Below are 144,179 nucleotides of genomic sequence, written 5' to 3'. Positions count from 1 at the left end.
ACAAGATTAGTGCCTGACTTATGTTAACACATTATACAATGGTGAACATTTCTCATCAAAATATGCAAAATAGGTGAAGATGATTTATAGTTATTAGCGTTAAAGTTGAGTGTCACATGATCACATAAAAATGTAATACAGTTAGTACTACCCTCCACCCACCCACACACAGAAAATGTCATACATGTAATACCAACCCACCCGCTATCCCACCCTACCCCAGCTCTCCTGTAACACGAACCAGCGCCTACACACAAAACAAAACATCTTGGATCTTATTCCAGTATTCACTCAAACTTCCAGACAATAGTATGTACATTTATGAAGTTCACTATTATTATCTCATGTCCAGCATGATCATCAAATCTGGATCTTATTGAACACAACAAACAAAAAGTCCAGTATATTTTTTTTGTGTCAAATACATACTGTCTCGTACACCACGTTGCTCGACAAATGCACCAATTATTTAAAATACAAACACACACACACAAAAATATATCCATAGCACTTGCATACAATACAAGAAAAAGCACCAAATTATAATCACAATCTTTTAGTTAGTGGGGGAAAATGTACTGTTACTTCCCAAATTAAGGAACCTATGTACAGATTTAACCAAATTAACAATGTATTGGGGCCCATATTTTTTAAACTATCGTAGAGCTACGAAATCGTAAAACCATCGTAGGCTGTTAAGTCACTATGGTGTATGCTGTAGTGACGTCATAGCCTACGATGGTTTTACGATTTTGTAGCACATTCTAGCTTCGAAAATCCTCAGCCAGGGCTTAATAACACAATGAGCCAATTTGTTTTATTTTGTTTGAAAGTTATTTATCCCTTCCCTAAACAGCCATAATATTATGTATCTAATAATTTACAATAAATGCAGGTTTTTAGTGAACTACACAAAAAAAGAAAGTTTGTTTTGTTTAACAACACCATTAGAGCACGTTGATTGATTAATCATCAGCTATTGGACGTCAAACATTTGGTAATTTTGAGTCTTAGAGGAAACCCACTACAGATCTTTTTTCCGTCCCACAGATAGGATAGCACATACCACAGCCTTTGATATACCAGTCGTGGTGCACTGGCTGAAACGAATTACCTACACAACAGCCTTCATTCGTTTGTTGTATACCGGTACGTTATATTTTGTAAATGTTAAATGCATCTATTTTACAAAACTCCTGAAGAAAAAAATTACTTGACATGTCAAATGATCCTTTACTCGATACAGTTTTGTCTGACTGACTCGGCTTAGAAGAATAAATTAGTTTGTTTTGTTTAACGACACCACTAGAGCGCTTCGTTTAGTTAACCATCTGCTACTGGATGTCGTCCATTTGGTAATTCTGACACAAGTCTTGAGAGTAAACTCGCTACATTTTTCCATTAGCAGCAAGGGATCTTTTATATGCACTTTCCCATAGACAGGACAGCACATACCACAGCCTTTGATATACCAGTTGTGGGACATTGGTTGGGATGGAGAAAAAACCATTGGACCCACTGAGGTTTGATCGTACGACCCAATTACACTAGGCGAGTGCTCTACCAACTGAGCTAAATCCCACCCAAACTCAATTTGGAAAGAAAGAAATGTTTTATTTAACGACGCACTCAACACATTTTATTTACGGTTATATGGCGTCAGACATATGGTTAAGGACCACACAGAGTTTGAGAGGAAACCCGCTGTCGCCACTACGTGGGCTACTCTTTCCGATTAGCAGCAAGGGATCTTTTATTTGTGCTTCCCACAGGCAGGATAGCACAAACCATGGCCGTTGTTGAACCAGTTATGGATCATTGGTCGGTGCAAGTGGTTTACACCTACCCATTGAGCCTTGCGGAGCACTCACTCAGGGTTTGGAGTCGGTATCTGGATTAAAAATCCCATGCCTCGACTGGGATCCGAACCCAGTACCTACCAGCCTGTAGGCCGATGGCCTAACCACGACGCCACCGAGGCCGGTGACTCAATTTGGCTACACACTTATAAACACAATTCGCCAAATTACTGACAATTTGTTTTTCTTTACCCCATACAATTAAAGGGACAGACCCCAGTGTTTAAACACCAAGGCATATTTTTCACTACTAGAACCGTTTGTGATCACTGAAATCAAACATTACTTATACTTTATTGTTTAGATTATTCATTTCCGTAGAACTTTATCCAGATGTGTTACAGGTGATTTGATGAACTAAACTTAGTGTCCACGTTCACGAGTTGAAACTAGGGTATGCGTCTTTAAACTTATTTTAATACAAGTCAGTTTGGACTGTATTAAATGATTTTGGAGAATAGTCATTGTCCATCAATATCTATTTCACCAAGGAGTTAAATGATGAAAGGAACACACAGTTTTTTTAAATGGACGGACAGATATACAGACATGTTAAATAAGTACAACACTTCAAATGCAGATGTTACAGTAGACGATATACAGAATATGATGTTACCTCATTGAAAAACAATTTTCTTGATCGTATACAAGAAATTAAATTCACACAAAAAGTCTGTCATGTGAATACATATTCAACTGTTATCATGACTGTACTGTTAACATTTTTCACAACAATCGATTATGTCTTTCATAAACGATCCTCAAATCACTACAACCCAACTAGGATCAGTTTTCAATTATGTTGATCCAGGCATCGAAATTAGCAATGTCTGGTAACCAGTGCACAGATTACCGCAAAATAAACACCTGGTAACCTAAAGGAGCATTGGTTGGATGGGGAGGTGGGGAGGGGGAATCGGATTCCCTAGAGGGCGATTGATCCTGCAACCCACTGAATCTCAGATGAGTTCTCTACCACCGAGATATATCTAATCCTGGCATCACTAGAAAGGCCAGTTACAAAGAAAGGCAACATCCACGTACATGTATATCCCATCATGGAAACCAGTCTCACTCATATCTCTTTCAACTACAGGTAGAACTGTGTCATGGTGAGGTATGTCTAATCCTGACATCACTAGAAAGGCCAGTTACAAAGAATGGCAACATGCATGTGCATGTATATCCCATCGTGCAACCAGTCTCACTCATATCTCTTTCAACTATAGGTCAAACTGTGTCATGGTGAGGTATGTCTAATCCTGACATCACTAGAAAGGCCAGCTATAAAGAAAGGCAACATGCACGTACATGTATATCCCATCATGAAACCAGTCTCACTCATAACTCTTTCAACTACAGGTAGAACTGTGTCATGGTGAGGTATGTCTAATCCTGACATCACTAGAAAGGCCAGCTATAAAGAAAGACAACATGCACGTACGTGTATTTATCATCCGTTAAAGGCTTTTGTAGGAGATGTCACTGGCACTATAATTTGCGATGTCTCCTGCAATATTCTCCTAGGAGATATCGCTTCTTTTGTTACGTCACTGTGTTATGTTTCAGTGCTAAACCTATCATCAGTGACGTCACGCCACTGTCGTTCTGCTAGTTAACGAGTCTACTGCTGCCAAATATAGTGACATTCAACCCATATTACTGACATTGTTTACAATTGCTGCAAATGAAAAGAATGATAATGGATGATAAAAAGAATACCCCCTTGTGTTTTGTGATATCATGATTTATCAGCACTTGTTGATAAAAGTATAAAAATTCTTAGCAAGCCAGGGATTTCATACCTTTACCAACTCGTGCTGATAAATTATGATATCACAAGACACTCAGGGAGTATCCTCTATGTATCATCCATTAAAGGCGTTTGTAGGAGATATCGCTGGCACTATAATTTGCTATATCTCCTGCGATATTCTCCGCTTCTTATAATCTTGACTGGTCAAATTTTAATCACAAGACAATCTTTTGTTACGTCACTGTGTTTCAGCGCTAAACCTACCATTAGTGACGTCACGCCACTGCCGTTCTGCTAGTTAACGAGTCTACCGCTGACATTCAAGCCACATTACTGACATTGTTTACAACTGTCGCAAATGAAAAGAATGATAATGGATGATAACAAGAATACCTCCCTCGTGTCTTGTGATATCATAATTTATCAGCACTCATTAATAAAAGTATAAAAATCCTTGGCAAGCCAGGGATTTCATACTTTTATCAACTCGTGCTGAAAATTATGATATCACAAGACACTCCGGGAGTATCCTCTACATCCCATCGTGCAACCAATCTCATTCATATCTCCTTCAATTACAGGTACAACAGAGTCATGGCTAACTCGGCCACTCGCCTAATTTGCCAATCACCAATTTTAAAGGGACAGACCCTAGTTTTTAAACACTAAGGCATATTTTTCACTATTAGAGCCGCATTTGATCACTGAAATCAAACATTACTTATATTTTATTGTTTAGATTATCCATTTCCATACAGCCGAAGTGTTTCTGGTCATCCTGGTGTTTCTAATACAACAAAATGCATTTTCCATATTTTTAAAAACGCACATGTGTCTGAGAAGTCACGGTTATTGAGTCGCGTTTTAGTCTATTTTTAATTGTATTTCAACATCACAGACTCTTGTTTCTTTCTGTTGTATCCAAATTTGTTACAGGTTTATGCATTAACCAAACTTTTTTACGGGATGAAACTAGGGTCTAGGTAAAAAATATGCCTTAATGTTTAAAAACTAGGGTCTGTCCCTTTGAGAACAACTGGCAAATTGTTTTTTAATTTGGCAAAGAAAATTAGTTTAATAATTGATATTTTGATGGAAAATAACTGGGTTTTTGCTTCTTTTTTATTTTATTTTTTAGATAATATGGCGAAATTTTCTGATTCCTCATACCTACATGTAGTCCTGACGAGTGTTTCAGGTTGGCCATCCAAGGCTTTCACCAAATTTGCTAATTGTGAATTTTGAAAAACCTTGCAAATTTTTCATTTGACAAAATAATTTCACGTAATGCTTTGTAGAAAAATACTTGGGGTTCTGTAAATGTTGAAGTTTAATACAATCATGTCAATAATTTTGTGAAATTTTGTTTACCCAGAGCTTCCCCTTGAAACATTTCTACATCTTTTTTCTAATTGCAAAAATGTGATCCCGATTCAAAGCAGAAATATTTCTAAGTCTCAAATCTAAACCACTCTTACACAGGAATCATTTTCAGTATCGCGATGTGTATAGCCACACGATTCAAAAATGTTAACGGGACATACCCTAGTTTTTAAACACTAACGCATATTTTTTACTATTAGAGCCATTTTTGATAACTGAAATCATACTTTACTTAGATTTTATGGTTTAGATTATCCATTTCCGTACATTCAAAGTGTTTTGGGTCATCCTGGTGTTTTTAATATCACAAAATGCATTTCTCATATTTTAAAAAATGCACATGCGTCTGAGAAGCAACAGTTATGGAGTCGAGTTTTTAGTCTATTTTTAGAGGGTGTTTCACCATTTCAAAGTCACAGATTCATGTTTCACTCAATTGTAACTTTATCCAAATACATTACAGGTTTGTAGATTAACTAAACTTAGTGTTAATTTTCACCGGTTGAAACTGAGTTATTTCCCTTTAAATTTACTTTGAACTGATTAGCAAGTGTCATTCATTAAGATTTTTAAAACCAAATTTTCAGTAACATAAAGGTAATTTTTTAGCATTTAAAGTTAAATCAAAGTTAAAGTTTGGTTTGTTTGACAACACCACTAGAGCACATTGATTTATTAATCATCGGCTATTGGGTGTCAAACATTTGGTAATTTTAACATATTGTCTTAGAGAGGAACCTACTTGGCGGCATTTCAATAATTACATAATGCTTTAGATGGGGAGGCGATATCATTGGATGTATTATTAAATATTATGGCAGAGACAGAGGGGAGTGTTTGTCAAGAGTTACAAAATATTTTAAAAACAAGATCTAGTTTCAAATATTCTGTCAGTCATTGCTATTTTGTTCTTATTTTTAACCAATTTTTCTTTTTTTGTTATACGGTATTTATTACCCAACCAAACCAAACAAAAATACAAATTAATATTAATCCAATAATATTGATCAAAGTGACAGGGAAAATGGAGGGGGAGACCATGTTGATAAGCATTACATAATTTTAGACAGGAGCGTAGGCACTGTGTTACTTTTGTAACATTGTAGACTTCAATTGTAGTTCTGACATATCCTGGCAATCACGAACTACAATTGCAGTTCCAACATAACACAACAATCAGAGACTACAACTGAAGTTCTGACATAACCTGACAATTCTCCTCATGTAAGACATTGATCGTACATTACGAGAGCTCTGACATAACATGACAGTTGTACATTACAATATAAGTTCTGATATAACATGACAGCTGTAGATTGTAACTGAAGTTCTGACATAACATGACATTTCATCACAATGATTGTAGATTATGATAGTTCAAACATAACATGACAGTTGTAGGTTACAATTGAAGTTCTGACATATTACAACAATCTTAATCTACAAATGAAGTTGTGACAAGACATGACGATCGTAGTCCACAATCATAGCATAACAATCATCAACTACAATAAATTACTGTAGTTTTGACTTAATGTGACAGTCAAAGACTGCAGCTGCAGTTCTCTTGATGTGATGTGACGATCCTAGACTACGACAGTTACTGTAGTTGTGATGCAGCATAACAATCATTCACTACAATAACTGCAGTCCAGTCATGTTGACCATGTATTTCTGATGTAAAAGAACGATCAATCATAACTACACATGTACCATGTTTACCATGTATTTCTGACGTAACATAATGATCGATCATAAACTATCGTGTTTACCATGTATTTCTGACTAAACAGAAGGATCGATCATAAACTACCATTTTACCATGTATTTCTAACGTAACAGAATGATCGATCATAGACTACCAAGTTTACCATGTATTTCTGACGTAACAGAATGACAGATCATAAACTACAATGTTTACCGTGTATTTCTGACTTAAAACACAACGATCGTTAACTGTGAATGAAACAGTAGTTCTTCCTACTTCATACGATGATAAAGTTCACATGGCAATCACAAACTACAACAGTTACTGTAGTTCTCTGACGTAACATGGCGATCATGGACTAACTCTTGTTATTCTGACGTAACACGATGATCATAAACACAACTGTAGTTCTTGTGATGTAACACAACAATCATAGTACACAACTGTAGTTCTTCTGACATGCTATCGCACGCAGACTACAACTGTTAATCTCTCAACACGACACAACAACCGTCAATCTCGCAATAAGACACAACAACCGTCAACTACAACTGTACTCACTCTGACATCACGTGACACTGACAGATTACAACTGTCAATCTCGCAATAAGACACGACAACCGTTAACTGTACTCACTCTGACATCAAGTGACGATCGTAGACTAAAACTGATGAAAGATCTGTGGCTTAGTCTTTTAGCGACCACGTTCGTTTGGTCTGGTTTGACAGCTCGTATAACATGTTAATTTACACAGTGTTTAGAGTGGCCATCATCAGGAGAGGATGGCCTTACTGCCCCGGTTTGACCGGTTTATTCTGTCCAGACTAGAGCTACGTTGTATGCCTTTCTTCTGCCAGGCACGCATTTTGTCCTCGCACACACTGCACATAGCCTGGAGAAGAAAAAAAAACACAGAAAAAAAACAGTATTAAGCAGAGCCACAGAAAAGACGTCCGGACATGATAGCGAAAAGAAAAAGGAAGTTACAGTCAGATGACCGGAACTAGAGGGAGTATGCAGTAGAAGAATTTAGACCATCCCATTGGCTGTTGGGATGTTTGGACCAGACTACTCAGACTACTAGCCATAGTGTGTGTGTGTGTGTGTGGGGGGGGGGGGTGCACTTGTTTTGAGGACAGGTAATGTGAAAAGAAAAAGTACTGTAGATCCTGAAATTAACGTGACCCTACATTAATGTGATGGTGGACAGACATTAAATGCGCCATGACTTTTAATGCAAGTGGCCTCCCTTTGAAATATTACTTTCCTAACATACATCCGTGTCCTTTTCGGTTAAATACGAGTTACAGGCGTCTTCGATGAGATCAACTCACTAACATGTCTGTCTACACATCCATTAACCTGTCGACTCATAGCTTGCTGGACCATTTGACAATTAGTATGTCTTTGTTATGTTTTGTTTTAATAACGTGAGACACATAGACAAAATATAGAAGTAAATGTGTCATGTTATTAACAAACTCGCATTTTTCACATTAATATTATGATCGCATTAATTTCTGGATCTACAGTATTCTGAGAATACTACCAAAGCAATAAATGTTCGCTACCGGGGTCGATTTAAAAAAAAAAAATTCCTAAATTCAAGGGCCATATTTGAACAAAATGAGTAAATCGCCATGAAAGTCAAACTAGATCTGTAACAGTACATGATTAAGCTATACACAATATTGAGGCACTGTGGAAAAAGGTCCACAAAACACGTTTTTTAAATTTCCTAAGATCAAAGGTCATAACTCTGTGATTAGTGGGTAAATCACCATGAAAGTTAAACTTGATGTGTAACAGTACATTGATAATACCATTTTTTTTTTAACTCAATATCTTGAGGCATTATAAAAAAGATTGGAAAACAAATGTTTGTATCTTCCAAGTTCAAGGGTCATAACTGTAAAAAAAAAACCAGAAGGTGTAAATAGCCATGCAAATCAAACGATCTGTAACAGTACACAATAAAAATAAAGCTATACAATAAATTTCAGTTAAACATCTTGAGGCATCGTGAAAAACCCCGTTTGGAAAACTATATGTGGGACAGACAGACAGAAGGATGGAGATGAAACACACATTCTAATTCAACATATTTGTAAGAACCAATCTGATTGGGATCTCTAATAAAATTACAACCACCGATATACCAGTCGCAAATGTCCAGGTGTTACCTACATCACATATATTCATACACGCAGACGCCACTGTCTTAGGGCCACAACTATAACCCGTTTGGCAGATGCTGGGGTAGAAACTCGGAAAATTATGAACATTCCGGTGGCAGTGAAGCGATTGTTAGGAGTTACAATGCAGACTCCTCAGAAAGCCCCCCAAAAAGAAAATATATCTCAATTATTCACGGCATTAATGTTGACGAAACGTTAGCACCAATTCCCCCAAACCCCCCGTGAAAACAAACTCATAACATGCACATTTTGCCTCGGGGGGGGGGGGGGGGGGGAGAGAGGAAGGAATGAAAATGTTTTTGTTTTTTTTAATGATTCAGATGTACAAAAAATGAGTCATTTACCAAAAACAATTTGAAATCGACAATTAAACAATCCACATGTACAATTATGGCACAAATTTCCAACAACAGTAAATCTTAACATACTCACCGTAGTTTAAAAACCACTGCTTTGTTAATATCAAGGTCGTTTATTATTTACAATTGCTCTATTTTACTGTTGTTATTTTTTTATCAGTTAATAGTTACTCGAGAATACAATTTACTGTACACCACATTGAGAAGAAATTTGAAATAAATTATTACAAAACGGCGTACTTATTTGTTGAGCGTAAGAATCATTTGTTGGTATGTAAATTGGTCTACATTCCTGAGTGACGTCACTGTAATGACACTATATCTTAGGGAAGTCTCTTATAGTTTATTTCAGAAAAAGTAATAAAATTTTATTAATAAAATAAAACTAAATATGCGACAGTAAAACCACCGATATACGTCCGCAAATAGGAAAACACAGTAGGGTTATCCCCCAAGTCCCCACACAGGTTGCACCGGTAGGAGACTAACTAGAGCTGGGCGGTACTGAGTTTTCAGGTTCGGTATTGGTGTCAATATTTTTGGAGTGATTTACCTCAGTATTGGTACGGTATTCAGTATTGACACATTACCAATACATATATAGAGCAAAAAACTTTAAAAAAAAGAAAGAAAGAAATGTTTTATTTAACGACGCACCACTCAACACATTTTATTTACGGTTATATGGCATCTGACATATGGTTAAGGACCACACAGATTTTGAGAGGAAAAACGCTGTCGCCACTACATGGGCTACTCCTTCCGATTAGCAGCAAGGGATCTTTTATTTGCGCTTCCCACAGGCAGGATAGCACAAACCATGGCCTTTGTTGAACCAGTTATGGATCACTGGTCGGTGCAAGTGGTTTACACCTACCCATTGAGCCTTGCGGAGTACTCACTGAGGGTCTGGGAGTCGGTATCTGGATTAAAAATCACATGCCTCGACTGGGATCCGAACCCAGTACCTACCAGCCTGTAGACCGATGGACCAACCACGACGCCGGTACTCAGCTTTAAATGCATGACCGAGTTACGGCTCACCCCCTAATTTCATACTTTCTGTTGTCACAAAGTACATACACCTGGTTTTCTGTCGATTCGGAGGAAGAACGATGTCCATCCGCTCTTCTTTCCAGCCATTTTGTGTTTTGTCAGATTCATTGTTAGTGATTTACTAAATGGCAGGAAACACTTTTCAATACCAAAATTTTGGTATTTTGAGATTTGCTCGGTACGAGGGGCAGGACATAGCCCAGTGGTACAGCGCTCGCTCGATGCGCGGTCAGCCTGGGATCGATCCCAGTCGGTGGACCCATTGGGCTGTTTCTTGTTCTAGCCAGTGCACCACGACTGGTATATCAAAGGCTGTGGTATGTACTACTCTGTCTGTGGGATGGTGCATATAAAAGATCCCTTGCTGCTAATCAAAAAGAGTAGCCCATGAAGTGGCGACAGCAGGTTTCCTCTCTCAATATCTGTGTGGTCCTTAACCATATGTCTGACACCATATGACTGTAAATAAAAATGTGTTGAGTGTGTCCTTAAATAGCAAATTAAATTTCAACCGTAGCGACATACCAAAAAATTTCTTTCTGGCAGAAACACTGATGGATTATCTGCCTGATTATCATAATATTAAGAATATTAATATTTAATTTTTGATAGTAATATCAGGTGTTGAAATTTAATTTGTTTCAATAAACACTATTCCCTCTTAAAATGTACTATTCCTTCAATTATTAATGTACCACTAGTTTTCCTGACTCTGCTACGTCGCCCTGTACAACATTGTGTAACGAACAATTGTTTATATACCAGTCTATGCATTACTGCGTTCTAGCTGGAATTACAAACAAACTCACTTCAAACATTAGTCTCGATCAAAAAGACATTTATTTTGTACTGGTAAGTGCATGAGAAAGGTCTTAGTAGCGCGAGGATTTGTTCTGCGGAATAGTCACAGACGATTTTTTCGGTATTCCGTGCTTTATTTTCACTTTCATGACAGAATATTGGAAGAATTGTTTTACTATTCCGTTTCGAAATTTACTATTTGCGGAATAGCGTAAAATTCGACCCCTGAATATAAAAAAAAAGTAAAAAAGGGACAGGTAGTTTACATGACCCAGTAATGATGTAGGGTTTTTTTCTTTTCTAAACTGACTAATAACAATTTCAAGTAACCTGAAATTACTAAAAACAGTATTTCTATAACATTAAATATTACACCTGAATTATGAGATTTCATTGAAACTACAGGTACATATAAATTTCAGGAAAAGGGGGGGAAAAATTTATATTGAAAAGAGGATTTGCCTTTGACCGAATGGTAGTTTGCATACATCTCTAGTATTCTTTGTTTTGTTTTAGTCAGGTGTTTCTATATTATATGAAAATATAATTAAATGTTCTTTCCATCTGTGCACTTTACTTTACGACTGGTATATCAAAGGCTGTGGTATGTACTACCCTGTCTGTGGGATGGTGCATATAAAAGATCCCTTGCTACTAATCGAAAAGAATAGCCCATGAAGTGGCAACAGCGGGTTTCCTCTCTCAATATCTGTGTGGTCCTTAACCATATGTCTGACGTCATATAACCGTAAATAAAATGTGTTGAGTGTGTTGTTAAATAAAACATTTCTTTTGCTCGGTACGGTAAATTGGCATTGACATGATACTGATACCGAACTGTATATACGGTATACCAGCCAGCTCTAGGACTAACAAAAAGGGACAGGATCTATATTAGTGGTCACGTCTGAAAGAAAAGTTAAAGTTTGTTTTGTTTAACGACACCACTAGAGCACATTGATTAATTAATCATCGGCCATTGGATGTCAAACATTTGGTAATTCTGACACATAGACATCAGAAGAAACCCGCTACATTTTTCCTAATGCAGCAAGGGATCTTTTATATGCACTTTCCCACAGACAGGAAAGCACATACCACAGCATTTCACCAGTTGTGGTGCACTGATTGTAATGAGAAAAAAAAACAATCAGTTGAATGGATCAAGGTGGTTCGATCCTGTGACGCAAGCACTTCAGACGAGCACTCATGTCTGAAAAATGTCTAAAATAACTGTAAAGTATTTTACACTCACTTCAAGCTTGAGAGCACGTTCTTTGCTCAACGGCTCCATGGGGAACACGAGATCATGTGCATCGGCTAGCGACCTCAGGTCAAAGTAATACTTGGCATAGACACTGGATGGGACGTTGATGTTGAACTGTAACAACTCAAGAAATATCCGTTCCAGCTCATTCCTGCAATAAAGACAAATATCTATTGAAAATACATATCAAAATTATATGAGGTTCTCTCCATAGTTATTTATTAACATTTTAAACATAAAAACAAATATTTGTTGAAAATCAGTATCAAAATTATAAGAGATTCTCCATAGTTATTTAATAACATTTTAAAAATAAACACAAATATTTGTTGAAAATCAGTATCAAAATTATAAGAGATTCTCCATAGTTATTTAATAACATTTTAAAAATAAACACAAATATTTGTTGAAAATCAGTATCAAAATTATAAGAGATTCTCCATAGTTATTTAATAACATTTTAAAAAGAAACACAAATATTTGTTGAAAATCAGTATCAAAATTATAAGAAATTCTCCATAGTTATTTACATTTGTATTAACATTTTAAAAATAAACACAAATATTTGTTGAAAATCATTATCAAAATTATAAGAGATTCTCCATAGTTATTTATTAACATTTTAAAAAGAAACACAAATATTTGTTGAAAATCAGTATCAAAATTATAAGGCGTTCTCCATAGTTATTTATTAACATAAACACAAATAATTGTTGAAAATCAGTATCCAAACTGGGCCCACCGACGGGGATGGATTCTAGAGTGACCGCACATCAGGGCGATTGCCTTATCACCTGTGAGTCTAAAACTGAAACATCTTATGTCGTCTGTAAACTTAGGATAATTCCTTTAAAGGGATGCTTTCTCAAGGCTTTTGGACTGGTATGCATATTCAACGATATATAATACACATGATTGCTTAATATCAACACGTATAATCGTATATATAGATTGCTTAATTAATTAAATAAAGGAGGGGTTAAATGTGATGGCTATTATTAATTAATTAAATGGTTAAATGTGATGGCTATTATATATAACAGGTGCAGCCATTTTGTACCATCCCAGTGAATACGCCCTCTGGCGAGCCAGTGGTTACATCATACTTAACGTGTCACGTCAGGAATTAGTCTTAGTTCTGAAGAAACAAAACGTACCCGATTTTTGCAGATGCATCACAATGTTCTGTTATAATATCCATCCCAGTAAGCCAGCAATAAGTATATATTATTTTTCAATACAAAATAAACCACCATTGTCAAAGTGTCGAAATAATAGTATTATGTTTTGTCCATAAATTAACCCACGTACTGAAATAAAAATCGGAGAGTTTTCTTAGTTAATTGGTGTTTTCTTTTTGTGGCCTGTACCTGTTGTTCCTGATTGGCAGGTGTATATTTAGATGGTCCCTAGTCAATGTGTCTAGACACACTAAAAGACGTGCCTCTTTTATTAAGATCACAGGGTATTGTGTGATAACCGCGCGGACACCCCTAAAATCGTAATGGACATTATCAGCCGTCCTGCTTTATTACTGTAAATAATTCTGTAAAACCCTTGATTAAGTAGACTTTCCCATCTAAAATCACAAAACTGACCAATTACATAATCCCAAAGAAAAGAAAAGTATCACTTGGGTATCGCAAGTGGTAGTTTTTGCTCCAACGTACCCTACCAATAGGCCTAATAATATGCATTTTTTCTTTGGATTTTTTATGAGAGAAAAACACTAAAACTAAAATTTCAATCTATTGATGCAAACTGAAATTTATGTTGTTTAACAAGTCAGGTTGATGAAAGCGAAGTGTCTTATCGTAAATTAGAGCGTTTGTTTACACTGTGTATGTAGGAGTTAGTTGGAGTTGATGTCACTTAACCCCAAGCTATAGCACCGGACGCAACAAAAACAAAACAAAATGGCTGCCCCCAGTTAGCAGGAATAATCATGTTTTTTTTATTAACTCTAAAATTACTTGTCTTTCATTTGTTAAAGTGTCAGTAAGTGTTGGTGGTCTGGGTGTGCATCTTTCCAACACATAAGGCTCTTGTTTGAATTGACCCTCCCTTTAAGTGAAAGTTGTGAAGACATTACACAGTTTGAATTGACTGTCCCTATAAGATATTTACATGTCCTCCACGGCCACGTCTTTGAGAATCTGACAGAAGTCGACGTTCCACACAGCCTGGTCGTCCCAGACCTTGGAGGCTAGTAGTATAGCACCAAGCACGATTCGTTTCCAGTTCGCTGGGCACAGGTCGATCTCAACGTATGTTAATAACCGTTCAAGATACACCTGGAAAGAAAGGAAAGACACATTGGCACATTTTAAACAAAGACAAATATTTGAATTTTGATGTCTAACATAATTATTACTAGGAGTGGGATGTAGCCCAGTGGTAAAGTGCACAGTCTGTCTGGGATCGATCCCCGTCGGTGGGACCATTGAGCTATTTCTAACGCTAACCAGTGCACCACAATTGGTATAACAAAGACAGAAAGAAATGTTTTATTTAACGACGTGCTCAACACATTTTATTTACGGTTATATGGCATCAGACATATCGTTAAGGACCACACAGATTTTGTGAGGAAACCCGCTGTCGCCACTACATGGGCTACTCTTTCCAATTAGCAGCAAGGGATCTTTTATTTGTGCTTCCCACAGGCAGGATAGCACAAACCATGGCCTTTGTTGAACCAGTTATGGATTACTGTTTGGTGCAAGTGGTTTACACCTACCCATTGAGCCTTGCGGAGCATTCACTCAGGGTTTGGAGTTGGTATATGGATTAAAAATCCCATGCCTCGACTGGGATCCGAACCCAGTACCTACCAGCCTGTAGACCGATGGTCTAACCACTATGCCACCGAGGCCGGTTGGTATATCAAAGGTCGTGGTATGTACTATTATGTCTGTGGGATGGTTGATACAAAAGATCCCTTACTACTAATAGAAAAATGTAGTGAGTTTGCTCTCTAAGACTATACGTCAAAATTACCATATGTTTGACATCCAACAGCTGATGATTAATAAATTCATGTGCTCTAGTGGTGTCGTTAACCGAACCTGATGCTTTTATTCAGACTACTCCTATTGATAAAGCTGAATGGGAACTTTATATGCATTTATATGCATTTATATGCATTTATCCACAGACAGGAAAATACAGTGCTCGAAATAGCGGCCTTCGTAAAGTAGATTATTTTTAAATCTAGTAGGTGAAAAAAAATTCACCTCAGCTAAAAGTATCAACAAATCACAGATCATTTTCCAAGAGACAGATTGTATGTATGACTATCTCATCTGCTATTTAGCTGGTGATTCTGTTATGTTTTTAATTTCATGATACTCAAAGGCCCTAATTAATCATACTATCCAAACATTCCCCTCTCCTAAGTTCAAGGGCCATAACTCAGTGTAAAATGGGTAAGTAAATCGTCATGAAAGTCAAACATGGTCTTTAAAGGTACATGGTAAAGCTACACATAAAATTTCAACTCATATCTTGAGGCATTATGAAAAAAAAGTCTGAAAAACTAATTTCCATATCTCTTACGTTTAAGAACCTTAAAACTGCCAAAAATTGGTAAATCGCCATGAAAGTCAAACTTGATCTGTAACGGTACATGATAAATCTATATTCAATATTTCGGGAAAATCTGGAAATCTATATTGAGACAGACGGAGATGAAATCTATAGGTTGGTCTGGTAGGGGACTAATAAATATTGTGCCACAATTCACTATTTAAGTTTCTGAACAATTCTAAAATGTTAAATAGTAGTTAATAAGCTTCAAATTGACTAAAAACTGTCTGTAATAAAAAGGTATATTAATTTTTTTTACAAGTGCCATGTCTACAATTGGTGACATAATTATGTTAAAAAAAAAAAAAAGAGTTAAAGTTTGTTTTGTTTAACAACACCACTGAAGCACATTGATTTTAATTACGTAAGAAGAAACCTTGTTGTCATAAAGTGTTGTACATGTATGATCCAGCCAGTAAGTGTAATTTGATTTGCACTGGTGCCAGTGTGCCAGGTACACAATCATGGTGTTGATTACACCTGACAGGTGTGATCACAACTGCCAAGTGTGATCAATATCATGATTGTTAACAATGTTGTTGTCACTTTCAGACTGTTTCAGATTGCCTATACATGTATTATGTTTGGATATAACTGATTTTATCATATACCTTACATTTTCAGTGCAATCAAAGTATGTGATATTTTTCAGATCACATACTTTAAGAATTTGATAACTCTGCAAATTAGATGTAAATTAATTGAGGTCACGGCACTACATTTATTGACATTTAAGCACACTTACTATGGTGATACTCCATAACTGATGTATGCACTGAGTCATCACACAAAAATATTTTAATAGCAACTTTACACTGCAAGCTGTACAGCGTTCAGAAAATTTAAAAAATGTTAAGCAATAGTTTATTATTATGTAAGGATATCCAAAATGACATCCAGAAGCTTGCATAATACAATTTTTATCATTTAGTAATCACTTTTAAATCACTTTTAGTGTCTATTTTTCACGGGTTGAAACTACTTTCTGTCATTTTAAGAACTGTAAGTGACTGTGGTCTTACCAGTGTAACGATTGCACATTCCGCCGTCAACTGAGCTGCATTGAAGAGGTTCCTGACAAACCGATAGATATGTTTGTGTTCCGGATCACGATTGCTGTAGTCATCGGGAAGTGATTCTTTCTGAAACGATTCAAAAACGTTATTAAAGTTTGTTTTGTTTAACAACACCACTAGAGCAATTAATTAATCATTGGCTGTTGGATGTCAAACATTTGGTAACTTTTACATATACCGGTAGTCCTTGAGAGGAAACCCATCACACTTTACTATTAGTAGCAAGGGCTCTTTTATATGCACAATCCCAGGATAGTACACACCACAGCCTTTATTTAATACACTGGTTGTGGAGCAATGACGGGAATAAGAAATTTCTTAAATTAAAGGGACATTCCTGAGTTTGCTGCAATTTTTAAGATGTTATCGACTAACAGAGACTTTTTGACGATTGTAATTACATATTAAAGATATTTTTCTGCATAAAATATTAATGGCTGTATATTAAACGTGTTTTTGATTGTTCTAATATTTGTACTTGGTTAAATTTCATTTTATTTCCTAAAAAAGATTTTTTCGTATGTATGCAATTATTTGAAGACAAAATCCAGTTTGGGCTTCTTACAAATATTAAGACAATCAGAAACACATTGAATATACAGACACTGGTATTCTAAACAAGAAAATATATTTAATGGGCAATTCCACAATAACTGACGCAACATTCAGACATTTTTTAACGTCTTGATTATTATTTTTTTTTTAAAGTATTCAATAAAATTCTTAAGAGTGTTTTCGATTGAAATAAATATGTTGTGACAAAGTCATGTCAAAAGAAAATTTCATTGCGTACAATCTCAGCGCAACTACAATCACAAATGAAGAGTGGGTAACTGACGTAACAAAAAAAGTAACTTGTATTTGACATGTCTTTGAACTTGCCAAAATTCTCTGAATCTGAAGTATCAAGTTTTCAGGTAGATATAGAAATGTGTAGTGCACAGGTAATCTATGATCACTAGAACAAGAGAACTAAGTTTTCTACAAGGAATTTTTTATTAACTTTTTTATTAATGGGTAACTGACGTAACATTAAAAGTAACTGACACAACATTTGCGAATCATAAAGACTAATAAGAACATATTTTAAAACTAAAACATTTGTCTTTGGCAACTGGTTCATCTAAATTATAAGAAATACATAAATCTTAAAGGGAATAAAAAAAATAACAATAGGGGCATGTTCAGGGTGGTGGGTTGGGGGTCAACCCCCCATTTCCCAACCCTATCCCTGCTCAAAGCAAATTATTATTATTATTTTAATATGCATATACATTTTACTTGTAGAATGCAAGAAATTGCATTTTAGGACATCAGGTTCTCACAATTTTTCTATCATCTACATACATGTATCTATTTAAAAACAGTGTTAACTGAGTCATGATTATTTTACTTTTAGTGAAATAGACATCTTTAGATTAACTTCTAAGGAGTGACAGTATTTGCAGTTCTTGAAAACTTCTTCTTTTTTTTATATAGTTTTACACAGATGTGATAATAAAGAAATTATAAAATTTACAAGTGCAAAGGTCAAGAAAATTCTGAAACTTACTGCTAAATTTTTTATAGCACTCACTCTAGTTTGGGAATTAACACATTTCACAATCTTACATTATGCCTCCAAGAAAAATAACAATTGAAAATAGTGTATGTGTTAATCTGTTGTGTCAGTTACTGACTGAGGAGTTACATCAGTTACCAATAAATTTTAATTCTTGTTGTGCCCACTTAGATTATTATGTTGCCATGTTGTGTAACCATGGCACAACTAAGAGAATATAAAAAACATAATATATGGTAGCACTGTAGGAGGTCAGTATTATAATTAAGCTTCAAAAGGTAACTGACGCAACGAGGTTATGCTATAAGTTCAAGTTTTTATTCATAAAAATCTTTTCCAAATTTATTAATTTGTGTTGTTTGGGAATTACCATTAAGATCTTAGAAACAAAATGCAATACTTAACTTTATTATATTCATCCAATTTTAATGACATTTAAAAAAAAAAGATTTCATTGCAATTGGGTTCTATTCTTAGGAGGAAATAGCACAAATTAAAGATGGCTGCCAGGTCACATGACACAGTATTTTATGGTTTATTGATTATTAACAAATAATTCTGTGAAAAATAAAGGCATAACAGTGAGAAAAAAAATTCACTTCAGAGGTATAATTTTTCGTGAAAAATATGTAAGTTTAATCGTAAAAATATTTTATTAGTCGGAAACATCTTACAATGCAGCAAACTCAGGAATGTCCTTTTAAAGAATACCCTAGTGCTTTAGACACACAGTACATCAACAAGCTCAAACAAATATTTTACAGTGCCCTTTATTGCTACATGCATAAAGTTAAAAATAAATCATATCTACATGACACATGTATACTGAAAGGCATAAATAACGCAATGGGTATTTCGCTGATATTTGCTAATAGAAATATTATGTCATCAATATTAGGCATGCAGACAAATGACATACTGGTAACAAATGTAACTGAAAGAAGATATTTTTCAAATCGGGATTTTAAAAAAATAAAATGTGGTTTTAAACAAAAAACACAACTGGGTTTTTTTTGCAATAAAACAGCAACTATTTAACATTACTTACCAGCATATTAAAAAAAAAGAGACAAAAAATGGTTGATTTTATATGGAGACGAGAGCAGGCAGTGCACATGCAAAAAGATTTTCATATGCAATGTTGTATTGTAATAAACACACCAGTTATGCTTTTTGCTGAAAACGCATTTTATTCAAAAAAAAATCTGATTTGAACAAAATCCTCTTTCACTTACAATTATTACCAATGTGTTATTTGTCCACATACTTAATATATGTCATTTGATATTCTATAAGAGATTATTCAGTGAAATATCCATTGCGTTATTTATGCCTCTCAGTATATTATTCTGGCAGAATCCTAAAAACTCCCCAAATTCAAAGACTGGTAATGTTGTCACAGAAATGTGTATGTCTCTCCAAACATTTTTCTTTCACACAAATCTTACCGTTAACGGATGAAGCTTCTCATCAAATATGTCTTGTATGTGTGACTCTGAGCCTGGTCTGTGGACCTTGTCGCGGTTACGTATGTGGAAGTATATTGCCAGGGCAACGGCCTTGATTGTGTTCTTCAGGTTAGGCTGTGACACTGTCGAATCGTCAATGTAAATCGTTGAACATGAGCTGAACTTTTTGAGCTGTCCGTACTCATCAACCTGAAACCAGATATCAAATACTGACGGTTAACTTTGTAATAAAATTGTTAAAGGGACATTCCTGAGTTTGCTGCATTGTTAGATGTTTCTGACTAACAAAATATTTCTACGATTAAACTTATAAATTAAATATATTTTCTTGTTTAGAATATCTGTGTCTGTATATTCAATGTGTTTCTGGTCATCTTAATATCTGTAAGAAGCCCAAACTGGATTTTGTCTTCAAATAATTTCGTATGTACGAAAAAATTATATTTTAGAAATTAAATGAAATGTAACCTATTACAAATAGTAAAACAATCAGAAACACATTTAATATACAGCCACTAATATTTTATGCAGAAAAATATATTTGATATGTAACAGTGTTCGAGATTAACGGTATCCCGGGGATACCAGAATTTAATTTTGGATACCAGACTTCAAGAACCCACTATCCCACTGAATACCGTATAATGTTTTTTGTTTTTTTTATTCCCTACGTTTTTATTTTTCGCTAAACAATGAAAGCCGTCATTTACTGGTGAAGTTAAGTAACAGTATTTTCGAGCTCGTACCCAGTCTAATGCTATACCATAACAATATCTCCCCCAACTCATACCCAGTCTAATGCTACAATGGACTGTTCGATGTTTCCTCCCTTTAAATTTTATTTGAGATATTGATTCCACATCTGCAGAAAATTGATACAGGTAGGTTTATCATTAATAATGTCAGAATCACTTATAAATTACTGCTAAATATTAATTCATATTAGTGTGATTGCAAATTTCACGAATTCCACGATTGCGAATGCGGCGTTGCAATAGACTGGGAATGAGGACAGTGTCGTCCAAGTTTGTGACGATGTTATTTATGAATTTCATTGAAGTGGAATACTAAATTCTCAGGTGGGATACCAGATTTTGAAATGTTAGTATCTAACTGGGATACTGCCCCAAATTTTTAATCTCGAACACTGTGTAATTACAATCGTTAAAAAGTCTCTGTTAGTCGACAACATCTTAAAAATTGCAGCCAAACTCAGGAATGTTCCTTTAACAGCTAGCTCTGGGTGATCAGGAAATTTCGCCAAATAATCTAAAAATTGCGAAACATAGCTATTTTCCAAGAAAATATAAATTATTACACAATTTGTTTTTGTCAAATTAAAATAAAATTTGCCAATTGTTCTCAAAATTTGCAGTTGGCGAGTGGCAGAGCTAGCCCTGTTATATAGTTTAAATCTCTATTTTAATATTTTTATTTATTTTTTTATTTCTTTATTATAATTTTTTTATTGTCCCCAGAAACATAAGCAAGGTCAAGGTTGGGGCCATGAATCATTGCTGTACATGGTATTATTGTATATACATAAACGATACATAATTAAAGCTATACACTCGCATATAAAGCACTTATTAAACAATATGTGTATACATATGTGTGTGTGTGTGAGTGAGAGATGATGAACATTAATAATATTAAATATGTATAATACATAAAGAGTATTGTGAGAGTAAATATGTTCAATTGATTTTACATTTTTGCGCAGAAAGAGGGAGAGAAAGAAGAGAGAGAGAGAGAGAGAGAGAGAGAGAGAGAGAGAGAGAGAGAGAGAGAGAGAGAGAGAGAGAGAGAGAGAGAGAGAGAGAGAGAGAGAGAGAAAGAGAGAGAGGGAGAGAGAGAGAGAGGGAGGGAGAGAGAGAGAGAGAGAGAGGGGTGGGGGTAGACAGACAGACACGGACGTGTTACCCATTTAATCTTACTATATAGTAATAAAGTCAATTCTGACCGTGCAATAAAAAAAATATTGTATGGAATATGTATGTGTGACACAAAATCCTACGCGTTCACCCGAATGACATCATGTCCCTAGTCAGGAATGACGTCATCATCCTTGCCAGGATGCTCAGCGTTCCGTCAATTCTATAAAATTCAACTAACTTTCCAGACAAAGTAAGTTGTGTTACTTAATAAAACTTTTGTCAATAATAATATAGAAAGCTGGTATAAAATAAATACAGAACCACACACCAGTTGTTTTGCCATGTTATTTATTGCACTTGTTTATAGTGCTCATGACTGGTACCACTCGACCAATATGCAAAACGGAAATGTATTTTTTTATTAGGTCGACGTACTGTACACGAAAAAGCGTTGATTTAATATGCACTGTTAAAACCACACTAACTTCAATGAAAAACAGAAACAGGACTGGTCAAGTTAACTACTGGACAACAAGAGTCGGTGGTGAAGTATAAATCTAGCTCAGTGGTAAACATAAACTCACATGGTGTGTCTGTCCCTCTGAGGTCATCACCAGTTGACTTCTACGTCTCAGTTTGTTATCTGAAATTAAACAATATAGGCACAAGTGAATAAATAACAAGAGTACCGGTGAGGTACATGATACGCTCATCAGGAGTTTGATAGAAAACCATATGATGTTCAGAATATAGACAAATTATTCTATTTATTTGTATCACAGAGACCTAGTAATTCTATGTGACACATCACCATCCCAAGTCGTTCCTACATGCGAGGTTTGATGGTCCTGTATGCAAGATATGGTCTGGACAAGGATTTACTGTTATGAGCAGTAGACCGTTAAAAGTAGGTCACAGTAACCTAGTAACAATACGCGACACACCACCATCCCAAGTTGTTCCTACATGTGAGGTTTGATAGTCCTGTGTGCATCTGTGTCTAAGATATGGTCCGGACAAGGATTTACTGTTATGTGCAATAGACCATGAAAAGTAGGTCACAGTGACCTAGTATTAGTATGCGACACACCGCCATCCAAAGTTGTTCCTACATGTGAGGTTTGATGGTCCTGTATGCATTTGAATGAAAGATATGGTCCGAACAAGAGAAAATTAACAGACAAACGGACAACGCCATACCATAATACAACCCATCATCTTAATTCCAGCGTTTAACATGGATGACAAATCATGTTCATCGTATTGCATTCCACACATTCGACTTTTGTGTTACCTCCATGTCTCATAGCTCTATAATGTAACCGGCGGCAAGCATATGGCAAAATGACTTTAAAAAATATAATTAAATGAGAGTGCTCTTCCTTGCATGGGTACTCGAGTTCTGTGAACAGACTCAAGTCTTGCTGGACGGAGTCCGTACCAGAGTACTCGTGGAGAACCAATTGTGATGGAGGTGGGGTGGGGGTCGGGTGGGGAGGGTTCAATTTTATCAGCATATACTAAAAAATAAGTAAAGTGCACAGATGGAAAGAACATTTAATTATATTTTCATATAATATAGAAACACCTGACAAAAACAAAACAAAGAATACTAGAGATGTATGCAAACTACCATTCGGTCAAAGGCAAATCCTCTTTTCAATATAAATTCCCCCCCCCCCCCCCCCTTTTCCTGAAATTTATATGTACCTGTAGTTTCAATGAAATCTCATAATTCAGGTGTAATATTTAATGTTATAGAAATACTGTTTTTAGTAATTTCAGGTTACTTGAAATTGTTATTAGTCAGTTTAGAAAAGAAAAAAACCCTACATCATTACTGGGTCATGTAAACTACCTGTCCCTTTTTTACTTTTTTTTTTATATTCAGGGGTCGAATTTTACGCTATTCCACAAATAGTAAATTTCGAAACGGAATAGTAAAACAATTCTTCCAATATTCTGTCATGAAAGTGAAAATAAAGCACGGAATACCGAAAAAATCGTCTGTGACTATTCCGCAGAACAAATCCTCGCGCTACTAAGACCTTTCTCATGCACTTACCAGTACAAAATAAATGTCTTTTTGATCGAGACTAATGTTTGAAGTGAGTTTGTTTGTAATTCCAGCTAGAACGCAGTAATGCATAGACTGGTATATAAACAACTGTTCGTTACACAATGTTGTACAGGGCGACGTAGCAGAGTCAGGAAAACTAGTGGTACATTAATAATTGAAGGGATAGTACATTTTAAGAGGGAATAGTGTTTATTGAAACAAATTAAATTTCAACACCTGATATTACTATCAAAAATTAAATATTAATATTCTTAATATTATGATAATCAGGCAGATAATCCATCAGTGTTTCTGCCAGAAAGAAATGTTTTGGTATGTCGCTACGGTTGAAATTTAATTTGCTATTTAAGGACACATTCAACACATTTTTATTTACAGTCATATGGTGTCAGACATATGGTTAAGGACCACACAGATATTGAGAGAGGAAACCTGCTGTCGCCACTTCATGGGCTACTCTTTTTGATTAGCAGCAAGGGATCTTTTATATGCACCATCCCACAGACAGAGTAGTACATACCACAGCCTTTCATATACCAGTCATGGTGCACTGGCTGGAACGAGAAATAGCCCAATCGGGCCACCGAGGAGGATCGATCTCACACCGGCCGTGCATCGAGCGAGCGCTGTACCACTGGGCTACGTCCCGCCCCCACATGGAATTAGACCAACGATATATTTTCAAACTGCCACACATGAACCACTTACTCTTTTGAATTTCACTTTCCGACCGTGCAGAAAACAGAGGCTTCGCAAGCGGGTTGTTGGAAGGATCACTGTCAGCATCTACAACAAAATACATTAAAAAATTATAACAATGATTTTGTATTAGAGCATGCCTCTGAAAATTGCCAGAGGTGTATGCAAAATAGTTAAATACCATCAAAGGCAAATCCTCTTCTCAGTATAATTTTCTTTTGTTCTGAAATTTATCTGTACCTGTAGTTTCAATAAAATCTCATATTATTTAATGAAAACTGATTTCATATCAAAGCAGGCTTTTGAAACGTTTGCGCGTCGTTCACACAAATCTAATTTAGCATAACCTATTTGCTGTTTGCGCATTATGACTAAATTAAGCACATTATTTACATGGCCATAACGGGTTATGCAAAAAGAAAATGGGTTATCTGAATTTGTTTCTGCGTCACCCACAAATGGTTTTACGCAAATATTTAATTATCAGAGTCCCGTTAAAGTGACAAGACTCCGGTTTTTAAACACTACGTATGGCATATTGTACACTGTTAGTTATTTTTAATAATTAAAATCAGACATTAATGTTCAGATTATCCATTTTCATATATCCGAAATGTTATAGTTCATTCTGGTGTTACCATTACTACTATTACCGCAAAAAGCATTTGTAATATTTTTTAAAACACAAGTATCTTTGACTCCGAGAAGTAACAATTACGGAGACGAGCTCTAGTCTGTTTTTAGAGAGTATTTCCCAGTTTCAACATCACTCTCTGGTTTCGCACTAAACTAACTTTTCTCTTGTATAAATGAGTTACAGGTTTATAGATTAGCTTAACTGACTGTCAATTTTTACGTGTTGAAACTAGCAGTGTTTCTGCCAGAGGGTAAAACAGGTATGGTGCCAAACCCAAAACCTTTTGCAGATTTGTTTTGTTTAAGTTAACCTTTTTACTAAATTAATTACTCTTATCATTACTGTATGATTTTCTTAACCCTGGCCATAAAATTAACCCATTTTCTTTCTTGGGAACCCTCCACCCCCCCCCCCCCCCACCCCACCTCCTGTTGACTGTGGTTGTATTCAACTCCATAGCACTATACCCAAACATTTATTTCTGGTAGAAACACTGACTAGGGTCTGCTACTTAAAGAAAAATGTTTGCTTAATGTACATGTGTAAAAGATTTTGAAAAACTGAGCGAAAACTTTCAGTAATTGTCTTCATCCTTTTTTTTTCTTCTTTTTTTTTTTTTTTTAGATATTTAACCTTTGAAATGCGATTGTAATTCTTGTTTTTTAAAACTTTGATGTATAACAGGACTTCTAGATTGTTTGTTAAGAATTATGTATTCTTTTAAAAACAATATCTTGTAATATTACTCGTTCGATCTCCTACTTGTCCGCCAATATTTCCACTTGTCCATCTATGTAGGGCAGGAAGTTAATGCAGAAGAAAAAGTTAAAGCCCTTGGCTTTTTATTTTTAAACCAATTCGCTTATTACTCTTCACTTAAGATTGCATGTAATTTCGTGACATAGGTGACTACAACAAATTGTAGAATTTTTTACAGTCGAGATAGTTTTAGTGTGAAACAAAAAGTCCTAAAAAATTTAGTGTTTTTGTTTAGGATTCAATGAAAGCCAGTTAAATTGTTCTCGAGAACTATTCCCTTCAGAACACGTCACTGGTTTTCAACTTTCACTTCCAGCTGAAAGCTTGGGAATAATTGTTTGGCAGTGCTTGTCGAAATCACCTGTCATAAATGAAAATATGCCTGTCACCAAATGTTAAAATAATGTTACTGTTGTCCTTTATTAACCATGTACCGTTACATATACTAGTATGTACAAGTTTACATGATGCAGTGAATCTCCTCTAAACAGTAGCCTGTCACCAAATGTTAAAATAATGTTACTGTTGTCCTTTATTAATCATGTACTGTTTCATATACTAGTACATACAAGTTTACATGATGCAGTGGATCTCCTCTGAACAGTAGCCTAAACCCATGGGCCAAATTGGGCCCAAGTAAGTTTAAAGGGTATCCAGGTTACAGGGGTTTGAATCGAGGTAAAAGTCTTTGTTGTATTCTGTTCACTATTAAATATGAAAAAAGTAATAAACTGTCAAATAACATTTACAATAAAATGTGGATAAAATGATGCAAGTTATAAACACTTGGCGTGGGAGGTCTGGGTGCTTTTTATCATCAAACAAGTTGACGTTTTGTTGGACTGTTGACATGTTGCAATTTCATTTGAAATACAGTCAACATTTTCCCACGAATCCAAGTCGAAGAATTTACTTTGTTAAATACACGTTAAAAACCTAACAACTAAAAAATCAAATTCATGATTGTCCAGTCACTGCGAGATGTAAACAAATTCCAATCACGTTCCCAACTCAAATAACTTATAATAACAAAGCTGCTTCAAAAAACAAAGTTCCCATTTAACTTTGGTTGCTTAATAGACATTTGTCAAAAATGCAGCACAAGCTGAAGTGAAAGTACCATAGTGATAACTAACCTGGAGCCTTGTCCAAGGTAATATTCTGCCATAAATGATGACTGTTACTTGCGGGACCGTGTGCTTTCAGAGGTACAATTTACATTAAATAAACACTAAGCATTCATGTTAAAGGACTAAGCATTCGCAACGCATAGGGTTTCCTCAGGTCTATCAATAAGCACTTTTTCCCTAGAAAACGCGAAGGCGTTCTAGTAACAGTTCAAGTATAAGCATGCGCATGATATGGTAAAAACAATTAAAAAACACTTTACATATGCATTTTAAAACGTACTACATTGCACTGCTTGAACACAGAAATATTTGCTCTTAATATTAATTAAGTTTGTGATTACCAAAGCGTGGCAAATGATACATTAAACAATTTTTGTACTGGGCTGTCCATGATGCTTATTTAGGCCTGAAGGAATGATATCAGGAGTGGGGGATGGAAACCTCTATGGTGCGAAGACCAGCCATATTTTTATTTTTATTTTTCATTGAACTGAGGCCTGTTATTTTCAGACTTGTTCTGAAAACAAATCAACAAGAAACCATGTGATCGGGCTTATCCCACCTTTTCACGGGTTTGTTGATCGATTGTAAATTTTGTTTTGTCATACAAAATTATTTTTAAGTAACTTATGTCATAAAATGCACTGCAAAGATATATGTAAATATATTTTACACCTAAATAATAAAATAATAAATGTTAACTAAAATGTTTTATCTTAGATTAACCTGTCTTTTCGTTTTCTCACATTACCGATGACGTAATCAGTAATTCACAAAAATCAAAGGAAAACTGACTTTAACATCTGTGGTAAACAGGCAACTATTTTGTTTTAAACTTAACCAACAAAACAATAAAAAAAAAAAAATCTTCTTTTTAAAAAAAAACCCGAATGGTATTGAATACAATTTGTCAATCAAATAAATTATTCATGTCAGTCGAGACGTTCTAAGTGGGAAATTCAGAACTCTATCGCAACTCCAAGGTATTCCGAATATTCATGAGCTAAGACCATTATATAAAAAATATTATCAAACCATGTTTATTTAGCTCTCAAACCACAATATTGGTATAACAATTTGCGATGAGACACTGCTGATTTAGGGGATTTGGTTTTTTTTTTAAAAGTACAATTGTTAAAAATTCTGATACTGCTTTGTAAATAAACATTTTACTTGTCCACCGGATAATCACTATGGCAAATTATGTTTATCCAAGTAAATTTTAACTTGTCGGGACAAACAGACAAGTGCTTATTTTGAACACTGATATGGCATCGGACATATGGTTAAGGACCACACTGATACTGAGGGAAGAAACCCGCTGTCGCCACTTCATGAACTACTCTTTTATATGCACCATCCCACAGACAGGATAGCACATACCACAGCCTTCCCTGTAATGATATGAACAGCTCGTAAAGAGAACATTCTAACTAATAAGAAATCTAATTACAGCTTAACATTTTAGTGGTTTTGAAAAAAAAAGCATGTTGTTTTGTTTGACAACACCACTAGAGCACATTGATTTATTAATCATCAGCTATTGAATGTCAAACATTTGGTAATTTCGACAGTTGGTCTTAGAGAGGAAATCTGCTATATTTTTCCATTAGTAGCAAAGGATCTTTTATATGCACCATTCCACAGACAGGATAGCGCATACCATGGCCTTTGATATACCAGTTGTGGTGCACTGGATGGAGCAAGGAATATAGTGGTTTTGAAGTCCGATTGTTTATATACTTAATTTGGGCTAGTTTAATTGCCTCGCCGGGGTGCAGAAATTAAAAATATTTCACTAGCCGCTGGACCAGTAACAATTAAAATCTACTAGACCACCAGTTTCTACTAGTCCACCAGCCTGAAGGACACTATAATAATTTTTAATAATACAATATACACTTCACTTTCTATGTACACTTCACTTTCTATGTACACTTCACTTTCTATGTACACTTCACTTCAAAAGTCAAAACATTTTGACATTAATTTATATTATACCTTTAATACTGATAACAGAGCACAAACTTATAAATAAAAAGAACCAAACTTAAAGTAAAGCTAGTTCACCAGTGTCTTGATTATTGAAACTATATTGACCCGTAACAATACGGTTCATTATGTATATATTATTTTGACTCCACATTTCATAAACTGATGAAGACAATTTGAAACTGGCATAGCTGATGCTGAGTTTCGGATTTGCCATAAAATAACTATTTTACTTACGTAGTCAGTCAAAAAACGCAAAAACAAAAAAACAGGTCGCCTGTTGGATCGGCAGATACATTTTTTAACTGTCCGTCAGAATTTTCACTCGCATTTGGCGAGTGGGTGAGTACTTTCTGCACCTCTGCCTCGACTTTGGTGAAACCTAACATGCTGACGTGAGTAATACGGGTGGTGTGTACAAGTACATACCTTCAGGTTCACGTTCACTGATGTGTGGCACAGCCTGCAGTGAGGCCGTGCTTGACTGCTGATGAAGCATGACCCCCTCTTCGCTGTTCCGTGGCGGCTGATAGATATCCTCTTTACTGCGGTGTCCATTCTTTGGACTGTTGTAAATACAACACGACTGTTTGTTTCCCATCCTACAGGTCTACTAAAATCACTGACTGTGAAAAACTGGTTTTGTACAGTCCATTAAGAAATCTCATTCAAAACACAGCTAACTTCTTCACAAATCTCCATTGCAGAAAGAATGGGGTTTTTTTATTATTTCGACTTATGTGCAGACATCTGTATCGGATACTTTTTCTTCTTTGCTGAAATAATAATGAAAGAAAAATTTAGTTTTCATTATCTTTCAAAATCAGAACAGACTGTTTGAGAAACGTCATACGGTTGCTAATCAATTCGTACCTTGGTCATTTCAAACCATAGTCAGTTTGTACCTAATTTGGTTGTTTCGTACCATTGCAAAAAGTCATTTTGTACCATAGTCATTTCATACCTTGGTCATTCCTTATAACTGAAAGTCATTTCGTACCATAACAAAAATTTGTAATGTCAGACGTAATATCACCCTGGCAATGTCTTTTACAAAATAACATTACATTACAAATCTCTATAAGATGCAAACACCACCTGCACAAAAATAAAAATAATAATAAAGATGAAAATAAATAATATCCAGCTATTTTGTACCATAGTCAACTGGTAGCTGGAAAAATGGTTCACATTAATTTATTATTATCATAATTATTAAAAGATAAATAAATAAAAAGCACCCTTTGGTCAACTGGATTAATGATGACTTGTTAAAGTAAATAAACTGTTTCAGTTAGTAGAAATATTTTCCTATACAGGTATATATGCAAGCAATCTATTCACTTGCTATATACTGGTATGAAATGACTAGGATATGAAACTGACTTTTCACAATGGTACGAAATGACTAGGGTACAGTGTTTGAGATTAACGGTATCCCGATATCCTGGGGATACCAGAATTTAATTTTGGATACCAGACTTTCATGAACACAGTATCCCACCAGGATACCATATAATGTTGGTGTTTTTTTTTCAATCCTGCATTTTTATTTTTTGCTGAACCAATGAAAGTCGTCATTTACTGGTGAAGTAAGTAACAGTATTTTTTCGAGCTCGTACCCAGTCTAATGCTATGTCGTAACAACATGTCCCCCCAACTCGTACCCAGTCTAATGCTACACTGGAGCAATAGCTGCGTAGCAATAGACTGAGAACTGCTAAGTCGCTATTGTTTTTGTTGGATGTTTCCTCCCTTCAAATTTTATTTGGGATATTGATTTCACATGTGCAGAAAATTGATACAGGCAGGTTTATCATTTGTAATGTCAGAAACACTTATAGATTACTGCTAAATATTAATTTACATCATTATTACGCAAAAATAAATGCAGCAAATCTTTTTGCCAATTCAATTTGATTGCGAATTTCACGAATTCCTCAATTTCAATTTTGCTAAAGGCTGGGAACGAGAACAGTGTCATCCAAGTTTGTTACGATGTTATTTATGAATTTCATTTAAGTGGGATACTAAATTCTCAGGTGGGATACCAGATTTTGAAATGTTAGTATCCAAATGGGATACTGCTCAAATTGTTTAATCTCAAACACTGCGGGTAGAAAATGATCAGGCAGTATAGTACGAAATGACTATTAACAATGATTTGTTTATATGTCACTATGTTGATGGATAATCTACTGAATGTGGTCAAAAGTAGGTGGTAATGATTAGAGCTAGTACTGAAATTTAAGAATCGGTATCGGTATCATGATTTTGGGGCAATTTACCTCGGTATCAGTATGGTATTTGGTATAAGTACAATACCAATACCGAGCGGTATTTTCGGTAGACTCAGCTTTAAATGCATGCCCGCTAATTTTATTTAAATACAATTAAATTCCACACACACACAAGGCCCTCGTCTCTCTCTTCTTTTCAGATGTTTTGCATGCGTCAGATATATTGTCAGTAATTTACTAAATGGCGGATACCATTTTTCAAAACCGAAATTTCAATATTTTGAAATTAGCTCGGTATGGTAAATCAATACTGACATGATACCGATACCTAACAGTATATATGGTATACTGCTCAGATCTAGTATTAGTAGGGTACGAAATGACTATGAATCAGTAGTAATGATGGCAGTTACTGCTGCCAAAAATCCAAGGCTTCAAATTCATTTTGTGCAGTGAAAAGCAATCTTTCCAAATTTTACACTGGACAGTGTTCTCGCTGGGTGAAAATTGAAGAAGGGCGGCCGCGCGGCACCACCCCCTTCACAAAAAACCACAAAACCCCCCACAAAAAAAGAAAAGCTTGGTTACGATATTGTTATGTGTTGGTAGACTGTGGAAAGACATACTCCTTACTTTGCCTACAAAAGAGTAAAAAAAAAAAAAAAAAAAAAAAAAAAAAAAAAAAAAAAAAAAACAAAAAGTAAAAAAAAACGTTTCTACGAAATACGAGCAGTCTCGTATTTTAACTGAACCGAAGATGTTATGGGTCTGACATTCACGGGCAGTTCCGGTTTTGCTGAATCAATCAAAGTTTTAATATTATTATTTTAATATTATTATTTTAATATTATTATTTTAATAAAGATTTCAAGATATACGAAAAACAATAAAGATGTTTGTAAAGTGATCCCCTAATGTCGGATACATTTTTTGTTATTTCCATCTTCATCGAATGAATCAATTGCTGTGATAAAATATCGTCAGTTGATAAGTAGTTTCATTTTTGTAAAGGCGGTGTATATATTATTTGGCACCCAAGATAAATGATTTTAATGATAAACACTACCACTTCTGTTGTTTTTATAAGCTGTGATATCCCCCCAAAATGAATTGTTTACAATATTTTATAAAGAATTGCTGAATAAACAGAATGACAGAAAGTACAAATCATCCGTTACAACCAATTATATCTGCAATTGTGGACAAAATATCAGACGATTGTTAGTGGAAAAAACAGAAAGACAGAATGACCGTTCTGATCACGTGACAAATTTGGCGCCAAATAAGTGGGGTTTTTCTAATCGGAGATTGCCGAATCCGTAATTTTTTTAAAATGTTTTCATTGCTCAAATAAAATATAACTTTTATTTTATGTATTAAACATACAAATGGATACAGGTATGGGACAAAATAGAGGCTGTTAAAAATACTGTTAAATTACGTTATGGTAACTGTCGTAAATGTTTTGTCAATTGTTTTTGCATACACAACACAGCTTGTTTCCTTTGATGTCCAGTGTGCAGACTGATTGTTGTGGGGGTTTTTTATGTGTGGAAAATGTGTGCATTTGTAAATAGCGGATATAGGTGCTGTAAAATATAGTAGGGTGCTGTAAAATAAAGAGGGGCGCAGAAAAATAAAGGAGGGCGGAAAACATGAAAGGAAGGTGGAAAAATGCAATAGCAGGGCGGGCTGCCCTGCTTAAATGGAGCAGCGAGAACACTGCTGGAAGCAAATGCATCTTTAAAACATTTGCCTCGAAGTTAGAGGAAAGACTCCCGAACGTTCCAGCATGCATGTTAATACTATCACTAACCTTAACCCTAAACCCAGGCTGCTAAACCTAAAGTCCAAACCAAAATGTTAACAACTACGAAAAATTGCTCTCCTACCTTTATTTTTTGTTAGATTTTACCCACATTTTGTCCAGACAGAAATCTTGAAAAAAACATTACAATGACACAAATTCCACATACTAGATGATAACCATGTCACCTATATCGACTTCCGCTGAGATCGCATAGGGCCAAAAGCATATAAGTTTGTGTCTGCTGCCATTTTGACTTTTTATGGAATATTCTCCAAGAGGGGTGAAAGGATATAACTTAATCTAACAATGTCATAACATGTTATATAAAAGCAAACATGATGATGTCATATTAATTGTATTACTGTTATTTTTATTTTTATTTAATGATACAACTAGAGATCATCGATTTTATACTAATTATGTCACATACTTTGGAGGCTTTCACCCCTCTTGAAGAGTATTCCATAAAATAAAAAAAAATGGCAGACAGCAGAAAACTGCATGTATTTTGCCCTATGCTATCTCAGCGAAGTCGATACTGACGACATCGTTAGTCTCATATGTGGGAGTCCGGCGATTTCGCCACCGGTTGATCTCGCCCAGGTGATCTCGCCACGGGCGAGATAGCCGTAAATTCCATATACTGCTGGGTGAAATCGCCGTACTCTATATACATATAAGCAGACGGGAATGTCACTGCGATTTCGCCCAGCTTCGATCGGCAGAATACAAACACTAGCTAACACTTTAACAGGCAAAGACAGAAAAAAAAGGACACATCACATTTGATTTGAACATTGTTCGTATCATTTCATGCAGTAAATGATAAGATTTAAATGCAAACGATGGAACACGGAAGGAAAACGTGTCGGCAATCTCGACCAACAATGGCGGAGTAAACAGAAGAAAAAAAAATATATATATATATATATATAAACATCCACACAATGAGTTTATAAGGTAATTAATGTTAGTAATATAAACATTTTAAATAATAAAATTTCTCTTTAGTTAGATATATATAGTACGGCAATTTCGCCCAGCAGTATATGGAATTTACGGTGAGATCGCCCTACTTCCATATGTGGAATCTGTGTCACTGTAATGGGTTTTTTCACAACTTGTGTCTGGACAAAATTTGGGGGAAATGTAACGGTAATTAAAGGTAGGAGAGTAATTTATTGTAGTTGTTAACAATTTGGTTCAGACTGTTTTTTTCAAGATTTTTGTCTGGACAAACTTTGGAGGAAATCAAACGGCAATTAAAGGTAGGAGAGTAATTTTTCGTAGGCTACTTGTTAACAATTTGGTTCGGACAATAGCCTGGATGAACTGAATGCTGGAATGTTCGGAAGTCTTGCCAAAATGGAAATTTACAAAAATTAAAGCAAATATATGGAGACAGTGACTCACTGCCAGTCAACCTCTGCCAGGCTCTGGAAAATAACCCGGCCACACCACACAAACTGTGATCTTGCAGCCTGGAAAGCTAAATGGCAGATCCTATATAATTGCCAAGCAATACACATTGTAAATACTACTTGTGATCATTGTGACCTTGCAACCTCAGAATATAAGTTATTACCTGTGTATAGATAAGCTTTGTTCGTTGTTGTAGATTATTTTTCACCGGGCCAAAAAAATAAAAACAAACCGGAAGTACGCTCTTGTCACTTTTCCGAACCCCAAAATGGTTTGTGAGCACATTTCTCATTGGCTGAAACTTATTCCTGTAAAGAACAACACAAACGATCGGATCAGGATTTTTCGACCAAGTTCAACTGTTAAACGATTGTTTATTGGTGAACACAATTCAATAATGGTATATGGAAAAGAACTAGTTATAAATATACAACCGGCCTCCGTGGTGTAGTGGTAGAAAATGTCCTTTTATAAAACATAAATTAAATATAGTCTTGATTGATATTAAATAATTGTAACCTAAGGAGACATTTAACTAAACTTAGAATATGTGCACACCGCCTCGAAATCGAAAGAGGCAGGTATCGCAATATTCTCAGAAAAGACCGACTTTGCAAGCTTTGTAAAGAGGCAGTGGAAGACGAGACACATTTTCTCGTGGACTGCAAACAGCTAGAAACGAACAGAAGAAAATATTTTATTACACTCGTACAAGAATTCCCAATATTCCAAACACTAAATAAATACGGAAAATGTTATATCATCAACTGCCCTAAAACACAACTCATTACAGCTCTACATATAATTACTACATGAGTGCTCCTTTGCTTTTGAATAGTAGCCCTATATAATCCTATGTGTAACCAATTTCGATGTCTTACATTGTCATATTATTTACTTTGTTTATGTATTAATAGACCACAATACATGGCATAACTAAATACTGTTCACGTATTTATGAATAAACTGATTTGATTTGATGCGTTGGCGGGTCTAGGATCGATCCCTATCCCTACCTAGTCGAGTGATACGTATTAAAGGCCGTGGTATTTGCTATCATGTCTGTGGAACCCCTTGCTTAATGGAACAAATGTAGCGGGTTTCCTCTCTATGACATGCAAAATTACCAAATGGTTGACATCCATTAGTTGATGATTAATAAATCAATGTGCTCTGTTGGTGTTGTTAAATAAAACTAACTAGGGCCTATAACTTTTACGGCTGGCAAATACAGGGTTCGCATTTCGATCCACAGACAGAACCCGGTGTAAAAGGAACGCAGGTCCGTAGGAACCGAGGTCCGTAGGACTTCGGTTCCTAGGAATAGTAGTCCTATTGGACCTCCATAGCTTAGGAACCATAGTCCTACCCGGACTTTCATACCTGGTTTATTTTTAAGTTGTTTTTATCCTAGGACTTGCATTCCTACCAGACTTAAATTCCTTCTACAGTGACAGAAATACTAGTCCGGCAAATTAGATGTCCATTTATTATACTAGACCTGCATTTCTAGGAGACTAAGTTCGGGCAGAAAACTGTACCTACGGACTTGCATTCCGTTTACGCCAAGATAGATATGTTTAAAGTTACATTATCTGGTTACCATATTATAACATCATATAAAATATACTAAAGTAGACAAAGAACGTTTTCACTTCTTAATTTTACGTGTTAAAATCGACAAATTCAAATAAATATTATTTCGTTTGAAATAAAATTGGGGGGGGGGGGTTGTTTAACGACATCAAAGATAAAGCATATTGATTTAATAATCATCCGACCCTATACAACCGTAAATAAAATGTGTTGAGTGCGTCGTTAAATAAAACATATCCTATCCTTCCTTCCATCTGCTGTTGGATGTCTAACATTTGGTAATTTTTACATATAATCTTAGAAAGGAATCGTGTGCATGTGCAGGGGGAGGGTATTGGAGGTCGAAACCCTTACTTGCCCAAGCTTAAACAAAATTGAAATGTATTTTCTGGGGGAGCATGGTCCCATATAAACTTCGCTCAACACAGTCTATAACCCCAACCCCGCTGAAATCCCTGCACACGCGCCTTGGAAACCCGCTACATTTTTTTTTAGCAAGGATATCACAGACAGGATATCACATACCATGGGGTTTTTTTGTATACCCGCCGATGGAGATCGATCCTAGACTGACCGCGCATTTCCAAAAAACACTTTTTTTTTAGGTCTAAGTAATAAATAGAAATAACATATAGTCTTGAAAAATGTTACGTAAATCGAACACAGTACCCTCTTCCCCTACCCCTACCCCTAGTGCGTTATGTAATTAGTAACACCCTCTTACATGTAACGCGTATGCCAACAGCTGGCCACTGTCAAAATTTCAAGGCAAATCCCCCACTCACCGACCCCTGGAAAGGCGTTGTACCATACCTCTATGGATATAAATATGTTTTGGAGATATGAGACGAATCCTCAATCAAGACAGTTAAATTTGTTTAAAAATTGCGAAATCTCACATGATCTCTTGTTGGGGAATTCTATACTTGTGATAAGCCAATGAAAACCGAGATCAGTACGAGCCCGTCAAAAGTGTCCCACTTTTAAAATACTGGCTTTGTTTTTGACCTGGATAAGCCAGCGTAGTGAAACCAATGCGGAGTGCGGCGTCATATATGCACCAAACGTAATTGGATTTTCTGTTCTATATGCTTATGTAGTTTTAAACCTTAGTGGTATAAGGGCATGTTAAAATAGTTCATAGTCATAGTCCCACTCAGGGCAAGTTTAACGACTACAACGGTTCTATTAACCCACTTTCCTGGACAGACAGCCCATGACATCGTGCTTGAACCTTAATTGGATATAAGTTTAACAAATCGATTTATACAGACGCGATTACAAATAGAGAATGATAAAATAATTTGTATAAAATTTTGAAAAAATGCTAAAGAATTAATGTAATAAATGAAATAGTACAATATACATTGGCGTAGCCAGTATTTTAATACTGGGGAAAACCCACGTTGGTGGGAGCACCATTTCATTTCATTTCAAATTAATTTCGTGCTTATATCCAATTACGGTTCAAGCACGCTGTTCTGGGCACACACCTCAGCTATCGGGGCTGTCTATCCAGGACAGTGGGTTAGTTGTTAGTGGTTAGCGAGAGGGAAAAGGTTGTAGTTGTCTTACACCTACCCATTAAGTCGTTAAAACTCGCTCTGGGTGGGAGCCGGTACCGGGCTGTGAACCCTGTACCTACCAGCCTTATCCACGACACCACCGAGACCGGTGTATAAATTGGCGACCAGTATTTTAGTATTTTATACTGGTGGATAGGGCTTCTACGAGTCCAAAATATTGGACTCGAGTACTCGAGAGTCAAACTCGACCCGAACCCGAGTACCCGACACTTCCACTAGATGATAATGAGACTAAGGAATAAAGTGAAATAGCATTATGCATCTTAATTCCAGGGCTGATCATGGATACCAAATCATGTCATTGTAATGCACATTTGACTTTTGTTTTCCCTCCATGTCACATAGTCCTATAATGTTACTGGCGACAAGCATATATATGGCAAAATGACGTAAGAAAAAATATATATGTATAATTAAATGAGAGTGCTCTTCCTTGCACGGGTGCTCGAGTCCTGTGAACGGACTCGAGTCTTGTTAAGAGTCGACCCGTGCCCGAGTAGGCCTACTCGAGTACTCATGGAAACCCTACTGGAGGCACCAACATTGTCCCCTCTCTCTCTCTCTGGCAGTCGAAATACTGCTGGGTGTGTGTGTGTGGGTATTGACTCGAGGGTTGTTTTTTGGTCAACATCACCATTGACCAGTAGACCTTTTTACCTGCCGTCCCGTCGGACCGGTAGTTGTTTATTTATACGTTATGACCATATATGTGTTCCGGCTGGTTTTGATTCTGTCCGGCGGAATATAGTAACTTACTGGATCGAATGTCCGGCAGAATTTTCAGCTAATTTCGACCCCTGCATAATATATAGACCTATATGAATGAATGAATGAGGGAGAGAGAGAAAGAGAGAAAGAGAGAGAGAGAGAGAGAGAGAGAGTGGGGGAGGGAGGGAGGGAGAGAGAGAGAGTGGGGGAGGGAGGGAGGGAGAGAGAGAGAGTGGGGGAGGGAGGGAGGGAGAGAGAGAGTGGGGGAGGGAGGGAGGGAGAGAGAGAGAGTGGGGGAGGGAGGGAGGGAGAGAGAGAGTAAGGTAGAGGGGGGGGGGAGAGGGCAGATGGATGGATGGGCGGACAGAGAGTGTGTATTTAAAATGAGCTCCCTTGCCAGTGCAGGTGGTCCCCCCTCCAACCCAACCCACCCCTTTTCTGTCCTGAACGGAGGAGCCGGCCGAGGCCGGCACTTGTGCCCAGGGGCCCTATTTTCGAAGTCATCTTAGCGCTACGAAATAGTAAAAGCGTCGTAGGTTGTGACGTCACTACAGCGAACGTCATAGTGACGTCATAGCTTACGATAATTTCACGATTTCGTAGGCTAAGATAGCTTCGAAAATATGGGCCCAGGACAGGCGTGCGCTACAACAACTTACTCTGAATGTGCACGTTAAACACTCTGACATGACCTGACCTGACCTGTGGGCGTTGCGTCTCACAAAGAGATAAAAGAGAATTGTGCATCACGTCGAAACCTGTGCTTGACAAATGACGATTAATTGAAATCTTATGGTGTGTGCGTGCGCGCGCGCGCGCGCGCGTGTGTGTGTGTGTGTGAATGTTGCACGGACGTTACATGAAACATCACGTGATAAAAAACCTATAGGCCCTATTTTTGGCTATTGACTAATAACAAGCTTTGTAAGTAAGTTACAGTAAGGAAATGTGTTATTTAACGACGCACTCAAAACAGTTTATTTACGGTTATATGGCGTCAGACATATGGTTAAGGACCACATTGCCACTGCATGGGCTATTCTTTTCGAGTAGCAGCAAGGGATCTTTTTATGCACCATCCCATGCACTTACTGTGTATATATTTTAACAGTTGACTAACGGCAGTCAACCTCTTATACTTACTGTTGCGTGAAGGATATAGTTTGGAACCAGACGTCGAACTCGATTATTTATAAATAATTATTAAATGAAAAAAAATATAATAAATAATAAAACATTTAAGAGGATGAAAATAAAATGTAAGCACTTTCCAGGCTTTTCCAGGATGCATGCGAACCCTGGCTAGGAAACCAGCTGTCGCCACTCCATGGACTACGCTTTTCAATTAGCAGCAAGGGATCTTTTATATGCACCATCCCACAGACAGGATAGTACATACCACGGCCTTTGTTACACCAGTTGTGGAGCACTGGCTGAAACGAGAAATAGCCCAATTGGCCCACCGACGGGGAACGATCCCAAACTGATCGCGCATCAAGCGAACGCTTTACCACTGAGCTACGCCCCGCCCTAATAACAAGTTAGGGCGTTGTCCCAACGAAATACGATATTTTCAGCAGAATTTCCTAACCTAGAATACTGAAATGAAATAGATACTGCAGGGTTCGTAGCGGTCTTTAAATTCCTTGAAATATTTTGAAGAATGTTTTTTTTTTTTTTTTTTAGGTTTTTGAATTGTAATAAGTCTTTAAAATTCTTTAAAATCTCACAAATCATAGCCAAAGCAACGATGATATATATATATATTTTTTTTTACAGCTGCATGCATTTGATATTTTCCAGTTACAAGGTTTAATCTGTCATGATGCATGTAAAAAAGCTCAATTATTTTGCCATGGACAGCAACGTAAACGAACTGATTTGGTATTTTTATCGCATTATATTGTCTTTGACCGCTGTGTAAAAGTCTTTGAAAGTGGCAGATAAAAGTCTTTGAAAGTCTTTGAATTATTTTGGTCTTTAAGGCTATGAACCATGTACAGTAAATATTAAAATAAACCAATTACAAATATTTACTCCCCGTTACCATGACATCTTTATCACTAACAACTAACCACTAACTTATTCAGACTTTCCTGGATAAAGCCAAGATAGCGGAGGTTAATGCCCAGGTCAGTATGCTTGAACATTAATAAGATATAAGTACGAAAATAAGTTTAAATGAATGGATTCTTCTTCTTCTGCGTTCCCAAGGCCATGCTCAGACTTCCAGTCCTGTTCTCACCAGGAAGTCCGCTGTCCGTCGAAGGAACGACGTCGGTCCCCAAAGTTTCTCTTTTAGGTCCACCGGATACGGCCAGGTTTCTTGTCTCAGGGTGCTATATGATGGACAGGACTGAAGAATGTGTTCAGACGTTTGGGCATCTGTACCACAGGGGCATTCATCAGTGTGGGCAAGTCTGAGTCTATAGAGGTGGGAGAGCAGGCGACAGTGGGCAGTCCTCATTCTAAAGATGATTACTTGCTGTATTCTGTCCAGTGACTCAAGGTTATCCTCTTTTCCCACTTCCATCCGTATCTTCCAGTTGGTGTTAAAGCGGTTCTTTATGATGGTTTTCACCTCCGAGTATGATGTGGGTTGAGATACCTGCTGAAGTTTGCTTCCTGTTTTTGAGAGCCTGTCTGCTTCTTCATTGCCTGGCACACCACAGTGGGATGGTATCCATTGAAGGATTATGTTTGTTCTTTTTGACATATCTTGAAGTTCCCTTGTGATATTCAACAGAAATGAATGGATAAAAAGAGCAATACCAGAATTAAACCATTTTCAATTCATTTCTTATTCAAATTAGACACACATTTCCTGCACAAGATTCGTACAGAAAATATAAGATGTTATTTAGAAAATAGTTTATCAGGTGTTTTGTTAAGAACATCCGGTTATTTCCCCCGCGAATTTTTAGCAGACGAGTATGCTTTTTGTGAACAATTATTGAATCATTATTCAGATATCAAATAATAATTACTGCACATTTTCTGTGGAGAAATGTTTGCGTGTTTTATCTAAATGTAATTACTAACAAAATGTAATAAGAACGCGACGGCAAGTACAGTTGGGAGTGTTGTCCTATCGCCGTATCGGTATATCCGTATCATATTTTAGGATCGAAAGTCGTGGTAAGTTTATAACGTTAACTGGATGATGCATCTATATTATAGCTAATTGGTGCTTTTAACAGACACCTTTATTGTTATTTTTAAGGTATAATATCCGCCCGGTCCCTTCCATTATTATTTTTAGTTAGGGTTGAGGGTTGGGGTTGGGGTTGGGGTTACGGCTGGGGTTAGGGCTGGGGTTGGGGTTAGGGTTGGAGTTAAAATTAGGGGAAGGGGGGACCGGGCGGATATTTTTCCATTTTTAAATATATTTTAAGAATGCATTAAATAAATTACAAATTTTTCACTCCAAGAGCCCTGGAAAAAGCATTGGTAGGCCTATGCATAATCCACAAACAATGATTCGAATGAATGATAAATACAATAACATCAGATATGTTATACTTACGTTGTATGATAAAGAGTAAAGGTAGAACACTTCCGATTGAACCGATTTTTGAAATCTCCAAAAATAAATAATATATTTATCGTCAACGTCCTTGCTTCCAACTCCGTTCACTTTCTTTTCTCGTGCACTGTTTGCGCAATTAACATCTGATTTGTTGATGTCTGCTTGTCATTCATTTGTGAGGTTATTCTTCACAGTTCTAGAACATTTTCATTAACAATAAAGTTCAAACAAGTAAGTATCTAAATACAAAACTTTACAAACCCCCAAAACCATTAAGTTTACTGAGTCGTTTTTGTTTATTCCTTAAAATTACCGATATTGAGTCCACATGACTCGTAGAAATTGACTTAAAATGGAGGAAGATAAATTAACATTCGGTGCGCAGTGTTCGAGATTAAACATTTTGGGCAGTATCCCAGTTGGATACTAACATTTCAAAATGTGGTATCCCACCTGAGAATTTACAGTATCCCACTTAAATGAAATACATAAATAACATCGTAACAAAATTGAATGACACTCTTACTTCAGCAGTAAATGACGACTCATTATTTCAGTGAAAAATAAAAACGCAGGATTAAACTCCCCCCCCCCCCCAAAACAACAACAACATTATATGGTATCCCCAGGATATCGGGATACTGTTAATCTTGAACACTGGTGCGTGTGACATGCCCCACATGTGCCAGATCAACAAAGCCAAATCATTTAATTTGTATGATTTTTAAGCCCCCTGATGTAAGAATTTGTTTTCAGTTATTATATTCGATCGGCAAAAGACCTGCTACAATTTTGTGCCTCATAATCCATTCATAACAATTGTAAATAATTTTGAGTATAAATTGTGTTAATTAAGAATCAGTTCATTGAAAAAACACCCCATATTTTACGAACTATTCGCTGATATGAATGTATTGCCTATCAGTATTGACACCAAGTGTTAGCATTGGGTGTTGGTAAAATGCAGACTGGAATTTGGCGATTTTTTTTGCATACCCAGAACTAGCCCTGAGAACGTGCATCAAGTGAGCTCTTTACCACTGAGCCACCCCATTTAATGAATATTTTTTTGTTTTATCAACCGATTTAGTTTTTTTGTTTACATTATAAAGTAATTTCCAGAAATTAGTCTGATTTTGATCTGGATTAGTAAACAAAAATGACTGTTATTTATCTACCTTTATGGTATACTTTATTTATCTACCTTTATGGTATACTTTAGAGTTTTTAGCTTTTTAATGGTCATTTTGGCTTCTGCAGAGTTCAACAAATCCGCTAGCCCGACGCCCGTGGCTAGTGTTTTTTAAGTTTGGGCTAGTGAGAAATGCAAAACCACTAGCCCAGCGGGCTAGTGGTTCCCCTCACTCTCCTTATCGCTCGATCGTGTGGGGTTTTTTGCTTTTCTTTTTCTCTTGGCTGAAATTTTGTTTAATAAATTTGATTGTGACGTTTGTCATTGAATAAGATCAACAACGCAATCAGTATATAATATTAAGCATCCACTTGAACTATGTCTGCAAACTGCAGTAACATGCTATCTCTACATCGTCACAGTTACACAGTGTTCGAGATTAACGGTATCCCGATATCCCGGGGATACCAGAATTTAATTTTGGATACCAGACTTCAAGAACCCAGTATCCCACCGGGATGCCATATAATACTAAATTCTCAGGTGGGATACCAGAGTTTGAAATGTTAGTATCCAACTGGGATACTAGCCAAAATGTTTAATCTCGAACACTGTTACAGCAGGCATTGTTTACTTTTCCCTTTCAAGTTTCTGGCACAGGAAATAAGTCTAATGACATGCATGTTTTGATTGGTTGGACACGTCATGTGGTAGTTAAATTTAATCTCGCACATGTATATGTTTTAGGCCAAGAACTTGGAAATCACCAATCGCGACGACAGGTTAATCTCAACCAAGTAAACCCCAGTCATGCTTTGAATTTCAGTGTTTGTTTTATTTACCTATTGTTTTCTAATTTAAGACTTCGCTTACATGTGGTTATCGGTAATCAGGAAAACAATTTACTTTAATGGTAACCACACATGCAATGACTCGGCTTGGCCTATTACGTGAACAGTTTGGATAATTCGTCACAGCTGCCGATACAAGATAATACCTTTTTTGTTCATCAATTAACAACGGATTAGATGTTGCCGTTATATTCTTTTGATATCGGTCTGCAGTGTTCGAGATTAAATGTCTTGGCCAGTATCCCAAATGGATACTAACATTGCAAAATATGGTATCCCACCTGAGAATTTAGTATTATATGGCATCCCAGTGGGATACTGGGTTCTTGAAGTCTGGTATCCAAAATTAAATTCTGGTATCCCCGGGATATCGGGATACCGTTAATCTCGAACACTGGTCTGACACGGGATAATGCCTGTATTTGAGCAATTGGCATCACCATTCCTGGTGACCTGAATAGTAGGCCCTAAACGTATAACCCGCTACCAAATACACTGAACCATGTATTACTGTGTGTCAAACTGTCGTACCCTCATTTAAATTTAATTATTTTGATAGTGGGTTTACTTACATACCAACCATGAGTTTGCTCAATTATTTTTCCCCGGGGGGGAGGGCAGAAGCGAAAACGGGACAATGACGATGGATCACACTTCACAAAAGACCAAACGACACGACAACAAACTGAAAGTTACAACATGATTTAAGTGTTTCTTTTATTTTATTGTTATACTCGTAAATGTGTAATGTTTCAAAAATTATATAAAAATCAGGAATTTGGGCTAGTGCTTTATCTTGGTGGGCTAGTGGTTTTGACTTTTCAAAATATTTGTCATACTCTGGCTTCTGTTTTTTAAACTGTCGCTAATAAAAATTTTGTCACTAAATTTTCCAAGAATGATTACATACATGTACATGTGTCAGGCTTTGGGATTTCACGGAAACGATCGTTTCCGGTACTATGTTGGTAGCATGTTGGTAAAATCACAGAACCAAAATTTCGTTTCCCATGATTATTATATCGAGTACAACTATTCAATGGAACTTAAAAACAGTTTCCGATGTGTTACCATAATCAGAAAGCACAGAACCGAAAAAGTGTTTTCCATGAAATTTGAAATCCTATGGCCTGCATGTATGCTTTTTATGTTTTCAGGCATTTTTGTTGATGAGGAGATCATGAACATAAGATGTAATGGTCAGCTGAAGTATTCCGGTTCATGGACTGGGTCAACGAGGTGGAAGAGCGGTGCATTTGTTGTGACCGAAAGCAATGGGGAGTGGTTGTGTGAGCTCTTTATCAACTGCAACTCAGCTGCGCCTGTTCGCACTTACAAGGTATTTTTATCCCCTGTTTCAGGCTTTCTGCCAGAAAATACTTTGATGATATGTAAACAGGCCTCTACGTTAACTTTTCCAGCTGGAAGCTAGATGGCGCCGACTTGTGTTTTTTGTATAGATAATATGAAATGTTTTAGTCACCAAATTAAAAAAATGGTTGCAATGTAGAGGGCTGCATAAATAAAAACTAAAATGGGTGGTTATAGGTTTGAAATATTTTAAAATTGCGGTAAATTTCGTACTTGAAACATGATGTCACTAATGAGTTTAAAATAATTATTAAAGAAAATAAAACATGTTTATATGATTTATATAATTTTGTCTTGAGGTACTTTTTTAAAAACACAAATAAATAATGATTTAAAGTACATGTACATATACTCTATAAGCAGTGACCTATAAACATAATACTGTAAATACTGTAGAACATGAAAGTTTTGCGAACAACAAAGTATTGCGAAAACTGCGAACAACTAATCATCGCAGTACTTTATACACGCAATAATATAGCGACTTTACTAACAAATGGAACAACCAAATTTGTTTAACTACATTGATTTATTGCATATCACACTATCATTCAGTGAACAAAATGAAACAGAAATCATTGTCAATCACCATGTGTAATTAGCAAACACTAATGTTTATTTTTTGAGTAAAGTTCACACCACTGCAAGCAGACCTGATGATCGCCAGCCACGCGTAACGGTTTCTTTGTCTTTCGATAACTTGTCAATGCATGCCACAATCGATTCTTACGTCAACAGGCTTGTTGGTGTTTTCTTTTATGTTCTTGGCCACAATGTCAGCATACCACTGGGTAAATTTTTTGTTGATTGCTAATTTAAACTCTGCATTCACCAATAAATCCATGGGCTGCAGCTCACCGGTGCAGCCAGCTGGGACAAATCGCACTTCAAAGGACCGTTTTCGTAGCAGGTCTAAAAATGATTGACATCTATGGGCTGCAAATACATTGAAGATTGCCAATGATTTCTGTCGTGCTGGTAGTCGGAGTTCTTTCTTCACCCTTTTGGCGTATGGAACCAGCACATTGTCAATGTAGTCCAGCATCGTCTGCTTGTTGCTCCAGTGTTTGGCGGAATGTGTCACGTGCCAGTCTTCGGGGAACTTGTATGTTGGGTGGCATCGATCGGTTACACCTTTGTATATTATCTGAGGGGGTAACAGGTTGCCACTGGCCGAACTTCCCAGTAACATCGTGATCTCGCGCTTGTCATCTATACCCACGACGGCAACTTGTTTCGCTCCCTTTTCTGCCAATGTCCAGTTGGAAACGGGTACAAGTTTGATGCCTGTTTGATCAAAATTTATTACCAACTCGGCGGGAATGTTCTTTGTCTGCACTGTTTTCCCTACCATCGCGATGAACTTTTCTTTCTGTTTGTCGAAGTCAGCTGGTAACTTTCGTGCCGCTTTTGTACCCTTTCGTTTCATAAAACCAAGTCTTCGTAAAAACGAATCAGACCAGGCCTTAGTCAAAGAGATGGGTCCCCCGTGTTCTTCAAGGAGGGATCGATTTTCGTGTAATACTATGCCTCGGGCCGTTGCCAAGACAATGTTCCTGTTGATTATGCCTCCATCATGTTTATTGTCTTTGAGTACCAGCTAAGGTCGCAATACTTTTCGTGTAAGCTACATCTGATGTCACAATACTTTCTACACGCAGTTTGGGCTACTGTTGGCATATTGCAATACATTAATGGCGCAATACATAATGGATCTACAGTATATTAATTACCATAACGTTTAGACGTTTTGTGACATACAATTCTTTTTAAATATTTTGTTTTAACATTTTTTGGAAATAATAGATCTGGATAATACAAGTATTTAAATTTAATTGTCTGTTCTGGGCACTCTTAGATCTTGTTAATATAGTAATGTTATTAACAGTTGGTAAAGATGTTTCTGTAATACATTTTAAGTTATATCAGTCAAGCTTAATATTTTCAGGGCTAGCTATGGGTGAACACAGAGTTTTGCCGAATTATCTATTAAACTTAAAAAATGACAGAAAACCAGTTATTTTCTAATAAAATGTAGTAAAATTATTTCGCCAACTAAAAATAATAATTCGCTAATTGTTTTCAAAATTCGCAATTGGCGAATTTGGCGATTGCCAGAGCTAGCCCTGTATTTTAGTGGTATTGAGGTAAAAAACAAATTTGAGGTTAGCATATAACATTATTTATACTCAATTTGGGCTTGCTTGTTTTGGGCATACATATTTTGGGCACAATATTTATTGCCTCAACTTTGGTGCAGTCAAAAAGCCCCATCTATATAAAGTTATATAATTCTGAATCTTGACCAAAAATAAATGGATCTTGACCAAAAATAATTGAATGCCTCAAAAAAAAAAAAATCCACAATGTGGTTAGATATGTATTATGGCTATGGAGTGTTTTACTGTAAGATCCATCAATGAGACAAATGCATGCACACCCATACACACACAGTAAAAAAAAATATGCACACTACAATGTTTTTTTATTTATGTATTTTTACAACTTTAGCATCCATGTAATATATCTAGATTAGGTGTAGCTTATGTTTGAGACATAACAACCACTGAATAAACAGTTTACTGGGGTGTCGTTAAAAAATCCTTTCCAGGTAATGTATTCAGACTGAATGTAAAAAAAAAAGTCCTGGAAAATTAACCAAAATGGTACTTAAAAGTCCTGGAAAATAAAAATGTTTTAAGTGTATGAACCCTGATATCTGTGTGGTCCATCACCATATGTCTGACGTCATATAACCGTAAATAAAGTGTGTTGAGTGCATCGTTAAATAAAAACATCTCCTTCCTTATGGTAGGCGCGACATTCAATTCCGCAGAAATTCTTGTTCTTTAATGGGATGTAAGTAAATATTCATTAATTCATATATTTTCAGCTTTTACCCAGAACAATTGATCGCATCGTTTCCAAGGGTCGATTGGTCCTGTCTATGAAAAACTGTGATATTGTGTACTTTAAACCAGCAGGGCCTTCTGATGAAGCAAAGCTGGAGGAGGCTGTGCAAATTATTAATGGAATAATCCGAGCTAAAGCAGGTAACGGAATTCTCTCAGTGCTTCTAGATTATGGTAGACCCACTCCAATGGCTAGTGATATTCAGTGTTGGGCTAGTAAATAACTACTATTGCCATGCCCCGACGGCTAGTGAAAGAAAACGAAAAGTCAAATGTTGCAGTTAAGTCTATTTTGTAAATATGGATATCCTGATCCATCGCAACCCCTAATGTTAGTGTTTTTAAGCTCTATCTCCCTCTTTAGGTGATATATCTGATTATAACTTATTATTTAGTAAATTTGTATTAATTTAATGTAAAGTAAGGCTAGTTAATTTTTAATTGTGGCTAGTAAATTTTAAAAAATCACTGATCCCATGACTAGTGGCTCTGGGTGCAGAACTTCTAGAAATTTTTATAAAATCCACTAGCCATGGGATCAGTGATTTTTAAAATTTACTACCCCAGTTAAAAATTCACTAGCCCTACTTTACTTTAAGTTAATACAATTTTACTAAATAGTAATAATCAGATATGTCACCTAAAGAGGGAGATGGAGCTTAAAAACACTAATGTTAGGGTGGGGGCAGAATATTCATATTTACAAAATAGACAACTGCAACAGTGAACTCTTTTCTTTTTTTTCACTAGCTGTCGGGCATGGCAATATTAGTTATTTACTAGCCCAACATTGAATATCACTAGCCATGGGAGTGGCGCTACCATAATCTAGAAGCCCTATCGGGCATGGCAATATTAGTTATTTACTAGCCCAATATTGAATATCACTAGCCATGGGAGTGGGGCTACCATAATCTAGAAGATTCTTAAAAAAATTATTACTGCTACTTTGCCACCTTTTCATGTTTGTCATTATACGCCTTGCTATGTTTACAGAAGATATGGTCGTCTGTTGGTTTTTTTTAAACAAGACTCTTACTTTGAAAGATAATGAATCTCCTGTATTGGATCCATATTTTATTACCCACGTGATTCAACATGACAGAGTTAATAAAACCATATGGAGCGTACATGTAATATCAAGTGTAATGACGTAATTTTGGGAAGCGACGTCATAACATGGCTTCTCCAGTCCTAGCTAAGACAGTGCATGTGAAATATGACGTCATTTTGTCGTCTCCTTCAACAGTGCAACCCCTCTAAACCGGACACCTTCGGCAGAAATTCCTGTTGGATATACAGTCTGACAAGCTACAAAATCTGCCGGACCAAACCTGATTGACTCGGAACTAATGTGTGAACATAAACATAAAATAATTTGCAGGTCAGATGAGACAACATGCAAAAAAATCTCCCAACTTGTTTTGATGTTGACAGGCAAAAAATGGCCAGGACAACATTATTTTGACCACTACATCTATATGGGTGACCAGGGTTTCTGTCAGAGGGTAAAATGGGTTTGGCAGATTTTTTTTTTTTAAGTTGACCTTTTGATAAAATTAATGACTCTATCATTACTGTATGATTTTCTTAACCCTAACTCTAAACTTAACCCATTTTCTTTCTGGGGGAGGCCACTCATGCCCCTGTCGACTGGCTGCATTCAGCATATATACATAGTAAATATTCAATTCCATAGCCCCATACCCAAAAATGTCTTTCTGGCAGAAACCCTGGTGACCAAACATTGTAATTATTATCTAACTCTACTGATGGTGTTGAATCTACTCACAGTGTTTGATTTCGTATTTTATACAGGTCCATTAGGAGGTGGGCCAGATGTGTCTGTAGAAAATGAAACAACACCAAAGAAACCAAGTCTTTCAGAGTCACCAAAACAATTCACAAGGTACAGACCTGCATACACAGGCCTAGTGTTTTATGTTGCATTCATTAGAGGTCGTGAATATTGAATCTCCCAAGTCACAAGTTGTGAAGAACGTTTGTGTTTGGCGAAATAACCTGGGAACACATTTGTGAAGTGGGGTAGGATTTTTTGTGTTTCAATCTTCACAATTCATGGAACAAATGGTGGAACAAACACAAATCATTGGCACATTTATGAGTTTTGGTGTGTGAGATTGGAGTGACAGTGCAAATTGTCTATAAATCACATGAATGCTCTATCTACGGCAATTTATATCTCAACGACGGCAATTAAGTTCAAGCCCTGCATGTACATGTATGTTCTTAGAAAAGATTGAACATTAGTAATATTATTATTATTTTTTTTTTTTTTTTTTTATTGTCCCCAGACCATTAGACAGTGCCAGGGTTGGGGAGCCCTGATACACCGCCTAACAATTTATCTTAAAATTATTATACATACATGTGTAAACATACATACATATATACAAACATACATACATACACACGCATGCACATACGCACTCACATTACATTCTATTCTGATATATGCAGGTACAAATAGTACTTCCTTTTATGCATGCCTTATGGTCCAGGACTTTAAAAAAACAAAAACATTAGTAATATTTGCTTTGTGCCAAAAAAAACCCATTTGGAGTTAATTTTTGTTACATATTCACAGTATGAAGGAAAACCACAGGATATCCCAGAAGTCGTGTCCGGTGGAGCCGCAGCTGTTTATTGATGAGTTTGAGGAGGATTCAAAGGAAAATACTTTTCGGTGAGTTCCATCTTTAATTTTTCAACCCCTGCAATTAAGAAAATTACCATGGCAAAAAAAATAATTCTGTGGAAAAATAATGTCCACGGCGGTTTTACCGTTAAAATGTTTGCAACTCTGGATTGTAAGTAAATCTGAATTTTGAGTTTGTTATTTGTTTTGTTCGCCAATATGCTGTAATATTCATTTATACCAGTGGCGATATTCATCGAATGAAAGTGATGCAACAGTTAACACACAAATGACGTGTGTACGATTAAGAACAATGGGGTTGTAAGGGGATGACACACATATACAGCGTAGTCAGTTCGCAGTGACGTGCCAGTTCTATCTTTATATTTTAATTATGTTACATCAAAGTGACAGAATATATTTAATGTGATATACAATTCAAATAATTTTCTTCGATAATGGCATAATTTTTATATGGAAATCTGTCACCAAGACCGAATTCTCTCTCTCTATGTATTTATTACCCCAGCAGGCACTCATAACGGGGTGGGTGGGTGGGAAATTACCATGCATTGGTTTAACGTACACTACTATTTGACGATTTGACGCAAACAAACCAATCACCTTGTGGGTACTAAATATGACGTCATCACGATTTGGCGAAGCACACACAATGGCGTCACATAGTTTAAAGCGTTTGCGTTTACGTCTTTCAGGTTTCAGTGTTAAACTTGTAATAAAATGGTACTTTAATGCAATTATAGATTTTTGGGGGTTTTGAAAATTATCTGTGAACCGTGAATAAAATACAAAGTTAAAGCGATACCCTGAACAGTAAAGTAGTTTACATTGTTTCTATATACATGGATGTGTATATCAAAAATAAAAGCTTTTAAAAAAAAACCCCAAATAGCTGGGGTAGTAAATAGAATAACAAACTCGGTACCAGTTATAATCAAATTAATGTCCCGAGTGAAATAATTTTTAAAGCTAAAGCTCGTGACAATATTATTTCACCGGGACATAAATTTGATAATAACTGGTAACTCGTTTATTATCCTCTATATATCTACAAAAATAACTAATATTAATGTTTGAGTGTTCAATCAATTATAATAGAAAATTGATTGGTTTGGCTCTACCGATATAATGATCGATTATAAAAATCCATAGTCGATTGTGTGGGACAATGTCCGCTGTAATTGTTCCTCCGGTTTAAAGGATGGAATGTACATATGTTGTTTGATGTTTGTTTTCATGTGTAAATAAAGAATAACATATCATACATAGTTATTAAAGGTAAAATTAACAATTTGTAGAATATCCAAGTTATCTTCAATTTGACAACAGAAAAATTACAATTCCAGGGAACATTTTGTTTAGTATCGCCAATCAAGATTTTAGAAACAAAATGATCCCAGAATTCATTTCACCAAACCTGACAGTGGTAATACAATTTTGGTTAGGGAATGGAGAATGATGTTATGCTTTTGTGATTGCTGTACTCCCTGATGAAAAGTTCTGGGACCATATTTTCTAAGCAATCTTAGCCTATGAAATGTGCTGTAGTGACGTCACAACTTAGATGGTTTTATGATTTCATAGCACTAAGATGGCTTCGAAAATATGGTCCCAGTCAGAGAACATTTTGTTAGTATCCTGTTCGCGATTTGCTACGCAAGTTTCAGAAATCGCTACACAATTTTAAAACATTAAACAGTAGTTGCTAATAAATGTTCAGTTGACTAAATGTTCACAGCCAGTATTTCAAGATTAGTATATATGCTTTAATCAGTTACTGGCTTCACAAAATATAAAAAAATGTCCACATTAAATTTTGTAATAAAGGATATAAATCAAATTTGTTTTCTTCTAGGCTACTAGTCCACGAGGCCAGTGGCAAAATTTTTAATCTGTCTCAACAGTTTCAGCCGGAGGATACGAACTGAAACATAACATACTCTAAAATCTTGGAAATTGATGAATACATTTTCATAATTTTTATAAAGATTATAGTGAGAGAACGGCTGTTTAAAACTTGTCAAAGTCCATGAAATGCAGTGTCCAATTTCAAAAGATTTAAAACCCATAACCACCTAGTAAGAGCACTTTTGGACTCTCTTGTTTTTATTAACCTCAAATTATTTTCTTCCCGATTACGCTCACCATATAGTTTTATGTATACACAATATATCGTGATTAAATTCCTTTCATAGTATCCATTCCTATCAAACTGTTATTTTACAGGGGACCAGGAAAGAAGCAAGAGGAACAGTTCTTTCAGAGAGGTCAAGCTTTGAAGTCAATAGTAACAGGCGATTTTTACAACAGCACGCCTGTAGGTCAGAGGTCATATGGACACTTCGCCACCTCAGGATCAGGGTGAGTTTAAAATGCAGGCTGTGAATCACAGATTTCGGGTCCGAAACATAAAATTATGAGACGGAATCTCAAAATATCTAGGTCAGACTATGTTAATGATCTGGTGGAATCTTAACACAAAATCGCAAAATTCTGTCTTTCTTTTTTTCTCGGAAGAAGCTACCTGTATTTTGTATGTAATATGCTTTTTTAGAGGTTTTTTTAAGATGTGTTAATAGTTACTCTTTGGGGTGGAATTACGCTCAATCAGTCAAATACTCGTCTGAGGTGCTTTCATCGCAGGATCCAATGTGCTCTAGTGGTGTCATTAAACAAATCAACCTTTTTTGGTTACTCTATATTGTAATTTATTTCTAGTTAATGTTATTTTACTGGAATATTATTTTGGCTTCGCTGACAAAAATAAATCTTATTTTTATAGGCATGGATCTGGAATTTATTTATTGGAGAGTTGGGCGTGTAACATTAATGTTGCTTAGATCAGTGGCATTGACTCGCCTTATATCAAGTGTTAAATCAGTTTAATACTTGACCAAACTTATTTATTTTATTTTGTTGATGTAATTTATTTTATTTTACAGTGTAAAGCGTCCAGGATTGATGCCATTCAACCCACAGGATCAAGCAAAGCGACCACGTCTTCTGTCAGACAAAGTTTCATTTTCCTGGCAGAACCGTTCGATTAACAACCAAAGCAAGCAGACTTCAACTCTGCAAGGGTAGATCCAATTTAAAACAATTAGTAGTCCCAACTAAAATGTAGCCCAGTGTTAAATCGCTCACTTGATGCACGGTCGGTTTGGGATCGATCCCCGTTGTTGGACCCAATGGGCTATTTCTCGTTCCAGCTAGTGCACAACTGGTATATCAACGGTCATGGTATGTGCTATCCTGTCTGGGATGGTGCATATAAAAGACCCCTTGCTACTAATGGAAAAAAATGTGCTCTAGTGGTGGTGTTAAACAAAACACACGTTAGTCCACCTAATAGACTGTGTTTCTTGTGTGAATGTTTTTTAAAGTTTATATATATTTTTTTAAAGAAGATGAAAGGAAAATAGATATTCGAAAGATTAAGAAATGTTTATCTAAATGTATAATGGACATACAGATGGGTCTGTACATTTTTTTCTTTTCTGTTTTTTTTTTAGCCACATTGTTAAATTCTCTGATCCTCTATTCTTTTTCTGTATTTATTTTTGGATTGTCCTTTTAACAAAATTTGGGGGTCAGTTAACATTTTACCCAGGCTTTCTTGTTCACTACATGTCATTCCAAATTGTCCAAAAAGTGACCTCTCTCCCTCCCCCTCGTTTTATGTACAAGCTATAGCTATGTTAGAGTTTGTACCCACAATGAGCATGTTAAACCGTAACAGAATGTGAGCATGTTAAACTTGATTGTTTGATTGACAGTTCTTTGGGTGGGTGTAAAGTCTGTGACTTCATTGTCACATAAAACTAAAACACTAACCATATTAACCCCAGTCTGACAGCTGAATTGTTTACCCGGGACAACAAGCTTGAACCTTCGTTTGACATTAGAAATAAATAGAGTATAATACATTAGTGACCGTTAGATGTACCATTTGTCTTACAACAAGTTGTTTTAAAACTTATCTAACAAGTGAAATAGAGTTTGATACGTTTTGTTAAACGAGTTGTAAGATAAATGGTATTTAATGGACACAAATGTATTCTATTTCTTACATATCCTCAAAAACCAGGTTTTAAGCAAATTTTAACCTCTTTTTCTCCTAAACGTTATTTACAGCCCTTGTACTTTAGCAAACTTATGCGTCACTGACAAATCATTATCAGGTTAATTATACATCACAGTGTCATCGATATTGATCGTGCTGTTTTTTCATTGGATGTATGGCATTGGTGACCTGGTCTTCACCTATTAGCAGCCAGTCCTATGTCTTGAAATTATTAACACACGTACACATGTAAACAAGTGTGTGTTATCAAAAATAACTAATGATGTTCTCACCAATGAATGTGTCAAATAGAAACGAATGAATGAAAGTTTTGTGTTTTGATCAGGTTTTCCAATCTTGGCAACACGTGTTACATGAATGCAATACTCCAGTCTCTGCTCGGCTTGGACCCGTTCAGCAATGATGTGCTCTACACGAACAGAAAAATACACAGACTGCTCTCACCGACCTCACTGTATGGGTAAGTAGACTAACCACTGACAGGCAATCCCTGATACGGGGCACAGTATTTCACGAGAACCATTGTTCTGTTGGCGTGTCGATTACGCAACTTTAAATTCACGAGAACCGCCAATCAGTTATGTGGTGAACAATTACATTCTAAAATTAAAAGCAACATGAAAGTGAAAATCAGTTTATGTTTTTAACCTTCTGAGTACTGCAGGCGAGATATCTCGCCCGACGTCGTGTCAGTCGATATACTGTACACTGTATACAGTGCATTCCCCAATTCATATTTCCCGCCGTTTTGCACACGACACTCACCGGAAACGGAAATATAATTAAAGAAAAAAGATTTTTTTTCAAAATGGTGGCTTTTGTTTTGATTTTTTCAATTGAAAATACCTTGAAATTTTGAGTTCAAAAAGTGGTTTTCGGCAAGTATTTTCGCTTGACAACAATGGCGGCACGTCGCGGTCATTTTCAGGGATCGATAGCTGATTGTAACAGCTAATTTGATAATAAATTTGATCGTTTTACCAACAACGAAAATTACCAAATATTGCAATATGAATCGTAGTTCGGGTTTTAAAAAAAATTCTGGTCAGAAAACCACTGTTATCGGGAATAATGGACATAAATACTGAACAGCTGGCCACAAATGCCCGTAAGTAAACGCAACTTTTTCGATTTTTTGCCTAATTTTAATCATCATTAACCGATCTAAAAATAATAAAAATTACAAAAAAGACACGAAAATAATATTTACCGATTCATATATGAACTTTATTTCATGTATTTATAAAAAATTTAAGTGAATATATGTGAGTAAAAATTATAAACGTGTACCCACTCAACGTGGTTTTTGTTAAAAATTAATCCAGTAGTCTAAAGGTTAAATATATTTGAACCACCAATGTAGCACAGAACCGTAGTTCCAGTGTTTTAGGATTAGGTAGGCCTAACTCATCGGTGACGGGAACTATATTCACGTAACCGAACAATCGATTACCTAAGTAAAACTCGCGTGAACTTACTTCCGGTTAACTAAGATTTTGAAATAATGTCCCCTGCTATTACCAATGTTCTTTGAGGGAAATAAAGGTTTTGGAGAGAAAAAACCAACCACTTGCAGGTACTGAATTTTGAGGATTTATTTTTTAAAAGGATGCCTCTAGAATCGTAAAAATCTTTCGTGGTTCCATTTCATTATCTTACTAGTTGACTTTGAATAACCTGCATTTTTAGGTGAATAAAGTAACACTTCTATGGCAACAAAATTACCTTCACAGAACATGACAGTATATTTATTAAATGCTATATTAATACGCTGTATACCATGGACCTAATTCACAAAGCTCTCTTAGACTGTTAGATATTTTGTAAACTATAATGTCAAAATTATTAACATCAGAACCGGTACTTTTTTTAATTGGGGGAGGGATGGGAATTCACTAAAATATATTCATTTCATTAAATTCCGAAAATTTTATCCAGCGAAAATAAAGTATTTTACAGTACTATCTAGTCTGCTGTTCTGCTATGTCATATCTCTTGTATTTGTCAGTGCTTTAGCCCGTCTGATGAACTCACGCTGCAAGTTAACAGGAAATGACCTCACACGACGAGACATGTTGCGGAACATCAAAAGTGCAATATCTTCAACAGCACGTCGGTTCTCGGGCTATCAGCAACATGTAAGTTTGGGAATCGGTTAGATACAGGCTTCTTATTACTCTCACTGGCTAACCCTTCGGTGGATCCATTGTTTGATTGGGGGTTTTCCGGTCCCATCCAGTGCCCCAAAACTAGTACATGAAAGGCCTTGGTATATGCTGTCCTGTCTGTGGGAAATTGTATATGAAAGATCCATTGTTGCTAAGGGGGGTGGGCGAAATGTAGCAAGTTCCCTCTAAGACTATATGTCCAACTTACCAAATGTTTGACATATAGAATCAAATGATTAATAAATGAATGTGCTCTAGTGGTGTCAGCTAACCGTAACTTAGTAGGGTCGGGTGCTCACCTAAAGTTTGATGGGACATAGGGTCGATCACCCTCTATGAAGCAAGCCTTTTTCATATTTCAATAACTAGTAGAGCAATGGCCATTGTATATATACTGTCCTGTCTATGGAAAATTGTATATATTTGTTGTGGCAGCAAGTGTCTCCTCTCTCTCTCTCTGTCTCTCTCTGTGTGTGTGTGTGTCTCTCTCTCTCTCTCTCTCTCTCTCTCTCTCTCTCTCTCTCTCTCTCTCTCTCTCTCTCTCTCTGTGTCTGTCTGTCTGTGTCTCTGTCTCTGTCTCCTTTACCGGCGTGGTGGTTAGGCCATCGATCTACAGGCTGGTAGGTACTGGGTTCGGATCCCAGTCGAAGGATGCGATTTTTAATCCAGATACAGACTCCAAACCCAGAGTGAGTGCTCTGCAAGGCTCAGTGGGTAGGTGTAAACCACTTGCACAGACCAGTGATCCATAATTGGTTCAACAAAGGCCATGGTTTGTGCTTTTCTGCCTGTGGGAAGCACAAATAAAAGATCCCTTGCTGCCTGTCGTAAAAGAGTAGCCTATGTGGCGACAGCGGGTTTCCTCTAAAAAGTGTCAGAATGACCATGTTTGACGTCCAATAGCCGATGACAAGATAAAAAAATCAATGTGCTCTAGTGGCGTCGTTAAATAAAACAAATTTTACTTTTACTCTCTCTCTCTCTCTCTCTCTCTCTCTCTCTCTCTCTCTCTCTCTCTCTCTCTCTCTCTCTCTCTCTCTCTTTCTCTGTGTCTGTCTCTCTTCTCTCTGTCTCTCGCTCTGTCTCCGTCCGTCTATCTCTGTCTCTCTTCTTTCTCTGTCTGTCTTCTTTCTCTGTCTCTCGCTCTCTCTCTGTCTCTCGCTCTTTCCGTCCATCTCTCTCTCTCTCTCTCTCTAACCACCCCAAAGGGCCAAAATAACCACAATTTAGACACCAAATAGCCAAATAGCTGTAGCTTAAATGTGGGTTTTTTTTTTTTTTTTTTAAGGATGCCCATGAGTTTCTTGGTCAGGTTTTAGACCAGCTAAAGGAGGAGGTTACTAAGATTACAAAGGCCACTCCCAGTCCTAACAAAGACACGAAGGAAACGGAGCCCAAAGTGTTTGTAAACCCGACGCAGGACAACTTCGAGTTCGAAGTGTTGCACACGATAACTTGCTTCAAGTAAATCGTTCATCATCTACTTATTTTAATATATTTTTGTTTGTATCAGCCAGTGTTTGCAAACTCAAGAGTTTGATTCGAAGTGTTGTACATGATAACTTGCTTCAAGTTATGCATTTTAATATTTTATTTATACTCTATCCTGACCTCTTACTTTGGCATTTCCCCCCTTTTCTATCCCATGGTATCAGCCAGTGTTCAGCCCTTGAAATTCGGACAAGTTTGCTACGGCAGTTAAGTGCCGTCGCTAATCAATTTTGCAATGGCACTACGGCGGCAATTTTAAAGAAAAGATTAATGCTGTCAAAATTATTCATATATGATCCACTGCTGTAATAATATGCTAAAACATAACATCTCAACTTTACTTTCATAAGCTTCTATACTGGAATAAACCAATTTATATTAATTGAGGAAACTGAGCCACACACGATAATAAATTTAGGCTTTTTTCTGGGATCTGTAATTGGACAGAGTTCAAAGAGAAGTGCCTACAGACTTTTGACCACTCACAGATTTGCGATAGCAATGAAATGCCGTCGCAAATCAAGTTTGCAATAGCTTTTGTGACAGCATTGCCGACTGCCGACGTGAATTTCGAGGGCTGAGTGTTTGTAAACTCAAAGAGTTTGAAGTGTTGTACACAAAAACTTACTTCAAGCCTCCCCGAAGTAGAAGCCAACCTTACCTAGGACAGGTAACCTCCTTTTTTGGGCTTAGTTGGACTTTAAATTTTTTTGGCTGTGGTTCAAAAATTTTATGTTTATTTTTTTGTAAATAGTCCAACGCACTTTACTTTGGCGCCCATTCAATTGCTCAAATCACCTTAAAACCTTTTAGGCCGAGCAGTCAATTTTACTTTTGGATTTAATTTCTTAGTCCGGACATGATTGGGGTGCAGGTTATTCTCAGTAGACTTAGGCTTTTTAGTCCTTACTAATTATTTTATTCCAAATTCCGCCCACTTCAAACACACACACACCCCCCCCCCCCCCCCTCTCTCTCTCCCTCTCTCTCTCTCTCTCTCTCTCTCTCTCTCTCTCTCTCTCTCTCTCTCTCTCTCTCTCTCTCTCTCTCTCTCTCTCTCTCTCTCTCTCTCTCTCTCTCCCTCCCTCTCCCTCTCCCTCTCCCTCTCCCCCTCCCTCCCTCTCCCTCTCCCTCCCCTGTCCGGACTTAGTCACTGGCGAAAGTCGGAGATTAAACCCGAGATAGGCATGCGTGAAGCCTTCGTGGCATATATGCACGTAAATACTTTAACTCACTCACTCAAGTTATTCATTCATTGTCTACATTGTTTACAGATTCTTTAAAAATGTGTCTGCCAGTGTTTGTAGACACATGACAGATGTACATGGAAACTTGCTTTAAGTAATTTATTTGTTCATTACATTGTTAAACATTTTTTAATTTCAGTCGGTCAGTTTTTGTAAATTGAACACGGCACAACTTGAGTTTGAAGTGTTGCATGCGATAAGTCATTTGTTTATCTGCTTGGTTAAAAATATTGTATTGCTATCTGCCAGTGTTTGTAATTCTTTGAGAACGAAGAACTGGTTACTCATTTGATGGATATATCACATAGATCCTTCTGTTTATTTTCTATTTTGACCGAGAATTCTTAAGGAAGTAACTGTTTATGTCCACTGACAAATCATTACTGTATTGATCTCCTGCAGTTCATTTCAACTTATTTTCATGCTTATATCCAATTAATGTTTCAAGCATGCTGTCCTTGGCATACACTTCACCTATCTGGGCTGTCTGTCCAGGACAGTCGCTTAATTGTTAGTTGTTAGTGAGAGAACAGGGTTTAGTGGTCATACACCTATTCATTGAGTTATTAAAACTCGCTCTGGGTGGGAGCCGGTACCAGGCTGCGAACCCAGTACCTAACAGCCTTATGCCCGATGGCTTAACGACACCACCAAGGCCGGTTCTGCAGTTCATTATGCATAGATTACGTTTGTCATAAATATAAAAAAAACCCAGCAAAATATGACACTATGGTAATACACTTTCAAATACTTAAAGACTTTACCTATATAGTGTTTTATGGTAGTACTAAACCAAATAACTTCTGGCTGGGTCAAAGTTCGAGGTGCACCCAACTTTGATAGAGAAGTAAACACCACAAGTTCTGTGATTGGTGATAAATGTGAGTGTGTTGGTTGTGAAATAAAATCGTTTCATCTGGGAAAAAAATTTATGCAATTTTATTTTATCTAGTACCACTGTGTCAAGTAGCCTTGTGCTTGAAACACGTATGTAAAAAAAAGTACTCAAATTTTGTGCGGAACTAGGGTAGTCATAGACCCTACCCGTTATCTCAGAAATAGCAGCTTGACCCCCAATGTTTTATGATTCACTTTAAGGGTGAGAGGTGGTAGTATTTATATCTGTGGCATTTATGTTGATTGATACGCTGCAGGTAGGAGTTTTAGCCACATATGTTACTATTGTCGTCTATGGGATTTGATTTGATAGTATACATCCTTATGTCTTGAGTAAATGCCACAATTATAGTTACAAGGAACTTTTTGTGTTAAAAATCTTGATTAGCGATATTTCTAGTTTTATTAAAAATTTATTGGCAACTACTGTTTGGTGTTTTAAAATTTGAGTGGATATATCTGAAACTTGTGTAGCTATTCATGACACGATACTGAACGAAATGTCCACTGAGTTATAGTATTAATATGATACAGTATTCCAGTCAATAATTTATTTTATTTTAAAATATTAACATTATTTGTGAAATTTTACAGTTGCCATGAAGAAGTTGCAAAGGCCGAGAGATTCAATGATCTCTCAGTGGATTTACCCCAGAGCAGGTAAAACTTGATTGTTACAGTCACCATTTAGGTTTTTTTGTTTTGTTTAATGACACCACTAGAGCACATTGATTTTTTAATCATCGGCTATTGGATGTCAAACATGTGATAATTCAGACATATAGTCTAAGAGAGGAAACCCGCTACATTTTTCTATTAGTAGCAAGGGATCTTTTATATACACCATCCAACAGACAGGATAACACATACCATGGCCTTTGATACACCAGCCGTGATGCACTGGCTGGGATGAGAAATAGCCTAATGGGGCCCATCAACAAGGATCGATCCTAGACTGACAACACATCAAGCGAGCACTTTACCATTGGCTTATGTCCTGCCCACTTCTGTTGGAAACCTGCCTCGGTGGTGTCGTGGCAGGCCATCGGTCTACAGGCTGGTAGGTACTGGGTTCGGATCCCAGTCGAGGCATGGGATTTTTAATCCAGATACCGACTCCAAACCCTGAGTGAGTGCTCCGCAAGGCTCAATGGGTAGGTGTAAACCACTTGCACCGACCAGTGTTCCATAACTGGGTCAACAAAGGCCATGGTTTGTGCTATCCTGCCTGTGGGAAGTGCAAATAAAAGATCCCTTGCTGCCTGTCATAAAAGAGTAGCCTATGTGGCAACAGCAGGTTTCCTCTCAAAATCTGTGTGGTCCTTAACCATTTGTCTGACGCCATATAACAGTAAATAAAATGTGTTGAGTGCGTCATTAAATAAAACATTTCTTTCTTTCTTTTTCTGTTGGAAGGTAAGAAGTGTAAAATTACGAACCCTGAAATAATAGAAATTAAGAATGTATTTTTATAAATTTTAGAAGGATTACTAGAGAACTGCTGCTTAAAATTTGTCAAAGCACATGAAATGTAGGGTCTAATTTCAAAATATTTCAAACCATAACAGCCTTGTAGAGGCCCTTATAATCAGTTTTGTTTGTATTTCGTACCCTTAAATTATTTTCCATCCAGTGTTCGAGATTAACAGTCCCGATATCCTGGGAATACTAGAATTTAATTTTGGATACCATACTTCAAGAACCCATCCCATGTAATACTAAATTCTCCGGTGGGATACCAGATTTTGAAATGTTAGTATCCAACTGGGATACTGGCAAAAATATTTTAATCTTGAACACTGCCATCGTGCACTTGAAAAAATAATCCAACATATGTATTGGCCATAAAGAAAATTAAATTGCGTCCCATATTATTTTTATTTTTTTTCACGACACTATATTTTTCCCTGTGAATTTGATTATAATTTATTTTAGTTTTAAAATTTTGGCATGAATAATTAATTACGTAATGATTTCTGTCATTAAGAAGTTTTAACAGATCATGTATTGATGAAAAAAGAAAACAATCCAATTTGTTTTAAATTTTACCGTTATGCTTTGTTGATCTTTTCAGCCGGAGGTCTATTCAAGATGCTCTAGATGTTTTTTTCAAGAAGGAAGAGTTAGAGTACACATGTGGAAAATGTGGACACTCAAAATCAGAGGTCACACACAAATTCACACGATTACCAAGGTATCTTGAGATTTTCATGAACATTGTGAACAATTAAGCAAAAAACATTTAAAAAGCTGAGTTTAGTTTCATACGTACAGTTGAATCGCGTTGGTTCGAACCCTGTCGGTGCTCAAGAAAGTGTTCGACCCATTGTGTAGTTCGACCTAACCATTCGGTTGAAACATTGTGTTAAGTGTAACTCGGGACTTAGTTTTTGGTTCGAGCGTTGTGGTGTATTCGAACCTTCCGAGTTCAACCCAACAAGATTCTACACATTTATTAGTCTTCTATTGGTCCAAACGGAGGGGACTATAGGTTGTGTCTCCATCCTTGTCTGTCTGTCTGTCAATCTGTCCCTCGGATATTTTTTCAGGTTTTTTTTTTTTTTTGCAATGCCTCAAAATATTGAGCTGAAATTTTGTGTATAGCTTTATTGTGTACTGTTACAGATCTAGTTTTAACTTTTGTGGAGATTTGACCTTTTTTTCTTTTCTTTTTTCTTTTCTTTTTTTCTGTTTTTTTCCCCCCATGTCCAGGTGACATTTCATCTATAAATAACAATTTAATATTTTTTTTTTTTTTGGGTTGTTTTTTCCTAAACCTTTTTTATCCCCAGATCAGTGGCAATGTCATGGTTGGGGTGCCTTGAATCATCGCCTTACAATATACAACAATAATAAAATTATAACATGATTATGTGTATCTGTATAACGGTACGGTAAAGGTTTTATATTTCATATTATGTATTATTTGACCATTTTTCATAGTTATGGCGCTTGAACTTAGGAGATATGAAAATGTATTGGGCAATTTGGTTGATAATTTAACTTTCTGACTACCGCAGGCGAGATATCTCACCCGACATCACACCAGTCGACATACTATACACTGTATACAGTGCATTCCCCATTTTTTAACCCTAATTTTAATTATTAATAACTGATGTGAAATATAAAAATTAGAAAAACCCACAAAAATAATACTTACCGATTCAAATATAAACTTTATAAATTTGTTACCCCGTCAGCGTGGTTTTTTTTTATCAAAAATGAATCCACTAGTCTGAAGGTTAAGCAAAACATAAGCAATGTGTAGACTAAAACTGATAGACATATTTTACACTTCCTAATGTAAGCAGGATCAGTGACTTTACCTAACAGAATCAAGACATTATTTTTCTTTTATTTTTTTTAAGTAACCCCTCAGTTCCCCACCTCCAACATTTTCATAATTTGCACCATGTTGTTGCTGATTTCAGTGTCATGTTAAATACTTGTGATTTCTGCTTGTAAAATACCTAGGCTAAGAATGGTGACTTCACAGTATTACAATTCCATTTGTAAAAAAAAAAAAATTGTTAAATAAAATTTAAATTTACGGTCTTTTTGAAATGCAGCTAACTTATTAAATATCACCTCACAGTCTTACACATTTATATCTAAAATTATCTAATATGATTATTGTAAACTAATTTTATTCAGTGTACGTTTAACTGCAATTTGTATAAATACTGTATGTTCGTTTCCTGCGATCGCGATTTGCATGCATGCTCTCGACCATGGGTACGAAATTAACAAAGACAAAGAAAATAAATGAAACTGCAGTTAGGTATTCATTGATGCGAATAACTATTGTTTTTCTACAAATTTACATCAAGATTTACTTGTGTCTAATCATATTATTTAATGTCCACAATGATGTCTCATAACACGTGGATCTCTGCTGACTTTGAAGCGTGACGTATATTCGCGCAGAGCGCTGTCCTCAGTTCAGCCAACAAATTTTCTTCCTAATGCTCGCAAACTATTTGATTGGTGTCCATTTGGTTTAACGTGAAGCACATAAACCAGTCTAGCGGACATTTTGTTTTTGCTTGGTCTGGCTGAACTCGCCCTTGGGATAGCCTACATGTCTTTCGGCCCTGAACTGGCATGTGTATTCAAATTGACATGCATTGTCGTTCTATTTTTATTACTTTGGTTCAAAGCCTTTACAAAGTTAAAATAACAAGTTACATATCTTCCAGACATCGCTTTCATACTTGTTGAATGTATGCCGTTAAAATTAATAACCGTGAGTGTTAAAATAAGCAAACATCATTAGGCCTACGCTGTATTCTGGATGACACCGTTTCTCATTACCAGTCGCAAGATCGCTATTACGTTGATTGAATATTTGTTATTATTATTATGTTTGAGGTGTTGGACAGATTATGTAACCGTTTGTTCACATCAAAAGATAAAAAATGGCTTAGCAAAAATGTTAGCCACTTGCAAATTTTATTAGCCATTTTTTGTAAAAGTTAGCCAATGGCTAATTTGGCTACCGACAGTGCAAGCCCTGTTCATATATGGGAACAATATTTCAAAATCTTAGGTATCTGGAAGTCTGTTCACGTGAGTTTTACTTAGGTGAATATAGTTCTCGTAACCGATGAGTTGAGTCTATCTAAATCCTAAAGCACTTGAACTACGGTTCTGTGCTACTTTGGTGGTTCAGATATATTTAAAAACATAAACTGATTTTTACTTTCATTATTGATATATGGTACTTTTAATTTTAGAATGTAATTGTTCACCACGTAATAGATTGGGGGTTCTCGTGATTTTAAAGTTGCATAACTGACACGCGAACAGAAGAACAGTTCTCATGAAATATTGTGCCCTGTATATGTGTGTGCGTGTGTGTATATATATATGTGATTATCTTGTTTATATAATGTCTATATATTTATTCTAGAATCCTGATACTTCATGTAAAGCGGTACACGTATGACACACAGATAGCTCGGCGCAACAAGACTGGACAGAATATGTCCATCTGTCGCTTCCTTACACTTGTGTCTCACTGTGATGAATCTACGCAGCCCCCGCCTGCTATGCCGTTCAATCACTTACAGCATTTGAGGTATGTATTGCAGGTTTCTTTTCTAAATACCGTGACCGAGTATAACAGTTACTGCATGTCAACATCGGACTGCTGATTCGACTGTTAAAGCTTGTCTTGTTTCACTGTATTGTGGTATTGGTTACAAATGCTAAATACCAACATACATACAGTTTTAATAAACTCTTGTTTCGTCATATTATAACATTTACTAAATAGAGATTATTATACAAACTTGTGTGTCGTACTGATTTTATGAACAGAGTGTCAGAATTTTTGTATTGCACGAGCGAGAGAGGTTAATACATGAATCCTGACTCGAGTTTCATAAAATCAGTATGACTCACATGCGAGTGTAATATTTTCTTTATTATCCATATTATTATTGTTGTTTTCTTTATAAATAACAAGACCCAACTCAAAATGTTTCAGCCACAACTAGAAGGAGATGATGAAATGACATCATATTTCAAATGCATGGTCTGGGTTGTGACTGGATAAGCAACGTCATGTTATGTCGTCACTTCCCAAAATTACGTCATTACACACGTGTGCTTCGTATGATTATTATTAACTCGGTTATGTTGAACCATATGGATAATAATGGAAATTATTACCCATATGGTTAAAAATATCTTGGTACATATCAAAGTGGTGTAGGAGCATGTAACTAAATATTGAAATATCAAAGTGATACGTCCCACTAGAACGCCAAGTGACGTTATCGATTGGTGCACTACAACCTTACAGGAACGTCGGTCAAATGAGTTGAGTGATATAAATTAAGATCAGTTATGGGTAATAAATAGGATATTAAACGTGCTACCATTTCGTATCATGTTTATATACCTCGTGAAATAATTTTCATTGTCGCTCACTAAAGCTTGTGACAACAGAAAATTATTTCACTTGGAACATAAACATGATACGAAATGGAAGCTTGTTTAAAATGCTATAAATACAAACATTCCTACAGTTTTAATAAACCCCTTAGGCAGTTTTAATAAACTTATGTGTTTTCGAAATCAACAGTTAACATAACTGCCTTCAGGGTGTATTCCATCGTTTCAGATCACATAGATGGTACATGCTGTGTTTCAGTCAAATTATACACAAGCGATATAAATACTACAGACACCCTTATTCAACCCCTGTGCATGCTGTAACCTCACCGGGGTGCAGGGGTGTAACATTCTCTTTGAGAATGGCCAATACAGCACAAATTGAAATTTTGAGTAAAAGTCAGTATCTATCTGTGATATTTGTATTTTTGCACAGTTCTTTACACTGTTTTTATTTAAATCTTGAATTTTTATATTGATGTTGATCATCACCTTATTTGTTTGCATTACCATAGTTTGACATCCAGTAGCCGATGTATTTTTCGTGCTGGTGTGTCATTAAACATTCATTCATTCATGCATTCCCTTATTCAATTAGCATACGAGACAATGGAATAATACCATGCTTATGTTAAAATGGAGAATATTACATATTAATATGACCTTCACTTAGTGTTGTAGTCAAAAGATATTAAACACTGGTGTGTTATGGTAAGAAAATGAATATTGATGTGTGTATCTTGTTTATATTTTCAGTCCAGTGAAGTCTTTGTCAGCTGACCATGTGATTGACTCAGGATTGCGTCGACGTCTTGACTATAACTCAGGGTTAGCATCGGTATTTTTTCGTAATTCTCACAGAATAGGGACCCGAAACATAGCCTGAGAGAAGTTTTGGTCATGTAAAAGCTGTTCCAGAAATAACAGGCATAGAACATTTCAACTAAATCATGAATTTCCATGAAAAGCAAATATCAAAACCAAAAGAAAAAATTCCAAAATACTTGATTTACTCTCTCATATTTACAAAGTCTCAAAACCAAAAGAAAAAATTCCAAAATACTTGATTTACTCTCTCGTATTTACAAAGTCAAAAGATGAGATACATTCATGTGTTACGTTCCCGGCAATGATGTCAGCTTATGTGTTCATTGCCAGGTTTTTGTGTTTAGCTCTTAATTTCTTGTTAATTGTAAATCCCAGGGGCCCAATTCACAAAGCACTCTTAGGCTCTGCTAGACAACAAAGCATCCTCTTTGCAAGTCTTTTTGCATTGCACTGCGATATCGTAAAGTTGTGAGAGTTTAGTGAATTAGGTCCAGGGCTTCTAGAATTTTATAAACATCCACTAGCCATGGGATCAGTGATTTTAAAAATGTACTAGCCATGATTAAAAATGTACTAGCCCTACTTCAAATAAATACAATTTTACAAATAGTAATAATCAGATATGTCACCTAAAGAGGGAGATTGAGCATAAAAATCCTTAGATTGGGGTAGAAAGAGGGGGCAAGATATTCATATTTACAAAAAGCATTTGATAAGGGGTTTTTTTCACTAGCCGTCGGGCTAGTTATACTAATTATTTACTAGCTCAACACTGAATATTACTAGCCATGGGAGTGGGGCTACCATAATCTAGAAGCCCTGTAGGTCCCATATCAATTAAACTTTGTGTATAGTAACTTGCATGTATGAATGCTAATTACCGTGCAGCTGTGATATAACAAATTTATTATAGGCCAGACATTGAATTCTTGGGATGGTTGTTTTTCTTTGATTTGCTATGAGGTGCATACACATGAAGCTAAGAGGTGTGAAGTGAAAGTAAAGTAAAGTTTGTTTTATTTAACGACGCCACTAGAGCACATTGATTTTTAATCTTATCATCGGCTATTGGACGTCAAACATATGGTCATTCTGACACTGTTTTTAGAGGAAACCCGCTGTCGCCACATAGGCTACTCTTCTTTACGACGGGCAGCAAGGGATCTTTTATTTGCGCTTCCCACAGGCAGGATAGCACAAACCATGGCCTTTGTTGAACCAGTTATGGATCACTGGTCGGTGCAAGTGGTTTACACCTACCCACTGAGCCTTGCGGAGCACTCACTCAGGGTTTGGAGTCGGTATCTGGATTAAAAATCCCATGCCTCGACTGGGATCCGAACCCAGTACCTACCAGCCTGTAGACCGATGACCTGCCACGACGCCACCGAGGCCGGTTAGGTGTGAAGTGAGACATAATCAGACTTGTATCGTATAACAACAGAAAGTTGGTGCTTCCAGACGTATTTTTATTTTAAGTAAAGTTGAATCCTGTTGGCTCGAACCCCGTCGGTGCTCGAGAAAGTGTTTGACCTAACCATTTCGGTCAACAGCGTGTAAGTGTAACTCCGGACTTCGTTTTTGGTTCTCGTTCCAGCCAGTGCACCACGACTGGTATATCCAAAGGCTGTGGTATGTACTACCCTCTCTGTGGGATGGTGCATATAAAAGAGCCCTTGCTGCTAATCAAAAAGAGTAGCCCATGAAGTGGCAACAGCGGGTTTCCTCTCTCAATATCTGTGTGGTCCTTAACCATATGTCTGATACCCTATAACCATAAATAAAATGTTTTAAGTGTCGTTAAATAAAGCATTTCTTTCTTTTTTTCTTTCTTTTGTTTTTGGTTCGAGCGTTGCAGTATATTCGACCCTTCCGACTTCGACCCAACGAGATTCTACTGCATCTTAAATTGTTTTTATATATGTAATTGTTGTGTTTTGCAGGTATAAATTCAAGCGGATCCGAACACTATCAGACAAAGATTCAACGAAACATGATGACAATAAAGATGTGATAAAACAAGAGAGCTTCACGGATAAAGAAACCAACAACATTTCTGAGGTTTGTTTATCTTTTGTCTTGTCTTCAGTATAAGAGATAAAACTTGTTATCGTCACATAAGCTTCTCCTCTCTGTAAAACACACTGGGATCTTTTATATACACTTCCCACAGACAGGACAATACATACCACAGGGAACAATATTTCAAAATCTTAGGTAACCGGAAATCCGTTCACATGAGTTTTACTTATGTAACCGTGAATATAGTTCTCATAACCAATGAGTTAGGCCTACCTAATCCTAAAACACTTGAACTATGGGTTCTGTGCTACATTGGTGGTTCAAATGTATTTAAAAAACATAAAACAGATTTTCACTTTCGTTACTGATATATGGTACTTTTAATGTTAGAATGTAATTGTTCACCACGTAACTGATTGGCAGTTCTCGTGATTTTAAAATTTGCGTAACTAACACGCGAACAGAATAACGGTTCTTGTGAAATATTGTACCCTGATACAAGAGCCTTTGATATACCATTTGTGAAACCAACTCTGTCGATCTATTCAACTAATTGGGTTTTTTTCTCATTCCAACCAGTGCACCACAACTGATCAAAGGCCGTCGTATGTGTTTTTCTGTCTGTGGAAAAGTGCATATAAAAGATCGCTTGCTACATTATGAAAAATGTAGCGGGTTTCCTCTGATAACTACGAGTCAGAATTACCAAATGTTTGACATCCAATAGCTGATGATTAATTAATGTGCTCTAGTGGTGTCATTAAACAAAACAAACTTTGACTTTTTAAAAATCTATCAAGGATCATCAATTCTACGACCATCATTCTTCCATTTTGTTCAAGTTTCAGAGATTGCTACACAATTTTAAAACATTAAGCAATAATTACTAATCTTGCTGACCAGATATATCGCTAATCAAAATTTTAAAAATAAAATGTTCACAGTCATCAGCCAATCGGTCCAAGTTAAACAACACCACTAGAGCACATTGATTAATTAATCATCGGCTATTGGCTGTCAAACAGTTGAAAATATGACGGTCTTCAGAGGAAACTTGCTACATTTTTCCATTAGCAGCAAGGGGTCTTTTATGTGCACTTTCCCATAGACAGGACAGCACATACCATGTCCTTTGATATACATTGGGACATTGGTTGGGATGGGGAATAGCTCAGTCTGATTGATCCTCCAACTTTCCTCCTTGTAAAGTTTGTTTTGTTTAACGACAACACTAGAGAATATTGATATATTAATCATCTGCTATTGGATGTCAGACATATGTGGTCATTTTAACATACAGTGCTGTCTGGTGTATCGGCGCACCTAAGCATTCAAGGACCATTTTCTATGTGAACACTGAAGTACTTGATAAAATGTAACTGTCACCAATGAAGCAGTGCATAATCTGAAATACACTACAAATTGTTTTGTCTGTAGTAAATAAACATTTTAAAATGGTGCATAAATATAGGCACCCCCTTGTATCCAAAACGATTTGTATGTCCGGTGATTCGGCGCAGTAGATGTAGATCGTTGACCCCACTATTTATAGACCGCCCATGATCTCATTTTTAGTCAATAAACACTACACTATTGTTCCCAAATTGTTTTAGTACTTTTTTGTTTTGTCTTGTTAAAAATATTACTATGAAAATGAACACATGACCCATCTCGTGATCAGTTTCAGAATCGTTTTCTTGAGTGGCACAGTACTGCAGATGAATACATGTTCATTGTCATGCATGGCTAAGATGCCTACATGGATTTTATTTTTCTCGGGTAGATTGTGCACACACGTGAATCTTATTTCGCTTTTATTTTTTATAACAATGTGACATTTGTGAACTGGAATGACTGTCAATTAATGTGTTAAATTTTCGTTTTGTTTGCATTTGTCTGTGTTTTACCTGTATAATGTATGTTAACAGAAATCTCAATAAAATTTAGTGACGGACGTACAATGCTAATGAGGTCATGTTAGAATATAAGACTTTATCATATGCGGTCATGTGGGATAGAAAAGGTACACCCGAGGTGGTGAATATTTTGTCCTGGGACGAGGCTGGCTGAACAAGTAACTTTTTTATTTGACTATTTTGTCATAAATAAACTACATTATCGTATTTGCCGTGTTTATTTCATGTGTTAGATAAAATTTAACACTACAAATTAACAAGATAGCTTTTAAAATGAAGGTTTTAACAACAAAATATTAATTTAAAACTGTCTAATGACCTCACGTCACCACCTCACATTAATATGACATCATATATTACCAACGACGTCATGTTAAACGCAAGCGTGTGATATCCCATGTAATAGCTCTGTTCCATATACCTGAGGATGAGAGAAAGGCCGGTACAACCCCCAACAATGATCAAAGTGTGAGAAATGTTATTTATAATATTTCATGCATACCTGCTTAATTAAATGTTTTAAAAACAACAATAATAATATTGCTTTTACTTTAAACAATGAAATTTGAATGTTTGGTCCCTGTTTTGTGACTTTCATCATCATTCTGGGTACCCCATAAATCCATCAAAAAATTTAACAATGCATCTTTTTATTTATTTGTTTAAAACCCTTTATAGATTATTAAACTTTGATGTTATAGCTTTTAAATGGTACCAATTATTAAGTTTAAACCAATATTTATAAATTGAGTAGGAGGTTGACCTTTTAATGGAATTGCCCAGTAGCAAGGGATCTTTTGTATGCACTATCCCACAGACAGGATAGCACATACCACAATATTTGATATGCCAGCCATGATGCACTGGCTGGAACGAGAAATAGCCCAATGGGCCCATCAATGGGGATCATCCCCAAACAGACCTCGCAAGCAAACAAGCACTTTACCACTGGTCTACGTCCTACCCCTTTCCACCTTGTAAGTCTGCAAAGTAATTGACACTTGTTTATAATTCAGACTGACGACAAATGCAAATCGGTTGATAACTCGGAAGATCACAATCCAAAACTAGCAGAGGCAATTGAACTGAGCCTTCTCCAAGCCCAGGAGAAAGAAAAGGTAAGGATGTCTATATTATTTGTGGTGTACATCAATGTTTGCCACATACTACTTCTTCGAATTCTCAGGAGCGAATGTATCTTGAACTGTAGGTAGGCTGTGTCATACAAGTAGTCAGGCCTTCTAGATTATGGTAGCCCACTCTCATGGCTAGTGATATTCATTGTTGGGCTTGTAAATAACTTCTATTGCCATGCCCGACGGCTAGTGAAATTTTTTTTGTCAAATGTTGCAGTTAAGTCTATTTTGTAAATATGAATATCCTGCCTCCACTCCAACCCCTAAATGTTAGTGTTTTTAAGCTTTATCTTCCTCTTTAGGTGACATATTTGATCATTAGTATTAGTCAATAAATAATTAAATTCTTAAAAAGTTAAACGAAAAGGGAAAACCCAAAATAAAGACCCTAACTGTTGTGAAGGTTATAAATAGTATTGTCGTAAATATGTATATTCATCATACAACTACAGTTTAACATTCATTAAAAAAACATGGCAAAAATAAATACCTAATTACAACAATTAGGTCGTAAATAGTATTGTCAGTAAACATGTTTATACTTTTGACTAAATTTAACATTCAACAAAATAAAACATGGCAAAGATAGATACCTATTCAGTGTTCGAGATAAAAAAAATTGGGCAGTATCCCAGTTGGATACTAACATTTCAAAATCTGGTATCCCACCTGAGAATTTAGTATTATATGGTATCTTGGTGGGATACTGGGTTCTTGAAGTCTGGTATCCAAAATTAAATTCTGGTATCCCCGGGATATCGGGATACCGTTAATCTCGAACACTGCTATTTGTTTCTCAGTCGATGACGCTTGGTGGTGTCGTTAAACATAAACAAAGCAAATTTTAAACTTTAATATAGGTTAAGCCTGTGGACCAATCTTATTGTAATGTGTTGTTGAATAAATATTGTTTAAACCAATGACAGTGGAAAAAGTTTAAAAGTGGGATATTGTTTGTAATTTCAGGAGTATGGGGAGTTCGATCAAGATGCAGCTGATGATGAATTGCAGAAAGTTTTGGAGCTTAGTAGACTTGAAAGTGAAAAAATTACTTCAGTTGGTATGTTTTATTTATATATTTATATATATATATATATATATATATATATATATATATATATATGCACATGCACATGCACATGCACACACGCATGCCTGCCCGCACACACACACGTAGGGACTTGTATTTTTTATATAGATAAGGTTTTAGTTGCCAAATGAAAAAAATGGTCGCATATGCAACCAAATCAGTCGCAATGTAGTCCTGCTTTTGTGCTATTGTTTTGTCAGTGATTGACAGAACACACAGTAGTGGTTACATGCTATAAATATACAAACAACAAGTTAGATAGCATGCACTTTGCTGCAATTTTCTACTAAATATAATTGTCTGTTACTACATAATGTCAAATATATCAAGTGTGTTCTTTCAGACAATCCTGCAACTTAATCTTAATTTTTTTAACGTTTGATAATGCCAACCTTGCTAAAGTTTTATATCCCCAATAATTCCTTTATCTGGATTTAGCTAACTTTTGCGATCACTGATATGTTATTATTTAAAGTATAGTGATTGTCAGATTGACACTGTTAAACGAACTAACATTATACAAACATATTTGCAAAGTTTTTGAATTGATAAATTTAATAGTCACTGATAAGCAATGTGGGGCTGGATTTAGCTCAGTCGGTTGAGTACTCGCTTGAGGTGCTTGTGTTGAAGGATTGAACCACCTCGGTGGGTCCATTCAACTGATTGGGGTTTTTCTCATTCCAACCAGTGCACCACAACTGTTCAAAGGTATGTGCTTTCCTGTCTGTGGAAAAGTGCACATAAAAGATCCCTTGCTACATTAGAAAAAATGAAGCAGGTTTTTACTGATGATTACAAACTTTAAAGTGAAAACGGACATGATTCGAAGTGGGTGGAAAATATCCGGACTTATAGATGCCACTGCTAGTGCGCATGCTCTGTTCCAGTGAGATTTGGGATAAACAATTTAATTTAAAACTTTGTTTTATTTATTACATGAATTTTTTTACATCAACAATTTATTTTAAAATAGTTGGTTGTTTTGTTGTTATTTTATTTGTAAAAATACTATATTCATGCTTATTACCTTTATTGGAAAAAAATAAAATGTGTCAAGTAATTATTGTGTCGATGTGTTCGTCACATTTTTCACATTAATTTCTTCTTGTTCGCATTAATTTCATGATTTACAGTATATTTAATAGTCATTGATAAGCAATGTACTAATTAATATATCATTGAAATCACATTCTTTTTCTTCTTTTTTTTACAATCAGGACATTTGGAAGAAAAAGATCTTCAGAAGCTGACCGAACAGGAGCAGTTGGATCTCGCCTTATGGAACAGTTTGATGGAGGACTCGTCCACACCCATAGATAACTCTGTCTGCTGCGACGGCTCATTTACAGAGTCACGAACAGATCAGTTAGAACAGGGAGACAAAGAACTCAATGGAGAAAAAATATGCCATCGAGATGCATCTAGAAAACCTGTTAGTGATCTGATTGTTATATCAGATTCAGATCTAGAGGGTGTAAAGGTCAAACAATCCCAAACAGATCATTCAGAAAAGGGAGAAGCTGAAGAACAAAATGGAACAAAAGTATCCCGTCTAGATACATCTAGAACACCTTGTAGTGATCTGATTGTGATATCAGATTCGGAATTTTCAGATTTAGAGAGTGTAAACGTCAAAAAAGTCAGCCGGGTGTCAGAATTGAGGAATAGTTCAAATAATTGCAGAAAAACTTCTCTGAACAATCTTGATGATGATCTAACAATGGATGATAAATGTAGAAAAATGTCTTCAGAAACATTTGTGGAAGAGAAGAATGGTTGTAGCACTTGTGATGTGAACAATTCAGTGGACAAGGATTCGGACTTGCCGACGCTATGCAACGACTCATCTGGTGAGTCTCAAATGACAACTGTTAAAGGAATGATGTATACGGTCTTTGGAGTGGTAGGCGTATTCAGCGATATTTAATACACATTATCACTAAATATCAACAAGTATATTGGTATATTTAATTAATAAAACTGGGTAAAAGTGTGACAGCTATTATATATAACGGGTGCAGCCATTTTGTTTCATACCAGTTAATCCGCCCTCTGGCAAGCTGATGGTTACATAATACTTAAAGCGTCATTTCAGGAATTAGTCTCGGAATTCAATAGACAAATGTACCTGATTTTTGCAGGATGATGAAACAGGCATGTATTGCAAAGTTCTGTAATGATATCCTGTAACTGGCAATAAGTAACTATTTTTCAATACAAAATGAACTACGATTGTCAAAATGGCTACAAACAAGTGAAAATAGCTGTTCAACGATGTATCATGTTTTTTCCATGCATTAACGTATGTACTGACATGATGAACGGAGTGTTTTCTTAGTTAATTGGTCTATTCTTTTAGTTGCCTCCACCTGTGATTCCTGATTGGCAGGTGTATATTTGGTAGGTAACCAGACGTGTCAGTTGCCACTATCTTAACCACTAAAATACCCGGACCCATGTCACCATATTGCTTTTAAAAATTAAAATTTTCTCCAACAAATAACCTGTCCCATCTAAAATCACAGAACTGACCAATTATGTAGTCCCAAAGAAAAGAAAAGTATCAACTGGTTACTCACCTTAAACTAGTCTTAGGGGAGAGAGTGATAGCTCTCCTTAACCTTCTGACTACTGCAGGCAAGATATCTAACCCAACATAACGCAAACCGACTCACTGTATACCGCATTCAGTACATGCACTCGTTCATATTTCCCACCGTTAGACTAATTGAGACCAGGCACAATATTTCAGGAGCACCGTTGTTCTCTTCGCGTGTCTGTTATGCATCTTTAAAACCATCTTTAAAACCACTAGAACCTCAAGTGGTGAACATGGTGAACAATTACATTCTAACATTAAAAGTACCATATATAGGTAATGAAAGTGAAAATCAATTTATGTTTTAAAATACATTTGAACCATCAATACAGCACCAATGTAGAACCATAGTTTCAAGTGTTTCAGGATTAGGTAGACCTAACTCGTCAGTTACGAGAACTATAATCACGTAACCAAACAATCGGTTACCTAAGTAAAACTCACGTGAAGTGACTTCTGGGTACCTAAGATTTTGAAATATTGTCCCCATGTGAGACTAATCTTGATAATGGCTGCTTTAGTTTTTTGTTTTTGTGTGAAAGATATTTTCATTTTCAGCAAGACATTTTTCTTTACAAAAGTGCTGGAACGTCGCGGTCATTTTCAGGAATTGATAGCTGATTGTGACAGCTAATTTGATAATGGATTAGACTGTTTTACTAATAACGAAAATTACAGTGTTGGGATATACATTGTAGTTTGCTTCCAAAAAAACATTCTGGTCAGAAAAACAGTTATTGGGAATAATGGACATAAATACTGGACATAAGCCACAAATGCACTTAATACATGACTTTATCTATTTTTGGCCCAATTTTAATAAAAATTAACTGTTCTAAAATATCAAAGTTAGAAAAACACACAAAAATAATACTTACCGATTCACATACAAACATTATTAGTCCCCAACTGGTCCAATCGGAGGGGACTATAGGTTTCATCTCTGTTCTTCTGTCCGTCTGTCCCACATATAGCTTTCCGGATGTTTTTTTTTTTTTAGAATGCCTTAAGATATTGAGCTGAAATTTTGTATATAGCTTTATCATGTACTGTTACAGATAAGTTTTACTTTCATGGCAATTTACCTATTTTTGACGGAGTTATGGCCCTTGAACTTAGGAGATGTGAAGAAAAAATTTATGGACTTTTTTTTTAGAAAGCCTTCTTATATTGAGCCGAGATAAGAAAAATTGTTGTGTATTGCTTTAGCAGTACTCTCATAATGCTTGTTTTAAGTATTTATAAATAAACTATGTGAGTTATAAATTTGTCTCTCCCCCCTCCCCACCCCAACATGTTTTTTGTCAAAAATTACTCCAATAGTCAGAAGGTTGAATATAGAGGTGTAAATAATCTGTTTTCAGTTGATCTGCGGTGTTTTGAAGAAAAGGAAAACATCCTGCCCTCAGTGGAGGAAACCAGTGAGTGTGATGAGTTTGATGTCTTCGGCAACTCATCTCTTGAGGCAGCAGACGACAAATCGAAAGAGGAGGAATCCAATGAAGTAAAAATATTTATTTATTATCCACATAGTTCAAAATATACGAGGAAATATAACCAGTATGATACATGTGTTGTAATGATTTCATGTGTATTACGAAAGACGTAATCCAACTAAGTAAGAATATTTATTTATTATCCACAAAATATACAGGGAAATATCCACATAGTTCAAAATATACAGGGAAATATAACCAGTATGACACACGTGTGTCATAACGATTTCACATCCACAGCAAATGACGTAATCCAACGAAGTAAAAATATTTATATTTTATCCACATGGTTCGAAATATACAGGGAAGTATAACCAGTATGCCAGACGTGTGTTATAGTGATTTTACGTGCACAACGAGTGATGTAATCCAACGAAGCAATAATATTTATTTATTATTCACATAGTTCAAAATATACAGGGAAGTATAACCAGTATGCCAGACGTGTGTGATAGCGATTTCACGTGCACAACGAGTGATGTAATCCAACGAAGCAATAATATTTATTTATTATTCACATAGTTCAAAATATACAGGGAAGTATAACCAGTATGCCAGACGTGTGTTATAGCGATTTCACGTGCACAACGAGTGATATAATCCAACGAAGCAATAATATTTATTTATTATTCACATAGTTCAAAATATACAGGGAAGTATAACCAGTATGCCAGACGTGTGTTATAGCGATTTCACGTGCACAACGAGTGATATAATCCAACGAAGCAATAATATTTATTTATTATTCACATAGTTCAAAATATACAGGGGATGGGACGTAGCCGACTGGAAAAGCGCTCGTTTGATGCACGGTCGGTTTGGGATCAATCCCAGTCAATGGGCCTATTAGGCTATTTCTCGTTCCAGCCAGTGCACCATGACTGGTATATCAAAAGCTGTGGGATGGTGCATATAAAAGATCCCTTGCTGCATTAGGAAAAATGTAGCGGGTTTCCTCCAATGATTACGCCAGTACGTGTCAGAATTACCAAATGTTTGACATACAATAGCTGATGATTCATTAATCCATGTGCTCCAGTAATGTCGTTAAACAAAACAAACTTCTTTTTTTCAAAATATACACGGAAATGTAACTGCACAATGAATGATGCAATTTTAGGAAGTGATGTTATAACATTAAATACTCTTATATTCCATAATATTATTTTTTCTTAGACAGGTGGTGCTTTATAGAGGATCCCCAAACCTTTTTCTCTGCACTAATACTCTAATTCCATATTATTATTTCTTCTTCAGGATGGTTCCATGCCAGTGTCTTATCGACTTGTCAGCGTTGTGAATCATATAGGAAACAGTTCCTTTGCAGGTATGTCGATAACATATGTAAATTCAGAATACACTGTCAATAGTTGATCTGCTCACTAATATTTTTAAAAGTAAAACAGATGGGAATTAAATATAATGATGTTAGTGTTTTGGGTTAAATCAGCCAAGAGCAAGATCTAGAGCTGGGCAGTATACCAGATATACCATGCGCGGTATCGGTATTGTGTATTAAAGCACCAACAGTATATCTGAAATGCAAAATAGCCGAAAAGAAGAGAGAGATGAGGGGCTTGTATATGGAATTTAGTTTTATTTAGTTGAAATTAGTGGATGAAACCGGACTTGGGCATGTATTTAAAGCCGAGTAGAACGAAAACACAACTCAGTATCGGTATTATTATTGTTTCAATACCAAATAACGTAACAAAACCGAGGTAAATCCAAAATACCTATAATGATACCCAACCTGAAATTTCATTACCACCCCCAACTCTAGCAAGATCTAGCTCGGTCAGTAGACCGCTCACCTGAGATGCTTGAGTCTTAGGATCGAACCACTTCAGTGGACTCATTGTGTGATTGGGTTTTGTCTCCAGTGCCCCATAACTGGTATATCAAAGGCCATGGTATGTGCTATCCTACCAGTGGGAAAGTGCATATGAAAGATCCACTGTCGCAATTGAAATGTGGGTTTCCGTTAAGACTTTGTCAGAATTATTACTATGCTCCCCATAACTCTCCTGATACTGATTCAAGAGATTTAGGTCCCCTTAGTAGGTGAATTAAAACCCCCCAATAATACATGTAAAACAGTTTTAAGTATTAAATACCATTGCTCAATATGTTGATATTTCAATTGACTCCCAATAATTTAAGTGTTTTCACAGTGAGGTCGTTTACATCATCATTACTTTAAACATTTTGTTTTACCTGTTGTTGTGTTACTGGTTGTTTACGACATAAATAATTCTGTTAATGATATTTATACCTTAAAAATGTGAACTTTGTTTTACAGGTTATTACATTAGTGATGTTTATGACATGAAGAGGAAAAATTCTTACTTTCTGTAATCATCATGAATAATTTAATTTCTTATTTTCCAGGTCACTATATTAGTGATGTTTATGACATGAAGAAATAAATTCTTGCTATCTGTAATCGTCATCATCAATAATTTAATTTCTTACTTTCCAGGTCACTATATTAGTGATGTTTATGACATGAAGAAGAAATATTCTTACTTTCTGTAATTATCATGAATTATTTATTTTCCAGGTCACTATATTAGTGATGTTTATGACATGAAGAAAAAAATTCTTGCTATCTGTAATCGTCATCAATAATTTAATTTCTTACTTTCCAGGTCACTATATTAGTGATGTTTATGACATGAAGAAGAAATATTCTTACTTTCTGTAATTATCATGAATTATTTATTTTCCAGGTCACTATATTAGTGATGTTTATGACATGAAGAAGCAGAACTGGTTCAGTTACGATGATGCGCGTGTTTCCCGAGTTGACGAGGCCGATATCCGAATCAAACGCCAGAGAACGGGATACATCTTCTTCTACATGTTGAAGTTAGTCTCAGTCTTTCAAGGGGGTGGGACGTAGCCCAGTAGTAAAGCACTCACTTGATGCATGGTCGGTCTGGGATCGATCCCCGTTGGTGGGCCCATTGGGCTATTTCTCATTCTAGCCAGTGCATCACGACTGATATGTCAAAGGACGTGGTATGTGCCATCCTGTCTGTGTGATGGTGCATATAAAAGATCCCTAACTACTAATGGGAAAATGTAGCGGGTTTCCTCTCTTAAGACTATGTCAAAATTACTAAATGTTTGACATCCAATAGCTGATGATTAATAAATCAATGTACTCTAGTGGTGTCGTTAAACAAAACAAACTTTAAGAGTGTTTCAAAAAACTAGGAGTGGGAAATTTGAGACTGCAATTAGCAGAGTTATCGCAAAAAGTTTGTTTCAAAACTGATTTGCAACAGTATTTTTTCATTATTCAGTGGGGTGGGATTTAGCTCAGTCACATGAGGTGATTGTGTCGCCGGTTTGAACCATCTAGGTAGATCCATTCAACTGATTGGTTTTTTTCTCTCATTCCAACTAGTGAACCACAATATAAAAGATTCCTTGCTACATTAGGAATTACCAAATGTTTGACATCCAATAGCTGATGATTAATTAATCAATGTGCTGTAGTGGTGTTGTTAAACAAAAGAAACTTCATTATCTGGTATTTACTTTTTTATAATTTGTATGAAATTGCTGTCCCAGGAGGATCTGATTTTCAAGGGCTGGATTTAGGTTAGTGGTTGAGCATTGACCTGAGATCCAATGTATAAATAAAGTTTGTTTTGTTTAACGACACCACTAGAGCACATTGATTTATTAATCATCGGCTATTGGATGTCCTGAGATGCAATGTTTCATAGGGGTTTTCCCATGTCCCAAGCAGTGCCTCGCGACTTGATATATCAACGGATGTGGTATGCACTCTCGGTCTGTAGGTCATGTGAGAGAACTCATGCTGCTTTTCAGTAGGAGTAGCCAATGTGGCAGGTAACTCTGCTTGAACTGTCCAGTCTCTTAACCAAGTGTGGAAATGACCATGTTAAGACACTCACTCACTCACTCTCACTCTCACTCACTCACTCACTCTCACTCTCACTCTCTCTTCGTCTGTCTCTGTCTCTCTGTGTCTGTGTCTGTGTCTCTCTGTATTTGTTTTATTTCATGTTGGTTTTCGTTTGTTTTCCAGTGATTTGTTTGAGGAACAATTGAGTATTAATGCAGCACAGTCCTTGATCTCCAAACGAGCAAGTTGAGTCAATATCAAGTTGACGCTTCTTCTAAAGGAAAAACATGTACAGTGAATCTTTAATTCTGAACATTTTAGGAAAGACTTAAAGGTGGGATAAACAAGCAACGATTTGTCTTCAGGCAAAATATGTGTATCATGCACCTTTAATTATGGATTTATGAATGAAAAAACCTAAAAGGTGACATTCTGGACTTTTTCATTTCCAAGCAAGGACATTGAATAATACTAAAGATGACATTCTTTTTTCAGTAATAGGGGCGGTACATAGCCCAATGCTAAAATGCTCGCTTGATGCGCGGTCGGTTCGTGATTGATCCCCATCAATGGGCCCATTGGTATGTACTGTCCTGTCTGTGGGATGATGCATACAAAAGATCCCTTGCTACTAATGGAAAAATGTAGCTGGTTTTCTCTGTCAAAATGGGGGGGGGGGGGGGGGGGGGTGGAATGGTAAAAGTGTCTTTTTGGACTTTTATTAACAGAGCAAGGAAGTTGAAAATAATGTGGATGCTTCCGGGAATATATGTACGGTGAATTGTTAATTCTGAACTTTGTAGGAAGTCCTAAAAGGTTTTAGGAAGACGTTTTACCAGCAAGGAAGTCAATGAAAATAAAATTCAGGCTGTCCAACGATCTTACTTTTTCCTACTTTTTGGTTTTTGTCCTATTTTTCCTACCTTTTTGTTTCAAAATGCTGCGAATTTGCTGTTAAAGTGTGCATATTCCTTGTGTTACTATAAAAGTCAACAGTTATGAGAATTTTAGTTGTTTTAGCAGCAAGATATATCTCCGAATTTGTGGAACCATATAATCTCAACATATTAAAATTACACCCTGAAAGCCAACGATTTTTCCAATGATTAACATGATTATAATGTATAATGTGTATGTATCACTTCAGAATCTTTAATACATTATGGAAAACCTAAATTAATCATGTTAATCTGATTTACTGTGCATAAGCATTCCTATGTATGTAAATATGTATATTGATTAATATAGTGTCAGGGTTTCTGTCAGAGGGTAAAATGGGTATGGCGCCATACCCAAATTTTTATTTTTTTAAGTTTTTTAACATTTTGACAAAATTAATGACTCTTATCATTATTGTATGATTTTCTTAAGCCTAACCCTAAATGTAACCCATTTTCTTTGTGGAGGAGGCCCCTGATAGCCCCTGTTGACTGTGGTTGCATTCAATTCCATAGCGCCATACCCAGAAATTTCTTTCTGGCAGAAACACTGAGTGTACAGTAATTTGAAATAACTGTATAACGTGACCGTCACATAAGATTCATATTATTTTGGATAGAACAACAAATACTAATACAAACTGAGCACCACATAATTTTGTTTAGTTTTTTCTCAATAATACCACTTTCTGGATTTAACACGTTAGTTTTTCTATATTTTCTCAATAATACCACTTTCTGGATTTAACACGTTAGTTTTTCTATATTTTCATTCCTACTTTTGTTGGGTCGGGACATAGCCCAGTGGTAAAGCGTTCGCTTGATGCATGGTCGGTCTAGGATCGATCCCCGTCGGTGGACCCATTGGGCTATTTCTCCACAACTAGTGTAACGAAGGCCATGATATGTACTATCCTGTCTGTGGGATGGTGCACATAAAAGATCCCTTGCTGCTCATCGAAAAGAGTAGTCTATGAAGTGGCGACAGCAGGTTTCTTCTCTCAATATCTCTATGGTCCATAACCATATGTCCGACGCCATATAACCGTAAAATAAAATGTGTTGAGTGCGTCGTTAAAACATTTTCTTCCTTCCTACTTTCGTCCTACTTTTTCATAAGGGTGTGCTGGACAGCCTTGAATCCTGAATCAACAGATTATTTTGTTTACATCTAGTGACTCTGGTGTTACTTTTCCAGTTGGATAGTAAAAACTCCTTTATTGAAACATGTATAAAGATGAAACACTAAATTATTTCAACAGGATTGTTAAATACTGTAAATCAGGAAATGTTAGCAAGTATAAAATGTTAACAAATTCAGCGAGGTCATACAAGATGCTAATTTATGATGCTAAATTTAAAGAGACATACAACTGACTGTTCCAAAAAACGTTTGTGCAATTTTGTCTGAAAGCACAATTATGGTTACATACTATTGATTAAACCAAAAGGATAACAAACAACAGTAGTTAGTTAGTGTGCACATTACTGCAATTTTCTACTAAATTCTAGGTGTCTGTAAGCTGCATAACATCAAGATTCGTCAAAAACATTATTTCAGCTGATCCTACAACTTAGTTTTTAATATGATGACCTCGCTTAAAATTCTATGTCGCTTATATGTCACTTATTTGGATTTGGTTCAATTTTAAGATTGCTAATATTTTACGATTTACAGTATGTAGTTAAGATTAAGCATTTGAAAGAGAATGAAGCAATGTCTTAATCACATAATGAAATTAATGTATAAAAAATTATTAAATATATATTCTCACTATTTGTTTTTTAGTTTTATATTAGTAAATATTTGCACGATATACACACTAGATTGGAAAAAGTAGGTCTATGGTAATCTATTTGCATGGTACTAATAATAGATGAAATAGTGGTATGTGCTATCCTATACAAAAATGTCACGCAGTAACAGGATAGGATAAGCACCTGTGGTGGCAGAATATTGTTCATAGTTTTCAAGCAAATGTAAGTTCAGACAAAAATTTTACATTTTAAAAAATAAAATCCAACTCTTGATATTTTCTGTAATCCAACTCACCATTTTAGTAGTCTAGGTTGAATCTTAATTGTAATTATTATCAGTTTTTTTTTTTTTTTTAAAGCAGAAGTTATGGAAAAATATCTGCCTGTTTCTCCCCCACCCATTATATTAATATAACGAGCCCTACCCTAAAGCAAACCCTAATCCCCACCAATATATGGGAGAGGGGTAACATGCATATTTTGTCGAAATTATGGCTTAAAAGTTAATTGGGGCTGTGAGCTGTTTCAGAATATATCATGGGTGGGCAATATAATTTTTATACCAATCACCCATGAATTAAATACATATTTAAACTTAACATGTGGGTGGGGTTGAGGGGCAGACACTCCAGGCATAACAAATATATTTGGTTATCCCCTCTCCCATCTTATGATCAAATCTAAAACGGCCCTAATTTTTTTAAGGACTGATTACAGAAATAATTATCTTTTTTCAAGGTTGGCCCCAGAAACTTCTTTATTTGTAGCAGTCATTTGAATAAGATAGCTCAGTTGGTTAAGTGCTCGATTGAGCTGCTTGCGTCGCAAGATTGAACCACCTCTGTGGATCCATTCAATTGATTGGGTTTTTTTTCTTATTCCAGCCAGTGCACCACAACTGGACAACTGATGTCATATGTGCTTACCTGTCTGTGGGAAAGTGCATATAAAAGATCCCTTGCTGCATTGGTAAAAATGTAGTGGGTTTCCTCTGATGACTACTTGTCAGAATTACCAAATGTTTGACATCCAATAGCCAATGATTAATTAATCAATGTGCTTTAGCAGTGCCGTTAAACAAAAACAAACGGAATTGAATGATACACACAAAATATATTTTAGTGTTTTGCTGATTTTATTCCTCTCATTTCTGCGGACTGAATCTCGATTGCCAGTTTAGCATTCCATTTCGTGTCGCCTGACCCTCGCACCTTGGAATCTCGTCTCTGATTGGTGCAGCTAGATGTCGGCCCGCTTTTTCTTCCAGTTATGATAGACATCAACAAGTCCGAAAACAGTTTATCAACTCCTTCCCCAGTCGCAGCAGAAGCTTCGTAGTACCTGATGGAAATAACAAGAATATTCTTCAAGTTATAGTCTCCCCTCTGTATTATATCATTTACTAATGCAACATACAAACACACAAAATCTCACCTCACTATATTGTAAAACACAATTAGTTTTAATTCATTTACAATTTCACCTTGCCATATAACATCATTTACTACTGCAAAATACAGACGGCTACAGTTTCAATAAACTCGCAATCTCCGAATGAGTTTCGAGAATGTTGTTGGTAGATAATTCTTCCATTACTGGTGTGCACACCAATGTAAAAAGGCTGCATCCACGACGTCGGTACAAATGTAGTAATGTTGTATTATATCATTTACTAAGGCAAAATAAAACGGCTACAGTTTTAATTAACTTGTACATTATTGCTATCAAAGAAAGAAAGAAAAAGAAATGTTTTATTTAATGATGCACTCAACACATTTTATTTACAGTTATATGGTGTCAGACATGGTTAAGGACCACAAAGATTTTGAGAGGAAACCCACTGTCGCCACTACATGGGCTACTCTTTCCAATTAGCAGCAAGGGATCTTTTATTTGCGCTTCCCACAGGCAGGATAGCACAAACCATGGCCTTTGTTGAACCAGTTATGGAACACTGGTCGGTGCAAGTGGTTTACACCTACCCATTGAGCCTTGCGGAGCACTCACTTAGGGTTTGGAGTCGGTATCTGGATTAAAAATCCCATGCCTTGACTGGGATCTGAACCCAGTACCTACCAGCCTGTAGACCAATGGCCTAACCATGATGCCGGTTTATTGCTATCAATGTATATCGTCAAAAGCCTTCATACAACATAAAAAAAATGGAATCAATCCCCGTCGGTGGGTCCTTGGACTATTTCTCACTCCAACCAGTGCACAACAACTGGTATATAAAGGCCATGGAATGTGCTATCCTGTCTGTGGGATGATGCATATAAAAGATCCCTTGCTGCTATTCGAAAAAAGTATCCCATGAAATTTGATGATAATTTGTAAAGAAACGTATTTACACTGAATTGTGTTGTTGTTTTTTAAATGTTATTGAGTTGGTATGGGTTTAAAACTTATTTTTAATATATTTTTATATGAATTTTAACTTTATTCATTATTCATTATAGAGTTATGTCAATTCATTGGTTCCCATGTCACACAAATGGATTATATGTTATTATATACTGAGCATCAAAAGAAATGTTACGGTTGGTTTGTAATTAAAATAGGTTTACGTGATTACAAACACTCAGTTCTGTGAAATTATAACGGTATATTATTAATTAACATTTTATACTCCCAAATTTCAATATGTATTATCCGTTCTGAATGGGGCAAGGTGTAGTCCAATGGTAAAGCACTTGCTTGATGCGTGGTCGGTTTGGGATCGATCCCCATCAGTGTGCCCATTGCACTATTTCTCGCTCCAGCCAGTGCACCATGACTGGTACATCAAAGGCCGTGATATGGGATGGTGCTATAAAAGATCCCTTGCTGCTAATCGAAAAGAGTAACCCATGAAGTGGGTTTCCTCTCTCAATATCTATGTAGTCCTTAACCATATGCCCGACACCATATAACTGTAAATTAAATGTGTTCAGTGCGTCGTTAAATAAAACATTTCCTTCTTCCGTTCTTAAAAAACAAACAATTTTTGTTTACTGTTAAATTTAAAGGCGAAAACTAAAAAAAAAAATTTTTTTTTTTTTTTATGTTCGTGTACATTTGGTAAGAAAAATATTACCTTAGTTTATGCTGTCCTGCACATTTCTTGCCGTCAGCTGTAGATACAACTCGCTTTTGATTTAAGTCTATCTGAAAACCATGGTATACAGAAGGCAATTAATGACACTCCAGAAAAGTTTAAACAAAGGTTATTTAGATATCTAAAGGTGTTAGTTGTGATAACTACAATCTAATTGATCCTACACATACTTTTCGCATAAATAACTTGAGAATGTGAAAAATATAATGTGTGTGCATACCGTGTATATTGTCATATTGAATACAGCTAGATACATGTCTTATCAGATCTTACAAATCAGATAATATCAGATCTTACAAATCAGATGATCTACAAATTTGGCAAGTTGATTGTTGGCGGCTAGATAGGGCCGCCACAGACTGATCAGCTGCACAGACAGTTAACTTATCGAAAAAAAAAATTCACCTTACAAACTGAAAGCAAAAACTACTTAGTGTAAATAAATTATAACTTCTTTAAAATACTGATCAAAGATTGTTTAACAGCACTACTAGAGCACATTGATTTATTAATCATCGGCTATTGGATGTCAAACATTTGGTAATTCTGAAACAGTGTTGGAAAAAACCTGCTATTTGTTCCATTAGCAGCAAGGGATCTTTTATACACACCCAAGTACCCAATGAAATATTTATTTTAGTAAAACCACAAATATTTAAGCCCACAAAATTAAAGAATTGCCCCCTGCTTCAGAGATTAGAAGGTGGCCTTTTTAAACAGGTGGTTGCTTAAGTAAGTTTGACTATCTTGGTTCTTTTTGGTTTTTAAAAAAATTCAGTTGGGGAGCCCTGATCCATCATCTGACAACTTTGTCATGCTACAACAAGGGGAACATAGCACTATTTTGTTTTATTCTAGGCTCAGACTACCAACTGCCAACAGAAAGTTGGCCAACTCGTCGGTTACGGTGTCATTTCCTCAATTCGCCAACTTACGATGGGAGCCCTCAGATTAACAACTAATGAATCATATGACGAAACTCAAGTTGTAAGAGCACTCAAACTAGCAACTACCGGCCTCGGTGGCGGCGTGGTTAGGCCATCGGTCTACAGGCTGGTAGGTACTGGGTTCGGATCCCAGTCGAGGCATGGGATTTTTAATCCAGATATCGACTCCAGACCCTGAGTGAGTGCTCCGCAAGGCTCAATGGGTAGGTGTAAACCACTTGCACCGACCAGTGATCCATAACTGGTTCAACAAAGGCCATGGTTTGTGCTATCCTGCCTGTGGGAAGCACAAATAAAAGATCCCTTGCTGCTAATCGGAAAGAGTAGCCCATGTAGTGGCGACAGCGGGTTTCCTCTCAAACTCTGTGTGGTCCTTAACCATATGTCTGATGTCATATAACCGTAAATAAAATGTGTTGAGTGCGTCGTTAAATAAAACATTTCTTTTCTTCTTTTTTTCAAACTAGCAACTGGACAGTCGTAGAAGTCGTGAAAGCAGATCATTAGACAACTTTCTGCCGGCAGTTGGTAGTCTAACACTAGCATTATATAAATGAATTTGTCCACATCTTGTATATTGGTTTGACTACCTTGTTAGCGACAAGAAAGATTTCGGGATTTCCCTTCGAGTACTTTGAAGCTTCCCTCAGCCAGGAGTCGATGCTTTCAAAGGAGGCTTGACACGTGACGTCGTAAACGAGAAATATGGCGTCTGACCCCGTGTACAGCTCATTTCTCACGTCGATGTACTCTGGACTACCAGACAAAGTCCCACAAATGAACTCTCACTAAAATAAATAAATAAATATTTTTTTATAAAAAATAAATTTAGAAATAATTAATAAAAATAAGTTAATAAAAATAAATTTAAAATAAATTAAAAATAATTGTATAATAAAAAATTGTTTATAACAAATTAATAAAAATTTAAACAAAATTATAATAAATATATTTGTAATAAATGAACTCGGTGAAATAAATCAAATCAAATTAACCAAATAAAAATAAATATGAAACAAATTAATTCTTACTGAAACTAAGAGAAATAAAAACCCTACAAATGAATGGAATTCTCACTCAAAATAACATTTGAAACCAAAACAAGAACTACGCAAACCAATTTAAGTGCGAGTAACCAGGCAGTTATCTGACCCCCTCCCCTAAGCTGCATTGTTAAATAAAACATTTCCTTCCTCTCCCCTAAGATTTAATGACTGAGCATCATCAACATACCGTCGCTTCCACCAATGTTCTGAATCTTGAAGCCATAATCCACTCCTACAGTTGGCTGATACCCAGTAGTATACTGAAATTAGATACTAAAGACTAAAGTCCCAAACCAAAATTAGCTGGGACATAGCCCACGGTAAAATGCTTGCTTTATGCAGGGTCAGTCTAGGATCGATCCCTGCCAGTGGGCCCGCTGGGCTATTTCTCGTTCCAGCTGGTATATCAAAGGCTGTGGTATGTGCTATTCTGTCTGAGATATTGCATATAAAAGATTCCTTGCTACTAATGGAAAAATATAGTGGGTTTCCTCTCTAAGACTCGAATTACTAAATGTTTGACATCCAGTAGCCGATGATTAATAAATCAATGTGCTCTAGTGGTATCGTTAAACACATTATATACTAAAGACTAGAAGTCCTAATCAAAATTATAGCCCACTATGTTTTTGCTTATTACATATGATTCATAAAAATTCCTGACATGGAACACTGTAGTAGCCTTATGATGACATTACTATATTCTAATTGTAAGCATAATAAAGTTTAAAAAACTGCCTTTCATAGATGGAAAAATTAGAAAGTGAATCACATTAGGAAGTTTGAAACGGACAATGCAATTGATTGTCACTGACTGCATTGTTTCACCTGGCAGTCATGATCACACCTGTGGTGTAACAATTTAATGGGTGGTATAATTTATTCCATGTAAATTGCTCGTGTGGATATTAAATTGCCAATATGGTAATTTTTCCTTCTATAAAAGACAACATTTTGATATTTAATATACCTGTTATTTGAAAACTATACTAACAGGTCATTATAAATTATAATAAATGTTAATAGTTTTTAGTTTTTCATACCACAGATTTTTACAAATTGTATGTCATAAGCAAAAACAAGGGAGTATAATTTTGATTAGTAATTGAAACAGAGCTTTAACCAGATTTGAACAAACCATTACATTAAGCTCTGTAGTGTTAAAATAACCGCTGTTGACCTTAAATTGTATATCAATAATTCAAACATTAGCTCTGTAATGTTTAGATAATCAGTGTTGAATTGAAATTATATACTAATAATTCAAACATAAGCTCTGTAATGTTACATAACCAGTGGTAAACTGAAATTATATATACTCCGACAAAATCGTTTAGCAGTTTGGTAAATATGCTTAGATAAAAGAAAACTTGTGAATTAAAAGAGAAATTGGACATTGCATTTAATGGATGCATCATTTGTCAGTATATATAACAGGAAAATAAGTTTCTTTTGTTTAACGACACCACTGGAGCATTGATTAATTAATCATTGGCTATTGGATGTCAAACATTTGGTAATTCTGACACGTAATCATCAGAGGAAACCTATTACGTTTTTCCCAATGCTGCAAGGGATCTTTTACATGCATTAGGCCTATCCCACAGACAGGATAGCATATACCACGGCTTTGATATATACCATTCGTGGTGCACTGGCTGGAGCGAAAATAACGGGAGATTTTCAATACAAGATGAAATGTGTAACTCACTTCACAGAATGTAGGTTGGGGGTTAAAGGACAACGCATTGGTACCAAATTGCTAAACTTTTTGTCTAAGTATAATAGTACCAGTGCACCCAGTGCTGGTTAGCGATGATAGACTCCTCACCTTTAACATCCCTTGCTACTAATGGAAAAATGTAGCGAGTTTCCTCTCTAACACTATATGTCAGAATTATCAAATGTTTGACATTCATAGCCAGTGATTAATAAACCAACGTACTGTAGTGGTGTCGTTAAACAAAACAGACTTTTTAACTTTAACCCTACATGACATGAATGCCTAGTTCTAAAAATAATAAAATAAATATACATGCACACACACACACACACACACGCACAATATATAGATATTCGTACATCAATACATACATGCTCAGAATGTATTGTGTCAAGTCTGCAAGTTGTGTATGATTTGGTGCCATAGGTTCGAGTCCCAGCAATGGCATGGGACAATTTGTGAAGGCAGAAAGGATTTAATTATCCCCTGCGCCAGTGCATTAATATCTATGTATGTAATAGTCAACCTCAACATACATACAATATATAGATATTCATACATCAATACATACATACATACATATACACACACACAAGTAACCAAAATAACCCCACTTACAAGTGCAAGTCATCAGACTAGTTAAATTTGTCATCGCATAAGACTTACTGGCCTCGTTGGTGTCGTGGTTAGGCCATCGGTCTACAGGCTGCTAGGTACTGGGTTCGGATCCCAGTCGAGGCATGGGATTTTTAATCCAGATACCGACTCCAAACCCTGAGTGAGTGCTCCGCAAGGCTCAATGCGTAGGTGTAAACCACTTGCACCGACCAGTGATCTATAACTGGTTCAACAAAGGCCATGGTTTGTGCTATCCTGCCTGTGAGAAGCGCAAATAAAAGATCCCTTGCTGTTAATCGGAAAGAGTAGCCCATGAAGTGGCGACAGTGGGTTTCCTCTCAAAATATGTGTGGTCCTTAACCATATGTCTGATGCCATATAACCATAAATAAAATGTGTTGAGTGCGTCGTTAAATAAAACATTTCTTTTTCTTTTTTCTCATAAGACTTTTACTGACAATTATCATCATCATCATCAACCATATGCATTATTGAGTGCATCGTTAAATAAAACATTTCTTTGTTCTTCTTTTTTCTCATAAGACTTTTAATGACAATTATCATCATCATCATCAACCATATGCATTGTTGAGTGCATCGTCAAATAAAACATTTCTTTGTTCTTCTTTTTTCTCATAAGACTTTTACTGACAACCATATGCATGTACATGTACTTGCTTTGTGAGGGCAGAACGTAGCCCAGTGGTAAAGCGCTCACTTGATGCGCCATCGGTCTGACATCGATCCCTGTCGGTGGACCCATTTGGTTATATCTCACTCCACCACTGGTATATCAAAGGTCGTGGTATGTGTTATCCTGTCTGTGGGATGGTGCATATAAAAGATCCCTTGCTACTAATGGAAAAATGTAGTGGGTTTCCCCTCTAAGACATCCAATAGCCGATGATTAATAAATCAGTGTGATCTAGTGGTGTTATTAAAAAAAGAAAAGTACTTGCTTTGCTTTTACAGAAGAGTTTTATAAATTTTATGGCAAGCCATCATCATCATCATCATCATCATCATCCAGATTGTTTGTTTTTGCACTTGATACATATATGTCCTGGTATGTACTTACCTTGCTTTCGCAGAAATGTTTTATAAGGCAAGTCTTTCCACTAGAGGCATTCCCAATTCCTAGAACCTGTTAAACAGAAATGTGTGAGACAGTCAGTTAGTTTTAGATAGAGGTAGCTCGCTCGAATGTCCTCTTCCATATGTTCATTTATAGATATTTTCCTGTTTATTAGTGGTTACGGTTCATACACGCTGCCCAGGGCCCTGTTCCGCGAAGCGATCTTACGATCACCATCAGTGCTTGTTGTAGTTATGCACTTAAGATGATCTTAGGGCTAAGATCGCTTCGTGAAATAATAAACTGAAGGTCTGTCTGGAACCAGATTTAAGAAACTGTATGTTTGATGCACTACTTGATGAAACGACTCTACGTTTAAATGAAAAGTTAAAAATGAATAAACTGTCCAGCCATGTCATTTCAACACATGATCGAGCACAAAAAAAAAACAAAAAAGAAAGAAAAGAAAAAAGACGTGAACCAAACTATTGAAGTAAGTATCATAGTATGCATCCATGGATTTTGCATTAGCGGGGAACCCCCACACGGTCTATACGAGTCGACATGTTATAATATGGGACAGGCAAACACAAAATGTATTTGGGGGGGGGGGGGGGTGAGGTTTGATTGGAGGAAGTGAATTCACCCTCTCGCTACGCCAGTGGTTGGTGACAGAGCAGTCAGTTTAGCCCTAAATTTGCCACGGTCCTCTCCATTGAGCCATTGAAACTCTCATCTGAGCCGGTACCGGGATGCGAACCCAGAGCTTGTTGGTGATGTTACTCATCGCCTTTAAAAATTGAGGAGCGGGACCCTTGAGCTTAGTGGCCCTTAAATCCGTGACCGGGTACAATCCTGACATATTTGCAGGCCTATGAGATGAAGGAGTAGGTGGGTGCAGACGCGGGTCCAGGGGGTCTGGACACCCCCCTGCTCGTGACCAATAAGCAGGATTTTGATAACGGGAATATACTTCAAATCCATCTAAAGCTATCTTCAAATATGAAAATTTCCTATCGAGGGGGGGGGGGGGCCCTTCAAAGGCTCAAGACTGGACCACCCCCTGCTAAAATTCCTGGATCCGCCCCTGGAGTGGGGGTTTTTAAAATGTATTTTCTGGGATAATTAATTTAAAATAAACCTCAGCATTAGCGCTGTGTTAAAAAGTTCACACCCTAACCTTAATCCACGTCAACCCATTTACTGCCTGTTGAACGTCTTTCGTCAGATGTCCGGGTTTTCTGTCCATCACACTGTCACGTCAGATCCATGTCTTCATGTACCCGCGTATTGTGATGGCTCAGTCAGCCGCGAGCATGTGTTATCAGTTGTTATGACAACTGTCAACAAAGCACTGCATTTTGGGATAGCCAGGGAATCGAGTTAGCCATTAAATAAAACAATAAATTAAGAATCAATGAAGCGTTGTTGTATTGTTACGGTGGGTTTTTTTTTTTCGTGTAAGGGCACATTATTTACTTTGGTAAATAAATAATTAAATAAATGCACAATTTGATTCATATTGCATGGTGTATGGAAACCGTAACGAAAACGATATGGAAAACACCACGTCAGATTAATCTATTTTTAGACCAGGTTTTCCTCGCGCGATCTACCACCGACTTGAAATAAACACTTGTTCCGAGTGTTCTGTCGTCTGCTGTGCGCGGTCTGTCTTCTCGAACTTTTCTTTCAGAAACGTCGCCATAATGGCCAACCAAACTGTGACTTACGTTCTCTGGTTTTTCTTAGGGTGGCTTGGAGTTCATCATTTTTATTTGAAACGAGACAGGCATGCATTCGTATGGTGGGCCACCTTGGGTGGACTTTTCGGTCTCGGATGGATAAGGGACATCTGGCGGATACCCGACTATGTCCAAGAATGCAACGAGGACGAAGAATTTTATAAAAAGAAAAAGGAACGAGGTCAGGTTATTAATGGCAATGCCGAGACTCGTAGTAGGCCTAACCAAAACCAAATTTCGGGAGATGGAATCGTAACCCGTTCAACAACAGAGAGTCGGACTCGAAACAGGACGGTAGCAGATGCACAAAAAAATGTCCCGGAAGGGGATGCTGTACATCTGGAGGAGAAAAAACAGAAAACTGTTCCACATGTTCCAACAACAGAGAATCGGACTCAAAAGAGGACGGTAGCAGGTGCACAAAAAAATGGCCCGGAAAGGGATGCTGTACATCTGGAGGAGAAAAAACAGAAAACTGTTCCACATGTTCCAAACTGCAGCACGGTTCGCTTTTCAGGGCAGTTGGTTATGGGGAGTATTTTTTCCTACCTGTTTCGTCTGTCGATTCCGGAGGAGTATGCCCAGCTTGACGGAATAAAGTGGGTCGTGTTTTTCCTGCCACCAATAGGAGCTGCTGTGGGTTAGTATAGGCTTACAACCTTTTAACAGTGAAACCTGTCTTTAACGGACATTAAGGAAATTCCTTTAGTAACGAGTGCCCGTTAAATACAGGTTACGGCGCCGCGCATTGACATTGCTGAAAAGAGGTGGGGCCGTATGTTTGTGATTTTTGGTTGAAGCTGGAAGCAGGTTGGTGTCCATAAAGCCATAATAGCACTGCATACGTGTGCGTAGTCCCCAACTTGGTGGTTGTTATAGCCAGGTCCCCCACTGCAAATTTCACTGAAATTCGGGTAGCAAGTTAGCGGAATGTGGAGTAAACTACTTAATCATATGTTGCTGCTTTTCGGTAAGATTAGGCCTGGGAGTGGGTAGCGGAAGGCGTTCCCCGCCCACTCCCAAACCCCTCTCTCCCTTTGTATATCTTCCCCTCTCTCCCCCAACCCCCTCTTATTAAACAAATAACCATATATTAAAATGTGCTGAGGTGTCATTAAACAAATATTCCTTTGTTTTGGAGTAAAGGAAATTAGTGTTTGATTAACGACACCACTAGAGCACATTGATTTATTAATTATCGTCTATTGGATGCCAAAAAACATTTGGTAATTTTAACATAGTCTTAGAGCGGAAACCCACTACATTTTTCCATTAGTAGCAAGGTTTTTTATATGCACCATCTCACAGACAAGATAGTATATAGGCCTACCATGGCCTTTGATATACCAATCATGGTTTACGTTGTGTTTAAAACCTAAAACCGCACCCGTCCGCCTAAAGTAGGCCCTGCATGCAGCTATCATAGATATTAAAAGATAAGGTGCATGACTTCTGTGTGATATTTAACATCTGGCGTTTCCTTCATGACGATTAACCATATCAATATTACGAGAACGTGTACTAATGTTCTGATACGTGGCTTAGTCGTGTGGTGTGGGGAAAACCTAGCTGCGGTCACCGCAACTGGGAAAATCCAGTCCGGCGGATATTATTGTATAACCATATATATATATATTTGACTCACGAATGGGTGGAGCATAATGAACAGAACAGAATTTATTTACACTCTGGCCGTTCAGCAACGGCATAGGAGGGCTACATAATATAAAGCTTGAAATGCATTGCTGTCTCGCTACATATATCTTAATATAAAATATTTCAGACTTTAAAAAACAAACTTTATACAATAGTACAATAAAACAATAAAAAAAAAAAAAAAAAAGAGGAGAGAGAGAGAGAGAGAGAAGAAGAAGAAGAAGAAGAAAGAAAATTAAAAGAAGAAACATTTGAGCCTACCTACTAGTAGTACCTACCCAAATTTCTCTGATTTATATAATCGGAACTACACATTTCTGTTTGGTCCAATCATTCAGATTTCCACGTTCAAAAATATTAGGCGAACGATAAGTCACTCGCCTCTTAAACTCCAGGTGAGCAATTAGCGTTCCATAGGAACGGATTTTAGTAAAGCATACACATATTACACATTTTCATTTCATTTTAACTGATGTTCGTGCTTATATCCAAGTAATATCCAAGGACGCTGTCCTGGGCACACACTTAAGCTATCTGTCCAGGACAGTGTTAGTTAACCAGCAGTTAGTGGTTAGTGAGAGAAAGAGGGTGTAGTGGTCCTACACCTATCCATTGAGTCGTTAAAACTCGCTCTGGGTGGGAGCCGGTACTGGGCTGCGAACTCAGTACCTAGCAACATTATGTCCAATGGATTAACTACGACACCACCGAGGCCGGTAGGCGAACGATAAATCACTCTTCTCATGTACTCCAGGCGATTGATTAGGAACGGATTTCAGTAAACATGCACATATTACCCGAATTATGACGTAACGTAGGTTACAGGGTTTGTAACGTTCCTTAGGGACGTTTGCAATACTCGGAGAATATAAATATAAATGATTTCAGCGTATAGTAGTACTGGTGTAATAAGTCAAAAAAATCTTTGAGCATAATTTTAGCTGTTTCCACCAAAAGATGTTCCCACCAAAATTAATATAGTAAAGTATGCCAAACTGTATGTATTAGTTGCGTTGTATAATAATGCAGTATACATGCGCCTGTGCCCGGATTTTAGTACTCTGACTGTAATAGAGCTAGCACGGACATTTGGTCTTAACTGGCGTATTTCGTCCAATGTTTATAGGGGTTCGAGTCTGCTCCCCCAGAAAATATATTTAAAAAAAAGAGAAAATTTGCGGGCTAGGGATGCGCCTGTGTGAACCCCGAAACTCACCACTGGGACACAGTTTGGTATAGGGATTCGAGGCTTATTTTTTTTTTTTTAAAGCAAATCAATTTGCTTTAGGGAGGGGTATTTCGACAAAACTTACCCCTTAACTTACACACGCCTGGTATAGGGAATTGGGAACTCTTTTAAAGTAACAACATGTCCAAATGGTTCAGGCACGCCTTACCCCGGTATTTTCAAGGAAACCACCAAGTTAACTGACCTCGCCACTGCGTGGCCGTGCATTTAACATTTCCGGGGTGAGATCGAGGACCATGCTATATTAAATGAATACAATGCGGAGCAGGAGCGTGTATTTGGCTTTCTTAAGGGGTGGGGGAAACACTTGGGCGGCAATTAATACTTTAGCATGCCAGTAAGTGAATACTAGTTTACCGTTTTAATATTCTGGAGATTGGGATTAAACGGCGAAGACGCTTAATTGTCCCGAAAGCAAGTAATTATTCTTAAACCTTTTCATCTCGCGAAGACAACATTAAGCGTTTAGCAATGTGTCACTACTGCACTGTGTTCTAGTTTACCGTTTTAGTCATGAGTGGGATTAAAACGGACGAAGACACTTAACGTGTTGTAACCAAATAGCAAGTAGGCCTATTACCGTAAACCTTCAACTATACGAAGACAAAAGCGTTTAGCAATGTGTCACTACTGCATTGTATTTCAAACGTAAGCTCCTTTCAATCGTGACAAAGTTTCATATTTTATTTTATTTTGGAAATCTTCTGTTACTTAAACTGACAAATGATGCATCAATAAAATGTAGTGTTTGATTTCATAATGAAAGTTATGAGGTTTTTTTATTATTTATTTAAGTATTTTTTATTACATGACTAAACTTGTTTTGTCTTAGTATATACATATACGCGAAACGATCAAATAATATATATTGAAACAGTATGCATAGTAGCAGGTCTTTTTGTTCACACTAATTAATTATAAAACATTGTTTATCTTTTTTCTCTCTTTGTTTTTGTCACGTTAGTTAGAAACTGTATACCATTATTTTAATGTTAACCACTGCATTATCACGGCGCAATAAATATATGTTTTACGGTATGCCGTTTCACTTTCATATGAAAGTAATGTCTGTGTAAAGTGCCGACTCGGTTTCTTTTACCCAGACCTCTGAAAATTACGAGAACGACAGTTTCGTTCGCGTATTCATCAAGCAAATAATAATTTAATTTTGCGTTACCCATTTTTGATCGTGCATAGGCATACGGGCTCCCATTTGTGTAGGGGGTAGGCTGGGTTTTGCCCGAATTAAATGAAAATTTGAAGGTAGAATGATAGAAATACATGGTAAAAAGATCTCAGTTTAGCACATTTATTCCCGCATATCTGTATCATATCTGCCCGACCTTGAGGTTTTGCTCCAGCACTGGAGGGGGTGGGGGTGGGGGGGGGGGGGGGCAGTTGTCCACCCGTACCCCCTGCCTCGTACGCTTATGTGCATGAGGGGGTCGTGCCTGTGGTCGGGGGGGGGGGGGTAGGAGGGGGGCGTAGCCCAGTGGTAAAGCGCCCGCCAGATGCGCTGTTGATGTAGGATCCATCCTCGTCAGTGGGCCCGTTAGGTCATTTCTCGTTCCAGCAAGTGCACCACGACTGGTATATTCAAAGGCCGTGGTATGTGCTATCCTGTCTGTGGGATAGTGAATATAAAAGATATAAAAGATAATAGTGAAACAATATAGCGGGTTTCCTGTCTATCGGTTTTCGATAATGCTTTTAAAATGACGTTTTCTTACCACCTGGTGCAATTCTTGATCGAACAGAGATAACATGTGACTATGCACTTACCTTTTTATACATTTTATTTCTAAATTGAACAAGGTAAACATTAATGTCGTTAAATTGATAGCCTGACATGACTGAGCATGCGCACCAGCCATTTCTTCTTAGTCGTACGGTTTTCGATTAAACGAGGATATATGTCAAAATGACCAAATGTTTGACATCGAATAGCCGGTGATTAATAAATCAATGTGCTTTAGTGTTGTTGTTAAACAAAACAAACTGAAACTTTAGACTGTGGTCAGCGACGTTTATAGGAGTTGTGATGCACCACCGGAAATTATAATTTAAAAACAAATAAAATTAGCTTTGAGCAAGGGAGATTCTGACCCTCGACCCCCTCCCCCCACCCCTGCCTACATAGTCATTCTAGCTTTTTGTAATAGTGCACGTCTGTACCATCGTTCATGTCAACTAAAATGTCTTTCACTTTTTGTAATAGTGCTTTTCTACCATCGTTCCAACTAAAATGTCTTTCACTTTTTGTAATAGTGCACCTGTACCCCATGCCTACATAGTCACTTTTTGTAATAGTGCACGTCCATTCTAGCTTTTTGTAATAGTGCACGTCTGTACCATCGTTCATGTCAACTAAAATGTCTTTCACTTTTTGTAATAGTGCACGTCTGTACCATCGTTCATGTCAACTAAAATGTCTTTCACTTTTTTTTTTAAATTTCATCCTAAAATGTCACTTTTTGTTTGCTGTTCATCGGTACAAATCTTGTTTGTAAATACGTTGGACGCCACAAATGTTCATGGACGTGGCCTCTGATAGGTTCATTTTCCGCGTTGCCATGGTTATTCTACAGCAATGACAGCATTGCCTCCAGCCCACTACTGGCTGTCCTCTTTACAAACTGGTGGGGGAAGAAGGGCAGATCGGAGCCGCCGCCACGCAAGGGACTCTGCAAACGACTGACAGTTTTATCTTGCTGCGGCATAATCTACCTTCTGCTCCTGACCTCCACGATCTATTTTAACGCGACGGTGACGGTTAAGGACGGAGAGACCGTCCCACTGCGAGAAGCTATACAGAATTTCTTCAAGTCGCCAGTCTGGTCGGACACCAAAGAACAATTCCATCGTCTGTACAATTATTACCAAGCTAATGGCTGGCACAAGATCTGGGAAGAAATCATGTCGGCGTTAGATCCAGCCGGAGAGGCTAATGCTTACAAGGTAGAGACAAGTTTGTTTTGTTTAACGACACCACTAGAGCACATTGATTTATTAATCATCGGCTGTTGGGTGTCAAACATTTGGTAATTTTGACATATAGTCTCAGAGAGGAAATGTTTGCACATTGATTTATTAATCATACTGGAACGACAAATAGCCCAATGGGCCGACTGATGGGGATCGATACTAAACCGACAGCGCATCAGGTGAACGCTGTAACACAGGGCTAAGTGTCTTAGTGAGGAAACGCGCTATGTTTTTCCATTAGTAGTAAGGGATCTTTTATATGCACCATCCGACAAACATGATAACACATACCACGGCCTGTGATATACCAGTAGTGGTGCACTGGCTGGAATGAGAAAAGACACAATAGGCATCAGGCGAGCGCTTTACCACTGGGCTATGTCCCGACCCTGCTTAGAAGGTAAGAGTTGATCTCATTGGATGGGGCGGGACGTATTTAGCCCTGTGGTAATGCGTTCGTCTGATGCGCTGTCGGTTTACTATCGACCGCCAGCGGTGGGCCCATTGGGCTATTTCTCGTTCCAGCCAGTGTTCCACAGCTGGTGTAACAAAGGCTGTCCTATGTACTAACTTGTCTGTGGGATGGTGCATATAAAATATCCCTTGTTGCTAATTTAAAAGAGTAGCCCATGATGTGGCGGACCACACAATTATTGAGAGAGGATACCTGTCCGTGGGATGGTACATACAAAAGATCCCTTGCTGCTATGGAATTGAATATTTACAATGTGTGTACTGCATGCACCCGCTGTCCCCCAGAAAGAAAATGGGTTAGGTTTAGGGTTAGGGTTAAGGAAATCCTACAGTAATGATAAGAGTCATTAATTTTGTGAAAAGGTTAATTTAAAAAAATAAATAAATCTGCAAACAAATTTGTGTTTTGGCGCCATACCCATTTTACCCTCTGGCAGAAATCCTGGAAACCGCACTCCTTGTGTCTAGGGGCAAGACGTAGTCCAGTGACAATGCGCTCGCTTAATGCGCGGTCGGTTTGTGATCGATCTCCGTCAGTGGACCCATTGGGATATTTCTAGCTCTAGCCAGTGCACCACGACTGGTACATCAAAAGCCGTGGTATGTGCTGTCCTGTCTATGGGATGATGCATATTAAAGATCCCTTGCTGCTAATTGAAAAGAGTAGCCCATGAAGTGGCGACATCGGGTTTCCTCCCTCAATATCTGTGTGGTCCTTAACCTTATGTCCGACGCCATATAACCGTAAATAAAATGTGCTGAGTGCGTCGTTAAATACAACATTTCCTTCCTTCCTTGTGTTACTTCTTACATACTTCGTCTCAATACCATGTGTCGTAATAACATTATGTTAATCGACAAACAGCAATTGTTTTGTCTTCTGGTGGGTTCAGTGGTTTTAAAAAACGGCCATAAAGCACATATTCCTTTCTTTGCTTGGTTACAGGTTCTCGAGTTGGATCACAGCGCCACACAAGAGGAGATAACAAAACGTTACCGCGAACTGTCACGCAAGTGGCACCCTGACCGACACAAAGACCTGGAAGCGAAAGCAGAAGCACAGAAGAAATTCATAGAAATCCAGGAAGCCTACGACATTCTTTCTCAAATCCGTGCAAAACGAACAAAGCGCAACAAACAATCCACAAGGAATGAAAGGACAGAGTTTTAGACGTGTGTGTCGGTCTGTGTCAGGGTAGATCCAGCATGTTTTTGGGAGGGGGTGGATGTTTAAGACAAAACAGTTGGTCATCAATTTTCGTAAATTCATCTTAATTTAATAAATTAATAACAGTCCACACAGAATGAAATGACGGTTATAAACTTACGTATATCAGTTTTAATCAGGGACGGAGTCGACGTTTCCAGGGATGGTGTCCGTCTCAATAGACCCCTCCAAATCCACCGTAGGGTGGTATTAGGGTTTTAATTGAGATGTGTGCACACCGGTACTGTAATATTACATTCCAGAATTCGTAAACTATTTTTATGTTCCAAAATTATACCTAAATGATTTTTTTTCTTATTACATAATCATATTGTTAATACAAATTCATGGAATAAAAACATAAAAACCGAAGAAGCATTAGGCGCAAGTTCCATTTTCGCTTTCTGAGCAAATAGGTTGATGGGTTCCATGTATGCATCTCTGTACGCTTGTGCGTATGCGTATTCGATCACTCTATACAAATACGGATTACGTATATACGTATTCGACCACTCTACGCAAATCCGGATTACGTGTACGTATTCGCATACGTATTAGAGACAAATGAAATTTGCGCCGTACGAGGACATGTTAATATATATTATATTATACCAACAGTCAAAACGTCTATACACGCCTGATGGGCGGCCGATCTAGGATCGATCTCCATCGGTGGGCCCATTGGGCCGTTTCTCTTTCCAGCTTGGTATATCAAAGGCCGTGGTATGTACTCACCTGCCTGTAAGAAGGCCGTGGTATGTACTCATCTGCCTGTAAGATGGTGCATATAAAAGGTCCCTTGCTACTAATGAAAAAAAAGGTAGATGGTTTTTTTCTCTAAGACTGTCAGAATTACCAAATGTTTGACATCCAGTAGCCGATGAGTTAAAAAAAAAATGCTCTAGTGGTGTCGTTAAACAAAACAAACTTTATTATAAATTTACAATAAATAGATCCAGACAAATATACAGAATTTGCACCTACGGCATCTATTGACATGACAATTTTCACATTATCTTGACCTTTAGTAAACCTGGACATTCATGAAAACGAATGCCCAATTAAGCAGAGTTAAAATTTGATCATCAGTTATGTGAAACACGTGACTCGAAGGCAATGAAATATTTGTAAAATTTGGTATTCAACAGTAGAACTATATTACATTCGGGCGGGGTCTCTCTCAGTCGGTAGAGCGCTCGTCTGAGGCGCTTGGGACTTCGGATCAAACCACTTCAGTGGACACGTTATCTGAATGGGTTTTCCCCCGTCACAACCAGTGCCTCACGACTGGTATATCAAAGGCCGTGGTATGTGCTGTCCTGTGTGTGGAAAGTGTGCATGAAAGATCTTTTTCTACTAATGGAAAAATGTAGCGAGATTCCGCTCTGCACTACAAGTAAAAAATAACCAAACGTTTGGCATCTAAAGTAATAGCCGATTAAACAAAACACTATTATACAATAACCGGCACATTGTTGTTGTATTAATTAAATATACCAATGTACTTGTTGGTATGAAGCAATAATGTACATTAAATATCGTTGAATATGCCTTCCAGGCCACATACCTTACTTAACCTTTCCTTTAACTTTTATTTCACATTCACAATGCGCCTGTGCGAGTTCCGTAGTTGAGAGAAGGAAGGAAATGTTTTATTTAACGACGCACTCATCACATTTTATTTACGGTTATATGGTTGAGGACCACGCAGATATTGAGAGAGGAAACCCACTGTCACCACTTCATCGGCTACTCTTTTTGAATAGCAGCAAGGAATCTTTTGTATGCACCATCCCACAGACAGGTTTCCTCTCTTAATTGTGTGGTCCTAAACCATATGTCTGACGCCATATAACCGTAAATAAAATGTGTTGAGTGCGTCGGTAAATCTCTCTCTCTCTCTCTCTCTCTCTCTCTCTCTGTGTGTGTGTGCGTGTAACTATCATGGACATTATCTCTATAATTGGGATCTTAATACGATATGTAGTTGTATTGTTATGTGTTGCATTTTTATGTTATGCATTTAATAAACCTGCCAGGTATTTTAAAATCGTGTTGTATATATGTTATGTTTTGTTATGTATTTAGTATGCCAATAAACGATATCACATTTCTAAGTTTCTTGGGAGTGAAATTTGCTGATAAGAAAGCATAACACGTAAGTAGTTATAAATTAAGAGCGTTTTACATTATATCTTGATTATTGGACGTTGGTAACTCGAATCATATAATAAAATTGAATTAATATCATCATTCTGAACATTTTGATACCCATCATGACGTGGTATAATTTTGTTATGATAATAATTAGCTATTTAACACAGAGGATATACACCAACTAGTTTTCGTAAAGGAGGTAGATAGTATGACGTAGATGAAAGGACTACGATGATACCTTTAAAGGGACATTCCTGAGTTTGCTGCAATGTTTAAGATGTTATCGACTAACAGAGACTTTTTAACGATTGCAATTACATATCAAATATTTTTTTCTGCATAAAATGTTAGTGGCTGTATATTAAACGTGTTTCTGATCGTTCTAATATTTTTACTAGGTTAAATTTCATTTTATTTCCCTTATTTTTTTTTTTTTTTCATACGTACGAAATTATTTGAACACAAAATCCAGTCTGGGCTTCTTACAAATATTAAAACGACCAGAAACACATTGAATATACAGACACTGATATTCTAAACAAGAAAATATATTTAATATGTAAGTTGAATCGTAGAAATATTTTGTTGATCGAATACATCTTACAATGCAGCAAATCTATTGCACAATATTCAGTACAGATGATTTCAATCAGATTGAAACAATGTCTTCCTACCCTAAATAAACTGAGCATGCCTACCTACCTACCTACCTCCCTCCCTACCTCCCCTATTTTTCAAATATTACGTAACTTTATTTTTGTCAAAATTAGGTACCGTCCCTCCCCCTGTAACGCTAGACCATACAACTCTCCACCCCTCCCCCCCAATAGCCCAGCGGTAAAGCGCTCGCCTGATGTGATGTCGGTCTAGGATCGATCCCTGTCGTTGGGCCCATTGGACTATTTCTTTTTTCCAGCCAGTGCACCACGACTGGTATATCAAAGGCCGTCGTATGTGCTATCATGACTGTGGGATAGTGCATATAAAAGATCACTAGCTACTAATGGGAACATGTAGCGGGTTTTCTCTCTAAGACTACATGTCAAAATTACTAAATGTTTGACATCCAATAGCCGATGATGAATAAATCAATGTGCTCTAGTGGTGTCGTTAAACAAAACAAACTTGTGTTTTATGTAATCGGAACCACACATATTATTCTGTTTGGCCTAATAGGGGTGATATTAAATTGTGGAGCACGTAAAAACATAAACAGAATAGGACTTTATAACGCTCAGACCGTTACACAATGGCATATGGGTTCAAATGTTAGAGGCTTATAATGAACTATGCTCACACCACTTTACAATGAATGAAATATTTTATTTAACAACGCACTCAGTACATTTTATTTACGGTTATATGGCGTCGGACATATGGTTAAGGACCACACAGATATCGAGGGAGGAAACCTGCTGTCGCCACTTCGTGGGATACTTTTTCGATTAGCAGCAAGGGATCTTTTATATGCACCAACCCATAGACAGGATAGCACATACCACAACCGTTGGTGTACCAATCGTGGTGCACTGGCTGGAGCGAAAAATAGCCCAATGGGCCCACCGACGGGGTCGATCCCAAACCGACCGCGCATGAAGCGAACGCTTTACCACTGGGTTACGTCTCGCCCCCCCTAGTTTACAATGAACTGGCAATATGAGAAACAATTTCACATGCTAAAATCACTCGGTTTCAAACACATTTTGAGCGAACATCAAAACTGAATCGTTAAAGTGAAATGCAAAGTTCAGTGAATCGTCGCTCAAACTAAATTTGATTCACAAACCGTCGAATTACGGCCTTAGGCTTACTGGCGTCATGTAATGATTGATATAAACGTGAGAGGCCTACTCTGTATTAGTTTCAACCTCTGGCATATACTGCATAACAACTTTTTAACACATAAAATAATGGATAATAGTATTTGCAGAAATAATCAATGCCACAGCTGTTTTTACTCCGTAAATATTTCACGGTACACGAAGGCTGGGGCGGATCTAGGGGGGGGGGGGGTTTCCAAGGTGTCCGGACCCCCCCCCCCCCCCTCTCAAATTTGAGAAGTGCCCCTTTTATTTAGGATTTTTAGGTTTTTTACAAATTTATTTATTCTGTCAATGTATAGAACACTGTAGAATACGTCTGCCAGCGTCCCTGTTGTAGCACTATTATATTATGGTCCATGTGAACCGTGTGTAATTTTTCAATAGTGCCTTTTCACAATGTTATGGTGCCCTTTTTGTCTTCATTTTATTTCCTGAAATATGGTTTTTTCGTACGTACGAAATTATTTGAAGACAAAATCCAGTTTGGGCTTCTTACAAATATTAAGATGACCAGAAACACATTGAATATAATAGACACCGATACTCTAAACAAGAAAATATATTTAATATGCAAGTTTAATCGTAGAAATATTTTATTAGTCGCAAACATCTTACAATGCAGCAAACTCAGGAATGTCCCTTTAATTAATTACCAGGTATATATTTTTACACCAATGACACCGGCCTTGGGGGTGTCATGGTTAACGCCATTGGACATGAGACCGACAGGTACTGGGTTCCCACCCAGAGCGTGTTGTAACGACTTATTGGGTAGGTGTAATACTACTACACCCTGTGATGAACCAGTTATGGAGCACTTTTTCATTAGGGTGTATACTACCAAATCACATCCCATTCACAACAATAGTAACACATGTGGCTAAAACTCCTACATGCAGCGTATCAATCGACAGAAAAGAAAGAAATGTTTTATTTAACGACGCACTCAACACATTTTATGTATGGTTATATGGCATCAAACATATAGTTAAGGACCGCAGATATTGAGAGAGGAAACCCCCGCTGTCGCCACTTCATAGGCTACTCTTTTCAGTTGACAGAAACGCTACGGATATAAATTCTACCACCCCTCAACCTTAAAGTGAATCAGAAAAAATTGGGGGGTCAAGCTGCTCATCTCTGAGAACAGGTAGCGCCTATGACTACCCTAGTTCTGCACAAAATTCGAGTACTTTTTTTTTTCCACAGGTACCCCAGACATGTTTTAAGCACAAGGCTACTTGACACAGTGGTACTAGATGAAATAAAATTGCATTTTTTTTTTGCCCAGATGAAACTATTTTTTTTAACAACTAACACACTCACATTTATCACCAATACAGGACTCTGTTCACTTCTGTCAAAAGTTGGGTGCACCTTGAACTTGACCCAGCCGGAAGTTATTTGGTTTAGTACTACCTTAAAAAAACTGCAACCCGAACAATCAATAAACAATAGTTTATTATAAATAACATTTACACAATATGATAAACTGGAACACAAACCCTGATGCATTAAAACAAGTTTACACTGTACATAATTACACGAAGGAAATATTAGCAGTGTTTTGTATCAATGTACATGTGATTAATCTACATAGAAGGCAGTCACATGGCAAAAATATTGTCTTAAAACAACAAGCAACAGTCATGATGTTCCACTTGTTAATGAAATTTTGGTACATAATATTTAATCTTTCCTGTTCGGTTTCTTTATACTCCTTAAAATTCAGATCAAGAATTTCCCCTTATTTGTCAACTCTGCAGTCTCTTTCATCCCAAAGGGATTTTTTTTGTTTTTGTTTTTATTAGTGTTCTGTTTATAATTTAATTACGATTACATAGTCATAAGTGATAAATCAGGAAGAAAAAAAATAATCCTTTTTTTTTAAAGCAAAAACTTTTAAAAAAAGAAGCTTATTAGCTGCTTTTCACTAACACAATTTCACACACAAATTTAATGACAAAACACATATACGCAGTACCTTTTTCATATACACATTTCCGTAAGCATCCACATCCACATTGTACACATATGGCCAACGATATTGGAGAAAAAAGAGAGTTGTGAAGCTTACATGTTAACAAACTTTCATGAAGAGAATCCTCTACTTTATAATGTGCACTGTAGTGATAACAGAATAATAGAATCAATCACCGTTGTGAGGTATAGTTACGGCAATTCCAACCCAAGGGACAAAATGTTTTTTGTGAGGGCCGAAGTTTTGGAATTGCCATAACTATACAGTATACTCCACAATGGTGATTGATTCTTTTTTTTCGCCCATTTAATTACAGTAACAAAACATTAATTTTGTAAGCTACTGTTTGTTTATTATAGAATGATTCATAAACATTTCACCTACAAATTCCTTTAATCATACGTGGAAAAATATAGTCCACGTTATGCAAGGACATAAAAATGTAACAACTTACCAATACATATAAAGTTGAAAATATCAATTTGTTTAAACATTTTTAAAACCATGATACAACGTTAAATGGCAAACAGCATTCTGACAAAAACATGAGTTATGATGTCAATCGTCATAAAACATGAGTTATGATGTGACCATGGGCGTACAAGCCGGGGGGGCAATTGCCCCCCCAAATTCGGGCAAAACAGTGGGGGAAATTCGGGCAGTTTTTATCTGGGTAAAATACGCCCATGGATGTGACAGTATGTAGAAATCATCTAGCTCTCAGAACGAACAGATTTATCTAGCCCTAGGGTCAGACAGTCTTCTAACACCATGCAAAAGCTGGATAACCATGTCCAGTGGGCAAGAAATAAAATTATAATCGCCAACACATCAAAGACATTTTGAGGAGGAAGAAGAAAGAAAGAAATGTTTTATTTAACAACGCACTCAACACATTGTATTAATGGTGTCAGACATATGGTTAAGGACCACACAGATATTGAGAGAGGAAATCCGCTGTCGCCACTTCATGGGCTACTCTTTTCGATTAGCAGCAAGGTATCTTTTATATGCACCATCTCACAGACAGGGTAGTACATACCACGGCCTTTGATGTACCAGTCATGGTCCACTGGCTGGAGTGAGAATTTTGAGGACACATACGGTGTTGACTGCAAGTACCTGGGCTTAATTCTGCAAGATCGAGCAGAAAAAAACTTCTATAGTAAACCAAATAGCCATGTCGGAAACCAATCAAATAGTTCGCGAACATTAGCCAAATGTTCATTGGCTGAACTTGGGGCTGATATAATAAGTAAAATGTCTATACAAGGCTTCTAGATTATGGCAGCCTCGCTGCCATGGCTAGTGATATTCAATGTTGGGCTAGTAAATAACTACCATCGCCATGCCCGATGACTAGTGAATATTTTTGTAAAAGTGAATATCCTGCCGCTTCCTCCCCTCAAATCTAAGGGGTTTTAAGCTCTTATCGGATTATTCCTATCAGTAAAATTGTATTTACTTAAAGTAGGGCTAGTGAATTTTAATCATGGCTAGTAAATCTTTTAAATCACTGATCCCACGGCTAATGCATTTTTATAACAATTCTGAAACCCGGGTCTACAGGAATCGACTTGCGAAAATGCAGACATAAAAATGCACATAACATTGGGGGGGTATTGTGCATAAGAAATCATGTGTGGAATCACGTTAACGGGATGCAGGCCTAATAGACGACAATCCCATGCATTAGTAGCTAGCACCGGCCTCGGTGGCGTCGTGGCAGGCCATCGGTCTACAGGCTGGTAGGTACTGGGTTCGGATCCCAGTCGAGGCATGGGATTTTTAATCCAGATACCGACTCCAAACCCTGAGTGAGTGCTCCGCAAGGCTCAATGGGTAGGTGTAAACCACTTGCACCGACCAGTGATCCATAACTGGTTCAACAAAGGCCATGGTTTGTGCTATCCTGCCTGTGGGAAGCGCAAATAAAAGATCCCTTGCTGCCTGTCATAAAAAAGAGTAGCCTATGTGGCGACAGCGGGTTTCCTCTAAAAACAGTGTCAGAATGACCATATGTTTGACGTCCAATAGCCGATGATAAGATTAAAAATCAATGTGCTCTAGCGGCGTCGTTAAATAAAACAAACTTTACTTTAGTAGCTAGCATTAGTATTAATCAGAGAAGAAAAGGTCTTTCTGTATGCCAGCCGACCAACAATCCATCTCTGGTAATACCATTAAAACAGTACGGGAGTTATGAGGTCGGATTACACTAAATCTGTCATCATTTTGTCCATCCATCCATCTGTTCACCCATATGAATGCCACTAAATGGCGTAAGGGCAATCATATGTGATCCAGACATGCCTGACTGGCCTATGCATTCATTCATTCATCCATCCATCCATTCATCCATCCATCCAAGTTTAACCATGTATGTACAAAATGTGCAGGCTTTCTAACAAAAAAGAATTAGGTACAGAACATAATAAAAAAACAAAAACATAACACATGTACATTTAAGAGAGGTGAAAACATTTGATTAGCTTTTTTCTTTAATATTAACCCTTTCATCTCTAAGTAACCTACTATCCAGTCTTTCGAAGTTGCCATGTCTAATGTGGGTCATAAAGTTGAAAAAAAAGGAAATGTTTTATTTAACGACGCACTCAACACATTTTATTTACGGTTATATGGCGTCGGAGTCATAACGTTGAAAGCAGGGTACTGCCTAAAGATCATGATTTGTGGAAATAACGGAACAGTACTTATTGTTTTAAAAAAACCCTGTAATTCATGACTTTATCACTATCACACTGATACAGTGTTTAAGTTTGTCATCTGTTGTGTTACTTAAAGGGACATTCCTGAGTTTGCTGCATTGTAAGATGTTTCCGACTAATAAAATATTTCTACGATTAAACTTGTGTATTAAATATATTTTCTTGTTTACAGTATCGGTGTCTGTATATTTAATGTGTTTCTGGTCGTCTTAATATTTGTAAGAAGCCCAAACTGGATTTTGTCTTCAAATAATTTCGTATGTACGAAAAAACTACATTTTAGGAAATAACATGAAATTTAACCTAGTACAAATATTAGAACGATCAGAAACACGTTTAATATACTGCCACTAATATTTTATGCAGAAAAATATATTTGATATGTAATTACAATCGTTAAAAGGTTTCTGTTAGTCGATAACAGTTTAGAAACTGCAGCAAACTCAGGAATGTCCCTTTAATAGCTTTACATTGACACACTCTACTCTAGATACAGCAATGGTGCATATTAAAAAAAAAAAATTAAAATTAAAAAATCTGTATGTATTGTTCTGTACTGTGTAAGACACGAACCTGTAACATTTTAAATATTCGACACTGATAACTTAACACAGCTATATACACTGTTAAAAAAATACACAACCTCATGTGTCCGTATTTTCTTCTTTGACACTCATATTTCACTTCAGCCTACTGCAGACATCCAAACAAAAAAAACCCCACATAAGCTCATGTTCGTTTTTGACACAAGAACAGGTACCACTGTTCAATGCTTGGGTCCGATATGTTAAGAGACCAGCCAGATATCAGACACAACATTGCACAACAAATTATTCAGGAGACTCGCTTCAAAATGACACCCTTAATACAGCACAGCACATAGTTTGTTTATCTGAAATTATACAAATGCAAATCATATTAAAATTTAGTTTTGTTTATCGACACCACTAGACAAAATTGATTCATCATTGGTAATTTTAAGACAGTATTCTGTTAGCTTGTTTTAACGACACCATTACAACACAGATTAATTAATTATCTGTCTTCAACCAACATACAATAACACTGCTTTTGAGAGTTATAGTCTATTTTTAAATTACCGTATGCTCGAGCCTGAAGCTTTATAATGATAGAAAGAAAGAAATGTTTTATTTAACGACGAACTCAACACATTTTATTTTTTTATTTACAGTTATATGGTGTCAGACATATGGTTAAGGACCACACAGATTTCGAGAAGAAATCCGCTGTCGCCACTCCATGGGCTACTCTTTCTGATTAGCAGCAAAGGATCTTTTATTTGCGATTCCCACAGGCAGGATAGCACAAACCATGGCCTTTGTTGAACCAGTTATGGATCACTGGTCGGTGCAAGTGGTTTACACCTACCCATTGAGCCTTGCGGAGCACCCACTCAGGGTTTGGAGTCGTATCTGGATTAAAAATCCCATGCCTCGACTGGGATTCAAACCCAGTACCTACCAGCCTGTAGATGGATGGCCTAACCACGATGCCGGTCCTTTATAATAACAGACCCTAGATTCTAAATACTACGGCATATTTTTCATTATTTAGAGCCATTTTTGATACCGGTAACTGAAATCACACATTACTTAGATTTTGGTAAAATATCCAACTGTCGCCCTTCCCTTGGTTAGTATGGTTAGGGTTACTTTTAAGGTTAGGGTTGGTTAGATTTACATGTAGTTAGGGTTAGGGTTTTCGTACATCCAAAGTGTTTCTGATCATCCTCATGTTTCTTATACCACAAAATGTTTTTTTTTTTTTTTTTTTTCATGTTAAAAAATGTATGTACCTGCATGAAACGGTTATGGGAACGAGCACTAGTCTATGTTTGTGGGCTATTTGCCCCGTTTTAATATCACAGACTTTTGTTTCACTAGTACCAATGTATTTAATAAATGATACATGACAAAAATTGTAACAAACTTTATCAAAATGTGTTACAGGTTTGTAGATTAACATTGTCAAGGGTTGAAACAGGGCCTATGATTTGAAAAACCCCAGCTTGACCATTAGGTGACCCCGACCAGGAACTAACCTGTTATTCTACTCCATGAGCAAATATCATCACCAGTCCTGGGTCCATAATGAGATCTTCAGGCATATGTTGATTTTCACACGCCATCACCACAACCGCTTGCTTGTCTGAAAAAACATCATCATATAATTGTCATATAAACTATCAAATAATATAGTCACTGTCATATGAACTATCAAATAATATAGTCACTGTCATATGAACTATCAAATAATATAGTCACTGTCATATGAACTATCAAATAATATAGTCACTGTCATATGAACTATCAAATAATATAGTCACTGTCATATGAACTATCAAATAATATAGTCACTGTCATATAACTATCCAATAATATAGTCACATCACCACAACCCTGCTTGCTTGCCTAAAAGAACATCATCATATAATTGTCATATAAACTATCCAATAATATAGTCACATCACCACAACCCTGCTTGCTTGCCTAAAAGAACATCATCATATAATTGTCATATAAACTATCCAATAATATAGTCACATCACCACAACCCTGCTTGCTTGCCTAAAAGAAAAACAGGCCTTCTAGAATTTTAATAAAATACATTAGCCACGGGGTCAGTGATTTTACCAATTTACTAGCCACAATTAAAAATTCACTAGCCCTACTTTACTTTAAGTTAATACAGTCTTACTAAATAATAGTAATAATCAGATATGTCACCTAAAGAAGGAGACAGAGCTTAAAAACACTAACATTGGGAGGTTGGGATGGGCGCAGGATATTCATATGTACAAAATAGACTTAACTGCAACATTGACCAAAAAAAGGTTCACTAGCCATCAGGCATGGCAATAGTAGTTATTTACTAGCCCAACATTGAATACCACTAGCCATGGGAGTGGGGCTACCATAATCTATAAGTCCTGTCGGTCATGGCAATAGTATTTATTTACTAGTCCAACATTGAATACCACTAGCCATGGGAGTGGGGCTACCATAATCTATAAGTCCTGTCGGTCATGGCAATAGTATTTATTTACTAGCCCAACATTGAATACCACTAGCCATGGGAGTGGGGCTACCATAATCTAGAAATCCTAAGAAAAAGAATGTTTAACAACACCTTTACATAATTTAAACTAGGCTGTTCTGTGTCTTAACTTCTGTCCATTTCGACACCATTCTCTTAAAACATTTTTTATAAATAATTTCAGTTTGGTTTGACGTAAGAGGAAATGTAAAAGTGTTTTTGGAAATAACAAAAAAAACCATTCTACTTTTGTGTTCCATTTAGAAAACAGTCGGCTAAAAGTAACTTGTAGTAAATTCCACACTATGAAAAAAGGCGTTTCCCGTGGGAATGACTATAGTCGAAGAAGAAAGAGAGTACCTGTCGGATAAAAAAAATTGGGAATGTTTTATAATATGCACTTTCCAGTATAGAGGAAAAGTTACAAGTTTGTTTTGTTTAACAACACCACTAAAGCACACTGATTTGATTTATTAACCATCGGGTACTGAATGTGAAACGTTTGGCTATTGTTTGGATTAATAAATCAATGTGCTCTAGTGGTATTGTTAAACCAAAACAAACTTTAAATTACTGTTAAAGTATTTTATTTAAACAATGCAATTTTAATTTGCCAATGGAAATTATCATTTGCATTAATTATAAAATTAGGGTAGGGGTTAGCTCAGTCGATAGAATTCTCGTCTGAGGTGTTTTTGTTCTAGGATTGAACCTCCTCTGTGGACTCATTCTTGGATTGACTTTTTGTCCTGTCCCAACCAGTGACCCATGACTGGTATATCAAAGGCCATGGTATTAATAATAACTGTTTGCAAGTTTTATTAATCCTATTCCAGAGTAACAGCTGAGTTTCACGAATAATTATATTTAACAAAACTGATAACATGCTTAGCAGCTATCACAAATACATCACATTTCAGAACGAGATTGCTAGTATACCATTTGCAAAAAATCCATTGTAAATTATGATGGTAGGGCTCGTTGGATTGTTGACGGGCTCTCAAGATTTGTAAACAGGGAGTCCTTATGGCACTTTAATTTTTGAAACCAAAATTGCACACTGAGCCATGGTGCACTGGCTGGCCCTGTGCTTATAAACCTTAAAGTCTGGACTTTAATAAAGTCCAGACTTTAACGTCATGGCAACACCATTCAAATAGCATTATGTTAAAGTCTAGACTTTAAGTTTTATAAGCATGGGCCCTGGAACGACAGGGCTACGTGCCCCCCGCCCCCCAAAAAGGATAGTACATACCACTGCCTTATTTTACACCAGTTGAGGAGCACTGGCTGGATCGAGAAATATGCTAGATAATAAAGCCACAATTACTTGGTATCCTCTTTGTTACGTAGTTTTCGTACTGCCGTCGGTTAAGCTGTCGCGTTTCTAGTGTACTGAGTCCGATGGGCCACCTTCGCTCGTGGGCGTTTTCCATCAGCTCGTTGACGATGTGCGTGGGACAGCCGCTGTCAATCAGGGCTCGCTTGATTACAGCCTGCAGGACTGCATCAGGGGTGGAGATCATTCCACCCCAACGGGTTACCCTTGCTGGATGGAGAACAGAAACCCATCTGAAAAAAGAAAAGGAAGAAAACACCATCAGACCTGACCTAATAATAATGAAGCTTAGTTTTTATCCAGCCTCGGTGGTGTCGTGGGTAAGTCATTGGACACGGGGCTAGAACGTACTGGGTTCGCAGCCCGGTACCGGATCCCACCCAGAGCGAGTTGTAATGACTCAATGGGTAGGTGTAAGACCACTACATGTCTTCTTTTTCACTAACCACTAACCCACTGTCCTGGACAGCCAACTCAAGATAGCTAAGGTGTGTGCCCAGGACAGTGTGCTTGAACCTTAATTGGAAACAAGCACGAAAATAAGTTGAAATGAAATGAAAGTTTTTATCTAATCTAATCTTGGATTATTAACTGAAAAGTTTTATTCACCTACAAACCATTTAACATTTCTGTCTAGGAGCTACATGGTACCCATTTCTATTTTTTTGGCACTGCATAACAAATAGAAAATGCGTATGTCTGTGTGTGTATGGGTGTGTGCGCGCGCGTGTGTGTATGTGTCTGTGTGTGTACACATATAAATTTGTTCTACACTTTGAACAGTTTCTATAATTCTTTCAACTAACTTAACAACATTTTATATACAACCATGAATATGACCTTAAAATCATTTCCAGCCATAAATCTTTATATACGTTAAATTTGTCTTTATTTAAAAACATTTTTAAATGAAATTATCATGTTAAAAGTTATTTGTAGTTTTCAGTGAAATTTACTAACTGTAAACCATTATTATAAATGTAACTTGTATATTGTAAATGCATTCACTTACGTACTTTCCAACACATGCCGATCCCCAGGCAACCCAAACAATATCAGTAGTTTTTAAAATAGGGTCTTGGTTTACGAAATTATCTTAGTGCTAAGATCAAATTAAGTGCATACGGTAGTTATGTGCTTACGGTGATCTTAGCCTAAGATCACATTGTCTTCTGATGGCCAGGTGTATAATTATTTGCAATTTTTTATTTTTTTATTTTATTTTAACAACACCACTAGAGCACACTGATTTATTAATCATCGGCTATTGGATGTCAAGCATTTGGTAATTTTGACACAGTCTTAATTAGAGGAAACCCGCTACATTTTTCCATTAGTAGCAAGGGATCTTTTAAATGCACTTTCCCACATACAGGAAAGCATGTACCACAGACTTTGATATACCACTCGTGGTGCACTGGCTGGAACGAGAAATAGCCCAATGGGCCCACCGACGGGGATCGATCCCAAACTGGCCGTGCATCAAGTGAGCACTTCACCATTGGGCTACATCCCGTCCCTTATAATGCAAGCATGAGAAAACCCACAAAACCGTGAATGTTGCGTCAAGATATTTAGTGTGTTATATAGTGCTGGGTTATTGTCAACAACTTGGTGATTATATATATATACCTGATGACATCCTCGTTTTCTATCGTTGCCTGTATTTCTCTCATCCTCGGATTAGACACTCTCATGGACCTCATATATTCCTTAATACAAATAATAAAATAAAAAAAATTCACTTTTAAAAAAGCAAGTTTAAAACTGTTTAATATCTAATTGAGGGCTAATGTTTGCATACCTGTCAACTCTCACGCATTTGGCGTGAGTTTCACGCATTTGTAACAAACATCACGCTCTCATGCAATGTAACTATAATCTCACGCTTTTTCTAAAAATAAAAATATTTTTATTTTATAATCGTGGTTTATATTTGAGAGCTGAATGGAACTATATACTGATTATGCAGGGTCTCAATTCGTTACCTATTAATAATAATACAACATATCGGTTCAATACCAACAATCACTCGCGGGTGCTACCGATGATCGACTTGTATGGTTTAAATTAACCGTATTAATTAGTAAAACGTGCACTCGCTCGATGTTTGTTTTGTTTTGAGATTTCGATTTTGGACTTAACAAACAACAACAAAAAACTTCGCCTTGAACCTGACCAAGAACCTACAGTCCCTGGACCATGACTTCTAACTTTCTCACGCCTAAGAATTGCTACAGGTTGACAGCTCTGTTTTTGTTACAGATCTAGTATTTTAGAATTAGAACACAAACCAAATGAACATATTTCTCTTTTTTTTTCTTTGTTCACAGCCAATTCAACAGATTTTCTTTTAATCTGTTTCCTCGTTCAGTACCAATTACTACTATCTAGTATATGATAATTAGAACTCACTTTGAATAAACAAATTTTGTAAGGTTTACTTTGCTCATTTCTGTTGTTTATATGCAGTAAACTAGTTTGGTACAACTAGCACTTACTTTTAATAAACAGATTTCTCTTTTTTGTTCGTTAAGCGCTAATTTCTGTTCTTCCATTTGTGATATCATCTCCGACATTTTCATCTGCATCTGAGCGACAACCACACGTAACTCCTTCGTACAGTTGTGGTCCTGAAAAACACAAAATACAGTGTCTTTACTTCGAAAATGTCTTGTAACCGACGATGAACTTGATTACTCTGGTACTTCAAGACAGGGCTAGCTCTGGCATTCACCAAATTCGCCAATTGTGAATTTTGAAAGCAGTTGGCGAATTTTATTTTAATTTGGCGAAAAAATTTCATGTAATAATTGAATTTGTTTTAGAAAATCACTGTTGATTTCTGCAATTTCTGCAAGTTTAATAGATAATCTGGCAAAATATTTTTCTTACCCAGAGCTAGCCCTACAAGACAATGGCATGACTTGTGATTTTGGATGGTGGCCTAAATAAACGGATGGCGGATATTACTACCGCTGCCAATGAATGGCGGGCGTATTGGAAATTAGTCTTAAGATATGGCGGGCCCACCATTGCTTATGACGTGTAGCGAGACCTCATCATAGAGAGGAAACCAAACTAAACTAATAGTAGCAGGGAATCTTTTATATGCACCATCCCACAGACAGCCTTTAATATACCAGTTGTGGTGCACTGACTGGATCGATCCTAGACAGACCACACAGGATAACATGGTGGTGCACTAGCTGGGACGAGAAATAGCCCAATAGTACCGGCGGGGATTGATCAGGGACCGACCATGCATCAGGTGAGTGCTTTACCGATACCCTGAACTGCTGCATGATCGGTCGCCATGATAAACATGCGAAAGTAGCTTGAGTATTCACCTTTAACTCGTCCTTCGGCACGACCAAACCACATCCCTTCTCACAGTGCATTGGTTTCTTTGGGTTGTGATCGCACTCCTGGAGGTGCGAGTGCAATGAGTCTAGCTTGATGACGGCCGTACAGCCGTAGCTGACGTTATCACACGCGATGGACAGTCGCGACAGCAGGTTGCGTAAGATCCGCGGAACCTGTTTTAGCTGATTGGGAGTTATGGGACTACGGTCGACGGGGCACGTTGGTTGCCGTGTCAACCATTCTTGTATGCAGGAGGAACAGAACGCATGTTCACACTGTGGTGCCTGATGAATAAAAACAAATGTAAGTCAGATTAAATTAGTGGAATAAAATGTGTAACAAATATTTTAACAACTATATATCAAAATTATCCAGCAATCACTGTATACATTGGCAAGATATGATGACTAGATAAATCTCTATATTTTCAGTCACTGACCAAAAATATAGGTCATGTGACATAAGCCCGACTTGACTCGAGTATTTCAGAGTAGATTTTCAATAAACATACTCTTTAATTCATTTGTTTAAGTACAGTAAATGCAAATAACTTTTAGTTTTGCAATAATGATACAAAACATATACTCTTCAAAAGAAGAAACGCAAAACCACATTGTCGTAACATTTGGAGAATTGATTTAATTATTGAATGGTGAGTCCGATAATTACCAAATGTTGCAGGATTGTTCACAATTCACTCTAGTCCATTGTGAGTAAGTGATAGGAAACACCACCACGGTCAAGGTCATCTGGAGTCAATACCGGGTGTGGCCTCCGCGTGTGTTGACAACTGCCTGGCACCACCTGCCCATTGAAGCAACCAGAGTACGGATGACGTCCCGGGGGATGGTGGCCCACTCGGCCTGCAAGGCTGCTGCCAGCTCGGGCAGGGTCTGGGGCTGTGGTTGTCGCTGTCGGAGGCGTCGGTCCAACTCGTCCCATAGATGCTCAATTGGGTTCAAATCCGGTGATATCGATGGCCAAGGAAGGACATTAATGTTGTTGTTCTGTAGGAAAGCCGTTGTGAGACGTGCTGTGTGAGGCCTGGCGTTGACATGTTGGAACACTGCGTTGGCGTTAGCCATAACTGGAACGATGTGTGGCCGGAGGATTGGTCAATGTAGCCCTGTGCATTCAGGTTGCCCTGCACGTGGACCAGGTCAGTTCTGCCAGTGTGTGAGATGGCTGCCCACACCATGACACTACCCCCGCCGAATCTGTCCACTTCCTGCACGCAGTTTGCCGCATAACGTTCACCACGACGCCTATACACGCGACATCTTCCATCATGACGTCGGAGCAAGAAATCGGGACTCGTCACTGAACCACACCTGTCTCCATCGCAGTTGAGGCCATTGTCGATGAATCTGGCACCACTGCAGTCGGAGTCGACGGTGTTGTGGTGTTAAGATGACACCTCGAACTGGACGTCTGGCACGAATTCCTGTAGGCGGTTCCGTACGGTCTGGTCGGATATCCTGCGCAAACCTGGTATTGCTGCGGCTGTGGAGGTGGCAGTAGTCAATCGTTCCCGAAGGTGGCGTACCCGGATGTAGCGGTCCTGCCCGGGGGTAGTGACCCGTGGTCGACCGGATCTAGGGAGGTCACGTGTTGATCCATGTTGCTGGTAACGGTCCCACAGTCTGGAGATGGTGCTTGGGGACACATGGAATGCCCTGGCAACGGCCGTTCTGGATTCGCCTGCGTCTAGTCGGCCGATGGCATTGTTTCTCTGCGGTTCACTGAGACGTGGCATGTCCTGGATTGTCAACTGTCAGCCAGATACAGAGGCCAGGCAAGCGAACACCCTGCACTTTTATACTGTCGGTGTTCATGTTGCACGTGCAGACAACGCACGTGCAGTGGTGACATGGTTTGCACGTGGCTGCGTTTTTGCGAATATTCACATTTTGGAACTTTATTGTACAGTAGCTGCGTTTTATCGAATATAACCGTGGGAATGTGTTTGGGGCATGCAATGACCTTATATTCACAAAGCATGAACCGGTAGGAAACATAAAATCGGAGTTATAACCCGTTTGTACCCTTTTGCGTTTCTTTTTTTGAAGAGTATATATTTATTTATGAATTAAGAGTTTAGAAACGCTTTTTTAATGTGACAGAATGTAGCTAGCTTCTTACAAATAATGACGTCATGTATTTTGTATGACGTCATACTACAAAAGCCTTGCTAGGTTGACAATACTCGATTTGCGTACACAAAACTGGAATAAATAATGATTTTCCAAATATTCCTGTAGGATGCAGGATAAAAGAAATAACTGGTTACTGTCTTAAGATATCGGCTTTATCCTGCTCAGGTCGAATGGCGAATGCAGCTCGGCAGAGCCTCGCTGCATTCGCCATTCTAACCTCTGCAGGATAAAGCCGATATCTTAAAACAGTAACTAGTTATTCCCTATGTCTTTTATCTTCCATGGATACCACTGGAGAGGCGGGATGTAGCCCAGAGGTAAAGCGCTCTCTTTATGTGCGGTCAGTTTAGGATCGATCAGTGGACCCTTTGGGCTATTTTTCATTCCAGCCAGTATACCATTACTGGTATATATCAAAGAGAGAGAGAGAGAGAGAGAGAGAGAGAGAGAGAGAGAGAGAGAGAGAGAGAGAGAGAGAGAGAGAGAGAGAGAGAGAGAGAGAGAGAGAGAGAGAGAGAGAGAGAGACACACAAAATCATTTATTTTTATGTGGTTTTAGGTATTTAAGCGTTTCGGAATAACTTGATGTGCACAAATCATCTAGCAGACCAGCGGATCACCAGCTTTAGACATCTGGTAGCCCAAACATCCCAGACTACCGCTAAGGTCGAGCCCTCTAGTGGAGTCGACACTTTGACAAACGACCGCACACGTCCTGCTTGCTACTAATTAATGGAAAAATGTCGCTGGTTTCCTGCTAAGACTATATGACAAAATAACCAAACGTTTAACATCCAATAGCCGATGATTAATAAATAAATGCAGGCATTGAAATAAGTCGAGAACGGTCATTCAGGTTACCACATGTAAGAGAAGTAGAGAACGATGTTTCGTTCTAGACAAAAACTTCAACAACGATAGTTTCGTTTCCTATTGTAAACCAGGCAATGCATTCCGGACTTCCACATTTCATTTTCTGGTAAGGAATTGCATCGATGTGCAATTGCAAGCAATAATAGTCATTCCGTATTTAAGCAGCGCCCACTGGATGAATTTACTTCCCCCGTTTCATTTTCTCGTACGAAATTGCACCGATGTTCATGCGCACTTGTGCAATTGCGAAGCAATTTTGGCAATCCGTGTTTAAGCAGCGCCCACTGGATAAGTTTACTTCAAAGATTTTGTTAGTCGTACCAATAACAGGAATTCAATTCTAACTTTGATATAGTTGTGGTAACCTACAGGTTACCAGGCTATATTTTGTGATAACCTGTAAATGGGTTACCAGACACAATGCTTTTTTCAATGCCTGTAAATGTGCTGTAGTGGAGTCGTCAAACAAAACAAAGTGTTAAAAATGTTTCCAGACAGAATAGAAGAACTCACCTGAAGGTGATCTTCGAGCACCCCGCTACAGATCGTACATGATTCCAGACAGAATAGAAGAACTCACCTAAAGGGGATCTTCAAGCACCCCGCTACAGATCGTACACGATTCCAGACAGAATAGAAGAACTCACCTGAAGGGGATCTTCGAGCACCCCGCTACAGATCGTACACGATTCCAGACAGAATAGAAGCACTCACCTGAAGGGGATCTTCGAGCACCCCGCTACAGATCGTACACGATTCCAGACAGAATAGGAGAACTCACCTGAAGGTGATCTTCGAGCACCCCGCTACAGATCGTACACGATTCCAGACAGAATAGGAGAACTCACCTGAAGGTGATCTTCGAGCACCCCGCTACAGATCGTACACGATTCCAGACAGAATAGAAGAACTCACCTGAAGGTGATCTTCGAGCACCCCGCTACAGATCGTACACGATTCCAGACAGAATAGAAGAACTCACCTGAAGGTGATCTTCGAGCACCCCGCTACAGATCGTACACGATTCCAGACAGAATAGAAGAACTCACCTGAAGGTGATCTTCGAGCACCCCGCTACAGATCGTACACGATTCCAGACAGAATAGAAGAACTCACCTGAAGGTGATCTTCGAGCACCCCGCTACAGATGGTACACGATTCCAGACAGAATAGAAGAACTCACCTGAAGGGGATCTTCGAGCACCCCGCTACAGATCGTACAGATGAGCTCCTCGTCGACCGGGCCCTCAAATCGGATCACCTCGTAACCCATCGTCAGTTGGCCTGTCGGTGAAAAACACAAACATCCAGATCATGTGACATACACAAACCATGTTCAGCTTATTATAAACAAATTTTTATTTATTATCCACACGGTTCAAGATATTCAGGGAAATATAACCAGTATGACCCATATGTGTCATAATGATTTCACGTGCACAGCGAATGACGTCATTTTGGGAAGCGACGTCATTTTGTCATCTATTTTTAGTTACCTTTCAAATGTTTTGACATGGTCCTAGCTTGTTATTCATAAAAAATAATAATATGAATAACGTAGACAACAAAGAAATTATTACACTCGCGTGTGAATTGTACAGATTTTACGAAACTCGTGTCAGGAGTCATGTATTACCCTTGCTTTCACTCGGGCAATACAAACATCCTGACACTTGTTTTGTAAACTGAGTACGACACACAAGCTCGTATAATAACCTCTATATATACATTTCATTTCAACTTATTTCAGGTAACATTTTGTTCAGTATCGTCGTGATTCGCTACGCAATTATCAGGGATCACTACACAATTTTAAAACAGTAGTTGCTAATAAATTTTCAGTTGACTAGAAATATCACTAATCAAGATTTTGAAAACAAGATGTTGTCTGCATTTTCGTTCTTATATCCAATTAAAGTTCAAGCACGCTTCCCTGGACACATACCTCAGCTATCTGGGTCGTCTGTCCAGGACAGTGGGTTAATTGTTAATTGTTAGTGAAAGATAAGAGGGTGTAGTGGTTTTACACCTACCCATTGAGTCATTAAAACTCGCTCTCGGTGGGAGCTGGTACCGGGCTGCGAGCCCTGTACCTACCAGCCGTATGTCCAATGGCTTAACCACGACATCGGAGGCCAGTGTTTATATACAAGTATATATTAATCACTAATACACCACAGGAAGAAATGGAATTTTTTTTTATTTAACGATGAACTCAACACATTTTATTTACGGTTATATGGCGTTAGACATATGGTTAAGGACCACACAGACATTGAAAGAGGAAACCCGCTGTCACCACTTCATGGGCTACTCTTTTCAATTAGCAGCAAGGGATCTTTTATATGCACCATCCCACAGACAGGGTGGTACATACCACGGGCGTTGATATACCAGTTGTGGTGCACTGGCTGGAACAAGAAATAGCCCAATTGGCCCACCGATGGGGATCGACCACGCATCGTACCACTGGGCTACGTCCTGCCCACAGGAAGAAATTTGTCAGCACCTACTATTTAACTGGAACGGGGTGCTGGCGAGTCAAACATAGGGTTATTGTTGTATTAGACTGGGAATCTGCCTACCCAGTGGCAGGTAGCAATTCAGTTTTTGCTATACAGTTATCTCTGATGGCAGAGAGTGACCATAACCATTCAAATGTCCATCTACAATACATCCCATCCACTTACAAAAAAAAAAAAAAAATGTAAATAATTTGTTTGGTTTGACATAAGAAGAAAAATAAGAGTGTTTTGGAAATAACAAATTGGGTACAATTTAGAAAAAAATTGGCTCTGAAATAAATAACATGTAATAAATTTCATACTATGAAAAAAGGCATGGGAAGGACTATAGCTCTCGAATGGCAGAGTACTCTGGCTGTGGCTTTAGCCCGACCATGCTGGATAGGGCAAGCTTACTAATCAGTGGGGCAATAGAGGGGGTGAATTTCCATTTCAGATTTTGCCACATTCTGTTTCCATGGGGTTTTTGTATGTTCAATTAGTACCATGTCATATTATTATAAACTATATCCATAAATGTATGATTTATTGTTCCAGCTCTGAGCTGGTTTGCTAAATTATTTCTTACATACCTATTGCAATGTATGTAGCCATTATACATGATATATCTATGACATTTGGCCTGACCCGACCCTCTGACATAACTGATGACGTATGCTACAGTGTTCTCGCTGGGTGAAAATTAAAGGAGGGCAGCCGTGTGGCACCACGCCCCTCAAAAAAACAACAACAAAACAAAAAGGGGGGGGGGGGGGGGGAGAGAAAGCTTGGTGGTTACTATGTTGTTGTGTGTTGATGGACTTTGTGGAAAAACATACTCCTTATTTTGCCTACAAAAAAAGTTTATCTGAAATACAAGCAGACTCGTCTTTAATTGAACCAAAGATGTTATTCATGAGCAGTTCCGGTCTTGAAGTTTTAATATTATTATTTTAATAAAGATTTCAAGATATATACGAAAAACAAAAACGACGTTTGTGTGATCCCCTAATGTCGAATACATTTTTTGTTACTTCCATGTTATTTCCATCTTCATCGAATGAATCGATCGCTGTGATAAAATATTATCACCAACTGATAAAAAGTAGTTTCGTTTTTGTAAAGGCGGTGTATATATTATTTGGCACCCAAAATAAATTATTTTAATGCTAAACACTACCACTTCCGTTGTATTTATAAGCGGTGATATCCCCGCAAAAAAAGAAGAAGTTTACAATAGGTTATAAAGAACTGCTGAATAAACAGAATGACGGAAAGTAAAAATCATCAGTTACAATCAATTGCGTCACATGATCGCACACTCAGCCATGCCGTCTTAAAGGGGCCATCTCAAAAGCGACAAGTGCCCGACAATAACAAAAAAAGTTTGTTTTGTGTAACCAGAGTTCATTAATCATCGGCTATTAGATGTCAAATATTTGGTAATTTTATCATAGTGTTAGAGAGAAAACCCGCTACATTTTATCATTAGTAGCAAGTGATCTTTATAGGCCTATGCACTATCTCACAGACAGGATAGCACATACCACGACCTTTGATATGCCAAAGTGGTACACATGCCAAGCAGGCATACGACTCGTAGATGAAATACTTTTTTACGTGAATGTAATATTGTTTCTGTGTGTGTGTGCGTGTACCACTCTCTGTCGCTTTGGTGATTGTCCACAGCCCAGTGGTAAAGCGCTCAATGGATGTGTTGTCGGTCTGAGATCGATCCCCGTCGGTGGGTCCATTGCGCTATTTCTCGCTTCACCCAGTGCACCATGACTGGTATATCAAAGGCAGTGGTATGTGCTGCTAGATCACTTGCTACTAATGATAAAATGTATCGGATTTCCTCTTTAACACTATGATAAAATTACCAAATATTTGACATCCAATAGCCGATGATTAATGAATCAATGTGCTCTAGTGGTGTCGTTATACAAAACAAACTGGTTTTTTTTGTGATTGTCGGGCACTTGTCGTTTTGAGACGGCCCCTGGAAGACGGAATGGCTGAGTGGGCGATCATTAGCCCGAGTACTCTGACTGTAAGAGAGCTAGACGGGCATTTGGACATAAATACGCTCTCATTACAGTCAGAGACCAAGCTATGTATTTTTTTGACAGCCAAAAAGTTGTCAAAGATTTCAGCTCTAAATTCTAATACCACAACAATTGTAAAATAATCCATAAAATGTAGAGGGTTTCCTCTCTAACACAGTGATAAAATTAACAAATATTTGACATCCAATAGCCGATGATTAATGAATCAATGTGTTCTAGTGGTGTCGTTACACAAAACAAACTTCTGGGTTTTTTTTAGATTGTCGGGCACTTGTCGTTTTGAGATGGCCCCTGGAAGACGGAATGGCTGAGAGGGCGATCATGTGACGCAATGTCATGATATGGGTCGGCGAACTTAGAATTCTGCTGTCCGGAGTTTGCCGAAGCTTAGCTGAATGTGGGTGCTGTCAGATTTCTTTCTGTAGTGTGTGTATTAGTGATTAATATCAGAATTTTATTTTAATCAACTAACTTGAAAATGGTCGATGTAAATGTATTTGACGTCAAACATAGGATTGTTGTGGTATTAGAGCGGAAATCTTTGGCAACTTTTTGGTTGTCAGCAATTGCCAAAAAAATACATAGCTTGTTCTCTGACTGTAATGAGAGAGTATTTATGTCCAAATGCCCGTCTATCATCCTTACAGTCAGAGTACTCAGGCTACAAGTCAGGCTGATGAAAGCGAAGCGCCTGGATGTAAATTAGAGCGTTTGTTTACACTGTGTATAGAGGAGTTGGATGGAGCTGACGTCACTTCGCCCCAAGCTATACCACCGGACGTCACAAAATGGCTGCTCCCAGTTAACAGGAATAATCATGGTTTTTTTTTTATTAACTATAAAATTACGCGTTTTTCATTTGTTAAAGTGTCAGTATGTGTTGGTGGTCTGGGTATGCATCTTTTCAACACATAAGGGTCTTGTTTCAGTTGACTGTCCCTTTAGTTTAAATAAAACATTTCCTTCCTTTTGGGGACTGATGCTAATCCCATAAAAATAACTTACCTGCTGATAATCATTAAAATCATAACTTAAATAAGGTGGTATCCATAGGCGAAGCAGTAATTAAAAAAACAACATAATTTATAAAAATATGTTTTTAAATATGTCACTTGTGCCAGATATGGAGACTTATGACAGTCTTCATTTCATGACTTTTAACTTTACGGCTGTGGTCACCGTTCAAGACACTGATGGTTGGTGTTGTCCTGACAGTAATAATTTAACACATTAGTTAAGAAGATTATTAGTAAATTACCATAAAAGTTATTTTTTCGATCCGCCTAAAGAATAAACAAACAATCAAATAAACAAACGGAAACAGTAGTAAACAAAATTTGCTGGAAGATTTGACTTCACTTCCTCACATAAGACGAAACACGCATGCGCCAAATTTTATCTAACATCAAAGACAGATAACTCTATTCACATTAACACCCAGGGGCGCTACAGTACAAAATATTTCATTGGTTCGTTTGCTCGAGTGAAGCGGGATTTCAAAAGAACGAACACAAAAAATTAAATAGATTATTTCTCTTATATAATTTGAATAATTTCAACAACAAATGTGTAATGGATCAAGGGTGAGATTGTTGGGAAAGATCTCGGGTTTATTGAACTTGTAATTTATATATTTGCTATTTTGGCCTCTTTATTTTTGTTCTGTTGCCAGTTGGAACCAAAACGAAAAGAAAGGAATGTTTGTTATGTTAATGAGTAATCATGTAATGACCGCAAAATCTCCGAATCCGACCAGCCACTGAATATTTGGAAGGACTTTCCTTTGGCACTGTCACTAACCCTAACTATTTATGATAAGTATTAAAATTTTATAATGTTCTTTATACATGACCGTGCCAAAAGAAAGTCCTACCGAATATTTAAGCACGTCTGTTCTGGGCATACCTTCATCAGTTCTTCTGCAAATGCATTCAAGACGGATTTGGGGGATTTTTATTATTCGGCTGATTGAATGTGAGGGAAAATATCCGCCCAGACCCCCCCTCCCCTTCCCCTAGTTCATCAAGATACCCCTTCCCTAACCCTCACCCTAACCCCAAACTAAAAATAGTAAAGGGGGGGGGGGACCGGGTGGATATTATAATTATAAAGCTGCGAATAAGTAATAGAGACTGTCATTTACGCCATCCGACCCAAAATTGTCGGGGGAGGGAAAACTATTTTTACAACAGCGTTATACTTTAATTAGTTACAAAAGTAACACGGTCTGACAGTATACATATATAACTTGTTTTTTCGTTATGCCAAATTAGTTACCAAGTGGAAAGTTTGAAAAGAAGGTGTAATAAATACAAAATATTTTCTTGGTCCGTTATATGTATAGTAATGAATTGGAAGTGCAGGTGGTGTTTATAGTAATGAATATGTAGTGTACATGTAGTAATGGTCAATTCGTTGCTGTATATATTGGTATGAAATGACTTTACAATTTGGTACGAAATGACCAAGGTACAAAATGACATAGGGTTTCTGCCAGAGGGTAAAACAGGTATGGCGCCATACCCAAATGTTTTGGCATATTTTTTTTTTTTTAAAGTTAACTTTTTGACAAAATTAAATACTCTTATCATTACTGTATGATTTCTTAACCATAAACTTAAGCCATTTTCTTTCTGGGGAAGGCCCCCTGTTGACTGTGGTTGTGTTTAATTTTATAAAGCCATACCCAAAAATTTCTTTCTGACAGAAACACTGTCACTAGGGTACGAAATGACCATGCAGCATGGTACAAAATGACTATGATTCTAAACATGAAACTATTCTGAATAGTATTAACTTTTTTATTAGAATGGGTGCTGCTGTTTTGTATTAAGAAATTTGTTGATATTTTCCTTCTGGTTGTCATGCCCCCCCAATCCCCATCGTTCTAAGCCTGCCTTGCCAAATCCGGTGCCTGGAATGCTTGAACAATAAACACTAACTTCCAAATTCTGTTGATCAAACTAAAACACTTTTGACACTTACAGGTTTGGCGTCTGATGTTTTGACACAAGTATGTGAAACTGAATCTACACATAAGAACAGTGCTGTCAGTGATTTCTTTTACACATACCTGTTCATTAATGTTAAGAAGATGAAAATTATGTGAGTGCCAAATCATACTTCAACAGTGTATGATTATGTAGCTGGTTTACTATTCTGAGGATTTAAAAAAAAAGTTAATATTTAAATTTTAATGGCACCTCAGCACATTATAAACTACCTAACTAGTATATTGTTTTCAATACTTGTTCAGGAGGATACCTGCTGCAGCCTTTGGTTATATATCAATCGTGGAGCACAGGCAAGGAACATTTTGTTTGGATATTGAGTTCCTGACTGTTTAAATACCTAACAACAAGTTACATAACCAGTCATTTAATTCAAGTCTTGGGCCTGTGCTCATGATGAAATAAAGTAAAAGTTTTTTTTAAAAGACACCTGGAGCACATTGATTATAATGTCAAACATTTGGTAATTCTGACACTGAGATAGGGATATTTTATATGCGCTTTCCCACAAACAGGAAAGCACATAACACAGCCTTTGTCCAATTGTTGTGCACTGGTTGAAATGAGAGAAAAATAATCAGCTGAATGGATCCACCGAGGTGGTTCGATTCTGCAACACAAGCACTTTAACTGAGCACAAGCTAAACCCTGCCCCCAAATCTCTAATTGTGTTGGACGTATACAATTTGTATGGCGTTGCCATGGCATTAACACCTCAGACTCTACTGGAGTTTGTTACGTAACAGACCTCCAGTAATTAAAAATTTGTTTTGTGCATTTCTGAGGTACAAGTTATTTACATTAAATAATTTATATAACATTGCACTACATTATTTGTCCACTGTTTAGTTCAAAAGTGAGACATTCTGATCACCGGATCATTGGGCTTGTTCAAGTCTATTAATAGATATGGGAAATCCGGGTGAATGCATTCTATAGCAACAGTTCTTTTAGCACATGCATACTACATGAGCAAACAAAAAATAGGTTATGAGAAATTAGATTTATGTGGGTGACACATGAACAAAATGATCATTCTCACAATTTTTTTAGCAGCTTTTGTTGTAATCAGTATCATAGATTTGTATACATATTTGTAGAACTTTAAAAAATGAGTTTGAAACAAACATTCCTTTTGTTTTATTTACTTCTGAAATGTTAATACTTTGGAAAGTAGACAGAAAACATCAGAGACTGAGAGAGACCTGTAGTCAAATCAGAGGTGGTAAAAAGTCCTATACTCGTACGTACCTTGATGGGTCAATCCATCTGAAATCATCCAATTTTAAGGTTGCCCACACACTTCGGTCTCAGATTGACCTGAACTTTGTATAAAATATTCTGCAGTCATTCACTTGAATAAATCCAAAATTTGGTGTCTGTATTCCAAGTAGTTTTTGAGAAATTTCAGTTTAGCTTGGAAATGGTCTGATCATTATGATTGTTGTGCTGTATATAAAGACCCATTATTTCAGGAAATTGTGTACACGTGAAATTTGTATGAAGACTATGAAGGTGTGATATATAGCAGACTGGTAGTTTTCAACAGTTCAACTGAATATCTAGCTCTAGGACAACTGAATGTTTTTTAAAATGCCTTTTTATCTGAAGAACAGTCATTTTTTGAGACATTAAAACACTATTAAAATGTCTGCATGTAAGATAAATTAAAATTTATGACAACTGAAAACTACTATATCAGACATTTATAACCTTAATAGTAATACCCATACAAAATTTCATGTTTCTATGTACATTATTTGCTGGGATAATGGGACTTGAAAAAATAGGATCAAAATGATCAGTGATTTTCAACCTAAATTTAACACCTACCATGGTTAGCAAAATGACCATTTCTCAAACACTACTTGCAATACAGAGCCAATACTTGATATTTGTTGATCATTGTTTTGTTTGATTTTTCAGGAGAGGCAAAACTCCACGCAAGAGGGCCGCCACACAGCAGCAAGATCCTGTAGAGGTAGGATTTTTTCTTTTTAATGTTATCTTCATTCACTCTTTGTTCTGTCAGACTTTACCAGCACCCATTCATACCTCTATATGTGTATACTACATTTAACACCCCCCACCCACCCCCGGAAAAAAAAGAAGTTTACCAGTATATTATATTGATCAGTGCTCAATTTTTAAATGAGCTTGCGATTGGGAAAAAAATCAGGGCATGTCTGTTGTCAGTTTGGTTAATTAGTAAATTTTTATACAAAGTAGCTACAACATTTAATCTTTGACTACGGTAATATTGCTTAACCTTCTGACTACTGCAGGCGAGATACCTTGCCCGATGTCATGTAAGTTTACACTGTTTACAGTGCATTCCCCAATTCATATTTCCTGCTGTTTTGTACATGGCACTCACTGTAAATATAATAATAGACCAACAGAAAATACATTACTTTAGAGTATTACACCTTTAGTTTTTCAATGGAAAATACCTGGGAATTAAGAGTTGAGTTGGTTTTCAGCAAGTATTTTCACTTGACAACAATGGCGGCACATTGCTGTCATTTTCAGGAATTGCTCTGATTGTGACAGCTAATTTGATAATAAAATTGACCACTTTACCAACAGCAAAAATCACGAAATATTGGGATATGAATTCCCAAAAATATTCTGGTTAGAAAAATACAGTTATTGGAAATAATGGACATAAATACTGGACATATGGCCACAAATGCCCATAAGTAAATGTGATCTAACATATAAAAGTTAAAAACAAACAAAAATAATACTTAGCGATTCAAATATAAACTTTATTTTATGTATTTATAAATTTGTACCCCCCTCAACATGTTTTTTTGTCAAAAATTTATCCAGTAGTCTTAAGTAGTCACTATTTAATTATTAAAAAAAATATTCACCGTATCTGAAAATTAACTAAACCCAAATGTAGTTAGTATAATATAAATTTCATAGAAGTTTTCACTTTTAAAAATGACATAAATGAACAGAATTTAAAAAAAAAAACCCACAGGAAATATTTAAATTGTGTTTCCAGTTTATTATTTTGAGGTTTGATTCCTATCAGTCACAGAAAGGTTTTGTTTAAAAGTCGGGCATAAACATTTGTAACTTCGATTTATCCCTAAACTATTACTTTCAGTTCATGTATTTAGAAGCAACAAAATGCAAGATTTGTGATAAAATGACATAAACAATGGCAATGATACCTAAAGGTAGCCAGGGCTTCTAGATTATGGTAGCCCCACTCCCATGGCTAGTGATATTCAGTGTTGGGCAAGTAAATAACTACTATTGCCATGTCCGACAGCTAGTGAAAAACAAATGCTGAGGTTAAGTCTATTTTGTAGATATGCATTTCCTGCCCACCACCACCACCACAAAATTTTAGTGTTTTTAAGGTCTATCTCCTTCTTTAGGTGACATATCTGATTATTTTGTAGAATTACATTAACTTAAAGTAAAGTAGGGCTGGTGAATTAGTAATCGTGGCTAGTAAATTTTTATAAATCACTGATCCCATGGCTAGTGGATTTTATAAAAATTCTAGAAACCCTGAGTCAGCAGTATAGAGAGATTATTGTATGAGCTTGTGTGTTGTACTGATTTTACGAAGCGAGTGTAATACAATAATCCTGACACAAGTTTCGTAAACTCAGTACGATAATTTCTTTATTATCTACATTGTCCAAAATATTATTTGCATGAATAACAAGCTAGGACCATGTCCTTATGGCACTTAAATTTTTGACTCCAGAATTGTGCATTGTATATTATTTATGGGGGCGGAACGTAGCTCAATGGTACAACGCTCGCCTGATGCGCGATCAATCTAGGATCGATTCCCGTTGGTGGGTCCATTGGGCTATTTCTCGTTCCATCCATATTTGAGATTCTGACCAAAAATCTTTGATTCATGGAAGCACTGAATCGTGATACATTTTTTAGCCTGCATCATTTAACTTTGTTGTATTTCAGGTCTACTGTCGAGTGCGACCTCTCGAGAATCCAGGTTCTGAGATGTGCGTCAAGGTTCTGCACGAAAAGTGCATCCGCCTCATCCCACCTGAGGTAGGAGAGGTTCTGCTTGAAACGTTCACATACGTTTGTGTGGATTTATAGTCAGCAGATTTATTTCCATGTCATATTATGTAGCTGGTCAACCTGAGTTGCGCACGGACACATAGATTTAGATCTTTTATATTTTCTTTTTGTCTGGTCCGTCAAGCATGTAGGCTTTTGTAGTTTAGTGCATGTTTACCATTACTAGAGGCACTGGTTTTCCGCGATCGCAGAATTGCGGACGAAATCGCGGAAATACCTATCTGAAACGGAATTCCCGATTTGTTTCCAAAACATTATTTAACTTAAAATAGCGCATTTGATTAATTAAAATTTATTTTTCGAACTAGAAATTATGGACACCGACAGCTGCCTGTGCTACGCTACGACACTATAGTACCTTTGTATGTTAAGCCAAATGTTTAATGTAGAGTATCTAGACGTTTTACCAGTCATGTTTTCTTCGCTTATTCCCGGCGATTTAACGGGAAAAACCGAACATTGTGAGCTAAAATTTTCCGATATTTACTCAAGTGAAATATATTATGTTATGTTTGCTTATTAATTTTTAACATTTGCGGCATTGCCATATTTCCGATCTCACAAAGGAATGCAGTAATTGCATATTGTATGCCAGGCTTTATACAAGGGAAGTGGTTTATAGTGTGATCGTTTGTAATTATTTTCCCGATCATATCGTAAAGAAAACCGAAAATGTCCGAAGTCTATGTCATGGCGTATTCGTGTTTAAATTTAAACCAAAAATAAATACAAACTACTGACATGTTTTACCTCATTGCATATTTATTTATTTTATACCAGCAATTAATTGCGGTGTGTGTGAAACAAAAACAGAATTTGTTTAATACTGAAACAGAAAAACCCGGAATTTGTAACATTATGCAACGGAAAAGGGGAAAATCAGTGCCTCTACATTACAGACCTCTACATTAACTTTTCCATCTAGGAGTCAGATGGTATCTATTTCTATTTTTTATATAGGTAGTATGAAATGTTTTAGTCACCAGATAAAAAAAATTGTCGCATATGCAATATTCATTCGCAATGTAGAGGGCTATATTATGGATGTGTAATGGGAGATAACTGGGTTCCAGTATGGATTTTCCAATTGATAAAGACCTATTTGGCTAGTTAATTGAGTTCAGTCCGGAGTCACTTTTTTCATGTTCACTGATTAATATATCTACTGTTTTGGTCAGTTTAGTCATTGCATGCTTTTGAAGCTGTTGGTACTAGGAACATACACCCGAACATTTTCTAGCAGGGTTTGCACGCATCCTTGAAAGTTCTTTTAAAATATGTGTAGTCGCTGGCTTGGATCATGGACCCTAAATATTTTTGGATAGGTAAAAACCCTGTGAAATTTTGTGTATAGCTTTAGTAATTATGTATAATTCACGGAGATTTTATTCAAGGGCCATAACTATCAAAAGTAGAATTTTTAAATTGTTGACAGAGTTATGGTCCTTGAACTTATGATATATGAAAACTTGTGGGGCCCGGTAAGGGACATGTATTGTTTCAACAACACTCTGAATGCTTGTTTTCTTTACATTGCTTACACTAGTAGATGCTTGCGATTTTAGTTTTAAAAAAATATACCAGTACAAATTATTTTGAATGACTCATTTTGCTGTTAATTGATGGAAATAATAAATTTTAAAAAAAGGTACTATAACATGACTATATTTTAATACCAAAGTTTAACATCCAGTAGCCGATATTTAATAAATCAATGTGCTCTAGTGGTGTTGTTAAACGCAACAAAATTTAACTTAATTTATTTTATTTTAAATATACATGTATGCAGATAATTTTTAAGCCTGTTTTAATCTAAATTAATGAAAATGGGGGCATATTTAGTGAGTAGATAATAAGAGCCCCCCCCCCCCCACCCCCAAATGCCAGATAATATGAATAAGTACCCATTTTAGTGTAAACATGTCACTTTCGTCTAGCTGGAAGAAGACCTTATATTACTTATCCATAATTTTTATCTTTACGGTCCCTGTCCCCTCCAACTTAGTTTTATCTCCAAGAGGTATGAGGATGGTTAATCAGAATTATATTCAGTTGCAGGGAATACTTTCTTTTCAGAATCGTGATTAGCAATTTTTCTAGTCAATTGAATATTGATAAGCAACTACTGTTTTAAAATTGTGTACCAATCTCTGAAACTTGTATAGCGAATTGTAACACGATACAGAACAAAATTTTCCCCGAGATGAATTCAGAATCGTTTGACCATCTCCTAAAGGTTACACATTGGTCACCATTAATTACTCCATGCAGTTCAATACAATTTCTATGTCAGAATATATTCTTTGAGAAATACTATCGAGAGGGTCATGTAATTACTAATTTTAGGGAGTGCTCTCAACTGAAAAGTACTGTGTAAAAAATCAACATAGGTCGACCACAACATTTTAGTTAATGCTGACCACCACCTCATGTTGCTGATATACAAGTGGCACCATACCACTTGCACACTTGTTATCAGTTAGTGCTACATATAACAAGTAACTTGAAACCAATGGGTTATTTAAATACTACAGAGGTCAACCTACAGGTATGCGTAATCATCAAAGAAAGATTTTAAAAAGCATATCGGCATCTTGTAGTATTTGTTATATGGGGAACTATTTCCTAAACCGGACTATATTAAGCTGCTACAACAAGTAACGACACGACACATGGCGGTGTGTTGTCTAAACATTATTGCAGACACTCATTTACGACATTGTATTGTTGCAGGACAGATGTATTAATAATTAGCACTTATAATGATGTTTTAACCAGGATCATGTGACAGCCACATCATGCGTTTTTGTTTACGTTTTCTGGTTGATATTTAATCTTTTGTTTTGGAGACGTTTCTGTCTCGAAATAGAACACTGCCCTATCTTCAGGCAGGATTTAGCTCAGTTGGTTGAGTGCTCGCATGATGTGATTGCGTCACAGGATCCGATCGAACCACTTCAGTGGATCCATTCACCTGATTGTTTTTTTGTCCAAGGCCGTGGCATGTGCTTTCCTGACTGTGGGAAAGTGCATATAAAAGATTCTTTGCATTAGGAAAATTGTAGCGGGTTTCCTCTGATGACTACGAGTCAGAATTACCGGATGTTTGACATCCAGTAGCTGAAGATTAATTGATCAATATGCTCTAGTGGTGTTGTTAAAAACAAAACAAACTCTTAATTTTATTCTCAGAGACTGGTCTCAAACAAAGTCTCCAATACTTTTGACTATACGTCACGTTAAAATAGTCTCACAGACTTGGTAGATGTATCACCGGCGTCGTGGTTAGGCCATCGGTCTACAGGCTGGTAGGTACTGGGTTCGGATCCCGCAAGGCTCAGTGGGTAGGTGTAAACCACTTGCACCGACCAGTGATCCATAACTGGTTCAACAAAGGCCATGGTTTGTGCTATCCTGCCTGTGGGAAGCGCAAATAAAAGATCCCTTGCTGCCTGTCGTAAAGGAGCAGTCTATGTGGCGACAGCGGGTTTCCTCTAAAAAAAAACATTGTCAGAATGACCATATGTTTTATGTCCAATAGCCGATGATAAGATAAAAAAATCAGTGTGCTCTAGTGGCGTCGTTAAATAAAACAAACTTTACTTTGGTAGATGTATCATGGCCTTTAGGTTACAACAAGCCAAATTCAGTGCATCCTGTTTTATCTCTTTCCTCTTCCTAATACCTTCTGTTGTAGACTGAAAAAGAGGCAGGTTTTGCATGTTTGATAATGGTCTTTTTTCTGCTTTGTAGAACTCTGTTGTTAGAAATGGACAAGTCAAAGAGGTATGCTTGCAAATATAATTTCTTGTACAGTTACTGTAGCTCAGTGTTTCCATTGATAAACTCGTCTTAGGCTTGTTTAGGCTATCACTTGCCAAATACTGTTAAAAGCCAATGAATTTATTTCATCATTAATTTGTGAAAAAGCTACTTTGAAAATCACATGTTGGTTTTATTTATATTACCACCATTTTAGCTGTTTGGTTGATTGAAGCATAAATGTTTTCCCCTTTTTTTGGACGAAATTTGCCAAATTCCTAATAATTTGGGGGGGTTCCAGCTTGAACCCTGCTTAGGTTTTGTATCTTTCTGTTTTCACAACTCATAATATTCGTGTTTTGAGACGATCTTTCTTATTTTACATATATTCTTGAGGTCCAATGCAGGGCTCAACCTTGAACAACAGCACCAACAGCAATTGCTGTCATTAAGATATAAATTGTTGTAGGTAAAGATCATCATCGATGGCACTTTTCTCCTCAACAATGACAAAATGTTTGCACCTGGTGTACATCATCTGTCAGTATTTCACATCTGTGCATTTAAAATATGTTTACATACAGCAAAATAACCTTACAGTCATGTTTATTTGCTGCAAATGTCACTTTGAAACAAAAATTGCAATAGACAGGCTCCAAATTGCTGTTGGTGAACCATTTTATTCATGGCAATTATTTTTTTAAATTGCTGTGGGGACAAATTCTTAAGTTCGAGTCATTTTATCATTTTATTCTCCTATGTCAACAGTTGATGAGAATCATACGTAGTTATTAATTGTCTGATAGCATTATTTACATAGGACAACATTTTTCTTTTTGTTTGATTGTTAAAGTACAAGTGGTATCAGCTCGGCTACATATTACACATGCAAATATTAAAGATAACTGCAATGGTTTCTTTGTTACGTTATAGATGCAGTATTCGTTTGAACATGTGTTTGATGAGTATACGTCACAGAAGGCCGTCTTTGACTACATTGCTCTGCCCCTGGTGGAAGATCTACTCCACGGAAAAAATGGTTTGTTCATTTACATCATTACGTGATTCATCAGACTTTGCTTCTTAAGGTGCGCTGGTGTGATCGTGCTCGTACTGCGCATCTAGTTTCAATCTGACGAGTGAAAAACAGCGCATGTTACACTCAACAAACGGCACACGTAAAATAGATGGGTATATTTATTTCCACTGTTCACAAAAATTTACAGTTTTCTTAGCTCATTGAGCTGATAGGAAGATAAAAATTAAAAACATGGCAGTGGCTTCCATGCAGTCGTTAAACTGGTATTTCTCTTTGTTGAACAAATCAGAAAATACTGGTTTAATAGACAATTTTGTAGACGTACCAGTCAAAATCCAATCGGAGCTACACTGCCTATTTTATTTATTTTGGAGAGTGATTTTTCACTCACTAGCATATTGAGGTGTGCGATTTTCCACTCGCCTATAATTTTCAAAAACCATGGACTGATTCATTTGAGACCTATCTGTGACAAGCAAGCAGTGACTTGCAGCATCATGATCATGGGACGGGACGTAGCCCAGTGGTAAAGCGTTCGCTTGATGTGCGGTCGGTCTAGGATCGATCCCCGTCTGTGGGCCCATTGGGCTATTTCTCGTTCTAGTCAGTGCACCACGACTGGTGTGACAGAGGCTGTGGTATGTACTATCCTGTCTGGGAAGGTGTTTTTAAAAGATACCTTGCTGCTAATCGAAAAGAGTAGCTCATGAAGTGGCGACAGCAGGTTTCCTCTCTCAATATCTCTGTGGTCTTTAACCATATGTCTGATGCCATATAACCGTAAATAAAATGTGTTGAGTGCGTCGTTAAATAAAATATTTACTTCCTTCCATCATGATCATGTTCACAATAGGATTTTACAGTTTTGTGTATATTTTACTTCGTTATCATAGAACAGCATTACTATATGGCATAATTACAGTGTTCACACTTAAGAAAACACTACTTTCACTTGCTCTTGGGTTTTTTCACTCGTCCGACTTCAAATTTTTCAGATTGTAAAGTAAATACATTTATCAATATCCAAACATATACTGTGAGAAAACATTTATTTTGGACAGAACAATATTTTAGTTTCGGTCAATGAAATAAAAATACCATTCACTTAAAAGAAGCTAGCCATGCAGATTACAATGTCAATCCTTCCTTATACCTGGACAGATGAAATTCATCATGTTCCAGGCTTGTAGGTCTGTTAAAAAAAAAAAAAAAATACCCCCCACCACACACACACACACACACACACTGACTCGCACTACATTAAAAAATGTATATGATAAATTAATGGAAAATGCTATAGCAGAGTAGACGTAGATCTATATGCATTGTTTTAAAAAATAAAATAAAAAACAAAACCTCTTCGCTAATCATGACATGAGACTCAGTCAGTGGCCAAAGAAATCATGTAGGAATCAGCTAGATGAAATGGCGTCGCTTATCAAAATGACAGTAAATCACCTGATTCAAATAATAGTGAATGAACGTTTGCATTCTTATGCAACATACGTCTCAATGACGTTTACACAAACACTACTACAGACGTATTTAAAGCTAAACAAAATAAATTCAGTTAAATGTATTGTTAAAGTGTGCATATAAATTTAATTATAAGATTTGACCGCAATTATTTTTTGGTTCATGCAAGTATGAACCGAAAAAACAATGTGCACACTTTTGTATGAACCGCTACATTACATCGTTTTTTCGGTTCATACTTTCATGAACCAAAAAATAATTGCGGTCAATTCTTCAATAATAAAACGTGAGGAAATTAACTTTAGATGTCGTATTGACGTTTTTATTTTGTCACCAGTTTCATTATTTTTGCATTCAAATTGTGAAATGTTGATCTGAGCATATTCGGTAGATTTATTGTTGTGTCTTACATGCATATCCAGGTTAATTTGTACCACAAACTCAACTCTGCCAGAAAGAAATTTTTGGGTATGGCACTATGTTATTGAATGCAACCAGAGTTAACAGGGGCTATGGGGGGCCTCCTCCACAAAGAAAATGGGTTACATTTAGGGTTAGGCGTAAGAAAATCATACAATAATGATAAGAGTCATTAATTTTGTCAAAATGTTAACTTAAAAAAATAAAAATTTGGGTATGGGCGCCATACCCATTTTACCCTCTGGCAGAAACCCTGTTTAACTGTATCAGCAACTACGGAAATTGAAGATATGAAATGCTTTCATTGTTTGTGTCTTACATGTATGTCCAACTTAATTTGTACACAAAATGCATCAGTAGCTGTAGAAACTGAAGATACGATGCATTTTCATTGTTTGTGTCTTACATACATGTTTCATTTGTACACAGAATGCATTAGTAGGTATAGAAAGTGAAGCTATGAAATGTGTTGCAGGTCTGCTGTTTACGTACGGCATCACATCGTCGGGCAAGACATACACAATGACCGGTCACCCGCAGGACCAGGGCATCATGCCGCGGTGTCTGGACGTTCTCTTTAACAGCATCAAGAGTATGCAGGCCAAGAAATATGTGAGTAACCCTCACCCCGTCACAAAACTGTCTCGTAAACAGTGTTCCCGCTATTCCATTTTGCCGCCCTCCTTTCACGTTCCCCGCCCTCCTTTATTTTTGAGCGCCCCTCTTTATTTTCCAGCACCTATCTGCGCTATTTCCAAATGCACACTTTTTGCCAAACAAAAAACAATGATCAGTCTGCACTGAAAAGACATACTCCATACGGATTTATCACAAAGTTTGGATTTAGCGAATTCTCGTCCCTAAATCCAAAAAGTTTGTGATAAATCCTTATAGTTAACAACGAAACCGTGATATTATCCCTTTTTTAATACTACACCTATTAGGAGTATCTGTAAGACATTTTATTGTGTTTTTATGAAAGAAATCTCACAAATATAAAATAATTGATTATCTATTCTCCTTACTTACAATATTCAGTGAAAACGCTTGTAGTAGGTAAAAGTATGACAATTTTGTTTTTTGTTCTCTTCACATGATGTCACTGACTTAGGAGCGAACCAAATGGCAAATTTATCAGCATTGTAGTCTGTCTTTTAAACATGATTTATTGTAATACAGAATACACTAAAATAAATATTTTTGTTGGCTGTTAATTTCTGTTGCAAGACATAAGGATATGATTGGACTTTACATTTGTGAGTGGTGTTTCAACTTCATATTGAATTATTTCAAGGAATTCTCCTGGTTTAATTTTGTACAAAAACCATGTTGTTGGGGTAGGTCTACAAGTTTATAACTTGCTAACATATTTTCACTTAAAGTTTATATAAATACATAAATTATATACATTTACTAAAGGGCAAGTGTTATTTTCAAAAAAAATTCAGAATTGTGTGATATTTTAAAGCAGTTAGTGTTTAAAAGTCAATTCCATCTTGTCTTTATCATTTTGTTTTGTAACAAAAAGTAGGTTCTAAACAAAAATAAGGTACTTCAGATTGTGATATAATTATTTCTGATGAACCTGCTTGCACCCTTTTGAGAACACAAACTAGAAGAGCAGACCACAAGACACATGCTGGTGACTGCTGCGATTGATCAGTGACCGGACCTTACTTGGGGTGGGTGGGTGCACATTCATTGCTGCTAATGAAGTGTTAAAAGTTACAATGGCAGGCCTTTCCCCAGGATTTTTTTAAGGCGCTTACATATATAGCATCATTATAACAAAAAAATCAAGCCAAAAGAAGTGGGGTAGTAGGTTGAAAACAGTTAAGTGTTTGCCTTCAATCCATCAAATCATGTTGGGGTTGTTTTTGTGGGTTTTTTTTTTGGGGGGGGGGGGTTAAATCTTTAAAAAAAAAAAAACCCCATCAATTCCCCACCCCCAACAATTTCATAATTTGCGCCATGTTGTTGCTGTTGATTTCAGCGTCGTGTTAAATGCTTGTCACCTCACAGTTTAACAAATACATATCTAGCATTATCTAACAAACATGATTATTGTAAACTAATTCAGTGTACGTTTAACTGCAATTTGTATAAATACTGCATGTTCATTTCCTGCGATCGCGATCTCAGTGCGTGCTCTCGATCATAGCTACAAAATTAACAAAGACAAAGGAAATAACGAAACTGCAGTTAGGTATTCATTGATGCAAACAACTATTGTTTTTCTACACATTTACATCAAGATTTACTTCCATGTAATCGTATTGTTCATGTCCGCAACGATGTCTCTTGACACGTGGGTGTCAGCTGACTCTGAAGCGTGACGTATATTACGCCGAGCTTTCCTCAGTTCAGCCAACGAACGTTCTTCCTAACGTTCGCGAACTATTTGATTGGTGTCCGTAGTGTCCATTTGGTTTAACGTGAAGCGCACACACCAGTGTAGCGAACGTTTTGTTTTCGCTCGGTCTGGCTGAACACAGCCCTTGGGATAGTCGACATGTCTTTCGGCCCTAAACTGGCATGTGTATTCAAATTGACAAGCAGTGTCGGTTTAGTTCAAAGACTTTACAAAATTAAAATAATGGTGACATCTTTTACTCAAGAATTTCACCTTCAGAGATGTTTATTCAATTAATAGGTATTTTCTTTGATTTGTCTTGATGCGTAATTCCCAAGCATACATACACTATTACAACAAGCAGTTATCTGTACCACGTGACCAGCACAGGCCCGCCGACAATTAAAACGGTGCGATCAATGGACCTCAAAGTGAACATCTAAAGAATTGCAGAGATACCAAATGGAAGTGTGATAATGTGTGGTGAATGACGTTACGGATCACAGCTCCATTGTTTTGTATACATGTTACAAATTAAGCCGACACGGTCCTGCAGTTAAGGCGCTTACCAGACATGAAGTCGCTTACTTGGCTGGCTAAGGGAGCACGGGCCGTGTCGGCTTATCGCTCTAGGGAAACCCCTGAATGGCACAAAATAGTAACAAAATAGTAACAACATCTTTTTCATCTGAAGTTAATAATTTTGTTGAAAATTATTTATATTTACGTTTAAATACAATGGAAGACGCAGAATTAATATGCTAATGAAAACACCACACAGGAGGCTAAGTGACAGCATATTGGACGAGTTCTCGGAATTTTGTCATTTTAAATCCTGGTTGCCCATGACAGCGTACATATATCGTCTGATTTATCACGATAGTTAACCAATGGGAAAAAAGGCTTATATGAAAGGTGTATTAGAATAAAAGTTATATTTTATTTGAGCAATGAAAACATTTTATTTGTTATCAACTCGGCAATCTCCGACTGAAAAAACACTTATTTGGCGCCAAATGTGTCACGTGATCAGACCGGTCATTCTGTCATTTGTTTTCACTATTATCTTATATTTTGTCCTCAATTGCAGATTTAATGGTTGTAACTGATGAATTTTACTTTCTGTCATTTCTGTCATTCTGTTTATTCAGCAGTTCTTTATAAACTTTTCATTTTTGTGGGGATATCACCACTTATAAAAACAACGGACATGGTAGTGTTTATAATTAAAATAATGTATCTTGGATGCCAAATAATATATATATATATACCACCTTTAAAAAAACGAAACTACTTTTTATCAGTTGGCGATATCAAAGCGATCGATTCATTTGATGAGGATGGAAATAAAATGAATTTTTTTTTTTAATCCCACATTAAGGGATAACTTTACAAACATCTGTATTGCTTTACATATATCTTGAAATCTTTATTACAATAATATTAAAACTGATCGGGTCATTAAAACTGGAATTGCCTGTGAATGTCACACCGACAACTGTGACAACATGAGTCAGCTTGTATTTCGTATCAACTTTTTTGTACCAAATAATGAGAGGCAAAATAAGGAGTATGTCTTTCCACAGTCGACCCACCAACACTGATA

At 37.0% G+C, this 144,179-nt stretch overlaps 6 protein-coding genes across 8 annotated transcripts in view; 3 read left to right on the top strand and 3 right to left on the bottom strand.

Annotated features, from left to right (window-relative positions):
* Positions 1 to 5,410: 5,410 nt before the first annotated feature.
* On the bottom strand, positions 5,411 to 35,055 carry LOC121387549 (cyclin-Y-like). The gene is made up of 9 exons (XM_041518706.1): positions 34,892 to 35,055; positions 29,686 to 30,032; positions 24,748 to 24,825; positions 22,544 to 22,602; positions 20,062 to 20,271; positions 16,999 to 17,118; positions 14,516 to 14,682; positions 12,377 to 12,539; positions 5,411 to 7,599 (listed from the first exon to the last, which is right to left on the bottom strand). Exons 2-9 carry the CDS (start codon positions 29,855 to 29,857, stop codon positions 7,480 to 7,482), a joined length of 1,089 nt encoding a protein of 362 aa, XP_041374640.1. The 5' UTR covers positions 29,858 to 30,032; positions 34,892 to 35,055; the 3' UTR covers positions 5,411 to 7,479.
* A 5,844-nt stretch (positions 35,056 to 40,899) lies between these two features.
* LOC121387529 (ubiquitin carboxyl-terminal hydrolase 37-like) lies at positions 40,900 to 83,203 on the top strand. Of its 3 annotated transcripts, none has more exons than XM_041518678.1 (23): positions 40,900 to 41,127; positions 45,288 to 45,469; positions 48,395 to 48,554; positions 50,232 to 50,322; positions 51,022 to 51,120; positions 53,320 to 53,454; positions 54,036 to 54,173; positions 55,503 to 55,637; positions 57,186 to 57,315; positions 58,634 to 58,809; positions 60,223 to 60,225; positions 61,575 to 61,640; positions 63,055 to 63,174; positions 65,896 to 66,063; positions 67,641 to 67,712; positions 69,656 to 69,773; positions 72,667 to 72,768; positions 73,753 to 73,846; positions 75,097 to 75,729; positions 77,843 to 77,982; positions 79,232 to 79,301; positions 80,707 to 80,845; positions 82,041 to 83,203. In XM_041518678.1, exons 2-23 carry the CDS (start codon positions 45,311 to 45,313, stop codon positions 82,105 to 82,107), a joined length of 3,015 nt encoding a protein of 1,004 aa, XP_041374612.1. In that variant the 5' UTR covers positions 40,900 to 41,127; positions 45,288 to 45,310; the 3' UTR covers positions 82,108 to 83,203. The 3 variants fall into 3 exon arrangements, with proteins under 3 accessions (XP_041374612.1, XP_041374611.1, XP_041374613.1); XM_041518677.1 differs by lacking the exon at positions 40,900 to 41,127 and adding an exon at positions 41,537 to 41,756; XM_041518679.1 differs by lacking the exons at positions 40,900 to 41,127; positions 60,223 to 60,225 and adding an exon at positions 41,537 to 41,756.
* A 2,448-nt stretch (positions 83,204 to 85,651) lies between these two features.
* On the bottom strand, positions 85,652 to 94,437 carry LOC121387566 (ras-related protein Rab-13-like). The gene is given in 7 exon segments (XM_041518720.1): positions 85,652 to 85,894; positions 87,630 to 87,700; positions 89,188 to 89,364; positions 89,366 to 89,385; positions 89,831 to 89,903; positions 93,063 to 93,128; positions 94,240 to 94,437. Coding segments are annotated over 7 exon segments (699 nt in total). The 5' UTR covers positions 94,309 to 94,437; the 3' UTR covers positions 85,652 to 85,671.
* Positions 94,438 to 94,646: 209 nt separating this feature from the next.
* On the top strand, positions 94,647 to 103,147 carry LOC121387250 (dnaJ homolog subfamily C member 22-like). The gene is made up of 3 exons (XM_041518274.1): positions 94,647 to 95,444; positions 100,186 to 100,667; positions 102,115 to 103,147. Exons 1-3 carry the CDS (start codon positions 94,769 to 94,771, stop codon positions 102,337 to 102,339), a joined length of 1,383 nt encoding a protein of 460 aa, XP_041374208.1. The 5' UTR covers positions 94,647 to 94,768; the 3' UTR covers positions 102,340 to 103,147.
* An 8,263-nt stretch (positions 103,148 to 111,410) lies between these two features.
* On the bottom strand, positions 111,411 to 127,792 carry LOC121387540 (E3 ubiquitin-protein ligase NRDP1-like). Its single transcript, XM_041518694.1, has 8 exons — positions 127,688 to 127,792; positions 123,040 to 123,140; positions 118,812 to 119,111; positions 117,963 to 118,094; positions 117,094 to 117,173; positions 115,453 to 115,694; positions 113,128 to 113,234; positions 111,411 to 111,957 (listed from the first exon to the last, which is right to left on the bottom strand). The coding sequence occupies exons 2-7, from the start codon at positions 123,127 to 123,129 to the stop codon at positions 113,131 to 113,133; spliced, it is 948 nt and encodes a 315-aa protein (XP_041374628.1). The 5' UTR covers positions 123,130 to 123,140; positions 127,688 to 127,792; the 3' UTR covers positions 111,411 to 111,957; positions 113,128 to 113,130.
* A 116-nt stretch (positions 127,793 to 127,908) lies between these two features.
* Positions 127,909 to 144,179, top strand: part of LOC121387248 (kinesin-like protein KIF23) — a 45,144-nt gene continuing 28,873 nt past the window's right edge. Inside the window, exons 1-6 of the mRNA XM_041518273.1 lie at positions 127,909 to 128,012; positions 131,367 to 131,421; positions 133,398 to 133,490; positions 137,277 to 137,309; positions 138,219 to 138,324; positions 140,696 to 140,832. Of these exons, the coding sequence (XP_041374207.1) occupies positions 128,002 to 128,012; positions 131,367 to 131,421; positions 133,398 to 133,490; positions 137,277 to 137,309; positions 138,219 to 138,324; positions 140,696 to 140,832 (435 nt within the window). The 5' untranslated portion in view covers positions 127,909 to 128,001. The remainder of the gene's footprint in view (positions 128,013 to 131,366; positions 131,422 to 133,397; positions 133,491 to 137,276; positions 137,310 to 138,218; positions 138,325 to 140,695; positions 140,833 to 144,179) is intronic.

This window comes from Gigantopelta aegis, chromosome 13 (assembly GCF_016097555.1).
Source record: "Gigantopelta aegis isolate Gae_Host chromosome 13, Gae_host_genome, whole genome shotgun sequence".
NCBI classification, from domain to species: domain Eukaryota; kingdom Metazoa; phylum Mollusca; class Gastropoda; order Neomphalida; family Peltospiridae; genus Gigantopelta; species Gigantopelta aegis.
This window is presented reverse-complemented; position numbering and strand designations above follow the sequence as displayed.

Bases quoted from the DNA above. Each gene is read 5' to 3' on its own strand.
- LOC121387549 (XM_041518706.1), bottom strand. From the start codon at position 29,857: ATGGGAAACAAACAGTCGTGTTGTATTTACAACAGTCCAAAGAATGGA. The intron at 24,826-29,685 runs GTATGTACTTGT...ATTTTGTTGTAG, and splicing joins CAGTGAACGTGAACCTGAAG to ATGCTGACAGTGATCCTTCC. The intron at 22,603-24,747 runs GTAAGTGGTTCA...GTTTAATTTCAG, and splicing joins GGAAAGTGAAATTCAAAAGA to ATAACAAACTGAGACGTAGA.
- LOC121387529 (XM_041518678.1), top strand. From the start codon at position 45,311: ATGAACATAAGATGTAATGGTCAGCTGAAGTATTCCGGTTCATGGACT. The intron at 53,455-54,035 runs GTGAGTTTAAAA...TTTATTTTACAG, and splicing joins TTCGCCACCTCAGGATCAGG to TGTAAAGCGTCCAGGATTGA. The intron at 63,175-65,895 runs GTATCTTGAGAT...TATTTATTCTAG, and splicing joins AAATTCACACGATTACCAAG to AATCCTGATACTTCATGTAA.
- LOC121387250 (XM_041518274.1), top strand. From the start codon at position 94,769: ATGGCCAACCAAACTGTGACTTACGTTCTCTGGTTTTTCTTAGGGTGG. The intron at 95,445-100,185 runs GTTAGTATAGGC...ATGTCACTTTTT, and splicing joins ACCAATAGGAGCTGCTGTGG to GTTTGCTGTTCATCGGTACA. The intron at 100,668-102,114 runs GTAGAGACAAGT...GCTTGGTTACAG, and splicing joins GAGAGGCTAATGCTTACAAG to GTTCTCGAGTTGGATCACAG.
- LOC121387540 (XM_041518694.1), bottom strand. From the start codon at position 123,129: ATGGGTTACGAGGTGATCCGATTTGAGGGCCCGGTCGACGAGGAGCTC. The intron at 118,095-118,811 runs GTGAATACTCAA...TGTGTTTTTCAG, and splicing joins TGCCGAAGGACGAGTTAAAG to GACCACAACTGTACGAAGGA. The intron at 113,235-115,452 runs GTAATTGTGGCT...ATGTTTTTTCAG, and splicing joins CGTAACAAAGAGGATACCAA to ACAAGCAAGCGGTTGTGGTG.